The sequence below is a fragment of the Paramormyrops kingsleyae genome, chromosome 3, assembly GCF_048594095.1.
Source record: "Paramormyrops kingsleyae isolate MSU_618 chromosome 3, PKINGS_0.4, whole genome shotgun sequence".
Classification (NCBI taxonomy): Eukaryota; Metazoa; Chordata; class Actinopteri; order Osteoglossiformes; family Mormyridae; genus Paramormyrops; species Paramormyrops kingsleyae.
The window spans coordinates 18,127,793-18,271,971 of record NC_132799.1 but is presented as its reverse complement, the minus strand read 5'-3'; the positions used below and the strand labels follow the sequence as shown (position 1 = coordinate 18,271,971).

The 144,179-nt window shown below is 44.0% G+C and overlaps 4 protein-coding genes and 1 long non-coding RNA gene across 8 annotated transcripts; 4 read left to right on the top strand and 1 right to left on the bottom strand.

Moving 5' to 3' along the window:
* The first annotated feature begins 4,200 nt into the window (after window positions 1-4,200).
* On the top strand, window positions 4,201-6,037 carry LOC140588362 (uncharacterized). Its single transcript, XR_011989716.1, has 2 exons — window positions 4,201-4,365; window positions 4,452-6,037. It is a non-coding gene; the product is annotated as an uncharacterized lncRNA (long non-coding RNA).
* A 28,364-nt stretch (window positions 6,038-34,401) lies between these two features.
* zgc:172136 (FERM domain-containing protein 6) lies at window positions 34,402-55,877 on the top strand. Its single transcript, XM_023830275.2, has 14 exons — window positions 34,402-34,545; window positions 42,073-42,252; window positions 43,731-43,821; window positions 45,480-45,559; window positions 46,078-46,154; window positions 46,430-46,628; window positions 46,782-46,937; window positions 47,403-47,468; window positions 48,281-48,349; window positions 48,653-48,827; window positions 48,998-49,240; window positions 51,650-51,781; window positions 53,331-53,401; window positions 54,015-55,877. The coding sequence occupies exons 2-14, from the start codon at window positions 42,175-42,177 to the stop codon at window positions 54,294-54,296; spliced, it is 1,719 nt and encodes a 572-aa protein (XP_023686043.1). The 5' UTR covers window positions 34,402-34,545; window positions 42,073-42,174; the 3' UTR covers window positions 54,297-55,877.
* Window positions 55,878-56,762: 885 nt separating this feature from the next.
* tarbp1 (TAR (HIV-1) RNA binding protein 1) lies at window positions 56,763-75,281 on the top strand. Of its 2 annotated transcripts, none has more exons than XM_023830278.2 (29): window positions 56,763-57,848; window positions 57,987-58,084; window positions 58,274-58,343; window positions 58,453-58,601; window positions 59,268-59,320; window positions 59,979-60,076; window positions 60,481-60,616; window positions 61,221-61,317; window positions 61,523-61,612; window positions 62,280-62,439; window positions 62,550-62,816; window positions 63,145-63,239; window positions 63,876-64,034; window positions 64,468-64,679; window positions 64,864-65,092; window positions 65,397-65,585; window positions 65,699-65,898; window positions 66,532-66,603; window positions 66,932-67,052; window positions 67,601-67,711; window positions 68,124-68,276; window positions 68,550-68,636; window positions 68,868-69,088; window positions 69,956-70,037; window positions 71,743-71,914; window positions 72,347-72,532; window positions 73,191-73,315; window positions 73,465-73,601; window positions 74,868-75,281. In XM_023830278.2, exons 1-29 carry the CDS (start codon window positions 56,879-56,881, stop codon window positions 75,046-75,048), a joined length of 4,920 nt encoding a protein of 1,639 aa, XP_023686046.2. In that variant the 5' UTR covers window positions 56,763-56,878; the 3' UTR covers window positions 75,049-75,281. The 2 variants fall into 2 exon arrangements, with proteins under 2 accessions (XP_023686046.2, XP_023686047.2); XM_023830279.2 differs by having other exon boundaries at window positions 57,833-57,848; window positions 57,992-58,084.
* Window positions 75,282-75,404: 123 nt separating this feature from the next.
* On the top strand, window positions 75,405-80,337 carry LOC111853433 (5-hydroxytryptamine receptor 1D). Its single transcript, XM_023830280.2, has 3 exons — window positions 75,405-76,470; window positions 76,884-77,044; window positions 77,667-80,337. Exons 1-3 carry the CDS (start codon window positions 76,218-76,220, stop codon window positions 79,035-79,037), a joined length of 1,785 nt encoding a protein of 594 aa, XP_023686048.2. The 5' UTR covers window positions 75,405-76,217; the 3' UTR covers window positions 79,038-80,337.
* An 880-nt stretch (window positions 80,338-81,217) lies between these two features.
* Window positions 81,218-143,148, bottom strand: slc35f3b (solute carrier family 35 member F3b). 3 transcript variants are annotated; one of them, XR_002840454.2, is made up of 9 exons: window positions 142,959-143,148; window positions 141,502-141,716; window positions 99,470-99,812; window positions 96,022-96,241; window positions 89,677-89,802; window positions 88,499-88,691; window positions 87,029-87,118; window positions 83,346-83,745; window positions 81,218-83,188 (listed from the first exon to the last, which is right to left on the bottom strand). XR_002840454.2 is itself a non-coding variant. In XM_023830250.2 (8 exons), the coding sequence occupies exons 1-8, from the start codon at window positions 143,054-143,056 to the stop codon at window positions 83,504-83,506; spliced, it is 1,527 nt and encodes a 508-aa protein (XP_023686018.1). In that variant the 5' UTR covers window positions 143,057-143,148; the 3' UTR covers window positions 81,218-83,503. The 3 variants fall into 3 exon arrangements, 2 of the variants coding, with proteins under 2 accessions (XP_023686018.1, XP_023686019.1); XM_023830250.2 differs by having other exon boundaries at window positions 81,218-83,745; XM_023830251.2 differs by lacking the exons at window positions 141,502-141,716; window positions 142,959-143,148 and adding an exon at window positions 110,048-110,247 and having other exon boundaries at window positions 81,218-83,745.
* Window positions 143,149-144,179: the final 1,031 nt, after the last annotated feature.

Below are 144,179 nucleotides of genomic sequence, written 5' to 3'. Positions count from 1 at the left end.
ATAAGGACAAGTGCTTAAAAGATTCTGACATCTTGATGTCTGCAGTGGCATGTGATTACACATTTAACTAACGTTTAACTAGCGCTACATTTATTTTGTGCGTATAACGCATATTTTGACTGGATGAGCGCCAATGTCTGAATCACAACAAAATGCATGAATGTCTCGGGACATCCAACTCTACAGTAATTGGACACAGTCAGGGGCTGTGTCCTTCTAAAGCTGCATTCGAAGACCGACAAGGCCGTCCCGTTTCAAAGGCTCCTTCAAATGCAGCCTAGAAAAGTGTTATTCACCGAAAACCCAAGATTCATTTAACACTCTATATACTGTAGCATTATGCGTGCAATTCTAAAATAGGGTGATTTAGACATTTTGAGTCCATGATTCAGGTTTGATGGTCAGCAATAAATAGCATTAGCGATGTCGGTAATACTTATTACTACCAGGATGAAAGAAATGTAATACCGAACAGCTTTCAAGAAATGTGGTACCGCGGTACCTTTTCAGTAACAGTATCCTGCGCAACACTAGTCTGCACAAAGTCTGAGATAATAGGTCAAATGTGGATCTTGTTATTGGTGCAGCACAAATAAATATAAATCACTGCTTTGCATTCTTGATAAGTCTGTGCGTGTCATCATGCCCAAATCGACTCCAAATAAGTCACAAATTAAGGACATTAATCATGAATTATATTCTGCTATGCAATATTGCTTCCCTTCCTATGTGTTCTTCAAACATAAAAAGGTTGCATGGTGATGACAGACGTGAGCTCGGGCCAAGATTGTTAAGTACAATGTGAGCGTCGACCAGCGGGGGAGTGAGGAGGGGGCAATCATGCTCGGGCATGGTACAGGGCAACCGGGCCAAGTGTCAGTACACCCTAAAAGCCTGTGGGTGTCATCAAGGAATAACCAGATAGCTCTTTCCACAGCCCATGTGAAAGTGCACAGGTCAACCATAAGAAAGAGACTGCACAAATTTAGCATGGAAGTGTTTTGGTTTGGGGCTGTGTTGCTGCCTCGGAGGCCTGGCCAACATGGCATCACAGTGCTTACAATAAATTTGACATCATACCAGAGAGTGTTTGAGGAGAATGAAAGGCCATTTGGCAGCAAGTCAAACTGTAAGTGGGTCTTTTAAAAAGATAATGACCCCAAACATACAAGCAAATCTACAAATGAGTGGCTCAAAACAAAGACGTGGAGGGTTATGGGATGGCCAAGTCAAACTATGAAATGTTGCGGGGCCCATGCATGCAAGAAACCCCCCCCCCCCTCAACATCACACAGTTAAAGAGTCAATGCATAGTGGAATGGACAGAGATTTCTCCACATCAATGTCAAAAACTTCAACAGGACTAAGAAATTACTGCCAGAGGTTCTTTCTGCCAAAGCACTCAATATCAGCTACTAAATGTAATGATGTACTTACTTTTTTCCTACAGAGAAAACTTACATTTCTGTTGTATTTTGTTGCATAAATGATTCTGAAGTTGAAATTTGTTTTTTTTTCCCATTAGATTACATCACTATCTATGTCAGAACTTTTCATACGAAGGTGAAACATTTGTCTAATATTTTTAAAAAGGTGAAAGATTTTTCAAGGGGTGTCCTTACTTTTTCATGGCACTGTAAGGTGTTGTGTTGTTTTAGAAAGACATTTGGGGCATGCCTGAGTGGTTCATTTGTAGTGCCTCTCTGAGGACCACACTGGCTGTGGGGCAGGTGATTACAGCACCGCTGTTCCCTCAGAAGATTGACCAGCCGTGAAGCTAAGCTAAGCCCCTCCCCCTGCAGCTCAGGACCCCAGCTGTCCCTGTGTGGTACAGCCCATTGTTTCCACTACTGTACATATGAATGAGCAGGAATTCCTGGCCTCATGAATGTGAATCGTGGCCCTCTGTGTTTAAAGGCTAGGCTGGCAGTGAGGATGAACGAGAAGCTGAGAGAGGAGCATGGGGGAAGGAGAAGGTGGGGCAGGCTGGCTCGTTCAATTTCCAGGCTTCAGAATACATGTTTGAACCCTGGTTTCATGCCCAGGGGGATATATCACCCCCCTTCCCCCTTGGTTCAGACCCAAAGTAGGCAAACCCCTCAAAGGGAAAGTGACTCTTCCGCGACCCCTGCCTGATTGCATCCTTCACTGAAAGAACTAACCCCCGCCCCAACCAACACTTTACAATCAAATGTTTGACCTGCATTTTCCACAAGCAATGCCATGCTGTGGTCAACAAGTGGTCAAAAGTTCGTGGTTCGTTTCTTAGTCAGAAACTCTCTCTCTCTCTCTCTCACACACACACACACCCATGTACCAATCAAATTAGGGACCTTCCATTAATTTATATTCAAAAACCCTAATCCCAATCACAGCCCCCTACCCATCCCTAACCTTAAGCAAAAGTAACCAAACAAAATACAAGACTTTTGGCATTTTAATTTTTTTGATTGCAGTCACAGCTTTTTATAAAATCGAGTTTAGCCAAATGGCGACCTGGAAAAAGTCCCCAGCAGGTTTTTACCACACTTTGGTGACATTTTGGTGGCCAAATGTGATCTATGCAAATCCACACACACACACACACACGCACATGTCAGATATACCTAGCTCTATAGGGCCCGCTTATTCACTTCTATGGGAAAAATGCTAACGCTAACTATGACGACCCTAACCCCCACCCTGCCCTAACCATAACCATAAGTAACCAAACAAAATACAAGAGTTTTTTCATTTTTATTTTTTTCATAGCAGTCACCGATTTCAGGAAACCGGTCCCCATAAGGGGAAAAAAACAGATATTTACAGTTTTGCCTAGTGGGATGGCCTTAATCTGTTAATGGGAAGTGTTTGTGCATGGAGACTGTCCTCTGTCTGTATGTTTCATGCTCTGTCTAAATTGTATTTGTGAGAGACCAAAAAAAGCTTTCCTTAGGTATTTCCTGGCGAATTCTATATGAGTGTTGTGTGTGTGTGTGTGTGTGTGTGTGTGTGTGTGAAGGAGCTGGAAGGCGCCACGCAGGTTGAGCTCGCCTGTTGCTGCAGGCCAAATGGCAGACGCTTCCTGCTGGAGGGGGCAGAGGGTCACAGATACAGACAGGTGTTGCTCTGACTTCCTGCTGACAGTGGGGTGGGGGGGTCGTGCAGGAGGAAGTGAGGAGTGGGACACACTTTCGTCACCCAGCGACGAATTAATAACGACCCCCCTCCCCAGTCTTCAGTCCATGAGAACCTGCTAGAGTAATTCCTATGCTTACACAGTACTGCGCAAGTCTTAAGATCAACGAAAATGTTTAAGGCTGTTTTCCTGGGTAGTGTGCATTTTTCTAAGAAAAAAAAACACAATTTAACTTTAGAATATATGTGAAATAAGAGTAACAGAATAGAAACTTAAAGGAATTTCTTTTCCCAAAAACTTACCGATATCTTGTTGGATGATTAGATGAACACCGCTTCAGTTCCCAAACCTCTCCTCAGGGGCACCTCAGCCATGCTAAACATCTGTTAAGTCCCACCATCAGCTCAAAGAATTAATTAAATTGATTTGAGGTATTGCTTAGCCAAGTAAGGTGGTGTACTGGTATATATATGTACATAAACCTTTGGTGGATATAACTGAAATATACTTAGCTATTAAGATTCATAGTAGCTATTGAGATTTTGGGACATTTTCACACCTAGTTTTAAATTATGCAAATTCAGAATTACTTCCACTGTAATGTGCAATTAAAAGGTTGATTAGTTGCTGTAGGGTGGTATGGTGGCACAGTGGTTAGCAATGACACATGGGACTTGGGTTCAAGTCACTGTCATGTCTCCATGTGTACTGGGTTGCATGTTCTCCCTGTGTTGTGGGACTTTCTTTGGGTACTCAGGTTCCCCCCCCTCACCAGTTCAAAACCATGCTGAGGTTAATTGGAGTTACCAAATTGCTGGTAGGTGTTAGAGTGCCCTGTAATGGGTTGGTGCCCCTCCTGGGTTGTTCCCTGCCTTGTGTCCATAGACCCCAGATCTCCCTTGACCCTGAATAGGATAAGTGTTTACAGAACATGGATTAGTTGCTTTATTATTTCTGCATTGTCAACTGATGCAGTAATTTCAACTTCCATGTCTCTACACTCTAAAAAACGCTGGCTTGTTTTTTCAACCCAAATGCTGGGTTGAGACTGCCGGGTAAGAAAGTTGGGTTTATTTAACCCAATTTGGGTTGAAAATCGGTCTTGATCTATAACCCAGCAGTGCTGGGTTGGGAACGCGGACGTGAAAGAGAGCACGCACGTCACGTCAACATCCAGGGACATCAGCGAGAGTTGACGGAGTTTTGCGCCGTCTTTAGAGGGAAGCCAGTGAAATTCTGTCTGAAATGTAAGTTATTCAGTGTGTATTTAACAATGTTCATAATAAATAAAACATTTCCTTTACTGTATAATATATATACACGCAAATTTTAGGCTTTCGGTCAGTTGAACTGAGATTACCTAACGACTAAGCGACGGCCGATCTCTTGCTCAGTGGACGGGAAAGCGCGCGTGACATCGTCATCGGAAGGAGCTTGGAAAGGATAACGTAAAATTTTTAAATATTACTTTTGTATATGTTAAATCTACTTTGTTTATTATTAATGATTTACTGTGTTAGATACGGTTTTGATATAGCGGAGTTTACTTAACTAATTTGATTTTGTCAGCACATCCACATAAATTTCCCGCTCTGCTTGTAAGGTACATTTCGTTCAATTCGTTTGACATAGTTGTACATTCGACAGCAAACGATGTTAATTTACTACGAACATGTAATTTCTTTAATCCTGTAAATGGTTTGATGCAGGCGGGAATGTCTGAGCTCAGCTCAGGCTAAAGGAGGCTTGAAACTAAGCATGTTCGACGGACATTTTCTAAGCATAGTGCTAAGGCCATGGTCAGTGGTTAACTAATGCTGATAGCTTGGTGTGTTATGGTCTTTAATGCTCCTAAAGGTTTTTTAGGTGTTCTGAAGGTAGCTCTAAGGATATTTAACTTTTACACATTTTTGAGTTCTTAATGAATCTATACCATTTCTTTTTTATTTATTTTTCCTTTTTTCAGATTGGGACCAATATGGCTGAGTACCTTCGTTCAGAAGAGTCCATTGAATTTTCTTATGTTCTCATGCTTGGAGACAACCACTGCTTTCAAGCCTTTGCTATAATAAATGGCACAGCATTTGAGCAAAGTACATTACTTGCTGCAGTGGACGTTTGAAATGTTTTCATATTTTAAATACATATTTTCTTGGAAGTGAATTTGAGTTCAGTCACTTTATATCTCAGGATATATTGATGTTTGCACATAATTGTTAATGGGAAAGTTATAAAATGTTTTCCTATTTTTTCCTAATCTTAAATTTGTATTTTCTTAAGTTTTTTTTTTGTTTGTTTTTTCAGTCAGTTTGATGCCGTTTCATTATTACTTCTACATATTTTTTTTTTCTACATTGCAGTTGATGATTTATATATATCAGGATATGTCAATGTTTATGCACAAATTTGTATTTTAAAGTTAATCTTTCTGACTTCAGTCAGTTAGATCGCTTTTTCATTATTACTTCTACATACTTTTATTTTTCCTCTACTCTGCAATTACATTGCAATTGATTCTTACTGATGATTCCTGTATATCTCAGGATATATTAATGTTTATGCATGATGTAAATGTTATGAAAAGTTTTCATATTAAAAAAATTGTGTTTTTCTAAAGTTAATTTGTCTGACTTCAGTCTGATGCATTGTTACTGACTTCAGTCACAGTGTTTCTGTGATACAGTTTGATACATTTTAATAGAAATTGTCTTAATGCTGAGGTGGAGATGGGAAAAATGTCTTAAATTCATATGGACACATTTTTTACATGTTTTGTCATAAATAAAATTCCATTACTGAAGTATGTATTGCTGTAGAATTGTTTTTATTTTAGTAATTTTAATCACCAAAGTTTCTAGATTAAATTTCTGACCCATTTTGGGTTACATTCAACCCAGCAGTGTAGTCATTTTTAACTAATAGTTGGGTTAAAAATCACAACCCAGCATGCTGGGTTAAACGTGTAACCCAACTTGTTGGGTCAAAATAACCCAGCGTTGGGTTAGTCCCTTTTTTACCCAGCGCTGGGTTACCAAAATAACCCAAATTGGGTTGTTTTTAACCCAGCAGTTTTTAGAGTGTAGTATTGAAATTACTGTTTAATTCATTTTTGCTTGACAGTGTCTTAGGTTGTACTAAATTTACGCATTAAGCCTTAAGTTAGCCCAGCACATTCATAAACACACCTGTACATGTTTTTTAGGTATATTTCCAGCAAACTTTCCATTGACTGTAATTTTACTGAAATTACAGACTCTACTTACTCTATTACTCTACTTACGAACTTTCAACTTATGGACTTTCAGACATACGAATGAAGAGGACTGTAAGTCCAAATTGTGTTCATTGGGCTCCAGTTTCCTGCCCGCAACATCAATTTCTTTTGCAGCGCAGCAGCGTAGCGTTTGTACTCCCAGCATCCTAGTGCTTTGTACTTGCGTATACCCTTAAAATGATGTTGAATAACGACTTACGAACATTTCAAGTTACGAATAGCCATTCGGAACGTATCTCGTTCATAAGTAGAGGAGCGTCTGTATGCCAAACTAAGCTGCAGCTCATAATGGATGGATATTTATAACAAGCAAAAAGGTTTTTCACAGCTTTAGATCTGAAGTGGAGACACTTGTCTTTGCAGGTCTGGCTCCCTCGCAGGGACAGATCAGGTCCATGCGCACGCTGGCACGCGCCCCCTTTGACTGACCTACTCCAGGCCCATTCATGGCCAGACAGAGAGAAGATGTAGCTGCAGGCTCACAAACAAGCAGTTGGTCTGTGCCCTGCAGCCTCCCACAGCAGATAGGAGATAAATGCTTCCACTGCTGGGGGTGCTGTTACAGGAGCAGTTAGCTAAAGAATGGACATCAAAGAGCCCCTCTGAGCAGTTGGTCCCCCACTCCATCAGTCTCCATCAGGCAGCTCAGATAAGATCACAGCAGTGACTATCACCAGGATGAGACTGGCCCTTTGATAACACCACCCCCCCCACATACACACCACTAGCACCCACCCACACACACACACATGTCGAGTATACCTATCCTTATGGGGCCCACTCATTCACTTCTATGGGAAGAATGCTAACGCTAACTATGACAACCTTAACCCCCACCCTGCTCTAACCATAACCATAAGTAATCATAAGTAACCAAGCAAAATATAAGAGTTTTTGCATTTTTAGTTTTTTCATAGCAGTTACCGATTTTTATAAAATAGAGTTTTCCCTTATGGGGAACCTTTTTGCTTGTTATAAATATCCGTCTATAAGGGAAAACTCTATTTTATAAAAATTGGTAACTGCTATGAAAAAAAAAAACAGATATTTATCACGTTATGGGGACATTGTGTCCCCATAAGGATAGATATACCCGCTCGCACACACACACACACACACACACACACACACACACACACACACACACACACACACACACACACACACACACACACACACACACATGGGACTGGGGTCATCATCTTAGCACCCCTAGTGCTCCCACCTCACCAGGCTTTGTCCCTTGATGGACGTGGGTGTCCCCATTCTGTCACAACATCAGGGAACATCTGTTCATCTGGTTCATTGTTTTTGACCTTATCTGATATATCCATGGTATGGAAGAGATTAACAAGATAGCTGGGTTTGTTTGTTTATTTATTTGTTTTTGGCTGACATACTTCACAAAACTTCACAAAACTTCACAAAGCTACAAGTTCTCCAAGCCTATGCACTGATTGTTAAAGTTTCATTTGTCCATTTTCTGCTTGCTGTCGTTTGAATCCTCAAAAATAGCTTTGCTTTTCCTCTTTCCATGCTTTTCTACAGCTGCCCACGTGCGGAGTGCAGGTTCAGATCAAGAGGCAAGCTCGTCTTAATTCTCTAATGACACTCTGCGCCAACTGGTCCACACCCACTTGTAAGCTACCCAAGTCTGCCCCTGCTCTGCTTCAGTCTAGGGCCATAAATCCATTTGGAACAGGAACACAATGACCACTTGAAAGGCCTGGATTCCTGAGTTTGGGCCTAATGGACTCTGGAGCCTATGATCTGTAAAACATCTTGAACTTTTGAGGAGGCCTCCCCCTTTGTCTCTGCAGCCCACAGAGCCCAGTAAAAAACACCCAGCTTGTGGTCCCAAAGAGTTAATTGTATTCTTTATTAGCAGGAAGCCAGTTAGTGAGATCACTGATTTATTAATGTTTCTACAGAGTTTGCTTCTATCCAACTCATTTTACCCATTTTTATACTATTGTCTTAATACTTTAATCCAATGGTCAACCTTATTTAAAATTTTGTATTTTTTTTCTAAATTAGTTTAAATAAAGAGACATCACTGCAAGCACTTAATATTTTAGATAAACCAGTACCAATGTGTATAATTATCCACATTTGAGTGATTACACATTGATTCTCATGGCACTCCTCTGTTTCTGTCAAGTTCCACCCCCCGCACCAAACTTCAATTTGTTGTTTATGACAACAGAAACCAAATCAAACTTTAAACCAGTAAACCACAGCTTTCATGTTCAGCCATCCTGGTGCCTTTTGGTCTTCTCCCCTACCTCCTGCACACACATGGTCTTGAAGCCCTTGAGATATCTAAACACTCATGAGATGAAAGGCTAACCTATGTAAACATGTGTCAACGTGGCATGAAACTTCTTGCGCTGCGTCTGGACGCTGCCTTTTGCATAACTCTGTTTACAGTCTCTGATGCGGTAGTTTGCAGAATTTTCTAGAAGACAGCATGCTGGGTAAAATCTAACCATATGGTCTCATAATATTCCAAAGTCAGGTCATCCCAAATCTTTAATTCATCCCTAATTGTGTGGTAACTTTGGAGAAACAACATTTCATGGTAGCCATGTGGAGTTTGCTATGTTTGCCCTTATGTATCCTTATATGGTGAGATTACAATAAAGAATGTTGAGTCTTGAAGATAATCTGGGTTGGTGCTAGATTGTGATGATCTGGGGAGCTTGGGGGGTCCTTCATATATTAATTTGGAAAAACAGAAACAAATTTGAATGAGGCACACACTTCCGTGCTTCTGGGTATTACCAATTAAATTTGTTTAACCCTCAAGGTGGTGAGGTGCTTGTTATGGGGTGCGGGGGGTTGAAAAACAGCTTTTCCTATGGGTCAGTGTTTTGTCTCTCGGGGCGGGTTTCCATCCCTGGAGTGCAGAGGGTAGCGGCACTTAGATCCCCATCCAGGGCAGAGGCAGGTACCGACATGCCCCTCATGGCCACAACGAAAGGTCTGAGGAGACATCAGGCTAGTTACCATCCAACATCCACCACTGGAAAATGGGGGCATCCCTGCAGAAAATGAGAGGTTCGGACAAATGCATTAGTAGGAAAAGAGTAAGTGATAGTGGAAGAAATAAAAATGAAAGGGATTAATTCAAGAATGTGACTAACAAGAAAGGAAGAGTATAAAAGCAAGTGTGCATGAAATGCAGAAAATAGAAAGATCATATCTGTCTTTTTTATTTCTAATTTTCTGACTTCGGTCAAATCTGGCGTAGGAAAACAAACCTGTAAGACTATAAATGCTAATTTGAAATTTCCCCACCACATGACTTTCGGGTTTCTTGATTGTCCTGATAGGGTTGCTATCTCCACTCCTGAAGTTATCTGGTTCCAGGGTCCACTGAGAGGTCATAGCCCAGGGGGCGTGAGGCCTGTCCTTTTGTCAAATCTTGGAGGAAGATTTATTGTCCAGAAAGAGCAATCCCTATCATATATCCTTCGTTGCTAGGCTCAAGATGGAAGATCAACAGTGGGCTCAAAATGGTCTTTAGTTTAATAGACAGCCTGGTGAACCGCAGGGCCACTGTGGGCTTACGGTTTGGTGGAATGCAATTGTTAGGAAGAGTGTGAGGTCACAATGAACAATTTGTGTAACAGAGAATCTTGAACATTTTCCTACAACTTGTATGACATTAAATAGTCTGATATATGCTTATGAACTATATTATGAGAAAGCCGTCAAAGAAGATATTGCTTAAATATTCGCAGAAAAAAACACTGACATATATGTATAGATTGCAATACAAAAAACAATAATTTCTTCTATCCTCCAAAAAAATTACTGATATCTTTATAGATGAGTGGAAGAACAATTTGATTCCCAAACCTCTCCTCCAGCCATTCTATGTAAGTATTAAATTTCACCATTAACTGGCATACTTAACTGAATTAATAAGTACTTAAACAAGGCCTGCTAGGAGCTGAGATAATCAAATGGGATGTTTTGAAACGGCTATGCTGATTTACAACAACATAAACATCATCTAAATTTTTTTCTTTGCTAGTTTAAGACTCCTGCACAGTACTGTATATGATAGATGCTTTCAGAGAACTCAAAACGCCTTGCAAAAGAGAAACATTACCTAAGATGTGTATTTCGACCTGTACTGGACTAAAAAAGCGCTCCACATAGAGTTATATAGTTCTTAACCATGTTACCCCAGCCATACGTCTATTTCAGAGCTGCCAACGGAGCTGTTTTGGCATGCAAGTTAGAAAGAGTGGGATTTATTGTTCTCATGTAATAGCATGAAATCTCCTACCCTGGTGAAATGCTGAAAACCCGGGCAATGAATTACACAGCACAAGTCAAGCGTCACATGGCAGGGGATTTTTCAGAAGCTGGTGACAGACACGCCATTGCAGCATGACTTTGTCGGTTGGATTTTCACAAAAACATGTAACTCATTTATGCTTTCTTTAACAATATCTCCACTGGTTCTTAATTAATGTCATAGAATTGCAATTGATTGAATAATGGAGCAGAAAGGGAGCTCTATTTATGGTGGATATGCAGGCCTAAGAGTGACGGCTTCTGTTGGTGCCTTATATGGGCTGAAGTACCACCATGTTAATGGACGTACTGACCCTACACATACAGGATCTGCCCTGACAGGTTTTGTGTGAGAGGTGTGTGTGCCAAACATGAGTACTGCTATCTGTGCAGCCTTCTGGGTTTAATCTGTGGAAGCCCTTTGATAGCTACATACATTGCAGGCCATTTGTTTTTCGGATTAGCAGGCGAAGGTCGGGACTAATCTTTGAAGTTGATGGAGAGCCTGGGTGAATGAGTAATGTCACAGATGGCTTCTGCCCACTGTTTCCTTTGGAGAAGATGTATCCTCTGGTTTTACATCAAAATAGATGATGCACTTTTGACAAGCTATATATATCTGCATGGCTTTTTAGGGTGTGATGCCAACAAGACATGCTTGCAATTTGCATTTTTATTAATCAGTTAGAAATGTATTCCCTGTGCTCTGATGGGGTCAAAGACAAGATCTTTGGGTTTTTAGGATACTCATCCATTGCAAGGGGTATAACAATATTCCTTATAAAACCCACATTATAAAAGCAAGTTTCTTTAGGCTTTTACAGACCACACTAAAGCAGCTCCTCACCCAGGCTGAAAATCACAGCTTCCATCCCATAATGTGCATCTGGCTCAGTTAATACAGCAAATTACACTGGGAATATGGCTGCAGCACAATTAAAATGGTTCAAGAAACCACATACACAAATTACTACCTTAGAGATGTAAGCTGTAATGATGGAATGGCCTCCACACTCTCCCTTTCCCCTCACCAGGGGTTAATTATAAATCTAAGCTAATCAAGTCCAATTAAGATGAGAAATCACTAACATATTGGTCTCCGGCTTTGTGGGATTGATCCAGTGAATGAGTTACAGCTGTTGTGCTGGTTAGTGAATCATGCCAGAATCCAAAACAGATAGCACAAAAAAACAGAGCAGGGTCCCCTGGGATTTCAACATGGCTGTCAAGCTTCCAATCGTTGAAGCCCCCAGTCATCATTTTCATAGTTGTGAGCACCGCCTAAGTCTCCCAATCAGTTGTGATATCGATTTCTGTCTCCTTGGTGGGGGTGGGTCAATAGGTTCTGTTGAGTGACCCTAAACCCCAGCTTATGATTTCATTTCCTCCCCATCAACAGGACAGCAGAAACCCCTGACAGCCTGGTCCTGTATCTCCCATAGCAGACAGATCATACCCATGAATCTCTCATGAGGTCTCCTGTCTCCTTGGTATACAATACTTAACTGAACAACCTTAATTATATAGACCTAGAGTTTTCAGTACGAAAACTTTAGTAATGTGTAAAAAAAAATCCTTCCATTCTCTGTCTTTCGATTAATATTATCAATATAGAAATACTACTTTTGTCCACCAGAGATGATGTTCTGTGAGAAAGAAGGAATTTGTCCACTGAGGTTCTGACTAAAGATTCAGGGCCTCTCATTAATGGGGCAGCAGTGGTGTCTGTAACTGGGACATGATGCATATGGTCACCAAGGTCTCATATGGAGGGAGGCCATCTGTATGTAATGGCTACTACACTGGCAGGAATATTTCAATGAGCAAACAGATCACTAAACTGCTAACTAACTGCTAGCCAATCAATTTAACACTTGCAGCTGAGTGTCAGCTTTGGCTGTAACAGTGTGTGGGAAATGTAGTAACAGGCTCTAGCACTAGCAGCATTTGAAGTAATCGCTAATAATTATCTCCTCTTTGTGTCGCCTGGAAGAGTGTGAAAACCAAGTAAAAAAAAAAAACAAGGTGCCAAAGCAATCATACTAATTTATGTGGAATATCTGCTCAGTAGCAGTACATGTTAACATTTGTCCTATGAGCATTTACATGTAAAAATCCCTGCTTCAGAATTCCATTTCACTGTGTACACATTCTGATGGAACATCAATACCCTTCATTCTGATTTAGCCTCGCCCCAATTTTTACAGCTCATTCAAAGTTTGACCGTAGCTCTCTGCACCATACAAATATCGTCAGCTAAAAATGTCCAAATAACCCAATTACTGCGCATCTCTGACAGCCCATGGCTTTATTGAGATTAAACCTGCCTGATAAATGGGACCTTGTGGCTTCCTGCAGGTAGTGTTCCCCTGACAGGTATTTTAGGTCCCAAATTAAGGTTCCTTAATTGTTAGCCACCGGTAATGTATTAAGAGATGGACTGCTGTACAAAATTGCCATTATTTATTTATTTGACAAGCACATGCCATATGCAAGGCTAGTTGTGCTCTAGTTAGTGGAAGTGGTTATCAGTCATCCAAAAATTAGACTGCCTAATTACTTTTCTCCACACTACACCGTTGCTCATCATTATTGGGTGACACCTCCTTGAATTCCTACATGCTCCAGGAGGGAGCTGGATTGTTAATTCACTTTCACCTATGTGTAAAGATTGATTGTGTGTTTGTCTGTCTTTGATTTTCAATTGCATTGTCAAGAGCCAATTATGTTTTGATGTAGGGCACCCATGACCTGTTCTTCCCTCATGGCCACTGATATATACCCCCAGTTTTTGTGTGTCATATGAGGTGCCCTCTAAATTTGTGCCCCTGCACTTTCTGTTGCGTTAGTGCATTTTGCCCCAGGAGGTTCAAATGTATTTATAGCAGGGGCTATACACTATGAGCTTCAGCACAGAGTGCTAATCCAGCCTGTTTTAACACGTCGCCCCGTGGGATTTGTTAATTTGCCAGTGGCGAGCGCACTGATAGTGTGGCAAGCACCTCTCCGGAGTGCAATGTCGATCGTTTAAAGTGTCGCTGCCCCGCTGTGTCCTTTTAGTCTGTCAATCCTGGTGCTGTCTTTGCATGACGGGGTATTTGAGGCTCTCTTTTTCTGGTGTGATGCCCCTCGCTGCTTTTAATCAGAAGTCTAACTGAGGCGTCTAATTGGTTGCCATGTTTTTTTTTTTATCATCATTGAACTATGATCCTTTTTCCATCTCAGTCAGTGGCGTCCTGTGCTGTGAACACTCTCTTTTGTCTTTGGACAGGCCTGTGAATGGGCAGGACAGTCCTGATGATCACCGTGCAAACAGCTCTGGTTGTCTGCAAGGCTCCTGCCAGAACATGTTACAAATGGAGCCAATGAATAAATTAGCGTTTTGAAAAAAAGGTTCTACAGGAAGCTCTTGGTACAGTGTTAATGGGTATTAACTCATAACATTAAGGCCCAGGTGGAGTAACTCTCATATAGGGCCACACTGAGCCTGGAGTACTAATCAAAGTACTAATCAAATGTCCAGCTATATAAAAGGGTAAAAATAAAGCAACTGTGAATTAAAGTAGGAGGAAGTTAATTTGCCACAACAAAACAGAGGGCACATTCTTAATTATTATCCCTTTAAGATCATAGATGGAAACTCCGCCTGGATCGGGAAATGCCAGTATACAGCTTACCTTCTGCCCTCCTGTACCATACTGTTAGCAATGGCTCCTTGCACGTTTTACCCCTCTGACCTTTGGGGAGGCGTGGAGTCGTTTGTAAAACAGATGTGGGCAGCTGTGTAAACCGATATCTAAGGCTCCCCCCGTCCCCGAGTTCACTGCCCCACGCCGTGTCCCTGCACATCTGCTGAGGAAAAGCCCTGCGGACCCTTACCAACCCCCCCCCCCCCCCACGCATGCCCTGCCCTGTTCTGCCAGGGCTCCCCGGAACGCCTGCATGTTTATGCAGGGGTGTCGTGACGCCGTTAGGTTCCCATCACCCCAGTGCTCCCAGCACCCATTCAAATGGAATGCTGGGTAATAAGACAGGAATCAACTAGAGAAAGCATGAAAGTCATTAATGAGGTGCCTGTTACACCAGAAAAAACAGCCCCACCCCACCCACCACTCCTCCGATATCTCTCCCTCTCTCTCTCTTTCTGTCCCTCTTTCCCTCTCTGTCTCATCTCAGTCCAGTTGATCTACAGAAAAATTAAATAAAAATATACATGAAACTGTCCCTTATTCATCTATCTACCTAATGCAAATACTCTATAAATAATCGACACATCCACACCCCCATAAATAACGCTACCCTATTCCTTTTGTATGTGCTTTAATGTTCCTCTTCATAAAAGTCCAGCACCCCCCTGACACCTTGGACCCATCAAACGCACAAACACCCGCCATGGTGGACCTGTGGTGCTTGCAAGGTGGCGATATGCGGGTGGCAGGAGTGTTTTCTGCTGCCTTCACTATCTGCCAAAGTGACGTTCAAGTGCCAACGAGGCCAGCTCGTCTGTAAATGACGCTACTGCAGTGGGTGGGGGGGAGGAGTTTACCCCAAGCCCCCTGCCACCCCCCATTCAGTATGGCTAGTAGGCGAGAATTTGGGGAGAGGTGTGAAGGTACTTTAAAAGCTGAGTCTAACAGCCCCATGCAGTGGTGTGAGCGTGGACAGGCCCCTTCCTGGCTCTGGTGGTAACTGTGACAGCAGGGGCCTCTGATCCAGCCGGCTGATGCAGCCAAAAGGTTGGCTGGCCAATGAGATCCCCCCCCCCCCCCCCCAAGACTGCTCCACTCATAAACCTCAGCCCCACCATGACTTGTTTCCTGGCTTCTGCGCCCCTTCCCTCTCCCACCGTGTCAGGGAAAAGCTACCTGGGTCTTTTGGTCCATGTTCCTGAAAAAGCAAGGTGCGTCAGATTGGTTCAGGACGCCAAAGGGATGTGACATGACGCTGTGCCAGGGCTTTGAGGGGCAGCATAATGGAACCCAGCGGACCAGCTGCCATTTGTACACATTTCCCAGATGATCGAAGGGGCCAACTGATGTTTTTTTTAATTGAGTGGTTAATTTTTTTTGTACGTAAATATTTCTGCAACATAATAAATCAACAAAAGCTTCAGTTCTGCAAACTCACATTTATATGTTGTTATGTGCACCTACATGGTACAAAGACAGTGCTTTGTTTTATTTTATTCATTGAGACTTTAGACTACTTTTAACAAGATGACATTGGTTAAATGTGATGAACACTATTGGCAAACTATTTTCCTATGTGGTCAGCATATTAACTTTATAACAGTTTTATTGATATTCTACCCGTCTTCTGACATTTATTGCACCCGACTTGATGAATTGGTCTACAATCGTGTTCCCCAAGCCGGTCCTCGGGGACCCACAAACAGTCCATGTTTTTATTCCCTCCCAGCTCCCTGCCAGACAGTCCAAAAATGTGAACTGTCTGCGGTTCCCCCAAGGACCAGATCTGGAAACACTGGTCTACAAATCAATTGTGTTTGATGTCTGTACTAGACCTACTGGCTATGTTAAAAATGACCCTTTTATGATTCCTGAGTTATTGCTTTGTGGATCCTGTTTATTTAAGGCCGTTACATCTCGCGATATCTGTCTTCACCCCTTTAACAGTACAGCAATACCTAAAATGTAGCAATGTCCTTAATGAAACCAAAATTGATGCAATGGATTCCCGATTCAGGATGTGCAGTGCAGCACTGAAATTACTTAAAACCCAGAAGGGCCATAAAGTATTTAACCCAATTGTGGACCAAAGAAACCCCCACGTTGGCAGGTTTGGATCTCAATCTGCCAACTCCTCTGATCCCAACCTGTGGAAAAATAGTAGCCACATGATCATCTGCCGGTTCTGATTCGACCTTAAATCTCTCAAGTTAACCTGTCTTTGGCGAACATGGATCCTAGCGCTCAGCCCAAATACCCAAATTCTCCCCTCCAGGCCCTGATGTCGGCCTGGTGAGGCCCTGTCCCTAGGGCCCACTCTGGGGCTCTGTTCTCCTGCTACATTCAGTCAATCAGCACATTGTTTTTGGAAGTCCGGTGGGGGTCATTTCGCCCCCCCCCTTCCATAGTGTAAGTCTTCAAAGAGCTGCGCCTCCCTCAGCCTGATCGAGCCGGAGAGTAGCCTGGCCCCCAGCGGGCTAATTCGGAGCCAGGCTCCCTTTATTTGCAGGCCTTTCCTGCAGGGAGCCAGCTTGACATTAATTAAAGACAGGCTGGTTAACAGCTCACCTGGCCTGGCGCAGCATGGGGTATCGATCGCCGTCTGACACGCACAGAGACACAGAGGCAGAGAGAGAGCCACCCACACGGAACAGACACTCACACAGATACACACACACGCAGTCCTAGGTCCAGACCCGCTATGTGCTTTCCTGTCTGTCTCTGTTAAACGAGGTCTGTCTTTATGGGCTGGGGCAATAAGGCAAAGAAGTGTTCGCCCACAGCCGTGGTCCGGGGGCCAGTGCTTTGTGCTCTTAGCTTAATGAATGTTGCCACATGATTCCCTCCTGTTTTAATTTCAATTATTTAAGAGGTTGTGCATTTTCTGCAAATATATATCAAGAGGGTAGCAAATGGCATCTGCCATTCTGTTGACTTTTCTATGCTAAGGTCTCACTGCCAACCGACCACATGTGTATCAATCCTGCTGCAATCACCCAAGAGGATGCAATCCTCTACACAGGGGTTTGTGGCAGGTTTGGTAACCATAGGTGACTGTAGGTGATTGGATGGTGTTTGGGGCAGGCTGGCACAGTGGCGGTTTGGAAAAGCCCGTTTCCAGGTCAAGCAGAGAAGAATGGAGGGAGCAAAGGGCTATTAGAGACAGACAAAGGATGGCTGTAATCCTGGCTGCATATTGAGTATTTGTGGGTGTGCCTGTGTGTGTGTCTGTGTTTATACAGCTGTGAGGGTCTGAGGACATTCCATAGTGACAAGGGAAAGTGAAGCAGTGCCCCCCCCCCCCCAAGTAAATATCTAAATATCGCATTTAATGTTGTAAATCAGAGCTGCCCAACCAGTCAATCATGGTGTGGCTCAAACTCGATTGTGAGATGATCAATAATAATAACAATAATTGATACTTTATTGATCCCCATGGGGACATTCTTTTTATGCCCCCCCCCCCCCCCCAACATACTCATGTACAAGGTCTGGCTATGCCCCCGGAGTGAAGATCTGCCCATTCTCTCCCTTCGGTCTCTCTCTGTGTCTGTGTCTCTTGGTCTTTCTTCCTCTTTTTCTGATTCTTTAATTCATGCACCATTTCACTGCTTGCAGTAAAATGTCAACTCAATACAGTTCTGTGTATCACATGGAAGTCATCTGTGACTAGCGCTGTAAACTCCTCAATGTCACCCTCGTAAAAGACAAGCTGCCAGTGTCAAGTTTACTTTATTGTTTAGGCATTTGTGTTTGTTTCTCAGCCTAAATACTAGAAATCCATTACAGGAAGAACATTTTTGAGATTACAGGTCCTCTTAGCTTATTATGGCACCAACTGATGTTCACAGTTGGGATGTTCCTGTGGAATGAGTCAGCTCATTGTGTGTGTCTGCACGTGTATGTGGATGTGTGATAAAAATTTGTGTGCTGTTATTTTGCAATAGCAGTCAAAAAACTAAAAATGCCAAAAGTTGGTTAAGGGGTGCGCAGGAGTTAAGGTTGTCATAGCTGGGAGTCGTGTGATACCTATAGAAATATGTCCCCATAACGTGATAAATATCTGTTTTTTTCCCTTATGGGGACCGGTTTCCTGGTCCCCATAAGGGAAAACTCTATTTTATAAAAATCGGTGACTGCTATGAAAAAACTAAAAATGCAAAAACTCTTGTATTATGTTAGGTTACTTATGGTTATGGTTAGGGCAGGGTAGGGGTTAAGGTTGTCATAGTTAGCATTAGCTTTTTACCCATTGAAATGAATGAGCGGTCCCCATAAGGATATGTATACCCTACATGTGCGTGTGCGAGCGGGTGTGTGTGTGTGTGCGTGCGTGTGCATGTATGACTGTTTTATAATTATCACATTATAGGGACCTGATTTCCCCACAACGTGATAATATCCTGTACATTTTTACTGTGTAGGGACATTTTTCCGATCCCCACAAGGGGAAACTCACTTTTATTAAAACCTGTGACTGCAATCAAAAAGCTAAAAATGCCAAAAGTTTTGCATTTTGTTTGGTTACTTATGGTTAAGGTTAGGGCTGAGTAGGGGTTAAGGTCATTATGTTGGGATTAGGGTTTTGCCCATAGAAATGAACGGATGGTCCTCACAAAGATATGAGTGCTGGTCTGTATGTGTGTGTGTGTGTGCGTGTGTGTGTGTTTTGTAGTGGATGTGTAAAGATTAATATGTATTATTTGATTAATATTTTATTATATTTGTTAATGATGATGATTATTATTATTATTAATGATAATGATGATTAAGATAAAAACAGAGGTTTTGAAATCTGATTGTATTATTGCTTTAATTCAATACTTTAATACTTTACTTATCATGATACATATTATTTTCAGTACTTGTTGATTTCAGTTGTCGGTGTGTTTACATAATATGGTTTTCCTAAAATAAAAAAAACACATCAGTCACAACCAATGACATTGTTAGAATGGTTTATGCATTACACTATAAAAATAAAGTCACATTAATCAAAAAATCCAAATCCAATCCAAAACCCAAGGGTTGGTTAAAGTTGTTCCAGACAAGGCCTGAACTCACGACCTTCGGATCCATGCTTCTCCCAGTCAAAAATAGGCAAAATGTAATTTTTCTAATGTTTCACAAAAAATGACATCCTTTCACAGTTCAACCAGCAATGCTTCTCTTTTATCTCTTTTTTCTCATTTTTTCTTCCCTCTTCCTCTTTTCCTTTATTTTTCCTTTCCCTTTTCTTCCTCCTTCCCCCTTCATCCTCTTCTTCCCACATTCTTCATGGATTTCTGGCTTTCAGTTGTTCTTTGGATGGGTGTTTGTTAAAGATGGATGCATTTATATGGGAAGTATATTAAACCTTCAGATTATAGTACATTATAGTTTGCCAATTGTTTGATACATGTCATATCGGTGTATTGCTTCATTTAAACAGGGAAAGGAACTGAACTAAGAAAAATTCTGGGAATTTATGACAGTACAAAAGTTTATCTGGTCCAGCTCCAGCCCTGGGTGTTCTGGCACTAAATAACTAATGTCAAGTAATGGAACCACAGGAATTTCTTCTGATTTTTTCAGTCGTTGTTTTGCGCCCCCTGGCGTCCTAGGTGATTGCTTAAGTCACCTATAGGGTGCGCTGGCGCCGGTCCCCCCACCCCCAGTTGGTTGCAAAATAGGGGACAAAAAGCAGTGAAGTCATGCATTCTTTGATGGGGGAGGGTAGCCTGAGACGAGTCAAACAATCACTAAATATTATCAGCTACGAGTCAGGAAATCACAATATAATCAGCTACATCAAACCGTACTTCCTGCGCATGACCAGAGATGGAACATGGAAGACTTCTCCTGAAAGAGCTACACCAATAAGCTCTCAGTTCCTGAAAAGGCATGATCAGAAATAGGAGAAAGTGGAAAAGTGGCAGAATCATACAGATAAAGTGAATGTTTTACATCTGTTACCATGTAAGAAGAAAGATGTGGATAAGAGGAAATGGTAGATGGAGGAATTTCTGAATTACTGAAGCATCAGAAGAAAGACAGTTTACAAATCTAAACTCAGTGCCTATATTTTATATATGATGTGTTTTAAGATGTTTTCCGTGTATAATGCACTTATTCATAAAGAAGGCCAGTAAGCCATGAGCTCTGTTTGTACAGCTAATACAGATTAGCCCTACAGGCTAATGGCAGTAAGGAAGTCACCTGTGGTTCTTTGGATGCGTATGTGATAAAGCTGGATATATTTTCATGGGCGACTAGCTGGTGTTCTGGTGCTTACGCTCATGAAAACATGTCCCGCTGATTTTTGCCTCACCCTGTTCAGCATTCAGCAAGTCAAATCCAGTTTAATGTGTTTGGGTAGATTATGTATAATCCTCACCTGAGCGGTAATTGTGGAGCTTACGTTTATGGGATGTCCAACCTTCTATATGCCTTGTAATCAGGGAAATTAAGTGTACTTATGGTTTCCTGTAATATCAGCATTAATCACTTTCTGTCTGAAGAACATACGTTTTACATTTGTAAAAAGTATCATTATGTTTGTAATTCTGCTAAAATGTGTTTTGCAGTCCTAGTGAAGATTGGTAACAGACAATTCTGAATTATAACATGTTCACTATATTTGCAGCTGTGAAGTCTGATGTTAAAGACAACCTTTGGTGACTCATACACCATCCATCCATTTCCTGAAACAGCTTGCCCTATTCAGGGTCACAGGGGGTCTAGAGCCTTTGGCCACAATGCAGAGAGCAACCCAGAAGGGAGCACCAACCCACCACACACACAATTCAGTAACTCCAATTAACCTCAGCATGTTTTTGGACTGGGGGGGGACCAGAGTACCCAGAGGAAACCCCACGGGGAGAACATGGAGTCATACACATGGAATCACACACATGGAATCCCAACGGAGACTCAAGCCCAGGTCTCAGAGATGTGAGGCCACTGTGCCACCCACTCACACATACATGTGTAACAGATTAAAAGCTATTTACATGAAAAAATTATGAATAAAAGACAAACTATTGTTCTCTGCCCTACTCATGTCCTCCATTTACTGCTGAGGCGGCATGCTAGATTATGAGGACAGTATGTTGATCCGTAATACTGGCTGGCTGTCTTTGTGCTGAGGTTCATTGCATTTTCTACGCTGATTACTCCCAACTGTTTGTAGGCTCTCTTGGCAGGTACACTAGGGAGAGGAGGGCCTATAGGAGCAATACAGCAGGAATTTGAATTACCATCATGAAGATGCAGACTTGGGCAGGGTTAGGAGTTGTGAGAGAAACTGTATGAGGGGCAGAAAATGTAGAGTGATGTAAATGATAACCTTGGTCATGCTAACTGAGGAGTGTTTGTGTATGGAGCTACAGTCCTCCTATTATCCACTGCCTGTCTGATTTACTCAAGAAAATTAGTCTGTCAGTGCATGCAGGCAAGTGGCACTGATGCTGGGGGCTGGAAGGACGCTGGGTGCAGTAGGACGCAAGAAGAATCAAGTTTTAACATTCCCATTGTTAAGTCGGGGATGGACAGACTGCACAGAGGGCTGAGCACTTGCTGGGACAGGTGACACTGAATTTGAAACTGCAGATAGACCCGAACTTGCTGGCCTACGGGACACTGGAGTCGCTCATGCAGCGGCCCCTGCGCTTCCTACTGTCCCTGTTACTGTTCACAGGGACAGTAGAAGGCTATAGAAGCACAGAAATGAAAACACTACATTAATGAACAAAGCAAGATTTATCATGTCACTTTGCTGCAGCTGCCAATACCTTTGCATTACATCCACAGCAGCATGGTTGTTGTGCCCCAAACAGGGTCATTTGTCCCCTTTACTGCATTGTTCTGCTTCATTATTTAATGCAAGAAAGGCACATATAAAATAATAGAGAAAATATGAACTACTCTCTATTAGTCAAGGCATTCAATGTTCTTTACAGAAATAGTTCAAAAGAAAGAGCATAAATCAAAAGAAAATACATAAGTAACAAATAACATAAATTAAAGCATAAACTCATATTAAATTTAATTTAATTTAATTACATTTGCAGTATAACACTTTAATAAAAGATTTTTCTTCTGAAACAATATTTTTCAACGTTATTTACGTTAATAAGATGTTCAGAGAATATTGTTTTCATACCTTTGATAAAATATAAAATGTGGAAATAATATTCTATTAATGTTACGGTAAGAACGTTCTCTGCCAACTTTACATGACCTTTTCATGATGATGGCTACAGTTTGGGAACATTCCCTGTTAGCTGGGAAGTATCTGAACGGCTTAGCTGCCAAAGCTGTCTTCGAGGTAAATGAACGAATGCGGCCTTATACTCTCTTCAGGCCTCACACTCAGCCACTACTTATAGCGCTTTATCATGCATGGTGCTTTATTAGTGTAAAGTTAGCTGCATGTTACACTGATCTTACACTAATATCACAAGCAGGTACTGCACAATATTTACTTTGCATATTTGGTGTGCTCTACTTGTCTGTCAAGGTGTTCTTTTTGTCAATTGTGTTGTACTTTTATATTGAGTTGAACTAAATGCAACTACATGCATTTCGTGACAAGTGCAATGTATGTGGCTCTATGCCCATCGATCTATCCCTCTATTCATCAATCCATCCATCCATCCATCAATCCACCCATCCATTTCCCATACCCATAGCTTATTCCAAAGATCTACCCATGCCTAACTGCAGATATAGTAGCATACTTGGAAAATTGATTGTGGTTCTGAACATGTTCAGTCCATGACTTGCGAGGAGGTGGCTCCACACAGGGGTTTGCTCCATAGAAAATAAGACAATTAACTTCAGGTTGTTCCCAAAGCTCAGACAAGCTTCGACAATGCTCTGAGTTCCCTTTGCTCAGAGCAAAGGAATTGTGGTTTTGGAGAACACAAAGGGACATTTTATGTAACGTTCACCTTTTGGCTGCACCTGTGTTTATGCAAGAGGCTGATTTCTGTGCATGTAAGTGCTTGTGCCCCTGCCCACCATGCATGGCCTCTGTGTATTTCAGGCTCCCTGACCTCTCTTGTACACAGGCCCCCTTAGTCCTGTACCATCAAATCTCCATGTGTCTTTCTCTTCAGTAGCCCATTACCTGGCACACAGACTCCTCAACCCTAACTTCATGTGGTTTTTATTTCACAGTCTATATGTTTAAGCATATTTTTTTAACCATTTTTAATAATTTCCCAGTATTTCCAAGCATCCCACTACTGCTTGTGTGGTTTGGGTTGGCGGTTGGGTATATACAACATGCACACCTTTGCACTGAGATGATTATGTCTCAATTGTTCCACTTCAGTGATTACATATACTGTACATTCACTGATTCAAAGGTTGAGAGTGACATCTCAGAAAAGTAAAAACACCAACAGATGTCAATCTTTTTTATGCTTTACCATTTGGAAAATGAAACCCTTTGGAATTAAACTAACTTAAGCTAAATGCATCCATTTTATATTAATGCATTCAGCCAGGGCCGGATTAAGAGTATTAACTGGCCCTGGGCAACAGCACACATGACGTCATGTCAGACGGAAACATGACTGATTGGTGGCTCATGAAATTCAGAAATGAATCTAACATGGAGAAAACATCACATAGGCTTTTCAGTGAGTTCCATGTTAAACGCATAGTTTTATCTTAATTAGTGAATGGGACAAGGGGTTGGGGGGGTCTATGGGAGGTTGACCTGCTTGGTGCCCCCCAAGATGTGGTGCCCCTGGGTACACGTCCAAATGCCATATGGATAATCTGGGTCAGCATTCAGCGCAGGGTTGAGGTGAGTCCGTCACCCAGTGTCCAGGAAAGGATATACCCTGGGCAGGATGTCAGTCCGTCACAGGGCACATATTCACACATTACGAGTGAATTAGAGACACTATTTCATAGAGGAGTGATGGGACGAGAACGCACAACACCCTCAAAAAAATCTGAAAATCTCCAGTGTAATCAGATTCTCTCTCTCCAACTCCCAGTGAACCTGGAGCCTAGGTCAGGATGCTCAGGACACAGAGAACATGGCTGGGGAGACCCCGGTTGGGGATGCCAGTATCATTAGGGTCTAGTAGATTTTGAGCTGAGGGGCATTGATGGACCTAATCAATGCAGATGAGCGAGAAGGAGGAACATGAACACATGCTAAGGCTTACAGGGTTTGCCTACCTTCATGTCTGCAATCTACATCTATCACAGTGATCTGTGTTCCTTAGAAACAAAGAGTGTAGCTGAAGGTCAGGCTGTACGAAGACTAGTGCGAAAAGGACAATGGTTAGTTCAGAAACACTGAGGGTCTCAGAAGGAATATATAAATTTGACCATTTGGAATACACATTTACATTTTGATGAGAAAGTGCCATTTAAAGGACAGAGATAGCAGGATGAGTTACACAGCTTAGTGGTCTCTTCACACATTTAGCCTCAGTTGTACGTGTTTGTTTACAAATTGTGCATTTCCATGGAGCGCCTGTGGGTGTGATGACTTCTGCCCATGGTCCAAACAAAGTTTAGATATATTGCTAACTCTAAAATGCCTTTATTGCGTGACTGAGTCATATTGCATGTCTGGCCTGTAGCAGACTGGCGCCTTTTCCAGGGAATGCCCTGTTCTACACCCTGGCTGTCTCACCATACATCACATACTGCTCTGAGTATGACAGCACAAGATTAATTACTATATGATGGCTGACTATTTTTGGTCTATTTTAACCAACGGGCAAAATTAAACTAATTTTCTTGAGTAGATCAGTTTCAGACACTGAAAATTTGTGAAAATGACCAAAGCAAAGAATTACGCTTAATAAGGGTTGACTTTACTTCATTGTAATGATTATTAAATTAAGAGTTTAACTTTTCCCATTGATGCTAAAGAGGCATACCAGTAAATATTTGACAAAACTGTTTTTTTGTCTGGGGTGGTGGCTTAAGGTGGCCTCTGTGATTGTGGGTTCAAATCCCACCTTGGTTCCGTATGGGTGGGTTATGTTTTCTCCCTGTGTAAAGCAGAGTCTCTTTGTGACTCTGTACTGGATACGTGGTTGGAAAATGGATGGCTGTCTTATTTTTTAAGTGAGCACTATACCTGGTTTTGAACATTGTCGGAATGTTTTTCCTTTCAACACATTGCCATCTTGTGGTCACAATAGAGTACTGCAAATTGTTCCTTTTTTAATAACCAAGATGAGAATCAGGCATAGGCCTATATGACGGTGGCCTGGAGAGCCCAGATCATGTCATTAATACAATGCAAAAACAATAGGAAGTCGCAAAAACATACAGATGACATAAAAACATCTAGACAAAATATTAAGCAATTTTTAATGTGTTATGTTTCCTTAATAATAACAATTGATATCCATGAACTCATTTTTATGTCCTCCACCACCTGCTCTTTGTAGAGTAAGTTGCCCACAAAAAGCGGCCCCCTGTTGGGGCACCCAGGGATTAAGGGCCTTGATGAAGGACCTGCAGATGCACAGAGGCTGGGTTTGAACTGGTGATTTGTGGATTACAGGCACACAGGCTCAGCCCACTGAGCCACACACTGCCCCAGGGTCCTGTTCACTAAATGTGTAGAGTTTTCTTAAGAGTGAAATATTGCCGAAATATGTGTTTTGAGTCTCTTCTGAGCCCTGATTGTTTTCAAAACGGAAGTGCCCTGTGCCACAGGGGGCAGTATTTAACTCTCGATATCGTACCACTGACACAGCTATCTATGGTAGCGCATTATTGTCAATGGGCTACAAATTCAGAAAACACCCACGTGTTAGATAGGTTTTAGATTTAGATTATGAACAAAAAAACCTTCACCATATGTTTTGAGAGCAGTGTCATAAACGGACAAAAAAAAGAGTCTGTTGGTGGACATAGCTGAGTGAATCATTTATGTTGTGGCTGTTATATTTAACCCATACAATAGAAATAGGCATGCATTGATTTTTGTCTTTATTTTGAGACTTGTGTTCGGAATAAAGAAAATGTCTATAGTGAATAGTTGTATATTTGCAAACAAGGAAAGAAGCCGACACATTGTTTTAATAAAACTGTTTGTTATGTCTCACATGTGGTTTTTATTTAAAACTGTTTAAATAACTGTATCACACACTTAACAGAAAATCGTGTATTGCTATTCTGCATAAAATTACCGATATGATTTTTCATCCATATCACCCATCCCTACAGAACAGGGGTGCCCACTTACAGTCCTGGGGGGCCAGAGCCCTGCACATTTTTGGGTTTCCCCTCAATTAACACACCTGATTCAACTCCTTGTGCTAATTACCACACAGCTGTTGAGCTGAATCATTTATGGTGGAACAGGGAAAGAACGAAGCTACACAGTTGGGCATCCCTCCTACAGAACCTACAGAGGAGGAATACACAGTTTCCCAAGTCACAAAGTAAGGGAAATCCATTTTGTGTGTTAGCTGACTGTGACTATGTTTACATGCGATAACTCGGTTAAGGTGTTTACATGTGTTTTTAATAACATGATTACTGCGTCTGCATGACTAGCTCTGTAATCGGGTCATAAAAAACACGTATTGGGTTAATGCATGTAAATGAAGTCATAGTTAGGTTAAACAGACATGTGTGACGGACAAGGATGTAGGGTCAGGCCTGTTGGGGATTGGAGTTGGTGTGGTGCTGAGGCGTCACCCACTGCATGGCGGCACTTGGGTCCCAGTTTGAGGTGGCCCATCCAGGTAGGCGTGTGGAACGTCTTGTCTCTCTGGCAAGATGACTATCTTGCTCTACTGTCGGGGGAGATTTGTGAACTCTACATTTCAGTGGCGGCACTCTCTGCGGTACACAGACCGGGGAGTGGCCAGACCGCTGTAGGTGGGTACACCTACTTTTGGTCTGGTCGGTCTGATGGCTGCCATACTCAGGGAGTAGCTGTTGCTGTGGCAGATTGGCTCCTCCCAATGATATCTGATGTCACTCCTTTCAACTAATGTATTATGAGACTCAGGTTAAGGCACTCCTTGAGTATCTTCTCTGGTGTCTCTGTGTATGCTCCGACCGCGGTGAGTGATGTCTCATTGAGGGAGACATTTAACTCGTATTTTCCTCGCTTGGTGGTTGATGGGTGCCCATGAGGTGATACTCCACTGGTCATGGGACCACTGGCACTGACAGGGCTGGCTATGAGGATTGCGTCTGGAGACTGGGGTGAGAGAAGCTCCACCTTCCTTGACTTTGCGAAAGGTCAGGGGCTGTGGGTCGCTGGATCCTGGTTCCAACACCCTGAACCGCATCGTTGGACTTGGTACTCCAATACTGGTGGTGCGATGAAGGAGATCAGTCACATCTTTGTGGGCAGACACTGGAGACTCCTGCAGAAATGCAGGGTCTACAGATCCTACAGAAGTGCCCAGTTTGTGAATACTGACCACTGTTGTTGCTATTCTGAAAATTCAGCTACCACCTACTAGGAGAATGAGGCTAGACTTGTCCAAACTCCAAGATCAAACTGTTTCTGATGAGTTTGCACGCAGTTTGTGTGGGGAACTTGCAGATTTGGGTGCGACTCCCGACTCTAATGTGATGTGGGAGACTTTTCATGACAAGACCCTGGAGGTTGCTGAGGACTGTGTTGATGTTGCCAAGATATTACTAGAGGAGTCAAAGGGCATGACTTGGTGGCAACTCCAGCCTCTACTGGGAACTGAGGAGGATGGCTGTAAGGGCTCTGAGGACAGATAAAGAGGCATTTGTTAGAGGAATCTGTGAGGAGGTGACACACCATCAGTGGTCTAGTGACCCATTTGAAGCATTATGTACATCTGAATCTGGTCCTCAGAGACTTGCAGTGATGAAACTGTCTTTATGGATGACACTGCAGTTGTGACTCAGTGGGCTGGTTACTTTGAGCAGTTGTTTAAAGTTAATCCTCCAGCTAGGACATTGGACATCTCTGGGAACACAGTTCTTGAGGCTGATCCTCTGATCAACTGTGAACCACCTAATATCACTGAAATTGCATGAGTGGTGAACCAGCTGAGGGTAGGGAAGGCCGAAGGGATCTGTGGTTACAGGAGGATAACATTGCTCTCAGTGCCAGGTAAGGTCCTTGCTAAGGTCATCCTTAACAGGATCCGCGATCACTCGCTCTCCTACCAGCAACCAGAGCAGTTTGGTTTTATGGCTAATAAGTCTACCGTCAACCATATCCTGGCACTGAAGGTTCTCATTGAGTACAAATGTGAATATTGGCAGAGTTTCCTTGCTACCTTTGTCGATTTTCATGAAGTGTTCGAGTCAGTTGATCAAGCTGCCCTGTGGGAAATCCTGAGACTTCGTGGGATCCCCCTGAAGTTGCTAGATGCCATAGCCAGCCTGTACACTGGTGCTGTGAGTGCTGTGCAGAGTGGAGGGGGAACCGTGTTCTTCTCGGTTGATTCTGGGGTTCGTCAGGGGTGTGTTCTTGCTCCTACTCTGTTCAATGGATGGACTGCACTGGGTGTTGGGCAGGGCTGTGTGGTCCAGCAGCTGTGGGGCAGCTATTGGTGAAGAGAGATTTACTGATCTTGATTTTCCCAATGGTGCTTTGATCTTCATGGCATATAAACCAAGATTCAGGTCTTTAATGACCCCTTAGGCACTGCCATCAGCTGTGTGTCTGTCTGGAGGGAATGTCAAACGCATCGAGAGGTTCACTTACCTCGGCAGCGACTCTTCCTATGAAATCACTAGACAGATTGGGAGAGTATGGGGGTCATGAGGTCGCTGGAAAGGAGTGTGTGTTGCTCCCAATTTCATTGTAAGAGGATGAAGGTCCAAGTATTTAGATTCCTGGTGCTGCCTGTCTTGCCGTATGGCTGCAAGGACATGGATGCTATCCAGTGAGCTGAGACAAAGACTGAATTCCTTTGGTACTGTGTCTCTTCGGAGAATCCTTGGGTACCGCTGGTTTGACTTTGTGGCAAAAGAGTGGTTGCTAGGCCTGAATGAGACACATTAGCTGCACTGTAAGGGAGCGTCAGTTTTGTTCTTATGTTTCCCTGAGGGTGATCCGGCTCACAGGATCCTCGTTGCTGAGGACCCAAGAGGCTGGACCAGGCCAATGGGATGCCCACGTAACACCTGGCTGTGGCACATGGATGGCCATTTCCAGAGGGTGAGACTGGACCGTGTGTCTGCCAGGGGGGTCGCCAGCTGGGATCCGAAGGTGTGTCGCTGTGTGGTGGGTGCGGCAACGCGCTGCACCAGCGCATACTCCCCAACCAGAGCTGACCCGACCTAATGTCACCACATGTGAAATATGACAATAATCCCTCGCCTTTCCTCTACATCAAAATCCTCTTGAGCTGCTAACTGAACGGGGGTGTTTCCCAAAAGCATAGTTGCTAACTGAATTATCAAGATATATATGGATATAAACAGTATTATGTTATCTCATTTTGAAAATATATTGATATATTACCCCAGCCTAGTGGTACTTCTTGTATTTACTGAATTCTGTAGGTTGGAGAAGCTTGATCAGCAGGCTGAATACTGCCCCCCTGTGGCACGGAGCAGTTCCATTTTGAAAACCACCATACAGCACATTTTTATAAAGAAATGTGTGTATTTTTTTGTCTTGATGTTTTTGTATCATCTTTATGTTTTTGAGTTGTATTACTGTTGCCACGCTGTGGGATTTCAGGGCCACCGCACTATACCGTGTGAGAGTTTATGAATTTCTAAATTTAATGTAGAAAGAAACCAAAGCATAAGTATATACATAGATATCCAAAGGACTATACTTTTGACATGTATCATATTGATAATTTTACATATTTATATACAAATATGGAGAGATGTCCTGAGAGGGATAATAAGGACCGACGACCTATACCTACCTTAAAGGGCCAAAGTCCTCTCAGCTTCCTGGGGGGACGAAGGTCCTATGGTCAGTGCAGGTCACCCCAACAGTCTGTTGTTGCCAGTGCAGACCATCCTGCAGAAATGTGCTGGGGCAATGGCATCAGTGCAGGTGAAAAAGCCCAACAAACTGATCCAGAGAGCCAGCTCATTCTAGGAACCAGTCCTGACTCTCTTGAGACTGTAATGTCACAGAGGACATTCAGAGCCCTGCCTAACTGCTGCCTGTACTGGACAATGACTTTTACCCTCTGAATGCTGTCTTGTACAAACAGAGGAGCACTTTCAGCAACAGACAGCTGTGAACATTCATAACACATTCATTCATTCATTGTACCATATACTGCATGAAACAGTGCACTACAACTAGCACACTTAAGGACTATGCAAATACTATGTATTTAGTTATTTACTACTACATAATTCTACATAAAACGTTGTAATTTTTTATGTTTATTACAGTGTGTGGTGTGGTGCTATTATAAACCCGTAATTACCTTTATTGGATTAGCAAAATATCTATCTATAAATTATTTTCATAGATTTGCAGTACACTACTTTTGACACAAGGTGGAAGCACGCTAAGAGAATTGCGAATGACTTGTTTCAGTTCCTCGGGGACAAATCTGAAAATTTTAATTTACTGTCTTTTTTAACAACTAAAAGTTGTATATGAAACTGAAAGGACGAGGTGAAGAATTTTAACATATGTCAGCTTTTTTTTAACATCTTAATTGTGTATGTTTTTGGAAGAATAATTATAGTGGAAAATATGGAAACTAATCCATACAGATGTTCCAGTCACCCACAAGGTGGAGCTGTAGCATGATACTCCAAAAACTGCTGCCTAAATGGTGCCTAAAGAGGAAGAGAGTAATGGGCTGAAGTATTTAATCTAACATTTTTAATTTGAAGTGTTATTTTGTAGATTGGTATGTTTGTGTGGGTGTTGAAGGGTTTTTTGGGGGTGGGGGTGATTCGTTTTTTGTTCACAAAGTGATAAAACTGTGTGCCGCATTCTCCTGAGTCCCGAATTAAGCTGAATTGTTTCCCAGGTTATAAAAAGACCAAACCAGCATCTTGTCGCAAGCAACCTCCCGCAAACAGCTGATCACTGGAATGCCACATTGCCATGGAAACCCAGCAGGCCCGACACAAACAGCTCAGTGAACCCCACCCCCGCACCCCCTACCTTTTGCCTCCAATCACCCCATTGAAAGAAGAGCTGCATTGTGGGATGATGTCATGTGTGCCCAAACACAGGGTGGACACTGAACTGTGTGAGGACAGAGAAGAGGGGGAGGGTGGGGTCAAAGGGCAAGAGGTAAAAGAGGGAGGCAATGCAGGGCTCATCTTTTTGCAGGCCAGAAACTGGAGACAATGGTTCGCTATACTTATCTGGCTGTTAAAGGGAGTCAAGTGGCAAGACGAGGAGCGCCAGGTGGGAGCGCAGCATGGAGAACTGTCTGAGCAGTGCACACAAACCCCCTCCCTCAGAGCTGACGAGGCCTTACCATTACAGTCCTGTGTTCTCCCATTAATTAAATTATATATATATATAATCTCGACACAGTTAATTTTGATATGGTCAAAAAAACTTTTGCCATGTAAATCAGGTGTAAATTAGTTGTGGGCTAAATTAAGAAATAATCACATTTAATAGTGATGCTCACTTACTAGTCTGGGTGGCAGTGTTCAATCATCGCTTTAGGCTGAACTGAACCATACAGTCACACAAGCCCTTATCTCAGAAAAGATACTACTCAGTCCAGTGGAAATATGTCATTTCGATAAATACCTCTCATAAGAAAAATTTTACCCTTTCTGATTTATATCTTTAAAACAAAGTCCAAAAAAGATGAAAGTTGTAGTTACAGGTTGACTCACATCATTTCTCCAAAGAAAATATTTTTGAAAGGCTTAGCTGGGTCTAAACGTCTGCTGATTTACAGTCATCTCAGGATATTTTGGAATCTGATCACTGAGATCTTAACTTTGTCTGACTTAAATTAATCTCAAGGTAAAATTTCATTCTTCCCATTAATCAACTATCTCTTTTTTTATTTTTCCCCCAATATTTTTAAGATCTCAAATACTTCAAGCAGTTATAACTATTTAAATAAAGTTTATAACTTTATAAAATTTTGCTCCCACAGTGAAACTTCTGTTGCATTACTTGTAATATAACTTATACTAATAAGTACACATAATTTATTTAGGTGGCTCCATGAGTAGGTTTGCTTCACCGCTGGGGTCTGAATTCTGGCCCCACTCTGTTTGAGGAGCTCTCATGTTGTATGCATTTCCTCTGGGTACATGGGCTCCTCCCGTAATCCGAAGACATGCAGTTCATACACTGGCATCCCTTCCAGGGTGCACCCCGGCTTCCCAACCCTCTGCTATCAGAGATAAGTTCCAGGCTCCCTGTTACCCTGACCATAAATGGATGGATGGATGGATGGATGGAGGGATGGATGGATGAATTGGCCACAGTGTGCGACTGTGTGTTGATATGGGCTGTGATGGACTGGCATCATATCCAGGTTGTTCCCCAGCCTTGTGCTCTGTGGTAGCTGGGATAGGCTCCAGGACCCCTGTGACCCTGTGCTGGATTACTGGTTGGATAGAAATAATTTATGTGAAGGACCGGCAGAAATGCTAGTTGTATTTTATTCTCATTTAAACTGTATAATTTAAATAATAATGGATGTATTGGACTGTTACTTCATGCCCATCACACCTGTATGGGGAAACAGGTGTTGGAGTCTTGAGTTCATACCCCAGCATTCATTTACAACTAATTAATGAAAGAGACCAGAGGAATGATGCAATTACTTGGGCGACAGCCAAACAAAGCTAACAGACACAGGCCTCAAAGGCAGCACTTTTGAAGTAAGCGCCCCTGTCGTACAGTTCCCAGTCAGACTGGTTTTAAGGTGTCAATCTCATAAGGATGGGACAGTACGCATTTACAGCAGCGAAAGCATGGAGAGACAAACTGCTTAACTAGTCTAAGATCAGAGGACTGTTAAGCAGAAAATACCTGACTGTATGCAGCATAGCTATTTCCTTCAAGAAAATGTAATCATTTTATTGTTATTAAGGTATTGTAAGGATACTGACTCATTCGCTTACTTAAAAGCCTCTGGTATTGTCGTTTTATTGCTAATATTTATTATGCATTAAACCAATGTATGGGAATAAAAAAACGAGTTTCACTGAAATAACAGGAAACAAATCAACAACTGTACCGTCAGGGAAATGGAGTCAGATGACCGATGTGTGGGTCATATCATGCTGACTCAATGTTATTAAACCGAGTTTACACAATCGTGTTAAATTGTGGGACGCGGCTCTCCTATCTCAGGAATGTGCGGCTCTCCTATCCTGCTCTGTGGCATTTCCAGATAAGAGTGAATCGGGTAGTGAGCACAAGTTAAACACACTACCATCTCTATGTCCTCCTCCTAACCATACTAACCCAGGACCTACGTTCTCATGTCCAAACCGACTGTACACACCCAGCATCGTTATGGGGCGGGAACGCTTACATTGAGTCATGTGTGCTTTATGTTGGCTGTGGATAAAGGGAATCAGGACATGCTCTATGGGAATGAGGTGATGGGCGGCCAGAACAGCAAGTGCGTTGGTTTTGTGCTCCCCCCAGTCCTTGGTTTACCTGATAATGCGTTCAGATTTTGATATTCCAACTTTCTGATCGCAATTTTGACTCCTGATGCTGATAATTGCATTTATGCAAAAATAGCAACTGTAAAGTATTAACTAAATGACTATTGATTTAACAAGAAAAACACGCCGCTAGACGGTCGACGAAACACCTATACAACACTGTTTACTATGCACTTTAAAAACCGCAGCAGACGACAGACAATAACTAGAGGGGAACGAAATATTTTGTCTTGTTTTGTTTCTGTTTTCAACTTGGTCTGTGACTGTTCAAGATACAAATGAAATATAACATATTATTTCTAATTTATTATGACAACCTTGGATTAAAAAAAACTTTAATCTCAAAACGATAATAAAAGGGATTACACTAAGGCTCCCTGAAAGAGTGAGCTCCCCCCCTGTGAGATCTTAGTGGTACACTCCAGACAGCGCCGTAGTTCTGCAGACTGAGGAATTGTTAGTTGCTGGTAAGGTGAGGGCGTGTGTGGTGGTGTGTTTCTACGGCTTTGGAAGCGCTTATTGGAACGATTGCTAAATTTAAATAGGTCATCTAGACACTCCTTGCAGATTAGTGTTCGGTGAGTACTCGCGATCGTTCCTGATACTTCCAGATTTTTAGTCAGAGTCCGGACTGTGTATGTCATGTGTGCTGATTTCATTATTGCATTTGATTCAAGTAATGCAACAATTCGATAGTTTTATGGTGAGTCCCCGAGGAGAGACTGGGGTCTTTCGTGTTGTGGTGGGGATGTGCTGTTTAGCCCGAGACAGGTGGACTCTCATCCGACTATGCGGTGCTCTGTCTGCCTTTAAACCCTAATGTCTGGTCCACTAGCAAAATAAGTTATTTTCTGCTGGGCTTATCGTGTGTCTATATAGGGGATGTCTGTCAAGATTTGTGATTACTTCCAAATTTCCTTAAAATTTTAGGTGTGTGTTTTCCTGTCTTCTGCTTGTATTTTGTTCATCGCATATGCATCAGTTCCACCTGTATTGCTGCAATTGCAGTTCAAAGCTCTCGTCGTTTGATCAGTCCCATATCACTTCAGATGAAAAGCATTATATCTGCCTGACGAGTTTACACATATACCCGTTATGGATAATTTACTGTCGTTGCTCAAGCGCTACGGCATAACTGACTTTTCGGTTTGGTGCTTTACCTAAGAAATTCCTTTGTGCTTCTTTCTAAGTAAATACCGTGTAAGGAAGACATTTTCCTCCTAATTTCGGTAGTCCTGGCGGAGCAACTCATTGCATGGGTGAGTGGCATCACAGAACCCAGTAAGACCAGTTATACCCCTGAAATAAAAACTAATTTGATGTTATCCTGGATCATACGTCAATGGAGTTGCTAAAGTATATTGGCATGTAAGCAGGACTGGACTGCCCATCTGACATGCCGGGCATTTTCCCGGTGGCCTGATGGGATTATCGCGGGGCTACCGAAAGTCCAGGGTTGTTAATAATAATAATAATAATAATAATTGTTATTATTTTTGTTATATTATTATTATTATTATCATCATTAGTACTAGTAATGATGATGATGATGATGATGTATGTGTGTGTTTGTTTGTTTGTTTGTTTATTTAATCCCAGTCCAGCCCAAACCCAAACACAGACAGCAGAGGTAATAGTACATACAGAAGTCATAGTTTTCATTATTTTGCATACTTTCTCACTGAAGAAACAGTTTTTGTCAGTGAGGTAAAGGAAATATTTGGAACTCACCACCTAAAACTGGATAGCAGGTGGGTCAGCAGGTGGTTATATGGTTAAACAATCTGGGCTACTGACCAGAAGATTACTGGTCTGTGGCTTGCGAAGGGCAGTGCCCTGATAGCAGTGAGAAACGCGCTATTCTGCTGAGGGTGGAACTATGTAATTCTGTAAGTATGCCACTTTGCCAGGGTAAGGGCGCCTGCCAGTGTAACGATGACGGCCAAAGCCCCCTCCTCGTCTTCACAAATTTGTGGGCAGACATGCTGTTTACAGAAGGGGTTTCTGAAAAGCGCCCCCCCTCCTCCCCGTTCTGCTCCAGTAGTTAAAAACAAAGGCAAACATGACCCCAAGCTTTCAGCAAAGATTTGCCACCCCCTCCCTCCGTAAAGCCTCTTTTAAATCCTTTAAGTCTTCCTCACTTGGCCGCTTGAATTTACCTTGAATTTATCTTTCACACCAATACAATAAATCCTGATCCTGCAAGGTGGTGATTGGCGTGTGTGTGAGATTGCTGCTTTTTATTTTTGGTGATTTCCATCTTTATAGCTCTGTAATTATAGCTGCAGGCCTTATGGACCTTGCAGCGGGTAATTAGTGTCAGTCTGCTGGTCCCGGGTTTTGGAATCTCCAGCGTGATCCCACTGGAATGCCCGCAATCTGGAGGTGTTAGATGGACCGCTAGAGTTTCCGGTTCCTCCCAGGTCACACAGGTGGGCTTTTCCTGCAAATTCCTGGAGGTTTTGGAGTGGTTGTGATAACACAATAGGGCAATTACAGCATGGTGTGAGTGGTGGCAGTTGTGAAGAATAAAGTCATGCTGATTTAGTAATTTTATCACCACAAAGACTTTATAACCACTTTTATGAAACAGCAGTTCAGATGGATCAATAGTAGGGGCCGCAGTAGTTAAGAAATTTAGATTCTCATCTCACATGTCTGATGCAGGTGCATCTTTAGAGTCCAAAATTGCACTAGCTTAATGCTCTGATAAAATTTCTCGCTATAAACACTAGCTAAAATTAAATTTAAAATAAAACCTTCTGTTGAGCAACCACCAAATAATACCATACATTTGTCACCATCCTTTTGCTTAATAATTTATGTGGAAACCTGGATGTGCTGTTGTTATCTCCCTAGCAACCTTTCGTGCAGCTGCTGTATGTTCATGTGGTGACACGTTGCTTGTTTTGGGTAAGTGTGCATTAACTAGCTGTAAAGTAAACGCTACATGCAGGTCTGCGAAAGGCCTCTGCTTTGCGAATGCAGGCCTTGCGCGTGCAGTTAACTGGACTGTACTCTCTGTTCAACACACATGCGACGAATTTGACACGGTAGTAATTCAGGTTTAGTTTTAAAGTCATCAAAAAAAATGTGTGTGTGTGTGTGGATGGGTGGAGGGGGTAAACAGTAAAAGTCATGCATAAAACTCAGGGGGCCCAAAGTCCATTTGTCACAGTGCTGCAGCCACCCATGACCAAGTGCACCTCTGAATCGACCTGCCTCACAAAGTGGTCGGTGCATCCCCCCCCCCCCCCTGGATTTTCTGTGTAAAATTCCTCCACCTTTGTTCTGCAGTAGGCGTAGCTGAAGGTAGTCTGCAGCACGATCACCTCCCACAGCCTCGTTTTTCTGGTTCTTGCCCTTCTCCTGGCCTCCTGACTTGGGTGTTAATCCATTCTGCTCTTCTCTCTCTCTCTTGCTCTCGCTCTCTCTCTCTCTCTCTCTCTTTTTGCACCCTCCCTCTTGGCACATGGAGCTACACCTTGCACACCTTGGCTGTAGGGTGCCCATGTCAGTGCCCCAAGGGTGGATTGCACCCTCTTTCTGTGCCCATCTGTGACCAGCGACCCAATAGTTCAGGGTACATCGGTAGTCTCTTGGTTTTATATTGTTGCAGATCATCTTAAAATGTAAACTTTTATAGCAATTTACATTTTAATTAACTATTTAGAAGTAGGTATCTTTATTAAGAGGATTCATGCTGTTCAAAGAGTTCAATTATGGATACTTTGGTGACATTTCTAGGGTAATTATCTTCTCTTCTCTTCCTTTGTGCCCAACTGTGATTTTTGCATAAATTAGGATGGTCTTTGCTTCAAGAGGATCAGATCTGTAATTTACATTAAGCTTATGAGTGGTAGAGGCTGCAGCTCTATGGCTCCTGCCAGCAATGTAATTACAGGCTGGACCATCTCAATCAGCGTGGTCACTGAGGTGTAGCTATAGTGTGGGATAAATGGTCTATAGCATCTCGCTGAGAGGAAATTCCTGAAATTAGTCCTTTAATGAGCTTGGCATCCCTACGGCAGTTTCAAGGGAGCACATTCAGTCACACACAAGCGGGCTCCTCATTTCTGGTGACAGGGAGGAGAAATAAAATAGCAGGAAAACATCGTTTTGTCAGAGCAACTGCCGTGTGTGTCTCAGCTTACTGTGAGGCCACACAAGTCTGTGCAGGCCCAAGTGAGGCGGGAGATTCCCCACACTTTCAGCTTGTTTTGGGCGCGCTATGTGCTTCCTGCCAGAAAGTGTCTCTCGCTCGTCGTTCGGACATTTTTGCCATTCTGCAACCGGGGTCGTATTCATGGGGAATGTCGACAATGCACTACTCTTGCAGAGTGGCCTCGCTTGCCACGCAGGGGCTGGCGTCGTGTGACGGGTGATTGATGGTTTCTCTGTGCGTCTCTCGCTCTCTCTCTGTCAGAGGATAGCTGTGTGCTAGTGGGCTCCTAACTGTCACTTCCCTGGACATGTCCCCAGAGCCGCGGCCGAAGGCACCTGTGGCTTGTTCGTGAATTCTCATCTTGAGGATTTCCAAGAAGCTGCGTCGGCTTGCCTGCCTCCATGATTGCTTCTTTCCTTTCCGAGGGCATCAATATTTCATAAGAGTTGTGTCACTTCTCTGCAGTTTAACAGTGTGCCATCAGTCCCCTGCCTCTACATTTACCCCTCATTACTGGATCTGTACTAATATGAAGAGATGTAAATTAGTGTGCTTGCATGGACCTGTTAGTTTGTATTTGTGGTATGTTGTGGTTTCAGGACTGCCAGGTTTTGATATAGGGGAAGAACTCGAGCAGAATGCGTTGGCCACTGGGTAATACTATTAACAGAACACGTTGCAGGAGCCTTCCCAGAGAGCACACCTTGTACTCAGAACCCACCCAGGTCTGTCAAACTGACCCTGCTTAAATCCCAGTGAACCTAGTAGTCTTAGGTCACCTGCCTGTCACCTTCCTCAGAACACAGACTGATTTTGCATTCAGTTTAGGGTGTCAGGATGCATGAATCAATTATTAAGGTGCAACAATCTGTCACAATCGATTTTTTTGCAGGTAAACTACTCCTACTTTGAGGTTCATATACAGCAGGTAGACTTACAAAGCAGCGGTGCCGACACGCAAATATCCAAAACATGGCTCATTAATATTTATAACGGAAGCTGTACTTGATGAACGTTGAGCTGCAGAGCTTTTGGGAAACTGGCACCTGTTTTGTAGTGCAGAGTGCTTTCTGTAATGATTAAGATCATCTTGGCGCTACAATACTTTTGGGAAACGTCTCTGTTTTGCAGCACAACAAAGTCATTCTTTTTGCAAGCTAAGGTAGCAGGTAGCATCAAGACCTTGAGGTAGCTAAATAGCTAGTTAAGTAAAAAGTAGCTTTAGAGATGCACAACATAATGGTTAACATGTTAGCATTGGCTGATATTCGTTAAAGATCAAGATATCAGCATCTGTCCAACATGTTTATCTTGGAGATGATTGCATTGTGTGTTCACCCATTTTCTGTAGTGGAGGACAAGGCATGTTGTGAGCTCATGACTTAAAAGAGGTCTCAAAGTACCGGCCCATGACATGTTTATAATTCAGCTTTCAATATGGCTCACAGATTGATGTTTCCTTTATCACAGAATAATAAAAAAAATGATGTAACATCATTCCGTTAATCTGTTTTGGCCACCAATCAGAGAGCACTTGCTTTAATGTGTTTGACAGTTTTACACTGGTGTATTCTCTCTGTTTAATAATAACAATAAAAAGGAATGTACAGCGATTGTGCTATATTTGTGTTCTGTTAATAGTGTGTAATTTTGTTCCCTTGGTTACATTTGTCATTTTTTTTCTTCAGTGAAGTTATAACTAATTTAGGTTATCAAAGTAATCTAATAATTGATTAACTGAATCAAATCATGAAAGAAATCAAAGATTTCCAATGTATCGAGTCCTTGCTTCAGTAATTGCAATTTAATTCCTTGTGTAAAAATTCACTTCCACTTGAAATGCAAAATAAACCTATTAAAGACACCAATAAGACAACTCTTGGAAAATTATTTTACTTATAAATTGTTATAGCTATTATAATAAATTAATAAATTATAGCTATGACTGTCTGCTGCTATTTTTGGGGCAAAATTTCTCCTATTGTGCAAGTATTTTTGTATGAGGAAGGGATGGGCTGGGGGAGGTGAGAGAGCCAAAATTCTCTCTGCTCCTTATAGTGTGAGCGCCATGCTCTATTGCACAGGTGTCAGACTCCAGTCCTGGGGGGCCGGAGCCCTGCACATTTTTGGGTTTCCCCTCGTTTAACACACCTGATTCAACTTCTTGTGCTAATTACCACATAGCAGTTGAGCTGAATCATTTGTGGTGGAACAGGGAAAGAACTAAGCTACACAGGCCTCCGGCCCCCCAGGACTGCAGTTTGACACCCCTGCTCTATTGTATTTATAATGTCTTGGCATTTCACATCCTTTTAACGACAGTAATAAAAAGAGCAACGTTCTCCAGCCAGTAATTAACCTTCCCTTTCTTTGATTAACAAGGTATTAAATCCATGGCATAATGTTGGTTCAGGTCTGCCTGTGTTTTTGGGTGTATGTTCGGAGTCCCCCCCCGGATGGTTTTTCTGGAGTGTAGGTGTCTGTGGAAGCACTAGTCTCCCCCCCCAATAAATCCCTGTGTAATTAGTCTCAAGGCCATGGATTTTAAGAGGAGATTTGCCACCATGTTGCCCCTTAAGGAATTTGCATGTCATTGGCAAGTGTTAATGAACACTAATTAGGTTAATTACAAACCCTCATTTGTGCAGTTTGCAGCCTTGCATGATGTTATGAGAACCATATGATTTTAAGCTCTGTGCAGAGGGCTGCTTTTACTGGGCATAGGAAAGTGGTGAATTGGAAACATGATGCCTGTTGTTACTGGGAAAGGGCAGCAGGTGATCCGTTGTTTTTATAAAACATGATTCAGAGCTGTCATTGATATCACTTAATTTTCTTTGTAAATAGTGGCTTCACCTCATAAACAAAACAGTCCTGTCCTTCTTTTAATACTGCAGATTGGGTCCTTGCCTGGTCTTCCTCTAGAAGGCAGGGGACTGGATATCTTTGCTTGGGAGGAGCAGTGGAGAGGACATGGGGCAACTCAGGACTGTTATGTTAACCATGAGATACAGGATGCTGGTATGGACAGGTGACAATCTGCTTTAGGCAGCTTGTGTTTGTCCTGCTGTGGGGTGAAACAATCAGAAGAGAGCTGGACACCTGAAGACGGCTGGGGCAGAGCCGGGCACCCAGGACAGTAATAGGTGCCCGAAGACGGCCAGGACAGAGCACTCAGTGCCAGGTGCCCGAAGACGGACAGCTTATCACTCTACAGAGTCCATAGATTTAGATGTGGCCATGATTTTTCTGCCAAGCTCTGTCGGCATAAAAGCAGAATACGCTGCCCTGCAGTGATAACTAACCATCCAATAGCACATGGGCAATGGGCAATATGACACACGAAGTCCAGCAGAGCCCCGTTCTGTGGCTGTGCTGCATATAAACAGTCTTTGTTCCATGTTCTTTGCATGAAAACACTTCTGAGGTGGAATTGCGATGTTTCAGTGAGAGCTTAGCCTCATTGGCGACGCTCTGCTGATGCTGATCTCCAGGGGCAGCTATGCGTAGGGGCTGGCTGAGGGCTATCTGTCAGAGGGTGTGAGGAATGTGCTCTCTGCCTGCTGTTTGTTCATGTCTGGACGCCCCCCCAACTCTTCTCACAGTTTAGTGTTTAGGCCAAATGGAATCCTGTCAATGTTTAACCTCTGCAGCGAAAGTTAGACTTGAACCAGTTATCATCTCCTGGCTTTTTCCCCAGCCAGGGAACATGAAGGAGATTCAGCCGCCAACTGACTGCCGTGGTGGCAGAGTGTCGGGCTGATGTTAATCAGAGATGGAGTAAAGAGCACTTTGTACCATGATTTACCAACATGTGTATCACCTGTGCTGCATACCTGCATGATGACGGTGTGATAAGGCCTGCGCTGTGATCGTGACGTGTTTTTATTCTGTCTGCGGATGCCTGTTTCAGTGTCCCCTTTTCTTTCTTTCTTTTCAGACAGGAGATGAAAGGAGGCACACTTCTGACTGAGGAGTGAATAAGTAGGAGCGTCAGCGAGACGAGCGACCGCGGGGAGTGTTGGACCCCAACACGTGGAAGATGTCCGCCCCGGCCAAGCCGGAGAGGACCGTGTGCATCCTGCTGCCCAACAAGGAGCAGCTGGAGGTCACCGTGGGGGTGAGTGACTCGCGCTCATTCTCAGTACGTCTCAGTACCTGCTCCTTTGACTTCTGTTTGCTTGGGTGTGCAGCTCAAGATTCAAGAATCATTTGCCTTTTGTACATTAGTACACAGGAAATCTTAGTAGTACCATCCAGCCAGTAACACGTAACAGAATGAAACTGCACAAAACGCCAAAGTATATAATTAAATGTATCACTATACACATGCTATTAAATATGTAACAGCTTCAGATGTATAGATGTATGGAATACCATAAATAGAAGGAATGGCTGAAACAAAAAAAATATAGTTGAAATATAGTTCAATAAAGTCTTAGGCAGTCAAAGACAATGATGTTTAAATGATCTTCATGTTGGTGTAAAACCGGCTTTATCTCTGTCAAAGTGTGTCAGCTTAGCCATTTGAAACCTCTACAAAAATCTCCCTCCTATTTGCTGCACCCGTCCAATACACGACTATATTTTTTTACCTGACCACTAGCACACCTTGTATAGCTAATGAATACATCATTGACTACTTTAAAAATGATTAATATTAAACTGGTGATGAAATTTAACATATACATGGTTTTACTGGGATGCCCCTGAGGAGGGGTTTGGGAACGAAACGGCGTTCATCTAACCATCCAACCAGATATCAGTAATTTTTTGGAGAAAAGAAGAAATTCCTGTTAGTTTTTACTGTGTTAATGTTAATTTGCATATCTTGTAATGTTAAATGTGTTTTTGTTTCTGAGCAAATACACACGTACTCCTCAGAAAGCTTTTAACGTTTCCTTTGCTGAAGACTTCTGCACAGTACTGTACAAATGTATTAAATATGAAATACAGCATTGTGAGGTTGTCCATGCTGTCAGGTGGTCTGCGGGGCAGTCCAGGGATGGGAGTGTATTGTAAAATCTCAGCAAAGGTGATTCATTTAGGTTATTATTAGCAAAACTAACGTTAAGGAGAGTTTCAAAGGGAGTGTGCGTTCTGAATCGAGAGGAATTTCTTATTGCAGTCATTAACTGGAAATATCTGTTCCTTGTGTCATGGAAGATGACTGCGTACGCGCGGTTCCTGGAGGCGTAACTGTAAGACGCAGCCGGGTGGCCTGCGGTCCTCGTAATGGCAGTATAGAGTTTTACGATGAAACGCAGTCACATTTATGCTCCTTTCTGTGGGAACGTTCTGAGAAGTGGACGTCAAAGGAGCCGATTAGCCACAGTTTCCGGTGCTGAGACCTTTCCAAGTTATTTTTTGCTTTTGTGGGTGTGCTAATGCGCTAATTCATTCAGGGCCTGCCTGTCTGGTTTATGGATGTTTGGGCATGCCTGTCTCTATTTCGATGGTTCTTTATGTGGCCGTACCCAGATATGCTTTGATCTCTGCTGACGTGGATTATTAGGTCATTGTAGAAGATGTCCATCAGCTGAGGGCATTTCCCCTTGTCCCTCGTTTATGAATATTTGTGCATTTCCCCCCGTACAGGCAAAAACAACAGGCCAGGAAGTGTTGAGTCACGTTTCTGAGCTGCTCGGAGTGAAGGAGCTGCATTTTTTCGGCTTGACTGTGGTGAAGGGTGAGTACCCTCCCTGGTCTCTATGTTGTCAATCTCCTCATTAACTTGAGTTGTAAGGGACACCTTACAACAAAGACCTCATGGGTTTGTAGAGTTAAGGCCAGAAGAGGTAAATGATGATAATACACTTGCATACCTTACCAGGCTTCCAGTGACCTGGTCTTATTTGAAGGTATTTAGTTACACCTGCTACCTCTGGCAGCAACATCAAAAGGAAACCACAAGGTCACATCATCATTGTTCAAACCCTATAACTGATTCCGTAACGTTCGTCATGGAGCTGAACTTCATACTGCGGCCCTGTTTCATGTTGGAAACCATGTCGCTCTGCAAACCTATATCATCCCTACCAGCCACCTATCCTAATTAGGGTTGCAGGGTAAAACTACCCTTGATCCTTATCATTGAACTTTAACCTAATTATTTAATATTGGGCATCGTTCCAGTTCTAACCAAAAACGAAAATCATCATCACCTGCCAATAAATGAATTCGTTTTTCTTTTCTTACTATGACGGGTTTGTCAGTTAAGGTGTGTAGGCTGACGTCAAATCCAGTCGGTCAGACACTTAGTTAGTCTTACGCTCAGTGTCCATTCACTCACGCAAGCAAAAAGAAAACTCTTAAAATCCTTCTTTTACCCAGAAAATACCAGCCTCACACGACTGCCAAAGAAGTTTGTGTTGCGAAAATGGAACGATAGCTCAAGAACGTGCTGATCATACAAAAAAAAATAAACGCTTCTGGCGTAATCTTTTGCTAAGTTTTCCCCTTTTTCACATTTCTTTCTCTCCCTCTGCGGTCATTTCTCTTTTCTCCGTCTCTCTCATCTCACCGCTTTCGTAATCCCGCTAAGCTCATCTCTTTAAACAACGCTGCTCTTGTTTTTGCTGTTTGCTTGCCAGTACTCACTCTGGCCCAGATTCCAGCAATATTAACTTAATTAAGACTGGAATGCACTCTTGCATTCCTCCACCTTGGGAAGACATTGAAGGGCAGAGAGAAAGATGGAGGGGGGGGGGGGGGGCGGGCAAGGGAGGCTGGGGCTGTAGGAGAGGGTGGAAGATGGAGAGACGGGAATACAACAAAATGAGGAGGCAGGGTCCATGGGTGGGAGGAAGGCAAAAGATGGATGATGATGGGGATTGATGGATGAGGGAGGAAGAGAGGAGTGAGAGGAGAACGGCCAAAGATTGTTGAGGGGATCAGTGCTGGAGGGGGGTGTTGGGGATTTGGAAAGGGTCTGTCACACAGGTCCTGGCACACAGCCTTTAACTAAGTGCTGACAGGGGCTTGGCATGTGTCATCACTCGCTTTTATTTATCCTTCCTCGGCACGTTCATCCAGAGCGGCCATGCAGACGCCACATCTAAACATCTAAAACACTGCTGAAGTGTAATTTAGGGTCTTTTCACCTGATCGGCATAAAACTCAGAGTGCAGAGAAAGCGCTCCGATGTGTAACGCACTGTTGACTGGGTATTTCATGTTGGGACCTGCGCCGAAGAGCGACCCAACAAAGCTGGGGGGGGGGGAGGGGTTTGTCTTTCCACAAATTAATCCCATTGTATGTCTTCATGCATGATTACGTTACTCTGACTGTTCCGGTTTCCATCTGAATGAATGTGCTTTTTTGTGGTTTCGTTTTTGTTTCGCGCAGACAATGAGCATATATTTGTGGACTTGGATGAAAAAGTGAACAAGTACTTCCCCAAAGAATGGAGGCAAGACTCTGCAAAGGTAAGGGGGTCTGGACCCCCCCTGCGGTGTTTTCTAACCCATGGGTGAAGCTACATTTGATAGCTACTAAAGCTACCAATTACTAAAGAACTACTCTCCCCTGCTCCCGGCTACATTGCCATCTTTTCCTGAGACATTTCAGCCTATACTTGTTTTGTTGCCATTTCAAAGACATAGTAAACATGATTTATTGGTGGATGTCTAGGTCTAGCAGCTACAGATGCTAAAATCGACATCCACACTAATGTTCTTTACACATGTGGATAGTTACCACGTAAAAATGGAGAGGGGAGAGGACCCAGCCTTCAAAACCAAAGACCGCTCCCCTCCTGGGGCGGTACCCTGCTATTTTGGACTTTTAATAGTTAAGGCGCTCTTTAACTGCAAGGAAAACACCATGTTCGGTCATATTGTGGGTCTGGCAGTGTAAACTGTGGACTGAAACACTGAGGTTCCAAAGCCCTCACATATAAACAGCATCAAAGAAGGCATGCATCAATGCTGTGCTCCCCCTGCAGGGGGCGCCGAGACGAGCCCTGCCCCTGGTGTTCTGCCTCAAGGTGCAGTACTACGTGGAGAATGGCCGGCTCATCTGGTGAGTGTGTTAACCCCCCCGCAAAAGTAACTGAGACCAGCAATTATCTCTGTGGTCGCTGAGTGGGCACTTTTATTAAAGGGGAATTTCACAGCTTAAAATTCGGCATTTTGTTCCGTTTCTTTTGGTTAAAGCTAGTCGGGTTAAGCGTGTTAAGTTCATGGCAAGGTGCCATTTTTGATTAAACTGCAAACCTTTGGTAACAAATCAAAGACTTTGGGTCTTATATTCCCAGCAAAGTCCAGCTATTCACATCCAGCATTGTCCTCCCTCAGCGATCGGAAGGCACGGTGCCTGTACTACTCGGACATCCGTGAGCGGGTGCTGCGCTCTGAGTGCCGCCAGCAGGAGGCGTTGTATTTCGAGCTGGCGGGCTACGCCCTGCAGGCCGACCTGCCGGACCACCCGCAGCAAAACAGGCCCCGGGAAGGAGGTGCAGCCTACTTCCAGCCTAAGGACTACTTCCCTCCCTGGGTAATGGCGAGAGTGGGGGGTGGTGTAACCTAGCTGTAACCTAAATCATGTAGCTGGAATGTGTGCGTTGACTGACTTACCATTTCTCACGTCCACCATGACGCACCATTTCACGCAATCCTGACTCGCTGACCTTCCCCCGCGCTGCCACAGATCCTGGCGAAGCGCGGTGTCGATTACCTCCTGCGGCACGGGCCCAAGCTGCACCGTGAGCTGCGGGGCATGTCGTCCCGTGACGCCACTCTGCTCTTCATCCGCGAGTCCTGCCGCCTCGAGGACGTTCCCGTCACTTTCTACAGGCTCCAGAAGGTGAGGGGTCACGCGGAGACGGGGCTGGTGGGGCCCGGGGTGAGAGGCTAGCGTGACCCCTCTGATAGCGGAGTGTGTAATTAGCCGTAATCTTGGGGGCGGCTTGATGGGTGTCAGGCGCCCGTCTGGGCTGCAGTGCCTGCAGATCCTTATCAAGCATCAAGCCACCTGATTCAGGATAGTCACCTTCATCCCCGTGGATTTATAACGCGCTCTGCTTTGTTTTCTAAAATCAAAGGCTGCCATGCACCTTGTTCTGGTGGAGCCTCTTTAATCTCTTACATGGTGCCTTATCAGTGCAGCACATTAAACGATTCAAGGCCTTTCAGGTTCATCAGACTCCTTAGGCCCTTTGAGCTCTGAATATCCATGATGTTTAGCAGATCGGGCCCAGAAATGTGAAACATTTAAAGACCCCTCTATTAAGAGAGGTTTTAATGTTTACCTCCCTGCTTTATTCTACAGGACAAGAAGGAGGAGAGGGGTTCGGCTCTGCTGGGCCTGACCCTGCGAGGAATGCAGATTTATCAGGTAAGCCAACGCGTTCCTGTTTTCTCTCAGGGAGGCGGGCGTCACCAGCTTTCCAGTGGCAGGGAGGCACGGAATGTGGTGGCCATTAAGATCGGAGCTCCCTGTTTTTAAACTGTCAGTCAGTAGCCATCAGCGTGGATTAGTGGTGGTGGGGGGGGGAGAGTCACAACGTTGGCCATGCAGAACCAAAAACCCCACTGGCTTGTGGGATTGCTCATTCCTTCGGTGCAGGCCTCTGACTCTGTCCCCCGGTTATATATTTGCTCGATAAACACACTTAGACTTCCCGCCCCGAGGAGCCTGTCAGCACATCCCACTCTGAACTTCTGTACTCTTGACTTTAACTGTGACTCCTTCGAATGGGTCACTACAAGTTTTGAGAATATCTAAGATAAAAATAAAATGGCTTTCTTCTGGATTTCCTGTGACTTGATGACTTATACACCCTGGTAACCGTCACGCTTGATTAATTTGTGCCCTTTTCTTTAGTCTGAACTTATGATCTAACTGCTTTGTAAGAAGAGAACATTTTTAATTCATTCCAGAACAGCTGTGATGATGTGGTAATTAATTCTAATTATGATGTAATAGTCCGCACCCCACCCCTTAACCACTCCTTGCCTCTGGTCCTCTGGTTAGATACATGGGCATAGCTTTCCAGTTCTCATTTTTCTGTTTTTTTAGTACATATGAGCATGTAATGGACATGTAACGTGCGTGAAGAACCTGCCGGCGGGGACTGTCCCCATGGCTCCTTTAGTGGCTGATGTGCTCAGTCCCGCACCCTCTCCTTCCTCTCTCTACACCCTCAGGAGGCGAACAACGTGAGGCAGCTTATCTACGACTTCCCCTGGTTCAACGTGGGACGCCTCACCTTCCTGGTGTGTTCTTCTGAAAATTCCGGAGCCTTTTGTCCATGGAGATGCATTGTTCTGCCATTTTTGCCTTAACTGTAACTCTGAGCATAATGCAGATCTGTCATGAAATCAGCCAACATTCTCTGAAGGGGCTTCAAAAGATAATTTACTGTCTGATGCCTCATTGTGTTGCGCTTAAATCTTATTAATCCGGCCAAGTAGTATGAGAAAAGGCTGGAAAGAGGGAGCTGTGTCACATACTGGGTAGCCGTGGTCCTTGTGCTAAGCTTGAGGGCTATGAGCGTGTTGCTGTCATCCTGCCTGCAGGGGAAGAAGTTTGAAATCCAGCCGGACGGGCTGCCCTCTGCCAGGAAGCTGGTGTACTACACCGGCTCGCCTTTCCGCTCGCGCCACCTGCTGCAGCACCTGAGCAACAGCCACCGGCTCTACATGAACCTGCAGCCGGTGCTGAGGCACCTGCGGCAGCTGGAGGAGGGCGAGGGTCAGTAGGCCTTTCCAGGCTTGTACGTAATGAGCATATATGTGGATGAAGGAGCCCTTCAACGCATGGTCTAAAACATTTTGAAAACTAAGAATTCTCAGTCGCTGAATGTATGATTATGGCTTCGACGTTTTTCTAAGTTTCCCTGTACCTTCTGACCCTCCCAACAGAAAAGAAGCGGTACCGGGAGTCTTACATCAGCGATGACCTGGACCTGGATCCTGCGGGCAGCGACGGCAGCCCCGGCCTTTCACGCCGCTCCACCGCCAGCTCGGGCATTGAGGTGGACACCCAGCAGCAGGGCTTGGCAGAGGGTCTCGCCAAACCCTTCGGCTCGGCCGCCAGCCACAACAGCTCCTACACCTCTGACATCGACGCAGGCGGAATGGCGCGGCCAGAGGAGAAGGAGGAAGGTCAGTGAGCTGTTAACATGGCTGACCCTGCTGAATTGCAACTGGTAAATCTGACATGCAGTAAGTCACTAGAAACAGAATGAATATTGTATAGACACAAACCAGAGCAAAGTTGCTTAATAGGAAATTTTCTATGTGTGTGTGTGTGTGTGTGTGTGTGTGGATTGTGTTCATCTAACATTGTGGAGACCAAATGTCCCCCACAATGTAATAAAAACCTGTTATTTTGACGTTGTGGGGACCATTTTCCAGGTCCCCACAAAGGTCTGTGACTGCAATCAAAAAAGTAAAAATGCCAAGAGTCTCATATTTTGTTTGTTACTTATGGTTAAGATTAGGGGTGGGTAGGGGTTAAGGTCGTCATGTTGGGATTAGAGTTTTCAGAGATGCACCGATACCGATATTCGGATCGGTATCGGCGCCGATCCAGACCTATTTGACGGATCGGGAATCGGCCATGTGTGACCGATCCACGTCCTATACTTACTTATTTAGTTTTTGGCAATCAATCGCACGACAGCTCTTTCCCATTTTACATGTGTGTTTTTGCGGAATTCAAATCGAACGCTATCACTGCCCCTAAGTCTTTTTTGCTACTCAGTGGGTGTGAGTACAGTGACTTCCGCCTGCTGTGAGGTCATGCGCATACCCTTCGCAGTACGAGGAGCGTAAGATAAGACGTGACGATCTGGGAGTATTTTAGGCTTTTAACAGAAATCGGAAGCACAGCGTTTTGCAATCTATGTAAAATAAGGTTTTGAGGTGGGAATAGCGTTTAATGGAAAATCCCATTTAACAAAGCGCACGCAACTGCGAGACAAAACAAAGCAATGATTTGGGAGTCGCTAACTTAATTGGACTGTTTTGCGAACTCGTTGCTTGAGATACAAGAGGGGCTGCCATCGCAACAAAAGTGTAACTGCGCTGATGCCAATGGGAGAAAAACTGTTAAAATTTTAAGCATTCGCCACTTGTGTATATTTCCTTTGAAGATATTCATATTGAACTGCAAATGCCTCAAAAACGCTTAAAACAAATGAGGTGGAACAGTACGTTATGTATGTTTGTAGTAGCCTAATGAAATATTTTTTGTCATACATTTTTTCCATCTGTATTTACTAGCTTAAAAAAAATAATATGTAAAGTATAACAAAGTAAAAGGAGCTCTTGTATCGGAATCTGTATCGGTATCGGCAGTTGTGTATCGAAATCGGATCGGAACTGAAAAAACGTGGATCGCCCATCTCTAATCCAAACAATGTGTAAAGTTAAAAAAAAACAATGTGTCCTGCCTCGATCGTCCGCTCCTTCCGTGTGCCACGCCCCTTCGTTAACCCCGTGTGGAATCCCCTTGTGATCAGCTGTTTCTGGTTGTTGTCATTCGTCCGCGTTTTGGTTTGTTTCCCCAGTCTGGTCATTGTATTGTCCGTCTGCGTTTTGTCTGCCTTACTGCTCGGCACGACAATGTTATTATAATTCCGTCTCCCTCTCTCTCTTTCCCCCTTCTTCTCCTTTGTTTCCCCCTTCTCTCTCCCTCGCCTTCTCTTGAGGAAGTAAATAAAAATAAATTTTAAAAAATTAAAAATAAATAAATAAATACAAATAAATATAGTCCTCCACAGAGGGGGGTGGTGGAGGGAGTAAAATAAATAAATAATAATAAAAATAATTAAATGTAGTGATGGTTTATTATTAATATTAAAATAATGAATAAGAAATCTTTATTTTTAAATGTATTTTATTATATAATAATAATTACTGTTACTGTCTATCTTTGTCTAAATGTATTTTTACTGTCTAAATATATGTATTCAGTTAGTGTAAACATGCACGGTGCTATCACAGCAAATGCGAGGCTGAGACTGAAGCGTTACCCTTTGTTTCCGCTGAGAGACGTGCCGCATGACTCATTTCCCTGCATGTACAAGGTCTGTTCACGGTTTGACTTCTGAGATTCAGACCGAGCTCTAGGTAATTTTTTTTCGAACTGGTTGGTTCGACTTTTAAGAAATTCGAGTTCTAATGAGTTCGAGAACTAACGTACCACTGTAATTACAAACCTGTGTGTGTGTGTGTTTGTAAACCGCACTTAAAAACGTCAGAATGACTGACAAGAAAACTATTCAAACTGGAATGTCAATTATGCATTGGCAAACAGGAAGCATTGTCTTTGTGAATATTATGAAACAGTCTTGTGTCACTGGTGTTGTGAACATGAAATTCTGCACGTTTGATGTTCCTGAAGTTTAGGAGAGAGATCACGTAACCAGTAAAGGCTCTAACTGTACTGTAGAACAGAAAGAAATGTCTTATACAATTGAATTGGTTATGTGCAGAGCTTTGACTAGCATTCTGTTGCTGTTTCTTGAGTATTCTGTCCACTCACTCACTGATTCGTGTCCATTTCAGAGGCTGAGCTCAACGTAGACGAGCCCGAGGGGGTGTCCGTGGATGACCCTGAGGAGATACTGCGACTGGCCCAGCTGCTGAAGGGCGTATCCGTTGACTGCCCAGTACTACCCTCTGAGACCGACCACGAAGGTGAGATGGTAGAGCTAGACCCGCGGCAGATGGGCACCTTTACAGCTCCTCGCTCTGGAATGTTATTGCGTGCCTCGCTGCCATTAATAACAAGGTTATTGCGAAACTAGGCAAATTTACTATTCTCAAAACAACATAGAATGCATATTATTAATACGAGTCTCTGCTGCCCCCTTTCTGCAGATTGGTGAAACTCAATTTAGCTTTGCTAAATGCGGAACTATGGTATTTACAAGTAATTACATAAGTATAATATCAGACATAGCAACTGAACTTACTCAGACACTGACTTTGTTGTCATTTATTTATTATTATTATTATTATTATTATTATTATTATTTAGGGGTATAACAATTCAAATATCGACATGTTAAGGCTACGATATGATTTAATCGACTCTTAACAAATACCCATTCATATTATTAAGCCATTACAATACGTCAACACACTGCCAAAGAAATTAAAAAGCTGTGAAAATATCTCTCACAAAGAAATCTAGTTCCTCCGTTTTCAGATAGTAAGACAGAGATGTTTCTGCAAAATGTTGCAGAATGTTGCCTGGTCTGATGAGTCTCGATTTCTGTTGAGACATTCAAATGGTAGAGTCAGAATTTGGCGTAAACAGAATGAGAACATGGATCCATCATGCCTTGTTACGACTGTGCAGGCTGGTGGTGGTGGTGTAATGGTGTGGGGGATGTTTTCTTGGCACACTTTAGGCCCCTTAGTGCCAATTGGGCATCGTTTCAATGCCACGGCCTACCTGAGCATTGTTTCTGACCATGTCCATCCCTTTATGACCACCATGTACCTATGCTCTGATGGCTACTTCCAGCAGGATAGTGCACCATGTCACAAAGCTCGAATCATTTCAAATTGGTTTCTAGAACATGACAATGAGTTCACTGTACTAAAATGGCCCCCACAGTCACCAGATCTCAACCCAATAGAGCATCTTTCGGATGTGGTGGAAAGGGAGCTTCGTGCCCTGGATGTGCATCCCACAAATCTCCATCAACTGCAAGATGCTATCCTATCAATATGGGCCAACATTTCTAAAGAATGCTTTCAGCACCTTGTTGAATCAATGCCACGTACAATTAAGGCAGTTCTGAAGGCAAAAGGGGGTCAAACACTGTATTAGTATGGTGTTCCTAATAATCCTTTAGGTGAGTGTATTTCACTGTTTTGAAAATAACAATCATGAACTACTGATTTAAATCATATTGTAATGTAGTCACATTTCAGATATCGTCAGATATTGAATCGCTGTTGCAAAATCAAACTGAAATCGTATCATAGCGAAGTTTAAAATTTACACCCCTCTTATTATTATTATTATTATTATTATTATTATTATTATTTATAATAATAATAATAATAACAATAATAATAATAATAATAATAAATAATAATAATAATAATAATTAAAAAAAGAATAATTGTTGCTTTAAGTTGCTGAAAAGTAGATCTCATGTCCTGGTGAGGATATAGACAGCAATAATCTAGAACTTTCTCTGCATAACCTACTACTATGATTTACTTACAGACGGCACAGTGAAGTCTGCTGACATGCCAGACTGCCAGGTGAAGCTGCGAAGCACAAACCCCCTGCAAGAGGTCAGTCACCAGGGAAAGAGAGGATATGATTCTCCTAAACTGATCCCAGAATGGTTTCTCCAAAGCATAGCCGCGTTTTGTGCAGGACTAGCTGGTCAGACAGTGATGGCAAGTCATTCATTTGTTGCGCAAAGATGATGTAGCATCTGTGTTAATTATGCTGATATCCCCCTCTTCAATGAGCTGCTTAATTAAAATTCTAATTGTTTCTATGCATGTCTGCACGCCCCCACACTCACTTTCACCTTCACTTTCATTTTGCAGTGCAGTTAGCTTTTATTGCCTTCACAGTGGTTGCCTCAGTTCACAAAAAGTCTTCACATTACAAGCAAATGGAGCAAAACCAACGGTGATGGCAAAAGGCAAATAAAGACAAAACTTACTTTTGTTTTGTTTTTTAAGTCTTTTTCTTTGTTGCTGAGCAATTTCAGGCCACTAAACCTGAAATTGATAAGAGCGTGATTTTCCAGCCTGTACTGAGGGGAAAAATGCTGTGCGTGAAATAATGTTATTGTTAGACCTGGAGGAGGGAATTCTGGGTCTTGGTCCAGGTGGCAGCAGGCCCAGCATGAATGTTTTCTGTCCTTACCATGACTGCTGCTGTGTCTCCCAGGTGCTGAAGCAGAAGGCTTGGGTCTCTGTTGACCGGCACAGCCAAAGCCTGGATGACGTACGCCTGATCAAGCAGCCTATCCACTTTGCTACTTCCCATCTGCTTGATACCTCCCACAGCTTCACCTTCGGGCTGCCGAAGTCCCAGCTGGACTCCCCCGTGGGCCACAGCTACTACCCGGCCAATAACTCTGGCAAACCCACATTCTATGGCCGAAGGTCCACAAACTGCCTGTCTCTGGACACACTGGGGGATGAGCAACTGCTGGAATTTATTCTGTGAGCACTAGAGGACTCTTTTGTAGCTTGGAGTCTGTCGTTTTCACTACTGCACCAGGTGACAGCCTGGGACTGTTGTAGGTGTGACAGGGACACACTGTGAGGACGTGTGCGTGTGTGTGGCTTTGAAAGGAAGCCGACCCTTGTTCATCAGACAAGCCACAATCACCATTGTGTTGTGATTGCAGGTGTTTCCACTTAGGACTGTAACCCAATGGACAAATCATACTGTGAAAGAGAGGCTTTGTTGTTGCCTAGATACAGCGGTTTAAACTCAAGTAACCTATAAATTTGGACATGCAGGAGGAAGCTTGTGTTGTGTGAATTTTACCTGGATGGCTGGTCACCAAGTACCTCCCACGGCACGCTTTGTATTGACTCTTTGTATTTATGTGTTTTTCAGTGTTTTTTTTCATATTCTTCATATTCATATTCTTCATAATTGCATATATATTTTTTTATCTCGTCACGTTTCAGCAAATTGATTGCTTTCAATTTCCTACTAATATGAATCCCAACATTAAATTTAAAAGCATTGCTTACTGAATGGAATTGCATTTGGTAATTGCAAGTTGTCAAGGTGGACCGCACAAAACATTGCATGCAGGTGGCTGCATGGAGAGCCACAGCAGATCCAGATCTGTTTATGTGTGGTTCTGTTTGCTGCTTTCAAAGGTTTTGATAGTTACCACTGCCTAACATTGTCTACTCATTCTGGGTGGAGTCACTGTTAATATGTAATATTTGTAATAATGCAATAATGGGAAAATGATACCTTGTTTCTACTTCATCTGTGCCCTTTCATTTAATGACAATATTGATAGACTGTCCTTTTGTCACTGTTGATCATTATGTCAGTATTGGAGAAGCCGATAAAGATTTCAGATTTCACTTGTCTGTTTTCCTGTCATTGAGAAAGTGTGTTTAATACATCGATGCCACAGATGTCCGCAGGTCTCCCTAGAACTATCCATGCATGTTAAATTTCTCTTCCCGGAATTAATTCTTTCTTATTCTTTTTAATACCATAGTAACATTATTTATTGATAACTGATTAAAGCATTCATTGTTGCAATGAATGATACCATCACCCTTATGGATTATTGTTATTGCCAGTATTAAGTATGTTAACACTGACATTGACATGTAATATTTTCTTTTCTTTTTTTTTACTGTTTTATATTTTTTAATATTGTATTATAATCTAATATTAATCATTGTGCAAAGTTTGCACAATCTATATTAATGTGCTGTATACAAAATTTATATGTACAGACCTGAGGCCCCTTGCAGTTATTTTTCCCCACATTTGTTCTGAATTGAAAATCAAACATTTTTTCCGGTACAGACAACAATCAGGTTTACTATATTTCCACCTTTTTTGTTTACATTTATGTTTATTTTATATTGCTCTGTATCCTACAATGCAAACCTGGTGTTAACCCAGTGTATTGTAATACTGCCATGAAAGCGTGCTTGCAGCTGGGGTGTTTGGATATTTCAACTCAACTCAAACTTTGTATCTTCTCCTTTCAGTGAAAGGCACCCAGATTTAGGAGCCGAATATAATAAATGACTATGGAAAGACTGTGTGTATGGGTGTTCATTGAAAATACGCAACTTAACACTTCTTCCAGTGGCACCTATATGATAAAAAATAAAGAATGAGAAATACAGTACAATTGTATCGACTATCTACAGTATATACATTTCTATATATAGAAAATTCAACGAAGTAGAATAAATATTGATAGAATGATTAAGAAAACTGCAAAATTGCACTAATGTGTAAAACAGACAAAAACAGTACAGCCCATGGGGTGAACGACTTAGTTGGTCACTCATTCATCTGTGATTTATTATTATTATTATTATTATTAATAATAATAGTAACAATAATAATAATCATGATAATAATGTAATGATACTTTATTGATCCCCATGGGGAAATATTCTTTTCGCCTATCTCATCTTGCTCTCCTTGACACACCGACAGGTAAGCTTTGGAGTCCCTTGCAGTGGCGCCCATGAAACTGGGGTTTAAGGACCTTGTTTAAGGGCCCACAGACATGTGACTATTCTGCCGAGGCCGGGCTCAAACCAGCGACCTTTCATTCACAGGCACGGAGGTTGCCCCGAGTATATTATTATATTGTTTATTTGGTTACAACCGCTTCATAAACCAACCATGAAAAATGATACATCAATATACAACTTATTTCGATTTATTCAGAGAGAGGTAATTTCACTTATTGGGGTTATCACAATGGTATACACATCAGTTTAAGCGCTGGACAAATATGACTGAGTGTAGTACCAGCTTCTTCATAAGCGAAAGTGACATCATTTCAGAAGTATTTACGCTCAAAACGCTTCATATGAATGTCAAACGCACTCGCGTAATAAAAACAATTGACCCATCAAATACTCCGTACACGTCCAAAACAAACACGTCACTAGAAAGCGACAGGGCGCGTGCGCAATTCAGAGTACCGTGTGGAAAAGTGGGAAGCCGTCGTGTTAAATACCGGTGCGCGTAGAAAAGTGCACTATTGTTTTCTCTGTTGTCTCAGTACCGTGGTTGAAATGCCTTCGGTTTTAATTAATGCACTTTTGTCTAGCTGCTCGAACCCCGATTTAGTGTTAAACGCTCTTTGCTGGCCAAGTGACACATGGCCGGAGATAGGGGTTGTTGAAGAACTTGCCGTATTAATCGATGGAGTTCATAGTCTACATTACAAGGAGTCAGACAGGCATAATATCGGAGCCAATAATGGTCACACCGGATGTCCAAGAGAGGTGGCGTTTCAGAAAAAAGTCGAGGATGTAGCATGGAAACACTGCGTGCCTCTCCTGTTTAAAATATCCAGCGAACACGAGTCTGCCTGTAAACTTAGGGGTAAAAACAAGGATTTACTTAATGCTGTGTGCATGCTGTTGGGCGTTTGTGTTAAGATTTGTGACGAAGAGCTGTCGGAAAAGTTGACAAACGTTACTTTGTCGGTACTGGAGCTGACGGAAGATGAAGCAGGCGAAGAAAGCCCCGAACAGAAAAAAATAAATAAAGACGTTGCAATTGAAGTCTTGGCTGTTTTAACACCTATTATTTCGTCTAACGAGCAGCTGACAGCGACGGTGCTGTCATCCGCTTTAATGTGTATCAAAGCCGGCTCCGATTCGGTTGCTTCGAAGATATTGGTTCGCGTTTTGATGACTTTGCTTAACACCTGTTGCACTGATGAGAGGAGAGCAGTCCTTTTGGGACGCATTCGGGGTGATCTGAGCTGCTGGCACGAAAATGACAGCACGCCAGCAGTGACAGCTCGTATCTTGCTGTGTCTAACTGCGCTTTCAGATCACCTGTTTCATTCCAGCAGCGGTTCTCCTGCTAACGTTTACATACACCACTCCCAGCAGTTTTGGAAGATAGTTCAAGCAGGATTGACGCACAGGGACAGCGTGTCGCGCAAACGGGCGTTGTATCTATTAAAGAGGGCTGTCGAGCTGTCCGATGAAGAGAACGTCGATTTTCAAAGTGGTAATGCATGTCGTGAAGGTAAGCCTGCCATCAATAACAACACTGTGGAGTGTGGACTGTAGTGTACTTCATGTCATAGTGGGTTTTAATACGAGTATTGGATGTTTGAATATTTTGCATTATCAGGTATATGGATTTGAATCCTCTTTTTTGCAGAACAGAGTTTATTCACATGGGTACCAAAGAAGTGCCAGCTTCTCAGGGAATTCTGGGAGGACTATGCCTTGATCATGGAGACCCTTGATGAAAACCAGGTACCGACACACATGATTCACATATGATGTGTGAAAAGTGCATGCCATTTGCTAGTTTTTTTTCCTTTTCTTTCTGTCTCAAAACATTAACACAGAAATTTTGAACTTTGATCTCATTATTTGATTTTGTTTTGTCCATTGGCAAGTTGGATTGTTGTTATCCATAAATAATGTGACTCTGACTCACAGATTCACGTGGTTCGGCCTGTGCTCAATAGGATGGACACACTGATCGAGGCTACTGTGAGTGACATTCAAGGTAGGTCTCTACATTGTGTGCTGGGTCCAGCCATTTGACACTGTTGCATCCTCCTGATTTATCTTTGGTCCTCCCTCATCTCCTCCCACTCTCTGACCCCCTCTCTCAGGCCCAGCCCTGCTCCACCCCTCATGGCTGCTGTCTGTGTACCAGCGCATGTTCCACAGTGAGAACAAGACCGTTATGAGGGAGGGGGTGTGTCACCTGCTGGGTCTGCGGGTGCTGCGATGCCCCGCCTTTGCTGTGGCTTTTTCACAGGTGCGTTAGTATTTATCTGACCACAGCTCAGCTGAATTGTCTGTTTACTATTATCTGTGTGTTACTACAGCAGCAGGAGACGGACATGTTAACAGCCAGAAGGTTGCGTTCTTACATTTTCTGATGAACTGTGCTTTTGTACCCATCAGAGAGGAATATAATTGAATTAAGAAGAAAAAAAAAAAACCAAAAACATAGTTCTCTGCTTCTTGAAATGTGCACCAATCTGACCATGACCCTGTGATGGCTGGATAGATAGATGGCTGAATGGATGAAGGGAGAAAATTAGAAGTGGCATTTAGTAAAGCAGAGTATCATAGTCATGATACATAGGTGACAGTCCTTTAATTTCTTTAGATAGCATACACTTGGCATGTAATACATAGTTATTGGTATTAATTTGCACCTGTGCTACTCGTTCTGGACGGTTGTGTTGACATAGTATGAACATCACTTGTGTTGCATGGTTATGAGATTTAATTTTTGTGCTTGGACTCCTTGGAGCCTGCAGAAATGGTGAATACTGTACCTGTCTTGTGTGCTACGGTTTCAATCTGTGGATTTAGATGTGGTTTTATTGAATGGCTATTACTAAGTCTGTCGTACTCTGTCTTGTCCAAGAACATGGCATTAGTGTGACTGAGTTAATCCTCCTCTCTGTTCCAGTTCACTGTTGGCCCCTTCTTGGATGTGCTGGCTGAGAGCTCGCTCTTCCACAGGTGAGACACTGTCAGTTCAGAGCGCAAAACATCCTCTTGGCCTAATGTGAAGCTCACTGAGATTTATTTTTCATTCTGCTGCTGAGTAAACAGGAAAGTTTACATTTGTAGGTGTGCTTCATGTGAGTGAGTAGTATCATTAAATGGGTCATATGTCTTTTATATTTATCTACACATATTGCATATTAATGTACACTCATTTCTGGGAGGTATCTATTAAAATTTAAGAATTTTTGAAAATGAAAATGACACTTTTTTTCATTCAGTGGAACTGAATCTAGTGAAGAGTTTCAAGTCCAGTAAAAAAAAGAAAAAAAAAAGGCTCCATGCTTAAGTGGCAATACAATTACAAAGTAGAAAATAACCTTGGTGTTTTGCAAATGGGAAGCATCATGATGGCCTGTTTTGGGGAGCAGGGTTAGGTAAACATGGAGTTGCCGAAGTGTGATCAGTTTAGTTTAGTGTTGGTTATCTGGTCTTACTGTTATCTAGTGCTGTCTTCCTGATTCAGGGATCTTTCTGGTTTGCTTCCTCTGCTAAGCGTTAAGTTGACTTGCTTGTCATATATTGTCCTTGGGGGTGGGGGGGCGGCGGGATGTATAGCTTCACTGCCTGCTTACTTTGCTGATAGACTGATAAACTCACCCCCTACCCCCAGGTCTCCTGGACAGAGCATCGGAGAATGTCCAGAGCTCGGGGCCAAGCTGCAAGACTTCATGGTCACCTTCATAGGCAGCCTACCACAGGAGAAGAGAAGTACATTTCCTGCACTGAGGGCACTCAAGGGAAACGGGTAGTATAGTGGTTAAGGACAGCGATTGAATGCAGAAGGATGTTTGTTCACGTCCCCGAATAGTCCCAGCCTTAAGAGGGAACTTTCCTGAGATCCAGCATGGATAAATTTGGCAGTTCTTTTTTAATGAGGAAAATTAGTTGATTATGTGGTTGAAATATGACTAATCATATCCACACATAATGCCTACCAATATTAATGTAACTTGGTAGCTGTATTCTTTCTTTAGCATTCTTTAATCAGGTTTGCGGCCTGTGCTGCTATGGATAGGCTCCGCCTCCCCGCCACTCTAACTGGGATAAGTGGTTGTAGGACAGATGGAATAATGCCCTGGGCCTGATGTCTGTGCTGCATGCGTGTGTTTCAGATGAGGTGTTGCTGCAGCTGGTCCAGCGGCTGGGCTCTCGTCACTGGTGTGCAGTCCCTATCCTCTTCCTGTCCCAGGCCCTGTCCTGCCTGCCCCCCTGCCCAGCGCTTGGCCCCCCAGGCCTGCAGGCGCTCAGGTAATCTGGCTGCTTGGGACTGTCCCATTGTAGACTGGGAGTAAATGAGCCAAAACCACTACATACGCCATCTATTCATTTATTTATATTTGTATTATTTTCTTAATATTTTTTCATGATATTTTGTTTGTCCACCATTTTTGTTTGCACTATGTGTGCTTATTTGCCCTTTTCTTTGTTTTGCACTATATATTTGTTTGTCTGCACTTTACGTACCTCACTGCTGTATGCTCAGGGATCGGTAAACTTTATCTTATCTTACTATGTCTGGCTGTGCAGTATGTCTGAGTAGAATGCAGGAGGTTCTATTGAAAGTTTAAATGCCCCAAGCTGAACTGGCAAATGCAGGCTTTGCCACAGAGATCACCTTAGGGAAGCTGGAAAATGTGTATTGTGGAAAAAATGCATAAACATTGTATTCAATTCTTTTACAGCTGCTTTGTTGGTGCAGTTGTTGTTATCATAGTATACATTTCAGATTTGTGGAGAATACTTATGTCAATCAGTCAGTCATTATTCTAACAAGGAAATGTATTCCTCTGAGCTAAAGTGGAGGTTAAAGCTAGCAGAGGTGTTTAATTTAACATTTTCCGGGATGTTACAGGGAGGTGTTGCATTGCACCATGATCACTCACCAGGTGCTACTCAGAGGAGCTGCTCAGGGCTTCTTGCTGCAAAGTGCCCTCTATCTGACAGATGTGGTAGGACACGTTATTTTTTCCTTTTGTGCAATTTCGGCTATTTCCCATCAAAATATTTTCAGACCACAGGAGCACTTTAAGGATGTTTTTTTTTTTTTTCTGTTTGTTAATACGAAATATATACAAACAGATTGCTGGAAAGGTGAAATATTTACCGTTGTCTGACTAACAGGGATTAAGCGCTGAGTCTCTCTCCACACTGCAGGCCACAGTGACACTGGCTGATGTCCTCGGATTCCTAGCGCACTTCCGTGCGGATGAGTCACTGTGCAGAGGCACGAAGCTCTGGGATCAGGTACGAAATGCTTGGTTAGGGGTCCAGACTGGGGGAATGTCTAACATTTAGTGGGTGATGAAATTGTCTGCTTGGCTGCATTTTGTGATTATATTGATATTTGGCGTGTGTTGTGACATGTGTAAGCTTTGCTTTCCCCTGCAGTCAGGAGGCCTGTAGGTTGATTGCCTGCAGTGTGTGAATTTGTGTGCATGCGTGCGTGTGCGTGCGTGTGCGTGCGTGTGCGTGCGTGTGCGTGCGTGTGTAGGTGTTCTAAGATGGACCTGCCTCCCCTCCAGGGTGCTCCCCTGCTTTATACAGTATCATAGCTGACCAATGCAAACCCATATGTCTACTATTTTGTTGATTGTGACTTTATTATAGATGAAATACTGCCTTGGGATAATTTCCAGGCCCTGCCTCCTACAACTCTGTACTAGAAAAGTACTTTGAATGGATGGATGGATGGATGGAACACACCTGGAGGGTATTCCACAAAGCAGATTTTTTTCATTAGCCAGACAAATTTTAGGATTGTCCAATAGGCATGTCAGTTCTCCTCCAATGGGACAATTTTCCTATTTGGAGTTATCCAGTTATCTGGGAACTCTTGCTTTGTGGAATACCCCCTCGTGTCATTGTTGACATGCTGTAATTTGATTTGACTTTCTGTGTGTGTGTCTTTCAGGTGTGTGATTGGCTGCTGGAGAGTGAGGAGCATTTTAAACCTGATTCACACCTGAAGCTGGGGGCGGAGATTTCGAGGAACTCAACCCTCCAGGGGGGGTCCCTGAGAGTCTTTGTGTGCAACCAGCTAGATTCTTTCCTCCGGGTCCCAGCCTGCGCAGGTGGGCCCATTAGCCAGACCCATCAAAAGCTTTCCAAGAGCCCTGCTATGTTGGATTTCTACAGCTCGCTGGCTCCCTCCCTTCAGTTATCCATGACCCCTTTGCCGTAGACTCGACTGGGGGCTTACCCGATCCCTGGGAGGCAGAGCTCGTGGCCCGGGCCCTGTTTCTCTGTATGGATGTGGAGCAACGACGACCCAGCGGTGCATCACCTGGGGGACTGGAAGAGTTGCTACGCCCCCTGCTGGACACCCTGAGTCGGCTTGGCACCAACGTCTACCTGCCCTTGAGGAAGGCTGATAAAAGCCTCCAGCTGCTTTTGCGGCTGCTGCAGCTGCGGAAGACGCCTGGCAGCAGTGACCCTCAGGCACAGAAGGGTGTGTCACGTCACTGGCTCTACTATACAGCCTTTGTTTTACAGCCTCTAATGAGAATGCAAGGTTTGCTGAAATGAGTCCTTTAAGTGGCTCTTCTGTAGCTGTATTTTCCATCAGGCCTCCCCATTGGTCAGCCGCATTGCCTTTATTCAAAATGCAATGCTTTTTGCTGGTTTTGTGAGGTAATACTCAGTTAACTAGTCCAATCCATAACTAGTGGAGGATACTGTGTGTCTACTCTAACTAAGGAACTTGTCTCTGTGAAAGTGGGGTCATACTATGCTTTTTTTGTGGTTTAATGTTTTAATTTATTCATTTTTGCCCACAGACGAGGTATCAGCAGCCATAGAGATGCTTGTCCTGAGGGTGGCCGAGCCGATTCAGGAGTTCATGCTGCGCAGGCTGAGTGGGGAGCTGCGTGAGGTGAGGGGGCCACAACTGGCTTCTGCAGTCTCTCATTACTGAACTTGCAAGGCAGTTTCTCATTATTGAACTCCTTTAAATTTCAGCTGTTTATCCAAAGCAACTTATTTTTTTTTATTTACACACACACACACACACACACACACACACACACACACACACACACACACACACACAGGGGAGCTCCTCTGAAGGTATATGGTGATCCTTCTCCTTACTGGGACCCTGTTATTAATATACTATTAATTTGCCCACCCCAGGTTTTTAAACCTTTATTCTAGCTGCCAGCTGTTCCCCCTTTTTTGCTTGTCTCTGTCCACTGTGGGACATGCTCTGTGAGTTTGCTCTTGTCCCATTGCTCTTCATCTATGGGATGTGCTCTGTGAGTGTGCTCTCAGCCCTTTGCTCTGTAGCTGTGTTATGTGCCTGTGAGTTTATTCTGTTCCCTTTGTGTTTGATCTGTTGGACATACTTTGTGAGTTTGTTACTCATCAGCTGTGTGATGTGCTATATGAGTTTGCTCTCGTCCAATTGCTCTTTACCTGTGTGACTTGCCCTGTGAGTTTACTCCCTTCCCTTTGCATTTTAGCCATGGGTCGTGCTCTGTGAGTTTGCACTCTCCCCTTTGTTCATTAGCTGTGGGATGTGGAGCGAGCCAGCCTGTACCATTCCGTCCTGCGGGAGCTGCTCCTGGTGTATGGCCGTGCTGGGTGGCACCACACAAGTCATCTTGGGGGATTTATCTCGGCGCTGACCAGATACTGTTTACGGGTGCTGGGAGAGCCAGAAGACCAGGTACCTCTCTTGGAATTGTTTGGTTTAATCCCTGATTTGGTGCAGTACATCAGTGCTGAAAGGGTCTTATTTGAATTGGTTTTTTCACTCTCCATGTGCTAGAAATGTCAAAAAGTCTGCTTATCCACCATATAAAACAGCAGTATGACCTAATGTCAGATTGCTTGCAGTCATTAACAGCTTTCCTGCGAGGTGGCAGACTGACTCTTGAGTTTTTGTTATCTGCACGAGTTTGCAGTTTTTATGGTGAGCAAAATGCTTACATCCGTTTTCTCGATATTGGATAAAGAGTGCAGTTTCTCAGATTGCTGCATTGCAAACCGTAAAATGGAAGTTGACAGGCAGTCTGAATGATTTTCATTTCAGCCGATGTGAAATCCCCTCCATGTTACAGAAATGAGGGGCTGTTGTCTCTGTGGTTTGTTTTCTTCAGAATCCTGTTCTGGGCGTCCAGGTAACCAGGGCAGTTGCCATGGCATCGCTGACTCTCTTGTGTGAGGTCGGGGAGAAACACAGGGCCAGCCTGCACCCTGAGGCTGTGCGTTCACTGTCCTCGGTGGCAACGCTGTTCTACTCCTCTTCCTCACCAGTGTTCCTGAACCACAATCTGCAAAAGCCTGCAGTAGCACCTGACTGCCTGCAGGGGTCAGTGTAGCTATTCATTTGTGTGTCATTTTTCATAGTAACAATTTTACTTGAATGCTTGTGTATTCCAGCATGGCAGCAAATGAAAATATAATTTGAGATATGTGACGGATGCAGCAGGATACTGTTTACCACCTTTCACAGGGATTGTTAGTATAAAGCCAGCAATGTCTCTGTTCCCCAGGAGCATGGAGGAGGGCCCAACTCTCCAGGGCTGGGGCCGTGTAGCAGCCCACTTTGTGCGGGACCAGTGGGCCTGCCTGCGCTTCGTGCTGGGTTCCCTCACTCTGCTGGGCCCTCAGGAACTACCCCCTGCCTCAGCATTCCTGGGAACTGCGGTTGAGGCATTGTCCTTGCTGCCCAATGACCTGGTGGTACCTGTTTTAGACTGCATGATGTTACTGCTGCCACAGGTGGGTCACTTCCACATGGGGGCGAACATTCTTTTCTATTTTATGTTGTTTTTGGTAATGATAATTGTGTCTAAATTGCTATTCAGGGAAGTTAAATCACTTTTTATTTTTTTGTGTAATTTTAAAATGAGTGGGCTTCATTTTTCGAGTGTTGCACAAGCCACATTTTCAATGTAATTAAGTTTTCTGTTAATTAAAACTGTATATTCCTCACTGTAGATCTACTAGATAAGGAACAATATTTTTGCTTATGCCACCTTATAACACCTATATATGTGTCATACAAGTTCTATTTCTCCACCAGGTGGCGCAAACTGAGGAATGTTTGTGTGTGGAGGCCGTACAGTTGGCCTGGAAAGTTGTGCTGGGTCTGAGCAATAACCCCCATGACTTCTGGCCCACTCTGGAGGGCTTTGTGCAATTTGCCTTCGGCCGAAGAGTCCTGGAGCTTGCGGAAGGCGAGGCGCCGAAGCTCACGGCCACTATTCAGCAGGTGACCGCAGCACGGCATGCTGGGATTGCATTGCACCATTTTAGCTGTCATGCTGAAGGGAAGGCGGAATGCTTAATAATTTGACGGTAGGGTCATCTGATTTGTACATCTAGGTGGCCGCAGAGCTGATCGCTCTGTCTCAGACCAAAACAGGAGTATTCAACGTGCTTCTCCGGCACTGCTGCCGAACCTGGCTGCCCTCTGACCCAGGATGCGAAATCAGTGCCAATGCGGTGTTCTCCAGCACCTTCAGGCACCTGGACATCCTGACGGAGGCCTGTGTGTATGGGCCTGTGTTCAGGAGAGACCAGAGGTGAGGCTCCGAGGAGATCTGCGCCCCCTGCTGGGGTGCTGAGCTGTACTGCAGCGATTCCCTTCTGTCATGGCAACATAATGCAGTAGATTTAAGACGCCAAACCAGTCTTGGGCAGATTTCAATTTAAAAATATGTATGTGGGGAAAAAAAGCAGAAACATACTATTGTGTGGTGCTCTTTAGATCAGTGGATATCAACCTTTTTTGCACCGTGACCCAATTTTTATCGTGCTAGATCAGTCGCTGATGCTATGTCATGTATAGGTTTAAATTAACGCTATGATCAGGCATGCAATGCACTCTGCAGCGCCAATCAATGCCTATTATACGAACCTGATTGGATGTGCCAGTGAATTTTGTGGTTTAGCTTCATGGATTAGTTGAGCGTTCGCTAGTTTTGCACTTGTAGACATTTGTGGACCCAAGAGACCCAAGAGGGTCCAGGGCTGGGAAATCTGATCGTGGATCAGCATAGGAGCTTGTTAATTTTAAAATGCTTACATTTCCGACTCTGCCTCGCAACCCTTTCAGAACTTGCCCATGGGTTGAGAATCGCTGCTTTAGATTGCTATTGGAGCAGATGCATTTTAATTGGGTCTCTCTGTCTTTTCACTTTTTTGTTATAAATCAGATTAATCCAGGAAGTGCAGACGTACGTGGAGCGGCTGGGAGACACGTGTGCAGCCAACGTGATCATTAACAAGTACGGTTTTCATGCACAGACCCCCTGCCCCAGGTGTTTATGGGATACGGCAGAGTGGGCACCCCGGGAATGAGGAGTCGAGCCAGGCGCGGTGCTGTTCTGTTCAGCCCGCAAGATGCTCACCATAGCAGTGTTATTCGAAATAAATGAAAATGTCATTTGTTTTCACATCACCGGGAATAAACAAGGGCAAAGGAAGAAAAAAAGCATATTTACAAAAGCGTAAATTTGGGGGTACTTTAGTTTATTGGTCAGTCAGTATGTGCGGGGGTGGGGCGGCGAGATTCGAACCCCTGATGTAGTGAGCACTTCCCCCTCCTCCTCGCAGTGACAGCCGGGATGAGCAGCTCCCCCGCATGTGTGCCCTGGCCTTCCTGAGCCGCCTGGACACCTCCCACCCCGCACATGCCCACCTGATGGAGACACTGGTGCTGCGGCTGTTGAGTAAGGTATGCGGGGGGGGGGGGGGGCGCTTGGGGGTGCTTAGGGGCTCTTGGGCATGAGCAGGTCCTGATGCTGTGTGCTGATTGTGCAGCTGAGCGACTCGTTAGCCCAGTGCGACACCCCACCCCCCCCCCTCCTTCACTGCTTCCATGTTGATTAGTTTTCACTTCCTCACCGTTGCCAGGGACTGTTGCTGACTCTTGCAGCATTTGTAAACAGGCACTCCATCCCATAATGATGCACTAAGTACACCATCTCTGTTATTTCTGATGCGGCTTCGGAGGTGAAAAATCGAAATAGTATTAAATGTCAATAGTTCAAGTCATCCATAGTCAAACCCTGTATTGTAAAACGTGTCACGGATTAAGGGGGCGCTTTTAACAGTGTTTTTCCTCGTTTGTGTGTTCCAGGTTTTGTATCTGTCGGTTAAGAATGGTTTTAGCTTTAGTGAGTAGTTTTTGAATGACTGCGTATATTTGCAGTAAAAGTGGTGTTTTTTTTTTTTTTTTGTTCCTTTGTTTGTTTCCCTTCCACTGTCCTTTATAAATCCGAGGATGATGAGATATCGAAGTCGAAAACACGTTACTATGGCAACTCCCTGCAGCATCGAGTGAAGAACAGGGTGTGGCAGACAGTGATGGTCCTGCTGCCCAAGCTCAGAGTGGTAAATCTACACACATATCCCACTAAGGCTGCAATGCTGAGAGAGAGGGGTCAGATCATCACACACACACACACGCACGCACACACACACACACACTAAGGTGACTGAACACCCTCTATTCCAGTGGTTCCCAGCCCAGTCCTCGGGGAACCCCAGCCAGCTCCCAGCCAGCTCCTAGCCAATCAGAAACACCAAATACCTTGTACAGGTGTGCTGGGAGCTGAGAGGGGGGAAAAACGTGGACTGTCTGGGGTTCCCCGAGGACTGGGTTGGGAAACACTGCTGTATTCTATATACCCATATACATGGACATTGTCTGGGGTCCTGTCCTCGGGCATTAATGTGGACAGACTGTCCTTTAGAGACGTCCCTGACTCTGCCCGTGTGAGAAACATGTCCTGCTCTTCTGCAGGATTTCATGGAGACTCTGCTGGGCCGTGTCTATGAGGCCGGCTTCTGCAGCAACCAGGCGTCGGTGAAATACCTCATCGAGTGGGTGATCATCCTCACCCTCCACTGGCACCCTGCTCTCGTGGACACCCTCTGGAGGTGCTTCGGCGTGGTGGTGAGCACCGATTCAGCAGGTTGAGGGTGTAACCTGTTTGTTGTTGGATCATGTCCCAGGGGGACCTCGGTTCAGTTGAATTTTGTCCAGTAAGTGGTGAAGCTTTATGAATGAGTGAATCTTTTGAGCTACTTGGAGGGAAAAACCAAACTAAGCAACCAAACAATCAGGACGTTGTGAAATTCTGTATTGAAGCTAGCAGGCTTTCTGTGATAGTGCAAGACTGAGCAGGTCATTGAGAGAACCAGTTTAGTATAAAAACTTTGCTTTTAGGACCAAGAGAAAACCAAGACAAGCATCTGTACTTTCCTGTCTGTGTTAGTTCACCTGGACGTCCTTCTGGCTAATGTTCCGGATAAGGTAGCCTCCATCGTCCTTTCTGCAATTTCATTGCATGCTGCTTATATCACTTGTACCTAGTTGTAGCTTGACTTGTGTTCCTCTCCCTGGATATCTACCCTCCCCTTCCTGTCTTCTCCATGTTGTTACCCCTGCTCTTCTCCCCTATCTCATTCCACCCCCTCCTCATGCCCCACCCCACCTATCCTATATTTGCTCCTCCTCAACCCCTGCTTCTCCTAACCCCTCCAGGCCAGCAGGTGGCACCGAGCTCTGGATGTGGCCCTTCAGTGCTGCTTTAGTCACAACTTCAGCGTGCGCCTCTATGCCCTCATAGCCCTGAAGAGGGTCTGGGGCCTGGAAGGCATGAGGGCCACTGCAGGAGGTGAAGCGCAGGGTGCCGAAGGGCTTGGGGGAGTGGCCTCTGTTGTCCCGGCCTGCCTGCAGCAAGCAGAGGCCATGCAGAGCGCAGGGTGAGTGTTTGATTGGCTGGCGGTGCGATTGGCTGTCTGGATGGTGTCTGACCATATGGCTGGCGAGTAGGTTGATGGGTGGATGATGTGCTGTGGAGAGGACAAGTTGAGCTGATAACTGACCTGATCTGTTTCTAATAAGGGGCCCGGCAGCCCATAGAGCATACATGTGACCATTGATCAGTTTAGTGATTGGAGACGCAGTGTAAGGCATTGCTAACACACTGAGCATGTTGAATGGTCAGGTTGTTTTTAGAGTGGGTAGCTCTGTTGTCTCAGGGCAGCAGGGTTGTGGGTTTAAATCATGCCCCTGCCCCATGTTTGGAGTAGCCATCTTCTCCATGAACATAAGAATTATACAAACGAGAGGAGGCCATTCGGCCCATTGAGCTCGCTTGGGGAGAACTTAACTAATAGCTCAGAGTTGTTAAAATCTTATCTAGCTCTGATTTAACCCTCAAAATGTTATTTGAGTCCAGGTAATCTACCATTTTCTCTTTGATTATAGCCTCCATAACTTTACCAGTTATACAAGTTAGACTGATTGGCCTATAGTTTGACAAATTACTTCTATCCCCTTTTTTGAAAATGGGCGTTATGTTGGCATGCTTCCAATCAGAAGGTACCACACCTTCAGATGGCTTTTGTGGGTTTTCTATGTGCTCCAGCTTTCTCCTGCGGTCCAAAAGACCTGCTGTCAGCTGGAATGGCATCTCTGATTGCCTGTTGTGCATGTGACTGAGTATGTCAGGCCCTGTGATAGGCTGGCATCCCCTGCCTCGGTGCCCTCTGCTGCCACGGATGGATGGATGGATGGATTATTGGTGTGTGTGGGGCAAATTAAAGCTCTTAAACATTTGTCTGCAGGAATGCTGGAAAGAACTGGACAAAAATCCAGGAACATTTCTTTTTTGGGATCTTCCATCCACTTGTAGACTACAGCATGGAGGTGAGTCATAATAACATCAACTTCACAATTATGCTAGTGTGCATTGATTAATTTGCAATCCAGGTGTGTGTCGCTTAACGTCTGGGTTATGTTCTGTTCAATAAGACATCAGGCGACTTAGACGCTATGCGAACATCATGTATACTGTACATGAACCTATTCAGTATACTGGACCTAAACTGTAACATTTACTGTCACTGTCAAATATTGTGGGTATTATTAGTTTGATACAGAAACTCCTCATTTAACGACTGAGTTTCATTCCTTCGGCTAGTTCATTAAACGAATTGGTCAATAAGTGCGGAGCCGCCCCTTACCGATATTTCAAACATCTTTAGATATTGTTTTAATGTTACCTTTGCGTCATTTATATCATTTTGTATATTTATAAATGTTTATACAGTAGTACAGATATACTGCAAATACATTATTCTTAATTCTGAATAAAGACAAGGTCTAAAGGAAACTTCAATTGGATAGCTTTGTTTTCATTTGCATGACTCTTAGATATTACAGAATATAAAATATAATCGGCAAAGATTATAAAAAATGATGCGGCAAAAAAATTACAGTTATTAGAAAAGGAACGCTAGTGTAGTGAATACTGACTTCGTGAACGAGACTGAGACTGAGAAAGATGTGAGATGAGATTCTTGACGCTGAGACACCATGTTGCTGTTTCCACGACCAAAGTTTCTCGTACAGTGTTCAATACTGACTGGTCAGAGAGCTGGTCGTAAGTCCGGCGGTCGTTAAACAGGTAGGTCATTATGTGAGGAGTATATGTATGTACTGTACCATTATACAGCTGTCAGGCCAGTCGCTTTATTTACACCAGCTACACATTGTGCACTATGGCCGCTTATGTCTGCTCCATCCTGTTATCCGGATTTTTCAATTCTTCGGGACCTCGCATGTATAAGTGGTCAGACGTTGTGCAGAACGATGTTAAGCGACACATCTCAACTATATTCAGAAGATCAAAAAGCCCCTTGTTGTCATTAACTATTGGTGGAGAGGATGTGGAAGAGGTGCATTTACTTCCTGAGGAGACTCCTGTGACTGTCCTTTGGAGTCTATGTGTCTCTGCTACAGCAGTTCTACCAGTCTGTGGTTGCAGGGCAGTCTTCTATGCTGAGGTGTGTCAGGGCAATAATGCTACAAGAAGGGACTCAGACAAACTCAAAACACTGATTAAGAAGGCTCTCTGTTTTGGGAATCCACCAGGATTCAATTGAAACAATCGTCCAAAGGAGAACACTTAAGATGATTTGTTCCCTACTTGACAAAGCCTTACACCCCCTACATCACATCCTAGTCAAGCAGAGAAATACATTCAGCAACAGACTCGCACAGCTGCATTGCTCCAGCGAGCACTATCTAAAGTCTTTTCTCTCAGTGGCCATCAAATGCTACAATAAGTGTCCCCCTGACCTCTCTTCCCACTCAGTCACCAGCCCTCGAGAATAGTGTTGTATTTAATGTTGTATTTAGTATTGTATTTTTGTCGCACACTTTATTTTGCACATTGCAATTTAGTATTGTATTGTGTCTTTTGTACAGTATTGTGTCTTCTGTATATGTACAGTGATGTCACTTTTTGTGTGTACTGCTGTAACTTTTGGAATATCTTTCGGGATCAATAAACTACTACTACTATATAACTGTACAGGATTCACTCCTGACTTATTCCACCTCGTTTTAGACTATCTTCCACATCTTTCCGAGCCTGTCGGACTTGGCCAACGATGAATGGATTCCTGCCTGGAAGATTGAGACACTGGTGGAATTCCCCCAGAATTCTGCTCCATCCTTGCAGAATTCCCGCCAGGACCTGAGCCAGCTGCAACCAGGCGACTGGGTCCAGCTGGATAAAGGTGCAGTACCCACTTCCAACTACTAGGTGGCATCCTATGTCTACTTTCAGTGTTTTGTATTTGTATGCATCATTGTCCCTGTTCTGTACTACAGAGGCAATACAGAAACTCATTTAGCTGGTAATGTTTGCATTGAAGCCATTGTGTCTTATTGAACAAATACAGACATTTTGTTTTTGTGACTAAGTTTGGGACACGGCTAAGCAAAAAGCACAGATATGAGCAGTGGAAAAACATGCCTCCTCTGGGTTAGTACAGGTCAGGAGCTAAGGGAGAGTGAGAGACATTACAGACCAGGGAAAATGGGAACAGATGCCTTTTCCCACACGTTAGTGACTGTGCTCCTGTGCGTGAACTCTGGTGCCCATCTGGACCGTAAACAGCACGTGCAGCATCCTGTGAGTGAGTAGAAGGTGCCTTTGTGAATGTCAGGTGAGACGGAGCGAGAAGAGCGCTGGGTGGAAGTGCAGAAGAAAATCACACCCTGGAGAGCCGGCATCCAAGAGCAGGACCTGGACCTGCAGCTGGCCTCCCAGCAGAGGGCAGCACGCCTGGGCAAGCTCCACGGCGCCCTCCTAGTGGTCGCGTCCCTTATCGACAAGCCCACCAACCTAGGTGGTAAGTGGCTGATGGGGGATGGGGTAAAACAGAGCACCTTCATTCACTTACATCACCCAAATAAACACTGTGAGTGACCACCTCCTCCCCTTCGATCATCTCTCCTTCCCCCACCTCCCTCCGTGCCAGTGGGAACACAAGTTTCAGTTTCCAATATTTAATTCTTATCTGTGTTATACAGTGGGTATTATGGTAATACAATAAGTACAAGCACCGGCAATAAATTTATAAATACTGCCATGTGAGATTCTACACAGACAGGATGATTCGTGCTCTTGTAACTTTGCCCAGATCACTAAGATGAGTCAGTTACCAAGCAGAGGTGGTATGTCCATTTGCGAAAGCTGGGTAAACGCTCTGCTGTGTGTGTGTCTGAAAAGAACTGCATACACAGACAGAAAAATGATTAATTTGCTAATCATTAAAAACATAGTAACTGTCACGTAAAATGTGCTTCCGGTTTACAATGACAATACGTTCTTTAATAAAAACAAATACTGCCAGACAGAAAAAGGCTGGATGATTTGTCAAAGCGTGTAGGATAAATGTGCATGATGGCTTTTTAATTGCTTGCCTTGTATATATTCAGTCAGTCTCCTTTGCATGTTGGTGAACACGCTGACGTATTTACACGAATCTGACCGGGGCTTATGTGCAGGGCTGTGCAGAACGTGCGAGATCTTCGGTGCCAGCACTTTGGTGCTGGACAGCCTCCGACACGTCAGCGACAAGCACTTCCAGGCCCTGAGCGTATCTGCCGAACTGTGGCTCCCCCTTTTGGAGGTGAGTGGTCCTGCATATCCTGCCATATTTTCCTCGTCTAGCAGTCTTTTACAGCTAAAAATAAGTCCATAAGGAAACTTTTTTTTTTTTTTTTTTTTTTTTTTGCACAGTTGAAGGTATTTTAACATTTGTGAATCCTTTCTCGGAAGGTTAAGCCTGCGGAGCTGGCAGACTTCTTACAGTTGAAAAAGACAGAAGGTTACTGCATTGTGGGTGTGGAGCAGACAGCGAACAGCCAAAGTTTGCAGAACTACAGGTTCCCTGAAAAGACCCTCCTACTTCTGGGGTAGGTGTCTGTCCATGTGCCTGCTGCCGTCAGCCATAAATTCGATCCATACCTGTTCCCCATCTCTTCTATTATTGCTCGCTGGTTTATTTACCCATAAATACAGTTATGCTTCTACCCACACAGTAACAGCTTCTGTACCATGCAAGTAAGACATGTTGAATAGGTTCTAATACAAAAATAGCATCTCCTTGGCCTGTTATAACAGCAGCTCAAGTGGCTGCCCACCTGGATGTAGTGAGCCTGGAGACCGGTGGCAGGGATTATACCATGCACCGTCAGCTGATTTAGCTCACTTCCTGTTGTCGTATTGGTTCCCATTGATTGACGGCGCACAGTCATCCCACCCACTGTGGGCAGCAATGCCTTCTCTCCCATCACTGATGGAGGTAATAAAGGTTTTGAGTCGTATCGTGACCTGTGTCCGAACCAAAGCTGCAAAAAACTCTCCCATATTAGAACCTTCTGCCTTGTGTCGTGACCTTATTGATACCTTACAGCTGTAGCCCAGCCAGTGGGGCTGCAGACGGCCACAGCAATGCAGCAGCCCTGTGATTGGTCACGATCTGCATACAAACAAAGCCTGCGTGCACCTCCCTCTCCGTGCGCCGCAGCTGACACAGCTCTTTAATTTCATCACCCTAATTGATTGCTCCACCTGCCCCCACCTATGTTTTGCCTCCCTCCATGATGCGAGGACACGTCCGGGCATGCTGCTGTCATGATTACCTCAATGAGAGAGCGCTGAGGATTGGGGCAAAAACATATCTTCTGTGTCGGAAACATTTGTTCCTAAAGACTAATGCTGTTTCAAAATGAAAGAATATGGGGGGGGATTTATCACGACAGGAGTAATCATGCATGTGAATATTTTTGGGAGGATCATACTGGATAGTCCCCCTGGAAGGTGCATGGATTTTGTGGCGTTGAGCACTTCTTGTGTTGCATGTAATATAACTCTGTTACCACTAGGTGGCTGCACCCATTTCTCCTTCACTCTCATGCTCCTACTGATACGCAGGAATACACAAAGGAAACTCTGAATGCTAGCTTCTGTCTAAGCAGGACTGTCAGCAGAGCAGCAGGGTATTTGTAAGACCCAACATTGTGGAGTCCCTCTAATTTTCAGCTGGCTGGTTAATTCCTCTCTGTGTGAGCCTCGCTGTCTGGATCTGTATGGTGGGTCTGGTGTAATTCATCTGAGCTCAGTTGCTTAATTAATTCCCTGGCCATGTCTTCTCTCTTTCTCTTTTTTTTTCTGGACAGTAACGAGCGAGAAGGCATCCCAGCAAACCTGCTGCAGTTGCTAGACATCTGCGTGGAGATCCCCCAGCATGGTGTTACACGTTCCCTCAATGTGCACGTTAGCGCCGCCCTACTGGTGTGGGAGTACACACGGCAGCACCTGCTCTCTCCCAGCTCCCGGGTCCCCGATCATAGCCTCTAAGAGTGGGCCTCTTGCCACTAATTCTGCCATCTGACAGTAACTGATGGCTGGACAGTAACTTTCGATCTTTATCCTGCATGTCCCAGAATTCCACCTGGTGATAAGTTTTTCAAATTTATATTTAATAGGCTCAGAACGCAACCTTTTTAGTGTTTTATATAATCTATATGATTTTTATGAGGTCAGTGTAATTCTTTTACGTATATTAATAAATATTCTTGTATAAAATTTTATATACATTTTTTTTTATTTTCTAACAGTGCACTGCATTTTTCTTGGTGAAAACTTGCCTGTCTTAGTTTTGATTAGAGTTTGCTTTTGTGCCTTGGCTAGTTTGGTCTGCTCACTTGGTCAGTTCTACAGGTCACTGCACCTCTGTGCGGGTAATTCTCCATTTTCCACTAATACTGATTTCTGGTATTAATTATAGGTCTAAAACTTAATATCCTGTTAATTTAGCCAGAGCTATTCCACATTATCTGTTTTATTATAGAGGTGCTATCAGGGGGCATGCAATAAAAAAATACTAATTTGTGGCAGTTTAAACCTACATTGAACCTGCTGCAGTTCCCGGCTTTTCAGGGAAGTCGGTATGTTTTGAATTGAAACCGGTGAGAGTGCAATGTGCGCCAGTTATTCATTTCTACCCTATCATCCCGTTGACCAAACAATTTTGGAAATGATATCATTGTTTAAATAGGCAATGTGCGCTTTATCAATGTCATTATCTTTGTCGGCACCGACAATCACAGATGTCAAATATTTTGTTCTGTGGTTGTTATTTGTATTGTTCTTTTCACTTAGAAAAAAGAACGAAACGTATTTGATTTTCCGTTCTTGTAACGAAAAGAACTCCTCGAACCCCCTTTTACCGATTTACCGGTAAGGCTTTGTGAGGCGAGGTGGGGCCGGGTGCTGGTGAACCGCTAGGATGGGAACGGGTCGCCAGGTTAGAACACTGGCACGGAGGGAGGTGGGGAAAGGAGAGATGATCGGAGGGGAGGAGGCGGCCGCTCACAGTGTTTATTTGGGTGATGTAAGTGAAAGAACATCGGTGCGTCAGTAATATAGCAACAGTTTTAATTGCTGTTTTTTGTGCCATTCCTTGCTCCTCGGCACTTATGCAGTCTTTACCATGTTGAAAACTACTTTGCTCTCATGGCAATTTCATGCGCGGGGAATCCACAACTTCACCTGCGTTTGGGACACAATTGCCACTGTTTGGGGCATCTAGCAGGCAGGCGCCTAGACTGGATCCAGCTCCGATGGACATGCCAGCCAGCTGGGCTGCAGGCTCTCATTTCCTTGGCGATATGCGCGTTTCCTTCCTGAACTCAACGAGGAACCCGCCGACTGCGTCCTCCAAAACCAGCCTGCTCATGGAGGTGCTGATCGTGCTCATGTGCCTCGGCGCTGTCACTGGTGCGTAGGTGAAACCTAGTGCTGTTTAATAATATTAATACTATAGTCTTTCTGTCTTGCTTCGTTATCCTGATCGCTCATATTTAATAGAAAAAAATGTGGCCCAATTATCTCACCACTGGACCTAAAAACACTACAAAACCCGACACATAACTAATCACTGTGATTTTTCTATAAAGTGAATTAAGCTAAGCTGTCAGTTTTATATTTGAAAGGAAATATTACTTTCAGGTTATTAATTATTTGGTTTATAGTTTTAATTAACCGAATGTATGCATTTATCTATGAGTGTGTGTGTATATATATATATATATATATATATGTGTGTGTACTGTATATATATATATGTATGTAGATGCTAAAAAAGTGTGTTGTCAGAGGGGGCGGATATTTAATTAATTGCTTCTGTTCAGGTAACATTCTTGTCATCGTGATCGTGGCTGCCACCAAGACCTTCCACTCGGTAACATCGGTGCTTATAATTAACCTCGCTATCAGCGACTTCCTCGTTGGCATTGGCGTCATGCCCTTTGTGGCGGTGTCTGTTATGAACAGCGGCTGGGTCAGCTGTACCGTAAGTGTGAAATTACGGCAATATAATTTTCTGCACTTTTATCATTGTGATATGTGTGCCCCGATACTAAAAAGAATAACCGGTCTATACAAACAAACTACAAATCTGTCTGGGGCTTTAGTATAACCCGCTGTCTGTCAAACGGCTGAAGTGTTAAAAATTGAGGACTTAAGTTGGAATTAGGCATGTTTAGTGGTTAAGCAGCTAATATTGTATATAGAATGGAATAGCTACTAAATTTATTGTCGTTCAGAACATACACCGGTTAGTGCACATCAGAAATTACGTTGCATTGACTCACCATCGGCCTGGCAGAGTGTATTAATACTAAAAATCTTAAACTTTAAAAATATAAAATCTAAACAGAAAATCGAATATAAACTGAATACTAATATTAGATTTTCAGTAATCGTTAAGGATGTTCCATGAGGAAGGCCCTTAACCTGAATGTCCCCAGTAAAGTATGGAGCGTTATTAGGGGGTGAATATAAGTTGCCTCCAGAAAAAAAAAAAACTATTGTTGCCTCATCAAGTGGTAGCATATTACATAGATAGTTACTAGCACTGAACCTGTGTGCTGGGTTTTTTTGTTGTGAATAGTGTGGGTTTCTGCCTCCTCCAGGACCTGTGTCTGTACGTAGGGTACACCTCTTCCGTTTACTGTACGGCTTCGGTGCTCACGTTGGCCGCCATCGCCCTCGACCGCTACTACTCCATCGTGGACTGCCTGAGGTACAGCTCGAAGTGTACCGTCTGGCGGACGGGCTCGGCGGTGGTGTGGATCTGGCTGCAGGCCATGCTCACCAGCTGCCCGCCCCTACTTGGCTGGAGCAGCGTGGAATACGTGGCCCCCATGTACAGCTGCGCCGTCAACTGGTCCAGCAGCCCTAGTTACACCACCTTCATGGCCGCCCTCTCCTTCCTGGTACCGGCCGCCGTCATCCTCTTCTGCTACGTGAAGATTGTCAAGGTCGCCCGCTGTCACGCTCGCAGGATCCACGACCTGGAAGACCACCTACAGCGTAGCTGCAGGCTCCGGGCCCCGACATGCCCCACGGACCCGTGCCAGGAGGCCCCCAGTACCTCCAGGCTGGTGTACTACCTGAGTGGGCGGTTCGTCTCCGAGGCCCCCGTGGATGGGAGTGCTTTGGGGGCAGTTCTTCCAGATGCTGCCGCTGGTCCCCAGTCCTGCCCCAGCACCTCCAGCCAATCAGGGGGACGACGCTTGCCATCTCTCCTTGCGCACCTCCAGAGCAGCGGCCAGCATCAGCACCACAGCTCCAACCCCCACCATGGGATTGTGCGCCTCCTGCTGGTCATTTCTGCTTTCCTTCTCTGCTGGACACCCTACATCGGAGTAGCACTTGTGCAGGCCATAGAGACTGCCCTGTCCCGCCGCACTAGCCTGGTCCCACCTTCAGCAGTCACCTTCTCCTATTGGCTGGTTCTGTTCAACTCCGACATTAACCCCCTGCTGTATGCACTGCTCAGCCAGCGCTTCCAGGGGGCGCTCAGGAGTCTCAGGCGCAAGCTGCGAGCCAGGCTAGGAGACGCTGTACTGAGTGGAGGTGGGAGACATGCTGGGATGGAGGATGAAGGGCTTGGCTGTCGAGCACCATGTACCTTAACGATCCCGCATTTTCGGTCTCAACAGAGTCACCAAAGCGCTACTTCAGAAAGGACAACCTGCCGCTCCTCTGTTTTCTCTCTGGAGTCTGACATCCCCAATGCTTACAGAGAACACTTGGGCAGCATCTTCTTGCCGCACAGCTCTTCTTCATCTTGCTCCTCCTCCTCCTCCTCCTCCTCCCCCCCTTGCTCTGCATGGCAGGACAGCAATGGAGAATGTGCCTGTGGGAAAATTGAGCGGCTGCAGGTGCCCTCCCATCCACAAGAGGGAAACAGACTGCCCTCCGCAGTGGCGACACTGGATAGGCAGGCGACATTCTTTTACGGGGAAATCACTGTAAGGGTGGAGCATGACGTGTGCTGAGATCCTTTGAGGTACTGACAGCATGAGCTCCGCATCTTTGTAGGCAGAATATGTATATTACTCTTTAACAAGCATAGGTTAGTTTGTCATTTTCTAGCATTTTTGTGTGGTAAACCATGAAATGGGGTTTGATTAGTGACAACAGATTGTTTTTCCCCATCATAAAGGCATTCGATGCATTACGGTTGGGTAATCACCATCCAGTGAAACACGAGTACCGATATAAAACTGATCCCTCACTGTCAATACTCTGCCAATGAATTTAAATAACTGTGTGGGGAGCTGAGACCTTTTCACACTTAATAGTTTCAGTACTGACTTTTAGATACTAGACTTCTTCCAGAGGCCCTGGACTACTGTGTTCAAAACCTGATCTTTCCTCTTGTGTTAGGCCTACTATTTCCCTCATTTTTGAGGTGATTAAAAAGATTAGGGAGTACTAGCAGGCTTGGGGAGTAACGGACTACAGTGTGTTACGTAATCTGGATACAAAAATAAATGACTGTATTTCATTACAGGTACTGAGAAAAAGAAGCGTAATCAGATTACAGTTACTTTTGTAATAAATCAGGATTATTTCTAGATTACATTATAATAAATCTGAAAACGAAGAACAGATTTCTGATGCGTTTATAAAGAATGCGAAGCAGATGGCGCCGTTTTCTGCATAAACAGCGCCTCTCGCCATAGATGGCCTCTCACGAGATTTGTTCTCAATGTTGTACTCAATCTCTCGTACCTGCGGTGTAAGTCCCCCCTACCTGTGGCTGGCTCCAGGCTCCCTTCTCTATTACTGCTCTCTTTCCTGATTTTTGTTCCACACTCCATTTGAGTAGAGCTACGCTGCTGTACCAGACGGATGCCCATCAAAAAAAAAACTTTTAAATGAAGCTGGACAGGCAAAGAGGCCGCCAGCATTTCAGTAGTACTTATTACAAATGAACACAATAGTGTGCAGTACTTCAGTTTAATTTGTATAGCCCAAATCACATGAATTCAGCTTTATTTGTAGAGTCCCAAATCACATGAATTCAGCTTTATTTTTAGAGTCCCAAATCACATGGACAACACGTACATATAATACTGTCTGTTGTTGCATCCTCACGTAGGATAATTTCCTCATTGCTGTTATTAAGGGTCTAAAGTACGTAGTGTTATGAAACACTATTGTTTTTGTTAGGATTCTTATTCTTATTGTTTTATTATTAGGCCAAACTGCGTTCCGTTGTACGAGTAGTGGTATTTGTTCTTTACTAGGGAAAAATGTGGAGACGTATTCCGACTCCCGGCTTTTACCCCAATGGCGTTCCATAATAATGTGTATATGTATCATATATAATTTATTATATTTATTTATATATAATTTATATATATTAACACATGTTCCGTTGGCTAATAAAAAGATGATCTTTTTGACATTTCTTTACTCTTGTCTTTAGTTAGCATTAATGTAATCCAAAAGTAACTAAAAGTAATTTGTTACATTACTTTTATTTTGAGATGCTTAGATTATATTATTGATTACACTTTTCAACAAGTAATTAATAACGGTACCGGATTACATTTTTAAAGTAGCTTAACCCAACCATGAATATTAGTAACAACATATTTTTTATTTTTTTTTTAAGTTTAATTGCTGCCCTCTAATAATCATTTGTAAGTGCTAGTTGCTTGGACTGCATTTACGTTTCTCACAACTGGAAAAATCAGTTCCTGGAAGCTGGTTAAAGTGTTATTCTCTTAATTTCCATCCATCTGAAGTTTTTTTTTTGACTTTGGTCCATTTTGTTCATACCCTAGGCTGGTGGACCTAATAAAGTAGCCCTTTATGTCCTCTGTATGCAGGGGCATCTGTATGTCTTACTGTAGGTTACAGATTAAAACAAGTTTTCTGCTGCACATTTGGCATCGTTTGGCAGGCTAAATTATATAATTTGTATGGCTTGATCACAATCCCCGTATCCCAGCCTCATTTCCTTGTTCCCTTTCTTACTTTCTCAATGATGAATTCAAACCTGAAAGCATAGAAAGCTCCGTAGCTGTTTTTGTCCCGCTGTTCCCATGTACAAAGCTTCCAAACTCAATCCATACCGAAAATGTTTAATTTACATTTCAATGTGCCTGAAAACAACAGACGGCACAAAATAAACTGAAGTATAATTTATTCATTTACACGGTTTTTTTTTTTTCCTCAAATGTGATCTTACATTGCATTTCAGTGTAAAAACCATCATTCCTTACAAAGGTTTACAGTTACATCTAGCAATAATCCCAGAGGAATACAATATAATATTTTATTGCCATTGTAAAAAATGACAATGGGTGACAGCATTGATGTTTTCTATTGCAAAAAAAGGCGATAGAACCACACAGCCTGTGTCCCGCATGCTCTCATCTTTGAGTCCACGTTCCGTTCTGTTCAGGTAGCACCATATATATATATACTTCAGTATACTGACAGAGTGGTGTCTGCCCTAAGTTTCATCTGTTTATCTTGCATTCAAGTTAAACATGAAGACATGAATAGCTTTCAAACAAGCCTAAGTTGTGTATTTCCTAGGGCATCTGGTGTTCATGATATAGTCTGAATCAAAGTGGTGCTGCTCCCTGACAAGCTGGCAAAGCTGATTCTCTGGTAAATATGCAACTCTATACACTGTTGTAACAATACAGTATTGTAGGCTGGGCAAGTTACAGAATCACCTAATGTAAGCTGTATCTTCAGGGATTCGTTCTGTGTCAAAGGCTTTGCTGTTCTCCTGAAGCAGGAACTGGGGAACCTGGCATTTCGTGAGTGTTACTCAATCAAGGAGCTTCAGCAACTGAAACATGCTGAGGAAGATGACAGCAGCCCCCAAGACTATCAGTCAGCTGAGGCACCTGTGCTAGAATGAATGAATGGCAACACACAGAACAGTTTAGTAGTATGTGGTGCTTGGTGAAGAATTAGCAGCTTTTGCAGACAAGATGAAGAACTGCCCAGACCCAAGGCTGAGATGTATGTGTGAAGGAGAACACAGCTTAATGTGGATGGTCAGAGAAATAGTCATACATTCATGGCAGGGTGGATACCAAGGATCACAGTCACACACACACACACACCTCCCACACCCACTAATATCCCCATAAGTCCATCCCCCATCTGGATGTTACTCACTTGGATATGGCAATACCTATTCACAGTGTTCCAATTGCTCACTGTCTATGTACCAAAATATGTGGAATTGACACTAAGCATAAACTTTAAAAAGTATCTAAAAAGAAATCTTTTGAATGCTAATCACCCCCCCCCCCCCCCCAGGATTAAGCAGATAACTGCCATCCTGGCATTAAAGGCTTTAAATTCATAGTCATCTGCTGGGTGAATTATTGTAATATGCATTGACAATGAAATTAACTTGAGTCAGAACTCATAAATACCATCACAGTATGGACCCTCTGGTATGTGGCTATAGTTATTACTCAAAAAAAAACATTTTCGCAAAATCTGTGGTAGAGTAAGCAGTACAGTGAAAGAAGGCCTGTAGTTCCAGCTGTGGCAGAGGCTTAAGATGTGTGCACTCTTGCCAATTTTGCCTTTGCTTAGCTCACACACGGCATGCAAAGCAGGCATGGATTCGGCGTGACTGCTAAGCACGGTATGGCCAGCGGCAACGGTGAGGGGACGGGGGCTCTGGCCTGCTAGGGACTGTGCCCATGATGGTTCTCAGTGCCTCAGGGAAGCCTCACTCCCGGGAAACTGTCCCCAGCAGGCTGAACTTCCTGAACCTTCAACACATTCTCGGTCTTAAGTAGCTCTCTTTCGTGTGTGAAATCTTCCTCAATCATGTCTGCTCCCACCCAGAGATGTATTAAGGCGGTACCAAAAATATATACAGTGCAGTGAGGACAGGTATAGACCATTAAATTTCACCACAGTATAAGCTAAAATTCAATAAATGTCTCCACCAATGGCAAGTTTCTTTGGATGAGTATAAGAATTTTCCTCATTGGCTGGTGACCTGGTATGCAAATATCTTCAAGCCAACCATTATCCCTGTTTGAGCAACTGATTTTGGAATGATGTCGCTGTTATGGTTCTTGGCTGGGCTTCCAGAAACGGGTAAGTGATGCAAAAGGTCCTTCCAAAGAATGGATAAATAGTGATGGAGCTGAATGGGAAAGGGTAGAGTGAGGCAAGAAGAAAATATGTATTTAAAACCCATGCAAACTACTGTACACTTTGAAGTAATTATGGACTGCTGTACTTCATATAAAACATTAAAAATTATATTTTTGACTTTGAGTTCAAATTATAAACTATAATACCTGTGCTTTTTTTGCTTCCTTTTGGTAGAGCAGAAAAATAGGAGCTTCTTCCCCATCGGTAAATGAATGGTTGAGTGCACAACTGGCTGAATTTTAAAAGGTGAGCGGCTTGCCAGGCAGGATTGGTCTGGCCGGCGTTCAGAGGCGGGCTCAACATGTCAGTGTGTGAATGTCGACATGGACGTCCGGGCCCTGCGACTCCAGTTGAGTCCCCCACAGGCGCCTGCCTCTCCGGCACCCTCGACGGCCTCCTCCTTCTTGCGCAGCTTGGAGCTGAGCTGGATCAAGCACTGGTCCCAGTCCTCGGGCAGCAGCAGCATTAGGAAGCCCAGGCAGATGATGAAGACAGCTATGAGGCGCACCGTGTTGAACTGGATCTCACAGGTGTACAGATCCACCACTGTGGGCAAGAAAAACGTATGCAGGGTACACTCATTAGTGCACACCTCACTGGTAAAGACCCTTTAACCCAGTTCACTCATGCAGAACAGGTCAATAAATAATGCAAGGGGCTTCTTAATACCACTCCTTGGGGATGGTACACCCCCAGCCCCCAAATGACTCATCTGGTCTCTGTGCCAGATTTAAGTACTCAGAATCAGTTTACACAGAGCTGGGAAACCTACTGGATGTAGCCAAGTCCAAAGAGCAAAGGGCACATTCCTTACTCTGTCCAGCTGGCTAGGTAAATAAATATTAGTCATGATGCAGTCAAAAGCCAAATTCAGCGCCTTGAGTATTTTCAAAACACAACATACTCACATTGTTACGTCTAAGAATGCAGTCTGTCATTAGCTGCTTTCGACATCGTTAAATTACGAACAGAGCAGGTTGTATGTCTCCTGATTCAGTAGATATATTACGCTACTTCCTAACATTTTTGTGTGTCCCTGAGCAAATCATTATGGGAAATACACAGTGTTTAATTTAAATAAAGCTTCATAGGAAACATGCAGAAAATTGCCTTTATTTTTCCTGATAAAATACATAAATACCAAATAGATAGAATAGATATCAAAAACATCAGGAAATGTACCAAAATAGTGAAGGTGGATGATTCTGATCCCCCCAAAGCTACTACTGACATTAACTGTAGTGTATTGTATTTAATAAGCATATTGCACAGTGGAAAACCAACAAGGTGAAGACAAGGAGACAAAGGGCCCTATTCAGCCATGCACATAACTGCTCTCTTTTTTCACTTTGCAGTAATATCACTTACAGATGACCATGGAATTTCTAGCAAGGAAGAAATTTCACAAACTGACTTATTGCTAAGGTGGCATCCTATGACAGAATCAGGCTTGAATTCACTGAGCTCTTTAGAATGACCCATTCTTTCACAAATGTTTGTAAACCAGACAGTATGGTCTGAATGAAACACCCGAATTCAATGATTAAGAGATGTGTCCCCATACTTCTGCCCATATAGTATATTGATTCGTTCTTAAACATGATATGAGTTATTCTTGCAAACTGGTAGCTGTGGCTCACTACGCCCGACTAATTTGCTGTATTTTCTGATCCCACTAGATGGTGCTGTCCTGACTCTTGGCAATCGACAAGTTAGCAAGTTTGGCATGTTCGGCTGAAGTGTTTACTAGGCAATTCTTGTGAGGCTTCCAAGACCCATAGGAGATGTTTATGATATAATTTACTACTGTATTATTATTATTCCTTATTTAAAATGCATGGAATTACATTGTTGGTCACTGGTATCCTCTCCTGAAGCCAACACCTTCTCGTGGTGGAAGGGTTTGCGTGTTCCAATGATCCCAGGAGCTAAGTTGCCCGGGGCTTTATGACCCTGGTAGGGTCGCCCAAGGCAAACAGGTTCTGGGTGAGGAACCAGACAAAGTGCGGCTCATTAGCCCCCTGATAGTGACTAACAACACAGATTCACATTTTCCCTAGCCCAGATGCGGGTCACCGCCCCTAGAGCCAGCCCTGGGGGTGGGGCTCGATGGTGAGCGCCTGGTGGCCCATGGGGCCTGGTTGGGCACAGCCCGAAGAAGGCACGAGGGTCCCCCCCTCCAATGGGTTCACCAACTGTAGGAGGGGCCATAGGGGTCGGGTGCAATGTGAGTTGGGCAGTGGCCAAAGGTGGGGACCTTGGCGCTGCGATCCTCGGCTGCAGAAGCTGGCTCTAGGGACATGGAATGACGGGGAAGGAGCCTGAGCTGGTGCGCAAGGTTGTGAGGTTCTGACTAGATATAGTCGGGCTCACCTCGATGCACGGCTTGGGCTCCTTGAGGGGGGTTGGACGCTGTTCCACTCTGGAGTTGCTCGCGGGGAGAGGCGCTGAGCAGGGTGGGCATACTTACGCCTGTACATTGGGGATTAGCGCAGTGGACGAGAGGGTAGCCTCCCTTCGCCTTCGGGTGGGGGGACGGGTCCTGACTGTTTTTTACGCTTATGCGCGCAGACCAGAATATCCACCCTTTTTGGAGTCCTTGGAAGGGGTGTTGGAGAGTGCTTCTCCTGGGGACTTGTTTTGCTGGGGGACTTCAATGCTCACGTGGGCAATGACAGTGAGACCTGGAGGGGCGTGACTGGGAGGAACAGCCTCCCCGATCTGAACCAAAGTGGTGTTTTGTTATCGGACGTCTGTGCTCGTCACGGATTGTCCATAATGAACATCATGTTCAAACATAAGGGTGTCCATATGTACACTTGGCACCAGGACACCCTAGCCCGTAGTTCAATGATCGACTTTGTGGTCGTGTCATCGGACTTGCGGCCCAATGTATTGGACACTTGGGTGAGGAGAGGGGCAGAGCTGTCAACCGATCACCACCTGGTGGTGGGTTGGCTCCGTTGGTGGGGGAGGAAGCCGGTCAGGCCTGGGGAAGACCCAGGACACACTGGAAAGACTATGATTCTCAGCTGGCCTGGAAATGTCTCGGGATTCCCCCGGAGGAGCTGTACGAAGTGACCGGGGAGAGGGAAGTCTGGGTTTCCCTGCTTAGACTGCTGCCCGGTAGAAGATGGACAGATGAATGGATGGATGGTCAACAGTATCATTGTTTTTATCATTTAATTCATTTTGTTTGGAGTGAGTCATTTTGCCCTAGCCCTATTTCCCTTATTGTTTATTTTAGTACATGATTTTAGTGACTGTGAGGTTTTTTCAGGAATGCATTACTCACGTTATAGCAGGCCTGATTGTAACTAGATATATGTCTATACATCATATGCGCAAAATGGAAAAAAACAAGCTTGCAATTCCTAAAAAAATGCATAAAAATTGCACCATTGCTTTCGTCATTTTAGACAGCGAATCACAGACTTGCGGATCATGGTTTCAAGTGTCAATATATGTAGCCTAGTCAGTGTCCACGGGATTGCGCGGATATCTTGGATGATTTAATCCAGCTTGGTTAATCTGTTTTGCCAATGGTATTGAAGAACCGAAATAGCTGGATAACTGTATCCACGATTAGACGATCCTGGATGATTCTTTTGATCTTGGATATTTTAAACCATGTATTATGAAGAATATCCCCCTGATGCTGCTTCTTGGGGTTCCCCCCCCCCCCCCCCAGTGCAAAGACATGCCAAGGTGAATTGGCGTTACTAAATTGTGTGTGCCCTGCGATGGGTTGGTGCTCCATCCTGAGGAGAACCCACTCAAGGAAGCTGAAGAAAATAGAAATGGCAGCAGACGATGCGGGGGAACTTACTGGCGTTAACAGGGACACTAAGGACGATTCCCAGGGAAATCAGCGTGGGGTTAGTTACTGCAATGCCGAAGTTTACCAGGATGTTAAATGCTAAAGGGGGGTAAAAAAAACACACACACACAATAAAACCTTAACAACGTGACGTTGGGGAGGTAATTTACTGTGGCATTTAAGGCGTACAAGAAATACTCTCAAACATGCCTAAAAAATTCACAGTTAAGGAGTTTACTGGCATCATTGAGTTAAAAGAAAGTAGCTACAGTAACCTCTTGTTGTTGCAGCTTTATGTAAAAAAAAAAATTACTGACACAATGTTTATACATAATATCAATTACAAGTTCATGTACTGATATAAATGCAGTATGGACTCATATTGTTTCCAGTAATGCTGGTGATCAGTCAGATTTTAGCCAGTAGGATATCCAGTGGTGGGTAAGTTAGTGATGCTAACTTTTTTGTTAGGGGATAAGCGTTTCTGATGACTGAAAACTTTTAGCAGACCAATTAATTTCCGTTAAATTTAGTTTTGCTATCTGTGAATCCACTAACATTTTTCTGCAAGTAAATAAAGTTTAACGGTCAAAAACATTTGTAAATCCTAAAATTGCACATGTGTGTTCCTGTCTGTTGTGAGTGCGTCTGCAGCAGCCTATCTGGCAGGCTGTATGCTGACTACAATGAGTACAAGACAAGATTAGTCAATATATTCAGCCCAGATGACAAGTTACGTGAACAAAGATGAAGTCCATTTAAACTGAGGTACCCTGAACTAAGCAGAGAACTGGGGCCTGTATCACAAAGCTGGATTTCTTGCTTGGTCACACCATCTTTTGTTTGCTTATATTCAGCCCAGACCACCTCAAATATGATAAATTGTCCAGATAAGAAAAAAGTTCTGCTTCAGCCCCTGGTTATTTTCCTTTATTTTTTGGGTTCTGATTAGGTGCTATAGTAAGACTACTAGACGAGCTGTGACCCTCCTTTCTAGTTCTGGGTAATCCTCCATGTTTGTAGTCCCCAAGTGGCTTCACTGAGGGCAAAATGAGGGCATGAGCCAGTTGCAGAATAGAACTTCTCTGACAGAAACGCTTATATGTCGCAAATGAAATATCATTGAAGGAGAACATATTCCAGGGACTCCATGCCAATTAGGCATGTCCAAAATATCCCCAGGTAATCACTCTAACCCTAAATTGCTATACAGGTTAGAATTTCAGCTCTCCAGGTATGTTTCTAAGGGTTTCAGAGTCTCAAACCAAACCACGGTTAGCGGCTATCATTAGCTTCTGCTGATTTTTTTAGCGGTTCATTGGTTTATCAATTTAAACTTGAGAGTTAGCGGATTTGCTATCTCAAAGCTAACTTTTCCATTAGCTGTGCCCACCACTGTCCTTATCTGATGGATGTTTTACCCCACACATTACTGCAATAAAACAATATATCTATTGTTTCTGCTGAACAACCACTCACCTAAAAGCAAGCCTGCCACCCCACACAGGAAGCCCCAGGGGATGTTGTCTGGTGAGCCAAAGTACTCCACATGTGTGAAGTAGAGGATGACAGGGATGAAGCTTATGAATACGAAGTTGGCCCCGCCCACAATGGTCAGAAAGAGCGCTGCCTCTCCAAACTTGGCACTGCCCAAAACCAGCTTGAAGAGCACCTGGGGGAAAATGGAGACCTTCATAAACCAATCCATTGGTTGACGCATGCCTGATGGATAGCTGGCTGAGGGTGAGACCTGGCAAACATCTTCTGCCTCTCTGCCATTCTTTTAATTAGATGTTAATGATCTCAAGCTGAAAGTATAGTGTGGCTCAGTCATGATGTACACCCTCCTCAGTATCAATCCATCTGGGGGGTGGATAGGAACTGTGAGTTGTTGACAACCACAATCAATGCGGTTTAATTGATCAAAGCTGTGTTCTGCCAACGTTGCACATGCTGATATCCAAGCACAGTTATTCACATTACAATGTCTTTCAATTGAATTATTAAGGAACCTATAGTGACAACACTTTACTTAAAGCTGTCATCTATAATGCATTATAGATAACTTCATAATGCATTATAATGGTTGGTATAAGAATTAATAAAGCATTATAGCATCTTCCATTGACAGTCATAAAGCATTAAAGTGTTGATTATAACACTTCATAAGCTCCAGTGAAGCTCTAACTTATAGTGCACTATAGATACCTCTTTAATGAAGCATAATGGACCGTATAAGAATTAAAGATGCTTTGCACTGCACTATGAATGACTGCTTCATAAAGTATTCATAATGCATAATGAACATGTTTTTAATGTGTTATGCTTTTTTATAAATATTTATAGCCATGCTTATAATGCTTTATGAATGCATAGTACATTGTGAATGTGTTCATAGATTCATAGACATGGCATTCATAGAAAGTGTTACCACTATAGTTTTATTTTTTCAACATATTAAAATCTGCTAAAGCACCAGGACAAAACCAAACATTTCTTTGATGAAATGTTATCTGCACTGGAGCCTGAACAGATAGATAGCACACCTAAGCAGACGCATGGTACCCGACAGCCTGGTTTAAGTATTTCCAGAATCCCCAGCATTCATCAGACTGTAAATTGTGTGGATTACATGAGCAGCCCTGCTGTCCGCTCACCTTGTACAGCGCTGACATCGAGGCAGAGGACACCACCAGGGTGATGCCAATGACGGAGTGGCTGTGGAACCCGTCGGCGTACGTCATCATCACAATGCCAGCGATGGCCAAGATGGCTGCCACAATCTGCGCAGAGGAACAGGAAGCGTCTTAGTTTGGCAGGAGAAAGAGATCGGAGCACAAACGACCCCAGATGGCTTCATCCCTCTCAGCGCCACGTCATTTCCCCTTGAGCTAATAGCTGCCAGGTTGCTGGAGTGCTGTTCAACTTCTTCCCGTTTGATTGAGGTTCCAGAGACCAAAAGATTGTAGGCTAGTACGTCAGCATATAAACAGTAAACTGACTTGAAGCATAGTAACATGGTCTAATTGGGATTACATAGGTATCCTGGCTGACACATTACGGCAAGTGCCACCTGTGGTCCTGAAGAAAAGTGTTTGCAGCTGGGTTATATAAGACAGCAAGAGCAACACAAACGGCTGAAGTATGGCTGGAGCCAAGTGGCCACATGAGCTGATGTAATGCTAACTCCCCCAGCCGGTCCATAAGGGGGTTCAAATTCTGTGCCACTAATACACGTGAAGAAGGTGTTGTTACTTTGAGATTCTCACAGTATCACTTTTAACACACGTGTTAATAATGAGTAACAATGTCTAATGATAGAAATGTGTAAATCCCTCCTCTTCCCCCCCCAAAAAAATGATTTCAAGTGAGAAATGGGGGAAGGGGCAAAAACAGGGGGAGTTTCCAGTAACTGATTGTCATGTAACAGGTACAGATGGCATGATCAGCATGGCTTACTACTGAGCTAAATGAACGCAATTTTACGACGCCCTCCGCTGCCACATCTGAAACCTCCCACCCGCTCTGTAGGCCAATGGCAACCAGATGCACACCAGCTTGCTCTCACCTCCAGTAAAGAGAATTTCCCCATGGGGATCAATAAAGTATCCATTAAAGTGTCAGTTAATACTTTGTGACAATATGGTATTGCCTTAGATCCAACTAAATTTTGGGTCATTCCATGTCAAATCATCACACTTTCAGACCTCATCGTCACGGATTTTAACGGAACTTGGCAAACTCAGTTGGTCACATGAGTAACTCATGCAACTGAAATTGGGCATGTTTTGGATCAATATTGAGGGAGATTTAAGTGAACAAAGTTTCAACTTTTTTTTTGGGGGGGGGGGGGGGGGGGCTATGACTTTGACTGAATATATTTACCTTAATGTAAGCTGCACAGAAGTGGTCCTTATACTGGACATACACAATCCTCAGGGACAAAAATAAACAAATTAGATGGGCTTTTAGGCTACTAGGGCAAGGAAAGCATTTCAACATTGGTGTAATAATGCATAAGTTACATACAAGCAGTACTGTTTAAAGGGAAGGTGGGAATGTAAGAACATAAGCAATTGCTATACTCTCAATTTATAGTGCATCAGAGCCTTTGATGCAGCTTTTGTGTTTGCTTGAAATTGTGTATGCCTGCCCTGCTGTTGTCACAGGTTCAGCTACTAAAAGCACATCCTGATGATCCATAAGAAGTCTATCGGGATGGAGTAGGATGGAGATGGTCCATGAGGGATGAAAAAAGTTCAGTTTCAACACTCCAATGCTAGGCATTATTTGCTTCAACACATCCTAGCCACCAATTATCATAATATGCAGCCACGACCTTTGATGCCTGCAATGTCGAGTGATTCCCTCAGTGTGCACTTACGCTGGACCGATTTGCACACCTCACTCACCTCTGATAAATGCAGGGCATTTATTAGCCATATTTACTAGCTATGTGGGTCTTTTGAATAGTATGGCAAGTACAGGTTCTGCAATGACATTAATGAAGCTTCCATTAAATTTGATTATAGCATATTTGTAACCTTAATTAATGTTATTACTTACACCTGTGCTTGTTATGCTATTTCATGTCAATTTGGCTGCCTTTAGAAAGTGATATGAAACCATGTGACGCTGCCTTTAAATCAAGATATCTCAGCAACGACTTAAAAACCAAGGACCGAATTTTCTGGAGATGTTCATGACATTATGATCTTAGCAAAAAATTGATCAATTTTGAAATATAGGTTATTTCGTTACTGGATTTTTAATCTTTTAATCAGTTATTACATAGTAATTATTAATATGGGGATGGCATATTATTTGTTCAATCTATAGGGCTGGACAATAGCTTTAAAACAGTATAAGGACCATTTCTGTGCAGCTTATATTATGGTAAATATAGCCAGTCAAAATCATAGCCCCACCCCCCCCAAAAAAAAAAAAAAAGTTAAAACTTTGTTCGCTTAAATCTCCCTCAATATTGATCCAAAACATGGCCCAATTTCAGTTGCGTGAGTTACTCATGTGACCAAATCAGCATGCCAAGTTTTGTTAGAATCTGTGACGATGAGGTCCGAAATTGTGATGATTTGACATGGAATGGCCCTTTTTGAAATCGCAGTTGAATAGGACAAGAGTATAAATAGTCTGAATATAATGAAATAAAACTACAGCTGTAGGCTTGAGTCTTTGAGAAGTCTCATCTTGTTGGAGGCTGTCAGGTGGGAGGCTTTGGCCTCCCATATAGGACTCTGTTTGGGGTGCTACAGGACTCCCCAGAATCTGCTGGTCGGAGGATGACAGCCAGAGGGTGGGCTTGGCTAAGCATGGGGGAGGGCAAAGACTGGTGTTACAAGGAGAGCTGGACTAAGACTTAAAATGGTTTGCTATTTTCATCGCTTTCCTTACCCAAGCTCCTCCAAAATATCTACTTTCTATTCCCTCCCATCTCAAACCCACTACAGAGCTCCTTTACTACCACACATCTGCATGTGCTACTGCTGCACAGAAGTCATAAAGCCAGCACCACCAATTAGCTCAGGCAGCCCTAAGAACCTCAAAAGATAACGAATAAGAAAATGCTAATACATGCTAATAGATCATAATAAATCTGTTGCATACCACTCCCGATCATGGTAGGTTTCTAAAAATTAAGATAACACATAAATATTAAAAAAGCAAAACATTTGATTTGTTCTTCTATCCCAAATTTGTGACAAGGAAGTGCTTCAAAAAGACTGAAGTTACTGCCTAGTATATCTGCTGAAAGTGCATTAAAATACACTCCGGTGGCCACTAGGGGCGCTCTGGTGTCATCTCAGCTCCAACCCGTGATACATAATTTATGTTCCATACGAGGGAGGAGTCCAGCAGGTGTTTATAATATATGTCAAAGCACACTGCTCTTACACTGACACTCCTGCTCAACTGTGCAGTGTAATCAAATCATATGCAATGTCAGCTGCTCCCCCTGCTCATCTGTACCAAATGGGAGGATCTACTCAGCTCTATAGAGCCGACAGAAAAAAAGTATTTAGGAGAAAGCACCGCCACAGTGAGGTAACGCGGGGAGTGACTCGTGGGCAGGGTGAGCACCACTAACTCTCACCGTCAGTCAGCCACGTAAGCATATTCCAAGTGGGAAAAATACCACGTCTGCCCTAATCAAATTTTTCTCAAGAAAATTTCTTGGGTACCTCTCTCCAAATTCAATTTGCCATTTCCGCCCTTACAGAAAATAAAATTTAAGCACTTTTAAGACTTCATTTCATGCCATCATTTCAGTGTAACCAAACGATGTTGAACATCCTTGGAATTGATCGATCCCACCGAGAAGTTCAGTTGGTCCTTATTTACCTCTTCACACCCCATTCAGTTTCACCTGCATCAAAGTCATTGTTGTGACATCACATACCCCCCATACAGACACCTTCAAAACATTAAAGCCTGAATACCTACCCAAAGATGAATATGAGCACACATCTACTTTCTGTACAAAAGGTAAGCATGCATCCACCATACATTTTCTAAAGATATTATGTATAAAACATTGTTCGTTTGTTAAAGTCAAGTAACAAGTAATAAGGGTTGACCCTTCAGCACAGAGGTCAGAGCTGGGGGAGTGCATGGGTGATGAATGGGGAGCAGCCACGCTACCCAAGCAGATTAGCGCTGCATTAGCAAGGTGTCAGGAAGACAAATGAGCTGCCTAAGCTCGCCCTCCCAGCGTCTTGAGGAGTCTTGACAAAACGGAACTTTCTGTGATACAACGAATGAGACGTCGGTCACGTGCGGTACTCGTCCTCGCGAGGTGAAGCTATTCTACAAACCTACCAGAGATCTTGCGGTTCCATTGCCTTGAGTTTCAAAGGATGCATTGTCCAGGCTTGAAACAAACGGCAGCTCTCCCTGGTCTTACAACCAAAACACAAGAGGGTGCTGTTCAACAAAAACTCTCCTCTTTGCACAGCGAGGCTATAATGCACTTTTCAACTTACTGACACACTTGAAATCTAATCAATTGCGAAATGTCATAAACGATCCAGAGAATGATTGTGTGTTCCCATTCCTCCACCGCACACACCGCTGCCCATCTCATACCCTGGGCCCAAGTCCACTCCGATATCTTAAGATTTCTGCAGTAGAGCGCTCATGCTATAAAGGGGAACCCTCTCTGGTCCCCACCTTCATTTCTAACTTCTACATAATAGAGTCCACAACCTGCTACAGAAATAAAATCCTTCTAGCACACTGGAAGGGGGGGGGGGGGGGCTGGAACTGTATTACATGACATTTTCATCACCAAGAGAGTAAAGATGAGAAGAAAAGGAAGGGGAGGGAGAGAGGGAGCGAGGGAGCATGTAGTGAGGAGAGCAGCTGCGGAGATGAAAGCCTGACAGCAGGAGTGTTGGATGGATGCCAACTCAAAATGCTCGACACCCAACCCATACTAGAATCTTCTCCCCTTGCTTCTTTCCTGCTGATATTGTGCCCCCTGCCTCTGTCACCTCTCTCCTTCCCACCAGTCTCTCTGCGGGTGGTGGGGGTCAGGTTAAGCCGAGCCATGCTGTACATAATACCAGCAGGTAGAGTTAATCTCTGTGGCTGTCATCACGCGGTGTGATGGCACCTGCTGTGGAAGTGGCTCCCACGCATTCGTGTCTTCATAGGGGATGAACACAGCATCTTTTTGCCTCAGAGGAGCCGCCACCTTGTACGCATGCCCTGCAAAGTGACACGACGTGACCGCGACCTTACCAGATTTACTAAAACACTTTCATAGTGCATCCTTTATTCAAAGACATACAGTTAACCAATTTGCTAAAAATAGCTTTCCATCAAAAAGGCCAGTGACTGTACATATACTCTTCAGGACCCCATTTTACACAGTTACAAACTATGAAGTGATGATGTCCCTGTTTGGCTCTTTGGGACACCCAACACTGCAGGACCATACTAAAGAGAGCCAGCCTTAAATACACACTCTAACCAAAAGCAACCAAAGAGCCTCGTTTATCCACCACAAAATCATTAGGAGACAATTATTTAAGAGCCACACTGGAGGCACAGGAAGTCTGTGCCAACCTCTAGTGCTCAGTGAATTACTGCCAAGCTGACTCTATAAACTGCGAGGGGGGGGGGGGCATTTTTTATGATTGCTGGATGGTCATCACACAGAAATGCTCATACAAACATGGACAAGCAGGCACACTCACAACACACAAGTATACAGTATTCCCAAAGTTACTAGATCAATGAAAGGACGGGAGGTTCCAGGACATGGGATCACATAAATGACAAGTTTCAGCATTGTTAGGGTGCATCCAAAACTGCATACTTGTTTGCTATGTAGTAGGCCAAATGTAGTATGCAAAGTCAGCAGTATCTCCAAATCCTCGGTGTGGTTATGAAAGTAGGCAAATGGTACCTGGATGACATACAGCATCCTGCAAAATTCCAAAGTGTGCAACTGATGGACGTTATGCTATCCCACAAGGCCACTAAAGTGACAAAGAATGTCACTTGCTTAGAATTTTTGTTAAGATGGCACAGTAAGTCTCTATACACATTTAATTAGAAAACAATGCCCAGTTACCTAAGCTGAATCGAAAGCCAAGTCAAGCTACATCACTGGAAAACATCCAGGTACTATGGAAATATGCAATTTAGGACACACCCTTAGACTGAGAAGAATGACCTGTAACCCTGTTACAACACATTCTGTAATAACGCTGCATCCTGTAATAACGACAGAATGTAACATACTGAATGATGATAATAATGATGATAATTTTAATAATAATAGGGTAATGTTGCAATATAAAATTATTCTATAAATGGTACATTTTGTCAAGTTATTACATAATGCGGCATTATTACATAATGCGTTGTAACAGACCCTCAAGGCTATGAACTGTGACTCCAGTAGACTTTGATAAGCTTGCACCATACAACACCCAGCACACATTAACCCTGGACATGGTGAAGGGCAAACTCACCCTGACGCCCATGAAGCGATCACGAAGCACTATCCAGGACAGCAGGAAAACGAAGGCCTTGTTGCAGCAGAAAAGCGTGGACACGTCGGTGGTGTTGATCTTGCGGAGCGCCTGAAAGTACAGGTAGTTTGTCAGGGTCCACAGCAGGCCGAAGGGGGCCACCTTGGTGAGGAACACCTTCGCTGTCAGACCGTCATCTCCAAAGAACCTGCAGCACTCCCTACAGAGGATCACACACACACACACACACACACACGCGCCAACACACACAGCACACAGAGAACACAGTGTTAATGAACACACACATACAACGCACAGAGAGCACAGCATTAATACACAGAAACATGCATAAGTCCATCTGTTTCACATACACTGTATTAATAAACACAGTAACACAGTAAAAAATAAGCACACACTCACACAAACAGTACTATGTTACTGATACTATGCTACAGATACCATACAGTGGGTGTGTATTCAGGGATGGGGACACAGGGGCATTGTACCCCAGCTCCCCATCACTCACTGATTCAAAACAAATCATTGCCTAGTTATAAGGCTGGCCCCTCTGTATGGATTACCACCCCTCTCATACCCTCCTCCGCACTGGCGTGCACAGATAGAGACGAGGTGGTGCTGAAGCACTTGCCCTTTTGCCCTCAGTCCAAAAAAGTGCCCTTTTGAAAGACGTGATTTTTTTTTTTTTTTAAAGCTGCGCGATTTAAAAAGGTGTGAAAATAATGGCTTGATTTGTGCCCCTTCTTCAAAGACACCCGAACCCTGTCGCTTTTTCACTGTCACCGTGTCACGTGAACACGCTTGCAGTTCATTTGTTGTGAGGCATGTAGCAGCGGCATGACATAGGACTACTTGGAGTAGGCATAGTAGGCTAACTATAGCGACTGGGAGCCACGGCGGACAACACGGCAGCTCTTTCCCTTCCCAACCAGTCAGGTAACCCATGAATCGAGTGAAATTATTCTGTTTGCCCTCTAAGACCAACCTGCAATTGTTTTGTTGTGAAGTAGCCTGTCAGAAACTGCACATGACAAACTTTGCCAGCTTGCCCCCTCCATCCATCCATATGGATAAACAAAAAAATGACACATTTAAAATGTAACCTAAACCATTTAGGCAACCCCACTCTCCATCAATTCCGACCTTTTTGCATACACTATTGAAAATATCACGTTATGCTATAGGCTACATGCCGTTAGGCAGAGGGCTCTTTTGAGCCCATTTTTCGTTACAAATTTTAGGATGATCTCACGGAAATCTGTGAATAAATACAAAGTTTTCAAACTGAAGTCAGTGACGGGAAGACATCACACTTTTTAGAGATGGAACTGCAGAAAAACCTAAAACCTTGACATGATTATGAATAATAGAATTATGGACGTTTCTCCGTTTTTGTGGATTAGCCTTTCCATAACTAACGTCAACTACTGTCCTACTTTGGTAAGATTGAAATTAATGTCTTTGACTGTCTTTAGTAGGTGTGATTTTTGATTTTTAGAGAATGTTTTGAAATAAAAGTCAAATTGCATTTAACCTGTGCGTTTTTTTTATTATAAAAAGAAAAGGTTTTCCACATATGCAAAAAGTGCCCTTTTTTCCCCCTGGAGCACTTGCCCCCCAAAATGTCTGTGCACGCCACTGCTCCTCCGCCTCCCCTGCCATACAGATGTAACAGTACTAGGGTTGAAAAATTCTGGGAATTTTCCATTAATTCCTATGTATTCCTGATAATTCCCATGGAAAGTTTCCAACTTTGAATATTTCCAAAATTCCCCAAGGAATGGAAAGTTTCTGGAAATTTTACCAACCCTACAAAGTACTTTAAATTCTATAGGAGCTCTATGAATTATTGTCTGTTATCCTTGTGGCTGACCACTTGTAGAGTTACTCCATCAATTCCCCCCATAACAGTCCCTATAACTGCCCCTGTAACTTGAGAGCAAAGTGCCCATACTGAGTATCGGGCACAAAGCCCACAACTCTGTTATTACCCAGAGCCCTGGCAAGCTTCCTCCCTCAACGTTGCTGGCCAGCACTCTGACGGCAGGTTGCGTTTTGTCACACCACCATTTCCTACGCTGCCCTAAAAGCTTTCGATTCTCTGCTCTTCCTCCCAGCCACCTTGCATGTAGAAGTGCTCTGACAGTATGCACAGAACCTGGCACTCAGATGTTCTGAACCATCAGTCAGTTGCTGGAATCTACGGCTAGACATGTTACTGAAACTGGCTGGGACAGTGTCGGTCATTTTACAATTAAACACTGAAATTATACTTGCAAGCCCTGACATTTCAGCAGTAAATCTCTCTGAATCTCTCAATATTGTATCTGTCAAAGACATGCAAGAAAGCCAAGAGCAGTGCTTAGGGACCAGAATTTTTTTAAACAAGCAGCTACACAACAGTAACTTAAGGAATATGAGGTCAGGGTTTCCTCTCATTTCATTACAGATTTTGGCTCGCGTCCAGGATCAATAGCAGACAACCAGCTTATCCTGCTTTTCTCTGGGCCCTCATGGGTAATCACAACCCGGGGGTTTCTGATGGCTTAAAGTGTTAGTCTCAGCTGATGAGGATAAGTAGTCCAACAAGCACATCAAGTCGAGAATTGAGTGTCCAATGCCTGAATATTTTCATTCACTCTTTGCAGTCTTTCTTTCCTAAAGATGTGTAAAGAACCCTATCAGAAAATCATAATACACAGGAGTTAAACTAAGGAAAACCTAAGAAAAATGGCTGAGCTCAACCGCACACAGGCCACAAAAACAAAAAAAAAGACTAAAAACAAACGCAGCAAAGGCACACTGGTGGGCCGCCCCTGCAATCCCAGAAGCCACTGCAGGACAACAAACTTGTGTCAGGGTTCGTGCTTTCACATGCTTGTGCTTGTATTCAGAGGCAGAGGTACCCTGCGAGGTGTGGGCACAGTGACAGTGGCCCTGTCGCTCAGTATGCACCATACACAGGGTATTGAGGGGGATGTGTTCTCGTCAGGATTAATACCGAGTATGTTAGTGTGGGGGGAGGCTGAGCGGAATGACAATCCTGTCACATCCCTCGCTACATCTCACAGCGAAAAGACCCACAGAGAGGGTTTCCTCAACAAATGACTGAACATGCATGACTGGAATGGGGATGGAAACGGTATGATTTCATCCATATGATTGACACCTGCTCTTGAACCCTGACCTTTTTCCTTTATAGTACAGAAGCAGAAACGATTTGACTCCAGGTACTTAGTGTAAAGGGGGGAAATCAAGTTACGAAATCTGATGGTGATGCAATAAGAATCAAGACCACTGAACTCTGTAGTCAAAGAAGGATAACCACTGTAAATATGCTGAACTGTGTAGTAACAGGAGCCAATGAGAAATGCTGTTTAAACAAACAATGTGAGCTCTGGCACCCCCTAGAGGTGAATCATGTCCTTACCTGAACCTCTGTTTCGGAGTCTGCCTCTCCGTGCTTTTGCACAGGTGTCCCACGTAGTAGAGGGGGAAGAAGAGGCAGTTCCAGGTGGTGGCGAACCAGGTGAGGGTGAAGGGGGCGTCAAACTGCCTAAAGGTGAGCTTGGCCAGCTGGGTGGAGCCTGCCCATGATGAGCAGACGCACATCACCATGACGACGCCCCACAAGGCCTTGCGCACCTGGGCAGCCGTAACCCTCACGCAGCAGCGGAGCTTCCGCCGACTGCCACCCGTGTCGCCCCCGGCGCCACTTCCCGCTGCCTGGCCATCTGCTGCCCCCGCAGCGTTGTCCCGGGGCCGGTCTTCCCCTGCAGAGAGACGCACAGTGGCGGGAGAAGGAGCAGAGTCATCCGGGGCTGAATTACACAAACACACACACTACAGCACAGACACAAACATACGAAACACAACCCGAAATAACACAGCTACATGAACCCTGATACACAGTCATCAACTTATGCGACACACGTGACAAGGAGAAAAACATTTATAACATACAAAACAAACTGGCGTGCCACAACCAAATACAACCATATGTGCAATATGCCAAAACAGAAATATGCATCTACACAAACATTTCACTCTCACACACACACACACACAATATGAAAATAGTCGCATACAAAAACACCAATGTAATGAAGACATGCATACACTCAGCAGTACTGGAACAGCAACACACAATATATATGAAAAGGTCCAAGCCAAGAAACATACATTTACCCAGTATAAAGCTCTTTAGGATTATGAAAACTACCAAATTCAGCAAAAATCCAGAGAGAGAAAAAGGGTTTTGCATTATCTGATCTAGAAACAAAAGCATCTTCAGACTTTTCTTTCTGTATAGTAAATGCAGGTATAAAGCAGGGCTGCTCTGGTCAGGTCATTTTCACCATACAACCCCAATCCAGATTAATGCTTGGATTTTATGCTATTTACATTCGTATAAATTTATGGGAGCCATACTGTGCATTATAAAACACACATATATTTCCCAGAAAACAGTTCATTTGTAGGACTAAAGAACAATTCACTGTACCTTAACTAACCTGGGAAGCAATAATATATAGTACAATGTTATCCAAGGAAGAGTATTGTGTAACCAAAGGCAGCATTTGAATCGAGTGTGGTTTTGTGCTTAACAGAATGAGATCATTTTAATGTCAGAGCTCTGTCAAACACAGAAGTACACCTGATCTGGATGTCACAAGAACAAAGCACAGGTTATATGGGGTATATAGAGGTAGAACCTCATTATTGCTGAAAATAAAGCTTCCTGCATATCAGCAATGAGTCAAAGGTTAAAACACACTAATTAAACTGTATTAGTCAGTACATAATTGATAACTTTTGCTGTTAAAGATCTCACCAGTTAAGTCTGACCGAAAAATCTCGAGTTCAGCCTTCTTATGCTGAGGGATATTTTTCTCTCTAAAACCTATATTCTCATATTGTAAGAGGATTTCCGAAAGCATGCACTGGATTAGTTGCTGGTGAACCTCAATGCAGTGACAGCACCCCGTTACAATAAACCGTACACTTCTATTCAAGGAAATATACTTCTTGCATTTGCTCGCGCGATGGTTGCGTCAAAAGCATTTTCATTTACTCAGCTTAAAATGACACATTTTTTAACCAGCGCTACTTCGGCTGAACCAGTGGCAGGCTTAAATATGTTGTTTAATTAATGCCGTTAGTTATTGCAGGGATCGGTAAGGAATATTGTGTCTGTAATGTAGTAAATAAATTACATTAACGTATTATACTCTCAGCTCTGTCCTCCTATCAATTTCCAGCTCTTTTGTTTCAAAAACATGGGAGAGGACTGACAAACACTAGATCAGGCTGACTGTAAGGAAAAAATATCGGGATTTAATTATGTGAACTGCAAGCCCAGCTATTCGTTGCTGAATTACGGATGTAACTAGCAGGGTGTAACTAGTCAGCCACTAATGAGACACCAAGCAGTAATTATTCATTCGGATCATCATTAACACCCCATGTGGTCTCATCGTTTGTGTTTCGCGCTTGATCATTATTAATCGAAAATCATTTTAAAGGTTACTTTTCGTCCATTTATGCTGCAGTTTTTCGCCAGTCACTTTATATGGATAGCAAAGCTAAACAAGCACCAGACGGAAAAGTATAACGGCAAGGTCCTGTTCTGATACCACAACCGGCTTATACGTGGGAACGAGAGTTCTGCGCCTGTGAGACCCCAATCTAAGAAAACAAACAAAATTAAAACTTGTATAATTACTATGTAAGTTTAGTGCCATACAGTCTCTGAATTACCGAAGCTTGTCATTATGACTACGGAAAATTCACTTGAGCAATAAGACCCGCTGTCGCATGTCCCAACACTGTAAGACAGCCTTAAATAAATTACAAAAAGCCCTTCTTGTACTCGTACTGTATGTTAACCGCAACACCATATTAAACGAATAACAAATACCGAAGAAATAGCAAAACGTATAACAGCATCACTTATGTAATTCTAGAATGTTCTCACGCATTGACAAACCCATCATGGCATGTAATGGGATAAACAAATCTGAGATGAAGTACACACTGCAGCTTTGACCTATCGTGTGCGAGCTAAACACACCATCTAGACCAGTGGTTTTCAACCTTCTTTCCACCGCGACCCAAATTTTTACCATGCCCTCTCTTTCGCGACCGTATGTCTAGTATATGTTTAAATTAACGCTATGATCAAGCACAAATGCACCCTGCAATTTTCGGTAATCAACACCTATCACGTAAATCTGATTGATTGTGCCACTGAATTTTAAATTAAGCATCTGTGGTTTGCTTTCTTAGATTGTCTGAATGTTCACTCATTTTGCGCTAAGCATTTGCAGACCCTAGATCTGTTTATATATGTTAATTTTAGGACTGGGGCTGGGAAATATGATCGTGGATCACCATTAGAACTTGCAGGTTTTAAAATGCTTACATATTATGTAACTGCCTAGCGACCCTTCCAAAACTTTGCAAATTTGGGTCGCGATCGACTCATGGGTTTAGAATCGCCGCTCTAGACATGGCAAAATCACAAATACAGAAAACAAATGATCTGCCGTTACTTTTACATATATTATTTGAGTTGATCCATCATCAAGCAATATATATGAAGGATGCTTCACTTTGCAAACCGATCACGTGGTCATACCTACGCCGTCAGCATTGGGTAAATCCCGGTGAACTAAGCAAAAACTCTTCATGCAGTGCTTTTAACGTCCCTCCACCCCCCGCCTTAAAAAAATGGTGTGATCCACCAGAAACCGACTGTAATCCTACGGGTAACTTTGCAGATGTTTTTCATGTGGGGTAGGGGAATTCATCCAGTGTTGAACTTTGAGATAAAGTATGTACCCTGCACAAAATTCAGATTCAGTGTGCTTCAGTTTTCCATAACTGCATATCCAGCAATGAGGCATGCTGAGACTGGAGCCTATCCCAGAAAAAAACACAGGGCAGGAGTGTTGCTGGACGGGATGCCAGTCCATTAGAGATAGCGCCATAAGACATTGTAGACTATTTGTTGATACAAATCCACGTGAATCTTAGTTCAGAAATGTGGGAAAATGCATACAACCTGTATGATAATGAGGAAAAATGTAAACTCATAGACACACACATGCACATGCGCATGCGCACACACACACACACACACACACAGCTGCAAGCAAGATTCAAACCCACAATTGTAGACCCAAAGGGTGATTTATACAAAATATAATAGAAATTAACTCGGATTGTTCCCTCGGTCAAGTGTACTGTCATTATCAGATGCTGCTTTGTGGGCTACAGAATTCTTCAGTACCCACCAAAAATATTTTTGTATTCTTTATGAAAAAGCAATAAAACCAGCCACCACTATCCTGTATTCCTAAAAGCAATACTTAACCCCTGACTTTCCTGAAGCTGCACGGAGCCGTAAAGCTTTCCTTCAGATGCGGGACCTGATTGTGTTGTGTAGGCGGGTTTTATATCAATTGGTGTTGCCACAACAAAACGATTAACCGAGAACAGCAGACACATGCATGCGCGCGCTGGTACTATTACGTACATACATCAAAGACGAGCAGGAATCCCATGGAGTGAGAACAACACGACGCTAACTGAAGGTCACCCCAGCAGCACAGTGTGTCCCTCACAGGCCACCGTGGAAAAGCCGTTGCCCTGGCTACTGCTCCACACTGCACCAAGATTAATCTTCCAAACGCAGTGGCGGGCCAGGCCAATCAGTGCTGAGTGGGACAGGGACTGAGCTAAGCACTTTCTGTTCAAAGGAGCTGGACAGGAGCCCTGGGTACTGCCACCAGGACCCTTTGGTGACAAGTGGCATTTTTTCCACCAGTTTATACTCATGCAACATAATTTCAGCAGTAAGACACACCTATCCACAAGTAGGTAATAGTACAGAAATAGAAATCTAGCATTCTTTATAATTAAGGGAAATAAAGGGGAACAACATCTGAAGCAAAATTAAACCAACCGGGAAATTTTGCCCAGGCTGTGTGTCGCCGAGCAGAGCACTACAGGCAGGAAACGGTGAACAGAAACATCTCGAAACACCGATGCACGTGTAACTGAATGACGGTTCAAGGACTGTGGAGGGAGGCATCTTCAGATCTCTTGAGCGGCGTGTGTCCCATTAACAAGCTTGTATCTCAGCATGTCCCTCAGCAGGCATGCATCCCATACACAGGAAGTACTGTTTATCATGGTATAAAAGGTCCTTCAGCTTGAAGATGAATTATGATGGCCTACAAGTGATTGGTGCACTACAATGCTGTTTATACAGCATCACGTACGCACTCCTAATAACTCTGTGGAAACACTTTAATCATCTTCCCAAAGTAGTATCAGGAGAACATTACGAGACTTTTGTCCTCAGTAATCGTTCAGCATCACTACAAAATCATTTTTGTAAAGAATTTTATTATTAATTGATTGTCACATGGGGTATTAATTTCTGCTCAAAACATACATCCATATTGGAACCACCTTGGTCACGGGGTGGGGTGGGGGGAGCTATCCCATGAAGCACAGATCACAAGGCTGGGGTGCATTTAGGACACCCTGGAGCCAATATGCAATCCTCCTTATAATCTGTGTTGCACATTCTTCCTCTGCAAAGGACCTTAATCTCACACCACAGTGTGGCCCAGTTCTCATGTATGCTTCCTTTGTCCTCATATAACCCTGTCAAGCTAATTTAAGGAAACAAAAAGGCTCTTCAAGACCTTCACATGTAAGCAGTAATATGGCAAAGGGAACGTTCCAGTTCCTCCTTAACAGGCACAGAAGCATATATGGGGAGGTACCTCAATGTTGGTCTATAATTGGATGGGTCGGAGAGTTAATGTGTGGAGAATACTCCCGTCATTTAGGAGAATTTTCATGTTTTCATTTCAACATTATACTGGAGAAATGACATAATGTACGGGACGGAGAATCCAAAGCAGCCATTAGTGGCGCTTACTCTCTACCCTGAAGTCTATCACAGCGGGTTCTGTTCCCACTGGCAAACCCAGCACGCTTTCCCCTGCAGCTCCTCACCCACGTGGCCCCCGCCACAACCCACCCCCCACCCGCCCGCACGCCTCCCCCGCTCCTCCCCAACGAGCCTCCGCAGTGCAGCTCTCCCGCGGACCAGCCAGCCAATCCCGTCGATCGGCTGCTTTCTATCTCACAGAGTCCGGCCATGACACGCCGCCTCTTTTCACTCCGTTATTAACAAACAGATCTCTGCAGAGTACAAAAAACTCAACTAAAGCCTCCGGTTCTTTTTCCTCACAAGTGGAGACGCAGTTCTTCCTGCTTGGGGTGGGGACAGGGGTAAAACTGTGTTCATAATTTTGAGAATCGGACACTAGTCTGCAGCTTCTACGATTTGACAGACACCTCCAGGGTAATATATCGGTTCAGGGCTGATGACGAGTCATAAGCCTGCAGAAATTCACTTGTCAGCCCGTTGACTTTCTGTAGCCCCCAGCCAATGCCATTACCTGCAAATGCAACTAAATTGTGAGCAGAATTACATACAGAAGCCTTTTTTTTTTTTTACAGAATGTCAGAAATAATTTTAACAGCAAAAACATATGAAGTCTCACAGGAAGCAGCAAGAGGAATGACGGTAGCTGTGCTTTGGCTCGATTTCACCTTGTTGGTGTGATTCTGGGGAGCGTGGACTCGCAGGTGATCTCATTCCCCACGCCGAATCCACAGCCGGGTCTTTGATTACTGCAACTTTTATAAATAGCTAGAGTAAAAAATCCATATCAGGTGTCTGAAGCATAAAACTGTAAGCCGTCTTGGTGAAAAAAGCTCTTCTAAGCCAGTGTTCCCAAACCTGTCCTCAGGGCCCCCAGACAGTCCACATCCCTAATAAAAACGTGGACTGCCGGAGGGTCCCCAAGGACTGGGTTGGGAGGCACTGTTCTAAGCAACTGGGGAACCATCAAAAGGAGAGTGAGATGGATCTCTGCCCCCAGGTGACCCAAGACTCGAATCAGGCTGAAGCTCATGATTTATACTATTACACTGATAATAATTAGTTACTGGTGATTTTAAAGGCAGAAGGCAGTATGTAGTGGTCCAGTTGATGTCCCACACAGGGTGCGCTTATGTTCCAGGACGGAAGAAGGAATCGACAAATATGCATCAGAAGCAACACGCTGAACGCAAAAGCCGCAAAAATGAGATCCTTGATAGTTTACAGATGGCTTGACATCAATCAGATGGCTAAAGACACTCGCAATGATTGCACACTACAAGGTCACAGTCCTGTCGTGCATGCAGACTTTGTTTACTGCTCTGTCTGCCAAGGAACAGTAAGCTGGGATACAGCCCATCATGGCGGGCTGTCAGTTACAGGGAGGACAGCATGTGCTGACCAGGACATCTGTGATGTCTGAGGACAAGGGAAACACTATAATGACGAAAGAGCATTAAAATGTACGTAGGCTTTCGGGGTGTGACCAAAGTGCCGAATCACTTCATAGCCTTACATACAAGCCCATCCGATATGGCTGGGGAATGATGACCTGCTCGCCCCATCCCCGAACAGAAGGAGGTGCTGAACATCCCAGCTGGCAGAACAGCTGACGGAGAAACAAACAAGTCGCATTGTTCACTAAAACGGCTCCACGTCACAGGCGAGACGAGGACTGCAGCCATGTCTTCTAATGCCCCCCTCTGGAGATTTCAGGTCCAGAGAGTACAAATCCAGACCAAGATTTTGTTTCAACCAGCCAGTTGAGTACTCTGTGACTGTGACTCTTTATACTCAACTGGTTGGTTGAAACAAAATCTTGGTCTGGATTTGTACTCTCTGGACCTGAAATCTCCACCTCTGACTAGCACCACCATGAGCCGGTGCTATACGCACCTCTGTCCACATCATTGGCGGACTGGCCTCCAAAAGCACTGGAGAGACTGACACTGCTCTTTCCTAGATCACTACCTGAAATATGGGTGCTGAATTAATGACTGAGGTGGGCCCTGACTTGGAGTCATTCCCAAACACTGTTGGCTTGCCTATCATCACTGACGTCATCCACATGGTGTACAGAGCGTGTCCTTGATCTGCGCCTGAGCAGACAGTGAAACGAGCCGCTTGTTTAAGGGTCCTGTCGTCGTACCTCATGTTTAATCCTGGCCTATTAAATAAATGCACATTTCCCTTAGTTCCTCACATATACTGACCTTATTCTTACAAAAATGAAGGCCGTGCATCGCTGAATAGCACTGTAGAATTTTCGAAATATGCCAACTGCATGATCGTTTCCCCATACGGATGAGCTTCATTTAAAATAAAGACTTGAATACAGCTGGCATATTATTTAAATTTAAAAACACCAGTCTACCGCTAATACACGCTGATCACATGTAAACACAAGATTGCAATAAATGGTATTCATCTACTAAAACAATTACCATCCCATTTGTTGTGAGTCAGCTATTAACCCTCAAACCGACTGTGTGTTCACTCGCCTGTAATGACTTCAATGACTCAGTGAGTCACCTGTTAACTTGTTCATCTTGACAGGTGAGCAGATCCATCTGTACAATATGTGAGTGCTGATTCACCAAAGAATATAAAGAGATGATGTTTTTGAGTAGGACCGAGTGTCTACATCTTTGGAACATTCTGAAACAGTGGTTCTTCCATGATGAAATATGTGTGTTTCACTGGTTTGTATCCCCAGCTGCAAAATCCCCCCTTTCCAGATGCACTGTGGCATTAATGCCCATCTGTTACAGCCAAACGGTAACCAGCTGGTTTGAGGCAATATTTATGTTGTGGTTACAGTGCTGCTAAACTGTCAGTTTTGGTGGAAGTAAATTACAAGTAAAAGGGTTAAAAGAGCAAAATACAGCTCCTATATGAAGTTTGGCATCTACAACCAGTGAAATCGGATCACTCCCCTGGAGATCACAATAAGTGTTTAAAGAGCTTTAAACCCTGAGTACATAATGTTACGAAACAGGTAATCAAACAGAGAGAGAAAGGAGGCTATCCTTTCGTCGCCAAGCCCATGGGGATTATCCCAAGCGGCCTCACGGAATCAGGAGGAAAGGGGGGCAACCCTGAAGGTTCAGTATGCAGTCACTGTAGAAACCTTTGAGATGGGAATCCTCAGCAGGAGAATTAAAACGGGTAAAGATTCTAATCTGGCCCTTTCACAGCTTATATTAGATAGACAGATAGATAGATGAAAATAAAATAAAACACAAGATTGCGATGAATGGTAGGGCTGTTTCCTTGGAGTCTTGTAGGGGGTGGGGCATTTGAAAAAATGGGCAGTGCAACTTCAAAGCCCATGAAGAGAACAGGACTCCCTATTTGCTATTACACAAGTTGACATTCATTATCCGAGGAATAATTAGCCTAAAGAGAAAGGAGGGGAATGAAATGGGGAGGGGGTGTTGGGGAGAGAGTGGGTAGGAACGAACTGGTGCAATTCTGGCTTCCTTTAGAGACCTCCCCAGTCTGTCGCTGGCAGTAACCTGAAACCATTGGAAACCATGTCTCTATAGAAGGTTTTATACAGAATGAGGGTTTGTAGGTAGAGGTGAGGTCAAAAAGTCTTAAAACCCACCCATGGCACATAGGAGGGGGCTTCAGGGGGGGTGCTTAGTGTGCAGTGTTGGACTTTGTGGCCTACATCAGGGTGGGTGCCCCATGCAACCAATAATAAAAATTCACTGAATCACGTCTACGGCGATTAGTCAGCGTTCTCACTCTCTGAGAAAAGACTTCATACGGAATTCATGAAGATGTTACATAACATACACTCTCAGAAATCACACCCCATGTTGTTAAAATCAATATGGGGGGTTTTTGTTTAATCAATTTAGCAGGTGGGTGACGTGGGGGAAACATAACAAACAGACAGAGGGTCCCTGTATGAATCATTTGGCCTGCTGAGGGGGCGTGTGGATAGGGGCAGCAGCCTGCTGCCGGCCCCATGTTGTCTGACTCCGATGCAGATACCTGACCGTCTACCCTCACAGCCTGATGAGATCTGCTTCTGCCAACAAAACAGAGCTGAACTAGTAACCTTCTGGAATTAGGACATTATTCATAAGCCCCTACTATACAGTAATGTAGATTCATTTGAATAAGGCAACATTTTTTTTCCTTTTAGCTCTACTAGCAGAAGAAGGGAGCACGATTCTTTTAAAGTATGATAAACAAGCTCACTTGTGCAATCCTTAGCAAATATAAAGCCCGTATTTACATGCTTAGTTACTGATAGAAACTGTTTTTGCAGCCTATACATTTAAAAATAAATAAATGCAGGTATCGGCATTTAGCTTTCATAAGAAAGTCCCTGTCCCGTCAACACCAATCAGCACATAAAATATCCAGTTGTACTATTTGAAGGCAAGAGATGGCACAGTGCATAATATCAATAGGTTTATATTTAGGTGTCTTTACGTGGGTTAGCATTTTGTAGACAACATGTCATGTCATACCTCTACACACAAAAGTGATTTGGTTCTATTTATTCTTTAAATATACACATGTATTCCATTTTCTCTGTTAATATACCAATTTATATTCGTTTCGTTATCAGTATTATATCTAATGAATCATAATAATAATCATGCATGACAGAAGAAACAGACTGCATTATTTCCTGGGAAGCAGAGCTGAAAGAGGTCGGAATACGGTCCTAAAACAGCGCAGATTGATAAGCGCACTGCTTTGATGCAAATTATGTTTGCACCGATGTCAAATAATATGCACCACCCTAAATCGCCACGATAAACTTTATCATTATGCAGCTTGCTCTTAAGGACTTCATTGTAAAGATTTTGCAGTGCGATCCGGTGAAAATACCATCTGCAAAACTCCCTACCCGCCCCCACTAATATAACGGGACCGTGCACCGTAAAACTGCTGTTTTCAGTACTGCTATAGACAGACAGGGCAAATGCAAAGTAACAAGTTTGACAATGATCACACGGGCGCTGAGCCCCGTTCCGCATTTCTCTCCACGCCGGACAAACGAGTGCGTACCTTGCACTTTAGTTAAGGTGAGCACCGGGCTGTTGCACGCAGTCAGCGGCGCCACCCTGGCTGAGTGCTTCTTCATGGTGGCGAGCTCGGAATAGCTGAGCTCTCCCCGCTTCGGCTACATCCCTGAAGCTGATGTTGCAGCAGTCACTTCGTCCGTGTTAAGCTTTAAACGGTTCTCCTGCTCTGCCACACACTCCCCAGTCCGTCTTCCCTCACGCGCCCTCCCTCCCTCACGCTCGTGAATTCCATCCCCTCCCTCTGTCGCGGCTTTCTGCAGTACCGTTCGCGGGGGGTCGGCCAGCAACACTCAAAACAAGGGACTGCTGCAATTTAAGCAAGATTTGGCATACAGCCGCACTCCCCGCCCCAAAACAGACCCCCACCCATTTTGGGCTACCTTACATCCAGGGGTAGAACTTAAGAATTTTTGCTACTAACCAGCTGGTCTAGTTCAGTAAAAAAAAACAAAAAAACAATGTACTCTGGCATGAAAATTTTTAAATAGCAAGTGGGTTAGTTTCTTGTATTCGTCCTTGGTCTAAATTACTCACCTGCAGGGGAATGGGTAAGCTTAATTTCCAGCTGCCTACAGCTACTTGAATCCAGGTGCTGGGTGCTTTCCTCCCTGGGTGTGCTTGGGGAATGTAGCCCGTAAAGACACTGCAATGTGCAGTGAGCAGTGTGACAGATCAGAGGGGCACCAAAAGGGTAACACAGGGACAAGGCAGTGCTTCTAATCAGGCACATGAAATAATGTCACTACCAGTCCATGCTTGCGCCTGGTGTAGTTATATTTGAGGGTGCAGGTGGTTACAATGTCAATTTAGCGCTATGCTGTCTGTAAAAAAGATGTTATTTTCCCAGAGGAACCAAACAGCCACTGCGACCCAAAGATACACTCTGTGTGTGTGTGTGTGTTTCAACATAGCCCAGTGCAGTTCAGCCATCTGTTTCAGCACAGGATGGTGCCAGGATAACGAGTCTGAAAATTGGGGAGGCTTAATTAAATAGGGAAAAGTAAGTCATCCACTTCTACAGAAACATTTGGTGGTGGATTGTTAACCTGAAGTCTGATACCTTCATTGAGTGTGTGCCACTACTCAGACCTTTGGGACTGACTGACTGTCTGAGTGTTGAGGAAATGGTGATGATTCCAGGTGTGCTTGGGTCCCGGATGTTAAGTGCAATGTGAGTGCACACCAGCAGGGGAGGGGGGACAATCATGCTCAAGCACGGCATGAGGCAACCGGGCCAAGTGTGAGGATACACTGAGTGTTAGAGTGCGTATCTCTACACTGACGAGTGGGACCGACTCCCTCTGAGTCTGTCTGAATGCATACCTCAGTGCAGTTGAATGTGTCTTAGTGAGTACCTCTACTCTGGCCAGTGGGACTGACTCTTTCTATGTGTCAGAGTGAGTACCTCTACTCTGGCCAGTGGGACTGACTCTTTCTATGTGTCAGAGTGAGTACCTCTACTCTGGTCAGTGGGACTGACTCTTTCTATGTGTCAGAGTGAGTACCTCTACTCTTGCCAGTGGGACTGACTCTTTCTATGTGTCAGAGTGAGTATCTCTACTCTTTCTGAGTGTCTGGGTGTGTGAGAGTGAGTACCTCTACTCATGCCAGAGTGTCAGACTATGTTCCTCTACACAGGTCAGTTGGACTGTCTCTCTCTCTCTCTGAGTGTCAGAATGTGTACCTCTGGCCAGTGGGCCTGACTCTTTCTGAGTGTATCACAGTGAGTACCTCCATTATAGCCAGTGGGACTGACTCTCTCTCTGAGTGTCAGAATGTGTACCTCTGGCCAGTGGGCCTGACTCTTTCTGAGTGTATCACAGTGAGTACCTCCATTATAGCCAGTGGGACTGACTCTCTCTCTGAGTGTCAGAATGTGTACCTCTGGCCAGTGGGCCTGACTCTTTCTGAGTGTATCACAGTGAGTACCTCCATTATAGCCAGTGGGACTGACTCTCTTTGAGTGTCAGAATGTGTACCTCTGGCCAGTGGGCCTGACTCTTTCTGAGTGTATCACAGTGAGTACCTCCATTCTAGCCAGTGGGACTGACTCTCTCTCTGAGTGTGTGAGTGTGTCAGAGTGAGTTCTTCTAATCTGACCAGTGGGACTAACTCTCTGAGTGTCAGAGTGTGTACCTCTACACAGACCAGTGGGACTGACTCTCTGAGTGTCAGAGTGTGTACCTCTACACAGACCAGTGGGACTGACTCTCTGAGTGTCAGAGCGTGTACCTCTACACAGACCGACTCTCTCTCTGTGTCAGCGTGCAGACCTCTATTCAGATGATTTTCCTGAATAATTCAGAAACCAGAAAGTGGACCAAAGAGCTCCTTAAAAGCTTCTATTCCTCTAGTTTCAGTCTGTTTGCTGCCACTCCACCCCCCATCCCATAATACATTTAGTGAGAGCCCCTTCCGCTGCTCATCACACCTTTCCCTCTCCGAAGTGGCCATTGTTTAGATGGCCCAATGTAGATATATCACACAGGGAAGTGAAATAAATGAGGTGAGAATCTGGAAGGTGCCCAGACACCCTGAGTGTCACACAACAGAATAAAAACCAGCCAATCAGAGCCATGATCACTTTATTCTCAGTCAACAAGAGACATTTTACTCAGTGCTAAGACAATGCTCTACACTTCACATAACTGATAGCAAAAATGTATTGTTTTTTTTATTGTTTTGTTGCATCTTTTCCTTTATAAGTATTCCTTCAGATTTCACAGGGAATCTCTCTATATAAAAGTTCTTTGTGACCTCTGTGCACCTTCGTATAAGCACTCACATGGATGCTCACGCATGGATGAATCCCTTCTACATTACAAAATGCAAGACTTATTCTGAAGCATATGTTGGCAATTACTTGGGACCAAAACTCCGACCACACACCATTTTTGTTCAGAAGTTTTAAAGACCGAGTACCATAATTAGAATCTGCAGCATCTTTCATATGGAATGAGGTTCATGCTGGAGTGCCGTGTCACTATGTTAAAACTGAGTGGCTGCAAACATCAATTTCTTAGTAAACCATGCAGGTTCAGGTTGCAAAGTTGTTCTGCTGTATTTTTTTAAAGTGAATGTAGCATGTTTCCTAGGAAGTGCTCAATCCACTTTGTGTACAAACTGGGGGGGGGGGGGGGGGGGGACAGTGAGAATTGCTACACCTGGACAGCGGAGCCAGCACAGTCAACACTGAGCCTTTGGGACCATTTGTGGTCATAGTGGTCTATCAAATATTTACCAAATGGAGAGACAGGAAGACCAGGCCAGTTTCTGCAGAACCCACTGACGTACACTTGCATTTAGATATGAAGCTGACTCTTTCACCCGAAGCTGCTTGCGATTTTCATGCAAATGTACAGCTGGAAGATCATACTGTAGTTACTGAGCCGAAGTAGCTAGTCCAAGCTTAGGCCTGAACCAGCGGCCGTGTGCTTAACAGTTACTGTACCAGTAACCCACACACCAACGGATGTGGATTTAGATCCTGGTTACAGACCATCTCAACACTAGTATTAATTTACAAAAGTGCATTTTATTGCATCTAGGGAGAGGGATGGATAGGGAGCAAAGAAATCTAACTTAAACTAGAGTGTAAACTGAGCTTCATGTTGCTGACAAGACTTGAAACAGTGCATTTAAATTGATTTCTATAATCATTAGGCTACAAAATGGCCTAATATTATATTGGCAAATAATGCAGCCTCTATGTTGTATGTTTCACATACTCAAAGTTTTGGAACATTCCATAATTCACAGAGGAACACGGAAAATAAAACCAGAATCTATCGAAGCACAATAAAGATTACTTTCTGGGAAAAACAGGGGAATGTTCTCGCTTGTCCCATAAAGGATAAATATATCTTCTGCCATTCCAAAAATATGTAATATTGTAGGAGAAAATTCATGTAACTGTGCAATATAACAAAACATTAGAAGAAGCAGAATGAACTCCTTTCCTGTATTATTAATTATTAATTATATAAATTCTACAGTTCTTGGACTCTGGAATGACTTTGGGGGGGGGGAGGGGGGGGATTGTCTCCGGTCAGGAGAGTGAACTGAACCATGTGACAGAGAGCTAACAGCAAGGAACAGGTTTACAGAAATGTCCCCTTTTCAGGGTTAGACGGGGGACAGGACAGGATCGGGAATAACACAGCACAGATGGAAATGGATGGCTGGCTTTCTGCACGGAGAGTATGAAAAATAAACAAACTCCGGACTCATGCATCAGGCCTAGAAAGGGAAAGGGGAGGAAATGGCAGATCTTAGGGCTGGCATACATGGGCGTCCAGCGACTGTGGGTGAAACAGAACAGGACACACTGCTTTATACATATCGAGCAGAACAGCCGGAAATGAACATCGGAATAACCTTGGTTCCCTGGCTTTCTCCCCCAAAATGGTGGGAGATCACACTCCTCCCACCCCACAGACCCTCAACCTAGATCCCTACATTGGTTCTGTACTCCTGAAGTCCCACAAAATTCAGGATTCAGTTCATAGTCCCTGCTCTCAACATCAGTTTACACCCATCACTTACAACACCATCCTGCATTACTGAGTCTCAGTAGCCACTCAGAGTTAACCTGTATGCAGAGGATTATTTTCAAAATGACACCAAGACTTGCCCTCAAACGATCAGAACAGCCGGCAGGCCTGGGCCATGCTGCCCACCCCTACGATAGGGTCTCCGCTACAGGGAACAGTTTAATTAAAACTCTCCAGAGTGATGAGAGAGTCCTTGTGAGAATCAGGTGTTTAACACACATTATCTGGGACTCCAGGGAGCCGCAGAGCTCATTAGAGGCCCAAGAAGCTGCCTGGCTGGGTGTGAGTGAGCCTCCAGCCAGCTGATAGGACCTCATTACCTCCAGCTTGCAGGGCAGCCAGAGACGAGGAGTGTTGAAGCTGGTATTAGCTGATTATCAAGGTGAGCCTCTAATTTTACAAATAGATACTTAAAAAACATGACAACAGTTATTAGTAGTAGATAGATGAAAAATTAAGCAGCAGACAACTTAATTTTGAACCACTCTGGGTGATGTTTTCTCTGCATGTTTCTTTTGAGTGTTATTTTCTATGACCGAGGGTGATTTTGGCTATTTGTGCGCAGTTGTGCCAGAGCACGGGGAGCTGTGTGGGCGGGATTTGGAGGGACAGCAAGAGAGGACAAATTAAAGTCAAAACAAGTGTAAACAAACCGGTGTGTCTGGGCTGCAATTCAGCCACGTCAACTTTGTTTCCTCTGGGAAACGAAGGGGAAGCAAAACAAAAACCAGCCTGGCATCAGTATAATAAGGCGATGCTAAACCAGAGAGATGTACTTATTGATTGAGCTTTCCCTGAAAAGGGCTGATTGTGTGTGACAAAGAGAGACCCACGGCGGACCATAGCATCACACAGAAAAGATAAGCTCTGGAGAAACTAGCAAACGACCCACATTTGGAGAACGGAAAGGAGTGACCTTCATTACAGTCCAGTTCGGTTTCAGAAATGAGGGAAAGTGGAAAACGTGATGAATCATATTCTCCTCCTTCAAAACATTTTAATTCCCCAGAAATATTAATGAATGTAGCTTGTACTGTTTTTCCCCCCTTTGAATGTAATTACACACCTGATGGAGCAGATTAGATATTAATTCACAGCAAGCCCATGCTGTTCTTTGCACAGGGTGTTTGCTTTGACCGTTTTGCTGTCGTAAGTATTGTTTGTTTTAAAAAATAAAGAAGACTCAAGAACAGAAATCTCTTAACTGTTTTCTCATTGACTTACTTGTGAAAAATAATAATGTAAACATACACATTTGCAAACACACAAATAAAGAATTAAAGCTAAATGTACAGCGTATTTCCCCAATCCACGTTTGGTACGATCCGAAAGAGCCGGTCTGAGCTGACAGCAAACGTTGCCCCCACCCCCCCCATTTCAAGGGTCAGTGTTCTCACCCCTCTTGAACATGCTGTGACAAACTGCCTGGCAAGCACGAGGGAGAGATGGGGGGGATGGCAGGAAGGACCTAGAGAGGAGTTCAGAACAAAGAACAGCAAGGAGGATGGTGAGATCGCAGGAGGAGAGCATCCCAGAACTTCCACAAGTGTCACGGCAACAGACAGGAAAGTCATTGGGGTCGCACCGTCCACCATCTAACATTCATTGTTTAGAGCCACAGCTCAGAAGGAATCAAAAGCTCTCAGCAGGCTGACGGCACTCAAACGCGACTGTAGCCAACATGAACCTTCCTCAACCGTAGGTCAGTTTAGGTCGGAGGATTAAAACTGTTGGCGAGAGACACTTCTAGTAAAAAATGTCTATGCAAACCAAAGTCCCAGAAAACGACCCACTGCATGAAAATAACAGTATGTATGTCAAGTCTAAACATAGAAAATATACCCCATCCAGACTTGCTTTTGTCCCTGTTGCAGAGACTTTTTGGTCACATGATCTCTTATGACCATTCTACCCCCTTGGTCTCAGTATAGTGATGTTTTGGTATGTTGCAGCAGATTTACCATTAATTTGTTTGTATATTTCCTGCATATGTTACATGTACAGTGTGATACAGATCTGATATTTTCAGGGCTGTGTGAACACAAATATCCAACCTTTTGAAAACAGATTTGTGTCAGTATCATATATGGTCCTGTCTGATTCGTATCTATGCAACATAAATGAGAATGGTCAGATCAGAATTCATGTGGTTTTCTGTGTATATATGCATGCGTTGAACATTTTCTGTTGTTGGTAATGCAGCTGACTCATGCAAAAACACATCAATGAACACATGTGTGCCGTTTCAGAGGACAGATGACACTGCACTTAGATACAGGTCACTTGTAATTATGAATGTGAACTGTCAAGGTCTAAGCAAAAAAATTTGGAAGTGAACAATGGTGCTTGTATTATGAGCATAGCTAAAGTGGCATCTTTCAGGAAAGACTTCTTAGCCACAAATGGAGTTGGTTTTACAGAGTGCAGAAACTCCAGCGGAGGGCGTCGTGTGGATTTCAGGGGTGACTAGGTGCTGTTCCTGGTGCTGAATCCCGCTGTGTAATCCGAACAGAGCATCTGCGAACACCTCAAACCACCTGGCATTCCATTAGTCAGAGCAGTCTGGTAGGATGTCCCCCCCCGCCTCACAGTGAGCTGGTAGGATGTGACCCCCCCTGACTTATAGCGACCCAGTAGGGTGTGACCTCCTGACCCATGGCGAGCCTGTAGGATGCAACCACCTGACTCATAGCAAGCCGTTAGGATGCAACCACAGTGAGCCGTTAGTGCGTGACCCCCTGACACGCAGCGAGCTGATCAGATGTGACCCGCTGACCTACTGCGAGTCAGAAAGATTAAATCCCCTGAGCCATGGTGAGCCGGGAGGATGCGATCCCTTGACTTACAGTGAGCCAGTAGGATGTAACCCCCTGACTCATAGCGAGGTGGCAGAATGTGATCCGTAAAAAAAGAAAACTAACAGCCAGCCCAGGAAGAACAGTGCTGGGAAAAAAGCATACATTATTGGCAATCTAAAGACACCAGGTCACCTAATAACTACATATATTTGGACTGAGGGAGGAAACTGGTGTCCCCTGAGAAAATAACTGCAATACAGAGAGAGCATGCAAGCTGCCTCCATACAGAGAGAGCATGCAAGCTGCCTCCACACAGAGAGAGCATGCAAGCTGCCTCCACACAGAGAGAGCATGTAAGCTGCCTCCACACAGAGAGAGCATGCAAGCTGCCTCCACACAGAGAGAGCATGTAAGCTGCCTCCATACAAAGAGAGCATGTAAGCTGCCTCCACACAGAGAGAGCATGCAAGCTGCCTCCAAACAGAGAGAGCATGCAAGCTGCCTCCATACAGAGAGAGCATGCAAGCTGCCTCCATACAGAGAGAGCATGCAAGCTGCCTCCATACAGAGAGAGCATGTAAGATGCCTCCATACAGAGAGAGCATGTAAGATGCCTCCATACAGAGAGAGCATGCAAGCTGCCTCCATACAGAGAGAGCATGCAAGCTGCCTCCATACAGAGAGAGCATGCAAGCTGCCTCCATACTGAGAGAGCATGCAAGCTGCCTCCATACTGAGAGAGCATGTAAGCTGCCTCCATACAGAGAGAGCATGCAAACTGCCTCCATACAGAGGGAGCATGTAAGATGCCTCCATACTGAGAGAGCATGCAAGCTGCCTCCATACTGAGAGAGCATGCAAGCTGCCTCCATACAGAGAGAGCATGCAAGCTGCCTCCATACAGAGAGAGCATGCAAGCTGCCTCCACACAGAGAGAGCATGCAAGCTGCCTCCATACAGAGAGAGCATGCAAGCTGCCTCCACACAGAGAGAGCATGCAAGCTGCCTCCACACAGAGAGAGCATGTAAGATGCCTCCATACAGAGAGAGCATGCAAGCTGCCTCCATACAGAGAGAGCATGCAAGCTGCCTCCATACTGAGAGAGCATGCAAGCTGCCTCCACACAGAGAGAGCATGCAAGCTGCCTCCATACAGAGAGAGCATGTAAGATGCCTCCATACAGAGAGAGCATGCAAACTGCCTCCATACAGAGGGAGCATGTAAGCTGCCTCCATACAGAGAGAGCATGTAAGATGCCTCCATACAGAGAGAGCATGCAAGCTGCCTCCACACAGAGAGAGCATGCAAGCTGCCTCCACACAGAGAGAGCATGCAAGCTGCCTCCACACAGAGAGAGCATGCAAGCTGCCTCCACACAGAGAGAGCATGCAAGCTGCCTCCACACAGAGAGAGCATGCAAGCTGCCTCCATACTGAGAGAGCATGCAAGCTGCCTCCATACAGAGAGAGCATGTAAGCTGCCTCCACACAGAGAGAGCATGCAAGCTGCCTCCACACAGAGAGAGCATGCAAGCTGCCTCCATACTGAGAGAGCATGTAAGCTGCCTCCATACAGAGAGAGAATGTAAGATGCCTCCATACAGAGAGAGCATGCAAACTGCCTCCATACAGAGAGAGCATGCAAGCTGCCTCCATACTGAGAGAGCATGCAAGCTGCCTCCATACAGAGGGAGCATGTAACATGCCTCCATACAGAGAGAGCATGCAAACTGCCTCCATACAGAGGGAGCATGTAAGATGCCTCCATACAGAGAGAGCATGTAAGATGCCTCCATACAGAGGGAGCATGTAAGATGCCTCCATACTGAGAGAGCATGCAAACTGCCTCCATACAGAGGGAGCATGTAAGATGCCTCCATACTGAGAGAGCATGCAAGCTGCCTCCACACAGAGGGAGCATGTAAGATGCCTCCATACAGAGAGAGCATGCAAGCTGCCTCCACACAGAGAGAGCATGTAAGATGCCTCCATACAGAGAGAGCATGTAAGATGCCTCCATACAGAGAGAGCATGTAAGATGCCTCCATACAGAGAGAGCATGCAAACTGCCTCCATACAGAGGGAGCATGTAAGATGCCTCCATACTGAGAGAGCATGCAAGCTGCCTCCATACAGAGAGAGCATGCAAGCTGCCTCCACACAGAGAGAGCATGCAAGCTGCCTCCACACAGAGAGAGCATGCAAGCTGCCTCCATACTGAGAGAGCATGCAAGCTGCCTCCATACAGAGAGAGCATGCAAGCTGCCTCCATACAGAGAGAGCATGCAAGCTGCCTCCATACAGAGAGAGCATGTAAGATGCCTCCATACTGAGAGAGCATGCAAGCTGCCTCCACACAGAGGGAGCATGTAAGATGCCTCCATACAGAGAGAGCATGCAAACTGCCTCCATACAGAGGGAGCATGTAAGATGCCTCCATACTGAGAGAGCATGCAAGCTGCCTCCATACAGAGAGAGCATGCAAGCTGCCTCCATACTGAGAGAGCATGCAAGCTGCCTCCATACAGAGAGAGCATGCAAGCTGCCTCCATACTGAGAGAGCATGTAAGCTGCCTCCATACAGAGGGAGCATGCAAGCTGCCTCCACACAGAGAGAGCATGCAAGCTGCCTCCACACAGAGAGAGCATGCAAGCTGCCTCCATACTGAGAGAGCATGCAAGCTGCCTCCATACAGAGAGAGCATGCAAGCTGCCTCCATACAGAGAGAGCATGCAAGCTGCCTCCATACAGAGAGAGCATGTAAGATGCCTCCATACAGAGAGAGCATGCAAACTGCCTCCACACAGAGAGAGCATGTAAGCTGCCTCCATACAGAGAGAGCATGCAAGCTGCCTCCATACAGAGAGAGCATGCAAGCTGCCTCCATACAGAGAGAGCATGTAAGATGCCTCCATACAGAGAGAGCATGCAAGCTGCCTCCATACAGAGAGAGCATGCAAGCTGCCTCCACACAGAGAGAGCATGGAAGATGCCTCCATACAGAGAGAGCATGTAAGCTGCCTCCATACAGAGAGAGAATGCAAAATGCCTCCATACAGAGAGAGCATGCAAGACGCCTCTATACAGAGAGAGCGTGCAAGATGCCTCCATTCTGAGAGAGCATGTAAGTTGCCTCCATTCATAGAGAATAGGGGTGGGGTTCATGCACCTAGTCCAGAAAGCATGAGACAGCAATGCTTCTCAATAAGTCACCCTGCCACCCTTCCAAACAAATACACACATAATGGAAGCTTGTGTGCAGAATATATGCACATTAATAATGCTGAACATTTAAGGCAAGCCCTCTTAACGCAGCATATCTACAGGGGTTGAGCAATAAAACTGAAAATCTGGCCAATATACTAATTAAGGTTTCACTCCTATATATGCGCAGTTTGGTGGTCAACCTTCGCTTCAGCAGAGCGTGAAGGTTGAATTAGTAGAGCATTAGTACAGCTGTGCCTAAAATATTGCAATCCACACAACATAATGGGAGACATATCAGTTCAAAAGAGGACAAATTGTTGGTGTGCATCTCGCTGGCACATCTGTGATCAGGACTGCAAGTCCATGTGGCATTTCCAGAGACACATCTAACTGTAGACACTAAAGGAAGCTATCTGAAAGTGATGTCCAGGCATTAACCTGGAATGCATCCAAAAAAACACAAAACCACAGCTACCCAACTCACTGCAGAATTAAATGCGCACCTCAACTCTCCTGTTTCCACCACAACAGTTTGTCCGGAGCTCCACAGGGTCAATTTTCATGGTCGGGCTGCTATAGCCAAACCTTTGGTCACTCGTGCCAATGCCAAACATCAGTTTCAATGGAGTCAGCAGTCTAACCTTGGGCTGTGGACAATGTGAAACATGTATTGTTCTCTGTCTTTCCCACATCCAGGAGAATTACGTGTGTGGAGAAACCCCAAAGAGGCTTACTCAGAGTGCAGCAAAAGGGTGGATCAGTGATGGTTTGGGCTGCAATATTATGCAATACATTCCCTAGGTCTACTATTTATACAGTAGATGGGTGCATCTCTGCCAAAGACTGCCGAACTATTCTGGAGGAGCATGTTCACCCAGTGCTTCAAACATTGTACCCTGAAGGTGGTGCCTTGTATCAGGATGATCATGCACTAATACACACAACAAGAATGGGGAGTGGTTTGATGAACATAAAAGCGAAGCTGAACCTCACACGTGACCTGCACAGTCACCAGATCTGAATATTATTGAGCCACTTCATGGTGTTTTTTACGGTGGAGTGGTGGCTTTGAGGCTAGGGATCTGTCCCAGCAATTGAAAGGTTGCTGGTTCATATCCTGTGAATGCCAGGAGTGATCCTACTCCATTGGGCCCTTAAGCAAGGCCCTTAACCTGCAGGGTATGCTGTTACTCTACATCCAGCCCTATAAGGAGGTCCTCCAACTTACTGGGAAAATTTGGGGGTTGGAGGCAGGATTGGCACTGCAACCACTGGGTGGAAAACTCACACTGTTCCATTCGGACTGTTGTGGTGCTGAGGTATTGCACGGCTGCACTCGGGTTCTCATCCCGAGGTGGTCCTTTGTGTGGTGAGTGTAGCGACGTGCTGTATCAGCACGTTCTCTCTACCTCAGGGTGTTTTGGAGAAGAGACTCAGGAAACGTTTTCCTCCACCAGGATCAGTAGTGACCTGGCCACTGTTCTGCAAGAGGAATGGCTCAAAATCACTCTGGCCACTGTATCTGTATCTTGTATGTGTCCCTATGTGCTTCAAAAGATCCACTATCGTCCCAGTGCCCATGACCAACAAACCCTCATGCCTGAACGACTACCGGCCTGTTGCACTGACATTGGTGGTAATGAAGGTGTTCGAGGTCCTGTTGAAAAACATCATCTCCACCTCCATCCCCAGCTACACAGATCTGCTCCAGTTCAAATGGCATCTGCCTTGTCAACACGCTTAGTTAGCGAATCATTTGGGTTAAATGACTGGTCGATGAAAACAGCCCTCCCGAGCATGTTGTGAAAAATACAATTAAACGTGCTTAATAAGGCTCATTTACATGTGACATACCCACGTTTTGATGTTCCTCCTCCCAAAGTGCGCATCTAGTCTAGGTGTGAGTAAACCACAGATTTGCCGATGGGAGAGTATGCATAAGTCAAAAAGACTCACAGCTACCCGGTTTTTTAACTTAAGCATATGGGAGAATCAACCGCTTAGTCTTTACCTATACCTTATAGACCAGTGACCTGAAATAATTTCTGGAGGCTGGTTTGACGTTTGGGGGGCTCTGTGTCCCAGTGGAGAGGGTGAGAAGTTTTAAATACCTGGGCATCCACATCTCGGTGGACCTGACATGGATTGACCATATCTGTGCTCAGACAAAAAGGGCGAAGCAGCGCCTGTACCACCTGAGGCAACTGAGGAAGTTTGGGGTTTCCGCTGCTGTCCTTAAGGCTTTCTACTCGGGTGCTGTTGAGAGCGTCCTCACACAGAACATCTCATCCTGGTTTGGGAACAGCTGTGTGCAGGACCGGAAAGCCCTCCAGAAAGTGATCCGGGCAGCTGAACGCTGCTGCAGGTTAGCTCTCCCCTCCAGGCAGGACATTTACATCAGGAGATGTAAGAGCAGGGCAGGTAGGATTATTAAGGACTTGTCTCACCCCAATAACAGACTGTTCAAACTCCTGCATTCAGGCAGAAGGTTCCGTGTCATTATGGCCAAGATGGAGAGACTCAGGAGGAGTTTCTACTCCTAGGCAATTCGACTCCTCAATCAAGACATGCCACTCTCCCGGTCATAGTGTTATGGTTATTAGTTCAACCTGACACTGCACACTGCACTTTAAACTGGCTATAAGCATTTCTTGCACAGTATTTCATTTCATCCTGTAAATTGTATATACTCTCTTGTAAATGCATATGGTTATTTAGCTGAACGCTGCTGCAGGTTAGCTCTCCCCTCCAGGCAGGACATTTACATCAGGAGATGTAAGAGCAGGGCAGCTAGGATTATTAAGGACTTGTCTCACCCCAATAACAGACTGTTCAAACTCCTGCATTCAGGCAGAAGGTTCCGTGTCATTATGGCCAAGATGGAGAGACTCAGGAGGAGTTTCTACTCCTAGGCAATTCGACTCCTCAATCAAGACATGCCACTCTCCCGGTCATAGTGTTATGGTTATTAGTTCAACCTGACACTGCACACTGCACTTTAAACTGGCTATAAGCATTTCTTGCACAATATTTCATTTCATCCTGTAAATTGTATATACTCTCTTGTAAATGCATATGGTTATTTTTCTTTTTTCTGTTTTGCACTCTCTATAATTTATTTTACAATTTATTTTCTAGTTTCTTTGTTATTTGCAAAAGTATGAGCGGTTCAGGATACATTTCGCTGCATGTTGTACCTGTATAACTATGCGTGTGACAAATAAAGAATCTTGAATCTTGTCATTCCCAAGACGAATTGATACTGTATTGGCCACTAACGGAGGCTCTAGTCTACACCATACTAATACCAGGTGTTTCAGTTTCATTGTCCAACCCCAGCATATGTGACGTGTACCCAGCAATATTTATAAAAAGCAAAATGGATGGCAGCAATTGGAACTTCAGTGAAGTTTGTCAGAGGGAACAAAAAAATTTGCATAGCATTAAAGGGTAAGAGTAAAAGCATGCTTTCAGAATAAATGTAGAGGGAAAATGAGCATTTTCGCCTCATCACCTGCTGCAGAGAAACAATTTGCTTGTTTTTCTTGTCTTTCCTCTGTTGTTGCACTCATTCTTTTTTTGGATATTTGCCCTTCAGCATCAATACGTTCATTTATATAATCTATGGCTATTATGGGTCACTGCATTAATCACTGCCAGGTACGTTAACTAGAAACTCAGCTTTGTATCATCTTTTTAAAGGCGCCGGACCCATTAGTCTTCCAGAATGGATATTACGGTGTTAAAAGCACATGATGAATAATCATGCTAAAAGCTCAAAAACAACTCAGGACTCAGCTGCTCTGAAAGAAAAAACATCACACAAGGTTTTATTTCACATTACCGGTCCACTGGAAAAGCTTTTCAGAAGCTGTAAAACAAAACTGAATGGCCTTTATTTTATTGGAAGTGTTATTTTCCCGTTTCCTGACTCTCTGCTGCAAATGTTATTCACTTTTCTGTCTGGAGCTGACATGTATATTTGCATAATTTATACAAACATAATGTCAAACTATGTCTGGATGCAATTGCATGATGACTGCATAAATCTAACTTGATTTACTACAAATATAAAACCATCTAATCACAAAATTCCTGTAATCTCTGTTTTCCTTTCTCCTTTCCCTTTATTTTTTATTACTACCTTAAGATTTGGGCATTTAATGCGGGGAATTAAATTTGGCCTCTTTTATTCTTAAGTGGGAACACTACCCCTCCCCTCCCAAATAAAAACAGCAGGCTAGACTGCAGCATAAATGTAAGCCTCTTGACATGTTTTTTGGTGCCATGCTGAGCCCTGGTGGTAGAAATAAGAAGTACATTTACCAAATATTTGCCCGCATACTGGCACAGCCAATAGTATGACAGGCTAAGTCGCAATTCTTGGTGATTCCACGCACACACACTTTTCTGTTCTGTGTCAGGGTTCTAAGAAACCTTTAGAGAACAAGATGACATTAGATGAGTACGGCATGAGATACTAAAAAACATAAAGGATCATCTAAACAAGTGCAGCCTCCGAGTTTGCTTTTATGGGTGGTGCATAGCTCAGGAGGTTGTTAGTTCAAATCCCATAACACCACTGTAGCATTGTATTACTCTAAGCCCTAAACTCCAGCCGCTCCAGTGGTGCTGGATGCTGGGTCACCCGGCTTCCTGATGCCAGGCTTCCCTCACTTGTATGTTGCATTGGACAGAGACATCTGCCAATTATGCAAATCTAAATCCATCAATCCCAGATGGCACCCATTCCTCTTGCTTATCTTTCCCTGCCTGCAGATGGCGCTGGCCACCCACTTTGTAACACCAAAATCCCATGAAAGCTGTTCCCCTTTGGCTTCATTTAATGGTTTGACCAGAAAGTAGGTGTAAGGGTTTCATTACAGAAAAATGTGTAAACCTAATTACTGTCATCATAAACTATAATTAGATGATTTGGATGTTATTTTCCCCTTGTTTTATGATAAATTGAAAGGATGCATATTTATTTGAATGTCAGAGTCGTGACTCTTTACTGTTGTGAATCCGTTAATCTGTGTGTCTATGGAGCAAAAGGGGATACAAAGACCCTGCGACCTGTGAATCATCACAATTAACATTCCCAGCATCCGCGTACCGCCCACCCAGCTGCACCTGAGCTGCCCTTAGAGGGCGCCTGTCCAGACAAAAAGCCCTGCATCACAACAACCAATGCCCATGGCCAGAGAACAGGGGCGTGAGGCTCAACGCTCAGCACGAACAGCCACGTCTGTCACTCTAACGCACCAAACGTTAATGCAATGAGCACCACGCTTTCTGCTCTCGCACACGTGTGCTTTGCGCACCCCAGGAGCCCAAGTTAGGCGAGAACAGGAGGCTCCATTGTCCACCTCCAAACAACCTGTTACAGGACGTGCTACTGAGCCAGACCAGGACGTCATGGCCTGATAACGGGTAATGGTTTGAAATGTGAACAGGAACTACTGGAAAGAGGTGCATTTGTTAAACCAATTAGCCACATGTGACACCCGCATCCAAATCTAGCCACTGGTTTGTCCATAATTAATCAGCAGTGTGCCGTGTAAGCCCAAGGATAACTGATCATCTGTTATGCAGTTCTGGACAACAAGGGGGGATGCTGACCCATCTTCCAACTACAAAACGTGTCACTTCCTCTCTCCAGAAGGGCGGGCTAATTGTCTCCCTGCCCCAGTGGTACTCTGATGGCACGAGACGGTGGCTGACTTTCCTCTTGCACTGCGGTGGCCCGGTTTAATCTGGTGTCCCGGCCAATTGAATCAGAGAGGGGAGGGAACATCTTGCAGTTGTGCATAAGGGAGAGAGGCCAGGAAACCCGCCTTGGTTTAGTGTGGAGTGTTGTTTGGAGTTCAGCCAGAGGAAATGCACTGATCCGTAATGGTACAGCCCAGTTTGGACACTGAATTGAAGCAGTGAACCCATCCATCCATTTCCTTAACCGGGTCACAATGAGCCAGAAAGCACAGGGCACCGGCAGGAGACTAACTCAGGGAGAGGGCACTAACTCCACACACACAGGACCAGGGTGGGAATGGCGCCCACAAAAGCTGTAAATGTGAGAACCTGCCAGCCACGGGGACGCAGAGCCCCCCAAACGTCAAACCAGCCTCCAGAAATTATTTCAGGTCACTGGTCTAAAAGGTAAAGGTAAAGACTAAGCGGTTGATTCTCCCATATGCTTAAGTTAAAAAACCGGGTAGCTGTGAGTCTTTTTGACTTATGCATACTCTCCCATCGGCAAGTCTGTGGTTTACTCACACCTAGACTAGATACGCACTTTGGGCGGAGGAACAACAAAACGTGGGTATGTCACATGTAAATGAGCCTTATTAAGCACGTTTAATTGTATTTTTCACTACATGCTCGGGAGGGCTGTTTTCATCGACCAGTCATTTAACCCAAATGATTCGCTAACTAAGCGTGTTGACAAGGCAGATGCCACTTGAATCCTGCCTAATGGCAATATATTTGTATAGGTCTATACTAATACATTTTATGTACTATTGTGTTATATAATACTTAGATCATTTCTAGATGCATACAGACTCGCCTCACTTAATGTCCGAGTTCCGTTCCTACAACTAGTGAATTGGTGGATAAGCGAGGAGCCGCCCGTACCGATATTTCAAGCATATTGGACTGGTAGTGGGTTTATGTCAACCATCTTTAGATATTGTTTTAATGTCACATTTGCAGCATTTATAACATTTTTAGTATATTTATAAATATTTATATAGTAGTGTACTGTATACTGTAGTAAACAGAATAGAGGCAATCAGCTGTCAATAGGCTACATCAGGTGTGGACAGGTATGCGCTATCGAGGACCCCCCTCCAACTGCAAATCTCACATTTGTAAGAGTTAAGGTGCTGATGCCACGTATATTACAAAAATGTATGACATGTTAATTTTATATTTTTTATGTATACAATCTCATTATGGTGGGATTCATAATACAAAAATATTTGGAAAAATATTTCAAAATTATGAAATGTAATAGTAATGTTTTGTACTCAAACTCTGTCGTTGAGGCGTGTATTTAACAAAAGAAGAATGTTCGTGGAATTTGCTAACTACTGCAGTGCATTATGGGTATGATGTTTGGAGGCTACTTAAATTTCATCATCTGCAACTGCTGCAACTGGCATAGGCAGGTGCTAGGTGTGAATTGTGAATTTTTCCAAAAAAATGCGGTATCGTGTGTGGTCGCGTAGAGACTCGTGGCTTTGCTTATGTGCCTGGTAGGAGAATAGATGCCTAAATGAACCTTTGCAGTAAACAACACAAGAGGGGCTGCTCTCTAAATATTTCAAATTCCTCCTCCCAAGCAGAGACTTTGGCAGAGTCATAAGAGACCGTTTTCAAGGCACAGACCTTCATCTCTTCAGAACAAGCGAGCCTGCCTTTAATCCTCGGCCCTTAGAGGCCTTTGTGAGGATTTCAAAGGGAAGATATTAGACAGGGCCAGTCCATAATGGGGGAACCAGAAAATGCTCCAGTACAGAGACTCCCAAGCTCTCCTCGTCCTCTGCCACCGACAAAGGACAGCTAATAAAATAGGGATGCTAGCATGACCTTTCCTAATATCACTGGTGGGGAAAGTACAGAAGCTTGGCTGCCAATGCCTTTGACCTCAGAGTGCGACTTTTGGAGGATCCAGCATCCGACTTCCCTCTTCAGTGGCTTTCACCCGCAAAGCCACATGCTCTGGCGTATACTCACTTAGTCAGCAATGAATAAGACTCCAGAACAGTCATCTTTCACCTGCTGCCGCTATGAATCAGTATTGACAGCCATCAGTGACAGCAGTACAAAGCAGCTTAAAATGTAGAAATTTGTTCCAGTACTACAGAACCCATTAAAGGATTTTTGGTATTAATACCACAGAAATCATAGAATTCTTAGATGAGCTGTTTTCACTTCCTCCCGCTCCTTCTATCCTCTCTCTCTCTAAAAACTGACAGATGGAGGGCCCTCAGTCAGATGTGATCTTCCCTTGCTCTACTGGTTAAGAAGGACACTGTCACAGTTAACATTTTGTCACTAGAACATTTTGTTTCTGTAAATGCCAAAAAAATGTTTTATACAGTATATATGAACAAATCTGTCAAAGTGCACCGTGTTTGCCTGCCAATAAACGAGCACGCCGCCCCTTCACAGCTCTCCTCAAAGGCTGTCCTACCGCATAACTCTCCCCTGTGCTCCTAATTGTGATGCTCCCTGACCCGTGCTGCTCCGCTCTGCTCCTGCGGCTCCTGCGTTAATCCACGGCCCTGACTGATGCTGACATGGGACTGGAGACGCTTCTCGCTCCTCACTTCCTGTTGGCCGCCCCTCGCTGTCGACTCCATCACAGCTGCTTCGCCCACGTCCAACCTACTTCCCAATTTCCTGCTTGCTGTTCTTCCTGCCTCCTTAGCTGCTTCTCCCTTTCACCCCCACCTCCTCCGTTCCCTGAATCTCTCTTCCTCCCTACTTCACTCAAGCCATTCTATTCTCCTCCACCGTCCAATCTACTTCCATAGTACCCTTTCTACCCCCACAAAATAACCTACCCGCCACCCCCAACTTCCTGTCTACTTCCGTCTACTTCACTTCCTTCCATCTCTCCCTACTTTATATCACTCCGTTGTCTTTATTTTCTTCAAAGGTATAACACCTCTTCTCCCTGCAGGGCCATAGCTCTATGGTGTTTCTGTGTTTTGCTCAATCAGCGGCTGATTATCATCTAAAAGAGTGAGCAATTAAGCTTCTCATTCAAATCAGTAAAACTCAACTCTGATTGGCCCACCGCCATTCAACAGGACTTTAGACACATGGAACCAAAAGTACATGGGGGTCAAAAATAAACCTTGATGCTCTCCAGATATTGAACTGATTTAATCTTGAGGTGGGCTACTTAATATGAGAAGTAAACTGTACCGCTGCCAGCCAAGATCACACCAGAGTATCACAAGGTCATGTGACCCCAAGGACCACACAGTGATCTCATTCCACCCACCTCACATCTGATCATTTATTATTCACAAAGGAAGTCTCATCTCCATGCGCCACATATTTATGGTATGTGTGAACCAGCAAATAACACGGCTCTTGGTGGGGAGGGGGGGGGGTCCCTGCTTTTGCCACCAGAATGAGATAATGCAATTTAGTCAGAGCCAATTCCATGGCTTTGCTTAAAATCCACAACAGATGGTCAAAGGTGATCAAGAATGTAGAATGTTTTTGTGCTCTAGTAATAGGTATTAATGGTAAAATATTTTTTCATCACCTATTTTAATGAGTGTCAGTTAAAGGGTTAATCTGCCATATGAATTATTCTTCAAAGATCTTTGTTAATTCTATGTAAATGTGGGTGAATGAGATAGAAACAACAGTTTCGCATTATAATTAAATTCCTTATTATGTAGATTATTCTACAAACAATTAACGGGGGCGGGGGTGGGGGGGGAGAACGACACTCCACAAGGGGCCAGAGTTGGGTGGCCATATGACCCAGAATACCAAAAGCAGGTGGTTGTGTGTATTTCCCTCAATTTTCCAAAACTGCTCATGTGCTCCAGAGCTCTTAGCGGGTAGCTGTGCTCTGCTGTGCTGCTCTAGTTTCCCAGGCAACCAGCACCCGCCATTCCACAAGCCATGGTGGCAGTCCCAATGGTGCACTGGAGAGAGCGCTTCCCGCTGTACAACATACGTGTTTAACCATGAGCATCCACTTTAGATGGTCACCAGCTGCTAAAAGCTCCCTCCTTCTAAACCAAAGCTTGACATCATTCACCCCACGGAAAATGAGGCTTAGAAAATCAAATTCAACTAGACTCAAAAACATATAGTCTGACAGATGGATCTGTTTACAGCATTATCATGTCTAGAGCACAGGTTCTGTCTATCAAACAAACAATGCAGCCACTCGAACCTTACCTCTCTCTGACCAGCTCTCTGGGGAAATCAAAAGGTTGTGGCTTTGACAGGATTTACAGGGAACATAGTGGGAAGTTTGTTTTATTCCCAGAAGCAGCACAGAAAGACAAAACATAATGCAAGACATCTCCCCAAGACCACTCAATTTTCTGTTCAGTTCTGTTCATACACAGACAAATTGTTCATCTCCACTAACTTGGGGCCCACATTCATGTCAACTTACAAAATGATGATAATGTGCTACAATGAAAAAATCCATCCATCCGGTTATAGGATATTGCCATAGAATGGTTACGAATTAGGCGAGTGTCCTGATATAGGGTTATAGGAAAAATTTATTTCTTTTCTTAATATATAAAATCTTGATTATAAACTATTCAATTTTTTCCAGGTAGAATAACACTTTGAACACTACAGTAAATCTCAAATGTCCTAAAAGAAGATATTACATTTATTTTAAATGACTATCTTTATCAAAACTGTGATAGACTACCATCGTGGCTGTGGGTATTACATATTCAGTACAATTTCATCTGTTCATGGTTTCACCTGCAAAAACAGTGCCTAAAACTAATCTAAATCTAAAATCTACATTTTGCAGACCGTTTCAAATTGTTTCTCTTAACAAAACAGTGATTCAGGAAACATGCAGATTCTCAGATCAATTATTGGAGAAGAGAGTTTAGTTTTCGAGAGACACCATCCATTTACAGAATGGATGGAAAAAAAATCACTAAAATGTATGGTTTCATTTCTTCTCCCATCTCCTCATTCTCTCCCTGAGTCACGCTCCCATATCTAACAGATCTCCCCTCTTTGTCAGCTTCATGGAGAGGACCCTGACCTTTCTCCAGTGACTCCCCCTCAAGCCATCAAACTCTCTATACGTCGCAGCCCATGCAGGAGGTGTTTGTGTGTGTGTGTGTGTGTGTGTGTGTGTGCACGCGCGTGCCCGCACAGGGCATGTGAGCAGCAAATTCAAGGTCCTTAAAATGAAATATAAAGAACAGACGCATGTTTGCTACCTTCCTCCCTCATCCATCAAAGCCACATGCCCACCCAACAGAAGAAAGCCCAGTCCCCCTGCGGCCAACATGACACCCCCTACTCTCTTCTGCAATGAATAGGTCCAGCGAACGAGCCAGTATGAACAATCTGAACCAGTCTGGAGCACTAGATTTCCATAGCTGGAGGACTGGAACCAAGACCTCTCCTTCCCTTTCTCTGTGCCATTTCTAGATTTGTGGACGTTTCCTCAACTGGTTCGCTCCATTCCTCATTTAGCTAGGAGGACAGCGACTCGTATGGATGATTGTAGGAAACTGAGATGACCCTGGGCAGTAGCTGAAGTATCAGATGAGGAGGAACAGTGGAGACAGGTAACTAGGGGGCTATGAAGATGGCTGCCTTGATGGAGAAAGAGCTGACCTGATTTCAGCGTGGGAGCTGAGCTGGGCAGATAGTGGGAGACCGGTCGATGGATCACGTCACACGACGTGGGCAGAGGGAAAAGTAGATCATGGCTGCAGGACCTGAGTATCTGTTTTCTTGTGAATCCTTCTCTGCTAACTCCAGAGCTTTACCTCCAGATTTTCCCACAGTGACTCTGCCTCCACTGTCTTTTTCTTTTTTTTTTTTTTTTTTTTTTTTTTTTTTTTTTTTTTTAAATGTGTCCTGTCCGGCAGCTTTAGCAAGCAGAATAATGGTCTGAATGCACTGCTGTGTCAGACATATTTGCTTTGCCATGAGGGGCTCTATAGACTCTGTATAGGCCCTTCATGTTGGTTGATTTCTTTTTATTTGTATATTTATTGTATTTTATTTTTAACACATGTGAAATATTCCAGTTGCCGAGCTGTCCGGAAGGGAGTGATAGTGAAGAAAAGGGGTAGGGAGAGAGATTATAGAGGAGGCGAGAGAGGAGAAAAGAAGGAAAAAAAAAAAAAAAAAAAAAAAAAAAAAAAAAACACGAACAAAGGGGGAGACAACAGTGGGAGAGAGGCTAAGAAAGACAACAGTAACGTAAAAAGCACATATCAAGGGAAAAAAAAAATAAAAAAAAATAAAACAGCATTTGAAATACAACCAAAAATGGACAAATACAAAGACACAACCAGAATTAAAGAAAATAAAACAGATATACAGACATCCAAAATTGTTGCATGTGCTTGGAAGGGAGTGTGGAAGTGGGTTTGCATGTGTGTTCTTCTGTGTGGGGGTATACGTGTGTTGGGTGCGTGTGAATTTTTCCATGGAATGTACTTGATAGCAAGGGTGGGGGGCCGCAACCCCACCCCACAAGAGCCAGAGGCCAGCGGAGACAGGCCCAGGAGACCCAAGGCGTCCACGGCCCCCCAAGAGCACAGAGGAGCCAAGGCCCCACGCTCCCACGACAGCCGCGTCCCCACCCCAGCAGGAGGAGGAGGGGGGAGACCCCAGGCGCAGCCCCCCGCAGCCAAAAGGGCACGAGCCCCAGAGAACCAGAGGCAACAGGCAGCCGACCCCGCGAGGGGGACGGCCGCTCCCGCACGGGCCAGAGCCAGGGCCCCAGGACCCCAGGCGGCCGGGAGCTGTCTTTTTCTGCATCGTCAGTAAGGTTCATCAGGGATGGAGACCAACAACCTTGTCTCTGTGAGCAAATATCTGCCTACAGCATCACGACACCAATGATCTATTTTCCAAAATCTTACAAGGTACCTGAAAAACAAAATCACCACAAACGCTCTTACTGCTTAACTGACGCTTTTTAATGAAACTGACTTTGAATTTCTCTCCAGCTGGATATTGTGCAGCTTCGGGGTAACAGAGCAGGGTGCCTTCTGGGTTGCGGTCTGCCAAATCCAGGTTGAGGGACTATGTCACCCACTGCTCAGATCTGTGCAAGAATAACAGAACTAATACAGCCACAGGTCCAGAAATCTACAGGACTGTTTCTGGGTTTTAAGAGGTTAGGAACATTGCAATTCCCTCAACCTCTTACCTGCTACATCAAAAACATACAAGGATAATTTGAATCGAGGGAAGTTATATACAGTGTACGGTCATGATTAATATTTAGCTAAACAATCAGTTACTATTAACAAAAACACAACCAATATTATACCAGATGACAACTAGTGTTTACCACTGACCGACAGTATGGCATCTGTATGGCATCAGTTAAAAAGAAACCATTGCTTGCATATATACCCCCCACCGCTCTTTGGGTCTTTGGCAACAATCCTAACATCTACTATAAGCTGCAGCCAGCATCATCAACCCTGTGTGTGTAGCTGTGTGTTCAGCACCCTGGACAGCAGCTTGCCTGCTCGTGCTGCACGGCCGCTGCACATTAAGGACATTCTCTGCTGTTGTGAACCGCCGTGTTCCTGTAGGGGATTTAAAGGAGGCTGAGGACTTGATTCAGTGCTAAAGCTCTTTATTAATCCAGCCCCACAGAGGGTGGCCTCCTGTCCTGTCCTGCTTTTGCTCTTTGGATGCAGGATCCCCCACTGGACTCGCTCTCATGCCGGGGATGTCACATTAATGCCATTTTGTCTGTGACAATGAAAGGCTGGTTGGTGGCAGTGCGCCTCCTTCTGGTCTCCTTGAGTAGTAGGTTCTCTGACATTGCAGTAGTCCATCTGTAAGCCATGGCCCCCTTACCTGTATGCCATCTCTGCAGCTCAGTCAGGCTGGGGGGGAGGGGTAGGTTGTGCTTATTTCTGCTTGCTTTGTTCATGTGTGTTAACTTGCTTTTGTATGAATGGATATGGCTTACAATACATATTACACTAAACATTTAGGTTTACTATTAACAACATCTATGTTTTAGAAATGTTATAACGTCTGAACACTCTACAACTGGCTCACCCACATGGCTTTTGTAAAAATTTCACACATGCAAGTAATTAGCAGCAATGTTGCATTTTCAGCTGACTACACGGCTCGGTTAATTTCCCCATATAATGAAGTTGTTAGTTTGACGTCTTCATGCTCACTGTTAGACAGGCCTCTTTGTCTCTTTTCCTTAGTGCTGTCTGTCAGCCTCTCATTCTCACACACACCTACTCGTCTGTGATCAGCTGTGGGAGGACAGGCAAGCAGACCAATCACAAATGCAGGCCACTGGAGAGGATTGTTGGCTTTTAACCAAAGCTGCTGGATTAATTTACATGCATTCCAATAGAAACAACCAATTATAATTGAAATTGTCAGATTTCTCTTTAAAAGTAATGAATTTAGATGCTCGACATCTATTGCAAAGAACATGTCACAATCCATAGAAATATATTAAATATATACAATTATTTTTCTACCACACAATCTATATAGATACTATTTTCTCTCGGTAAGAATGTAAACCATCTTTGTCGACATCCAGAATGAGTATTGTAGAGTATGAATCATGCTGAAGAGTCACATTAAAGATTAAACATCATACCGCTTCTCTGATAAATACTTCATAAATAAATATGAATTGAGGAGAGGACCCAAAAAATCCATAGTATAGATAAAGAAAAATTCAACAAGGATAGTGTTTTTAATCAATGTATGGTGTAGACTGGTCAAAAAACACCGCACAGGAGAACAGAATAAGCTCACCCAAAAGCTACTAACATGTAATTTAGCAGTGAAACCTTGAAAGGTTTAGTCTCCTGTAAGCACCACTAGTTAGATTATCAACTTGGTAGAGACACAAGCTAAAGAGATCAATAAAACATTAATGTGCCTTTCCTCTTATAATAACTAGATTTATGATAGGACATTATCCTTCATTAGTGTAGCTGTAGGTGGGTCAAACCCCTTCTGCTACCATGAGACTGAAAACAGCTCCTCTACCCAGCTCCTAACGTCAGCTTTACAAAGGTGTCAGATGATAGAGAGATTTTAGAGAGAGATGACACAGCTGACTCCTTCTGGGTTCCGTGTGTGCAGTCTGCATGTTCTCTCCCTGTCGTTTCCTCTGGGTACTCCGGTTTCCCCCCACATTCCAAAAACAAGCAGAGGTTGACTGGAGTAGCCAAATTGTCCATAGGTGTGTTTGGGTGAGTGAATGGTGTGTAAGTGTGCCCTGCGATGGGTTGGCGCCCCATCCTGGGTTGTTCCCCTAGCCTCTGGGATAAGCTCCAGATCCCCCATGACCCTGAATAGAACAAGCGGTTACAGAAAATGGATGGATAGATGGACCAGGAAAAACCACAGGGACTGTGACTGGGGACAAACCTAAGCGAACACAAGGAGCAGAACAGTATGAGCAGCGACACCCGCTGGCCAAACAGGGAACAACGTCACACGGCTTTGACACTGGGAGAATACTAGGACAGGAACTAGACTAAAAACACTGGGAAAGACAACCTGGCGAGAGCAGGGATCTTAGGGAAGTGAAGGACAGAACAGGGCAGGACATGGACTGATCCTGACAGACCCTGTGAGTATGAAAAAAAAATAGTTATTTACGGATGTGTTTGCTTTGGACCTCCTTGACAGCTACGCTACAAGCACAATAAGCAAACTAAGTTTTATATTTGAATAATCTTGTATTTCGCGTGTCTGTACAGTTAGGTCTACTTTTTCTGCGTTAGCTGAACCTGAGGGTTTGAGAGGTTCAGCCATGTCTGTATGACCAGTCAAAGTTTAGAACTGCATCACCTTACAAACCCAAATGCCAGTGTGGTGGGGCACAGCCAAGAAGCTCTGGTGCTTTATCTACCGAGGATGGGGCACCTTTCATGCAGCTCCAATAAAAAAATATTCCATATTATCAACAACTATTAGCAATCTCATGTCTTCGGCTATTTTAAAAAAGAACATTTTATGTGACTGCTGCAAATTGCCTCGGTGAACTAAAAGCCATTAAAAACAGTACAGAACATCATTATGTAAAATCCTCGTTATCTTCGTCATTAACTACAAATGCAAAAGCATTGGAGACCTGTAGCAATTCTCCCCTAGAACAATTGAATGGTCACAACTTACAAATGATCAACGCCGTCTTGTGTTTCTCCCTGGGGTGCATCTTCACAGTGATTTAGACACAGTCTGAAATGTCGATAAGGGATTCATGAGAGAAGCGTGTCATGTGACCTTTTTTTCCTCCTGAAAAATTCATTTATACATTTATACAGCCTATGTAACAAAACCCCTTTCCTGTGTCAAAAAAGGAAAGGAAAAAAATGCTTTCATGTATTTAGCAGAAAAGACTAAAGTCTTATTTTGAACGCTGCAAATCACATTTTACATTTAAAAAGACAAATGGGAACAGAAAAGCACAGATGACCTACCGATGCATGGTTTCATTGACTCATCAGAAAAATAAAATGGAATGAAAACAATTAAGCCAAAAAAATGTCCCCAGATTAAAAATGCACCTGTTTCAGTTTGCAGGACAGGATAACCCCCCTGTGCGTCTGCCTGTCAGACTGGTGTTCCATGTAGCCGTCCGGATGCCTCTCCGCTCCTGCTGGAAGTTTGCTCTTGCAAGCCTACCCCCCTTATTGCCTTAATGGGCCCCTATCTCTGAAACTTCATTAGCAAACTGTGCCTATAAAATCACTGTGCAGTGCCGAACAAAGCAGAAAGCTTTTATGTTTAATTAATCATAAATGAATAAGATCAAAATCAATCAGTCTGAACAACTGAAGCACAAAATCAAACCATATTAAAAGTCTCTTGAGTAAATTAGAAATTAGAACTACAAACACACAAGCACAATTCATTGTGCTCCTACCATTTCAAATCAATAATTCTGCAGGTGCATTTAAGTAACTTGTATGATCAAGCATTATGCTTCTCTGTATTTTGTTAGAACTGTCACGATCAGCTCCGAACGATCCTCGTGTGTGCCACGCCCCCTCATTACCTCATGTCGACTCCTGATTGTTCCCACCTACGTCTAGTTAATTCCAACCTGTCCTGTGTATATTAGTCCGCGTCTCCCACTATCCCCCACATCAGTCATTGTACTGTTATGCTTGTTCGTGGATGTCTGCCTTCTCGTTACCATTAAAACCCCGTTTACCCGTCAGTCCGGCTCCTCTCGCCTGCTTACTGCTCGCCCGCTCCACGCGTTGTAACAAGAACAATGTTATCAGTGTTTAATGCGGATTTTAAAGAACTTTCCTTTCATGATTACGCTTGGCAGTCTATAATTTGCTGTAAGAATGGGGGGTAAAATGGTTTGACATGTGGATCTGGTGGCTGATGAGCAGGGCTGGTCAATTATATAGGCGACAGAGGTGGCTGCCTAGGGCACCAAATCCTGGGGGGGTGCCAACTTGCCAGCCAATTTTACTTTGCCTCCGACAGGGGGCACCAGCAGTGATGCTCGTTTAGGGTGCCAACCAGCGGCAGAGTTGGTGGGGGGTGCTTGGTAAAATTTGTCGACCTGGTGAGAGGGGCTTCTTGGTAAATTGTTGCAAATTTTGCGTTATCGTCTGTAATTAAAAGTGGCACTCTGTAAAATGTACGGCTCAGAGGGGGGTGGGGTGGCCCCCCCTAAGAAAACCTTGCTGTAATGGGCCTGCACCTCCTCCACTACTAGCATCAGCATCTGAGGGGGCACCAATCTGAGGGGGCACCAACTTCGTCTCGGACAATGACCGTCTCGCTGTCACTGTAAAATCAGCTGGCTAAGTGGGCACCCCTAGAATCCCTCTCGCACCCTCTGCAAAGCTGGCACAGTGCACCTAGACCATGTGGGCCACCAGCTTCCGAGGCGGCACTGACTTGCCATCCGGCAGTGCTGGCTTAGGTTGCCACATGGGGTAGAATCATGGCTGGACTGAGATTAAAGCCTCTGGACTTTGAGGTACCCAAGAATAATTCTTGTTGACCCAAAAACCCATCGGCCCAGTGTGCCAGGCGGCCAATCCAGCCCTGTTCATGACAGATTTCTTTGTAGAGTCAAACGGGACCAAGACAGACCTGCATTAACTCACACATGTAAACGGGGATGAGATTAAAGCAAAACTACAAGAACGGCATAACAAATAATTTACTAAAGATTGAAATGAACATTTTGGGATCCTACAATTGTTTCCAGATATCCCAAAACAAAACAGAATGCACCAATCAATGCATATTAATCTCCCTATGCCATAACACCACCCCATCACGCATGTGCAAACTTTGTGAATTCCAGGAGGCTGCCAAAAGACCCTGTGATTTCTATGACAGAGGTAAAATGTACAAGATTCAGCATGGAGACATACTGACTGTCAATCCTTGCAGTCTCGTCTCCATTGTGTGTTCTGCCTGTTGCTCATTCAGTCTACTCACATGAAAAAACTTCTTCTAAGCCACGTATTTACACTGTGTCTGTAGTGTTATTTTCTGTTATTCACTTATTGGTATGCACTGTTGAGTGTTGTTTAATTTCATATTTATTTTCTTGTGTATATCTGACACTATGGTTTTCAGGAAGCACACAAGTAACAATCACAATGTACCGTGGAAACATGAGAATAAAATACCCTTGACTCTGTGAGCAGTGTCACTCTGTCCGGCCCATTAGGGAAGCAGATTCGGCCATAAACAGCCTTGTATTTGTCTCTGTCACTCTGTGGTTGAAGATAACTGGGCAGCATGTCCAACCCATTATTTCTCTTTATTCAATTAATATCAAACACCTCCCCCCTACCACACGTTCTGAATCGGGGGATGTCGATCAACCACTGGGGGGCCGTTTGTGACTTCAATGTTGAGTAAAAGATTTGAAAGTAAAAGTCCATTGAGCTACAAAGACAGCAAGAGTATAGAGGTAAAAGGACGTGATTACAAATCGCTTCATTATTAAGCATTATTTAAAAGTGTAATATTTGCCACCATGCATTTTAGTTCAGTTCCTGTTTGTTCTGGTTAATCTCAGTCACAATGAGGATTGTGGGCTGTCGGTTTGATGAGGTAGTGTGGTTCTGGCTGAAGTCTAGGAGACCAGTAAGTGACAGAACTTGTTCATGTGCCGAGATTTGTTCTCACAAGTGTAATAAACACTGGCACTGTGTCAGAAGCCCTTGGCAGAGACTTACGGACTCCAAACACACTTAAGAATAAGTTCAATTCTAGATTAGAAGATTGTTCCTGCATACCGATCATCTTTGGATATCAAAAAGATAACAAAAGCTGAGATGAGAAATCCCTAAAATGCCATTAAAGAGGTTCCCTCACATCTTAAAAATCCCCCTGAGCCCATCACTGCAGAACCATTTCACACAGTGGGAATCAGTATAGATCATCTTCCAGTGCCTGCTGTGGCACGATTAAAGGCCGTCTTTCTGAAGAGAACCTGGAGCAAAACCAGAACTCAGCGCCTGACAGTTGGAAAGGTCAGGTGTCTGTCTGCAACTGTGTGTGTCATACAAAATACCCATGTAGAGAAACTGAAGAGCTGGGGCAGAGGACAGGGCACAACCCAGCTCAGGATTTACACGGGCTATATACTGCTAGGAGGCAAGAATGTTGCAGTTTGCCCATGCCACCCCACTCTAGATCCATCATTGCAAATGAGGCACTGAGTCTCCCTAAGCATGTTACAGTGTCCGGGCCTTGCTCACTGTACCCACCCAAAGGCTCTAAGAAGGGGTATTATAGGCTGCCACCATTTCTGTCATTAAAAAAAAACACTAGGCTTTCACTATTGCTCACTCTGTACTGAATATGTATTTGTGAGTACAGATTCAACAGCGAAACAAAAAAAAAAAACTGCTACATCTCTCAGCCATGATGGTCAAACAGATTCCCATTCCTGTTGCTTTTCCTTTATGAAGGTGGCTAACACAGATTACCCATCCTAAGTCACTTATACACCAAAGGATTATGGGGAGTGTGGAGCACAACTCAGGCAGCACCAGGTATGCAAAGCAGTTTAGAAATACCAGTTCACTTTTTTTTTGGAAAATCCACACAAAGATGGGAAGAAATAACAAGCAACATAAACACACACACACACACAGACACACACAGACAAATACACACACAGCCAGTTGAGGGCAGGTATGAATCTTCAACCCTCAAGGTCTGTGGCTACAGTACTATATGGAGCCAGCCTCACATGAATCATTTTCATGAGCTAAACACCCTCAGTGTGTAGGCAGTTTTATAGATGCTATTAGCAGAGTAAATGAGATACTACAAAAGTCAAAGAGAACAGTAAGAAACTGGCATATATGTTCAGCAAAGAGACAGAAGGGATAAGCATCAGTTTTAGACTCCAGGCACATCTGCCCTCATGAGTGCGATTCGGTTTAATTGTTGATTTACAATTGCTAATATTGTAATGTTATTAAAGTCGAAATGAATGTAGATAACCGCACGAGCTGACTGAGCTCCTCGACTGAAATAATCAGAAACATCAGTCTATTCGTCCGTGTAGCAAAGCGGATCAGAAGAAAAGGCTGCTGTTTTGAAATGGGAGAGTGCGTGGTTAGTACAACGAAGTTAACGGTACCGGTTACGTGAGCTTTGCGGAGCGGCAAACTCTGCTCTGGGATCAGTGTAGCCTTACCATGCAGTTAACAGAGCAAAGATCACGCAGCACACGTATACACCTACTGAAACGTTTTATCAGACTTTTTGGAAGGATTTAACCTCTGGACCAGGCACACTCAAGTGTTTCAGAGCAGTTATGTATTTATATATATATTTCGCTCAATCCATAATGTGGTCAAGAAACAGCCCAGTTCGATCACTATTACTTGGCACGAAAAGAGAGGACCAGAAAAGTCTTACACTGTATATGGTAGCCGGGTAATTTACAGAACCCTGTATAAAATATAGTCTCAAACTATATTAAAATTCAGTTAATATTAAACAGTTTTCTCCCACTAAAAAGACCTAGACTGTGCTAAGGCGTGAATAATCAGATACAGCCTTTGTCAAATTCCTAAATCTAATATCTAATGGGATCAGTTTAAAAAATCGACACAGGACTGTGCTACAGCAAACTCGAAGAGATACTTACTGTTATAAACTGCATTCCACGGCTGGTACCCATAATATCCTGTGATCCTAAGGATGCGCTCCTCGATGGACGCGCTGTTGATGTCCTCGACTGACCGTGACGATTTCAGGTCCTCTTTGATCGATTCGTCCACAACCAGATACTTGAGCTGTCGAAGTTGGGGGCTGATGTCCGACAGCCGCCTGGGGCTCACGTCCGGCGATTTCCGCATCCCACTGCAAAGACAGCACATGGGGAGTCGGGCTCGGGTGGCCGGAGAGGCTGCGACCCACGGCGCTTGGATAACACGCTTTGGCCATGAGACGGACAGATATGCGCCTGGGGCTGACAGCGATTAAACTACCAGCACTGGTAGCTGGCTTGACACCACCGTAAAAACAGATCTATCCTCCCCTCTTTTGTGGTGATTGGAACGTATCAATCACACTCAGTGCTCATGCTGAGTTGCAAATAGTGCATATTAGTACGGTTACTATATTCTTCAGAATCGTCGATAGGAGCAGTAAGTAATTTGACTTGTCCACTAATTAGCTAATTAAGTCGATTAACACAGCGCCATTAGCGTTTGTTACATCTGACAAACATTTCGGCTCGTATATTATCAACAGGACAAAACGTGGTCACATCTTAATATGACTAATTTATTTTGCATCTATGCTTTTGAGAGGCGTCCTTTGAGTTTATACAGAATGCATATATACACCCCTTAATACTGCGGGTACGCAGTTAATTTGAATCCTTTACGACTGTCATCCTATGCACCTATCCAGTAGTTCCAGTGTCCTTCACCAGTAGGTAAACCGCACAGGGCATAACATCCATTTTCGAACCCACTGTTATATAGGCTACATGACAACGTGAATTAATCCAGTGCTTTTACTCTCTAGCCATTTTCAACGTTTTGGACTCACATTGATCCTCACATCTCTAGTATTTGACTGCCACTTGAATAACTTTCAGTACGTGCCATATAGGAAATAAACCCGGAACAGCCCGTATCCTAAGTTTTTTTTAAAATATATATGCTGGAGCAATTTCTGCGTCGAATTACATAGCAAACTGACACGTCCGAGGACTGTCATTTTTATTTGTACCTGCAGTGTTTAAAGAACTAACGCGCTGGGGACACCTGATGCTGAGTTTGTAAGCCACGACAAATCACCATGTCAGCCGCTATAAGCTCAAATGTGCACGATTTTGTGCAATAACATTACGCAACACATACTTACAGTATGCAGGGCACAGACATCGATCTACCATTCAAAAATCATAATCTTTTTCGATATTAAACGACCCAGAAAAATACGTGCTTATTGTTTTTTGCAATGACAAAAAATAAAGAACCATTTGACCATGGGCAAAGGTGAAATAACTAAATACGTTCTTTAACTTCCTATCGATTGCAAACGAATGTCAAACATCAGACTGTACATACAGAGTTTAAACTTTATTCTTACATAGGCATTAGAGTAGTCGGGGGTCCCAAGTAGCACATGCATTCCCGCCGTGGACGTCCAACTCGGTCCCACATGGCCGCTTCTCCATCGCCGTACATATTACCCGCACACAGGATTACAGCCAAACGCTACGATACTTCCACCGCTCCCGCAAGACGGCCGGCAAAGAAATAGCATCAGCCGCTTTCTCTCTCACTCCCACACATATAAAGCGGTGGCATTTACATATTTCAACATATAGGCTATTGCGCCCTTCAACTTACGCCACGCACTGATAACGCCACCTGCCGGCGGAAGGAGGTATGGCAATTTGGATCGTACAGCAGGCGTAAAGTGGGTTGTGGTAATCGTGCTACATTAGCTACAGTAATAAATACTCCCCAAGCAATAACTGATGTTTTAATGTAAAGCGAGACTTGCGAGTATAACAGAGAATCTCTGTGTTAAAACGGGACCAGAGGGATGTGTATCAGGTCAGGAAGCCTGCCGAAAGACTAATTACATCTGTATCAGAAAAAGACCCCCAGCTACAGCTCCAGGCCCCCCACAACCCTGATCAGGTTAGGCCGTTAGAAGATGGTTGGATACTTTTCAGTTATTAGTAAAACTAATAACAATTATCAAATGGAGCAACGCTAATTATTAACATTACTATAACACCCAGCCCCTAGTATAGAGAAACCAAAAGAAGGCAATCCGCAAATAAACCCTCTGCGTATCCTCTGCCTGGCTTGGCACTGTGTTACCAGAATACTTACCCTGATTGGCTGTCCTGCTTTGAACATGTGAACCAATCAGAGGGGCAGGTAACTGGAGAGTTTTGGGGTGGATGGGGCTGAGTGGAAACTCAGGGCAAACTCTGACATGTTTTCATTTTCCTGCTGTGGGGCACATAAAATCTACATCCAAGCTTTCCCATTGCTGGGGGAAAAGATTTAGAGAGTAAAATACAGGGCAAGTGAGAAGCGTTAAAAAAACACTATTTGAAATTGCATTAATGTTAGTGCATGTGGTCCCTGGAGGAACTGGGGATGCTTAATTGGCTAACTGATGTCCCTCATCGATAAGCCCACCACAGGCCTCTGTCTAAGCAGGGCCCACCCCCCTCCAAACCTAGCCAAGCTGTTCCTCCTACACAGCACAGCCCGGGGTCAGATAGGTAGAGTAGGAGTGAAGAGGCCAGGGGAACAGGGAGTACAGGTGTAGGGAGAGCAGAAAGGA

Excerpts from the sequence above, each read along its gene's own strand:
- tarbp1 (XM_023830278.2), top strand. The coding sequence starts at position 56,879 with ATGCCTTCGGTTTTAATTAATGCACTTTTGTCTAGCTGCTCGAACCCC. Across the intron at positions 64,680-64,863 it reads GCACCTGACTGCCTGCAGGG|GAGCATGGAGGAGGGCCCAA; the intron begins GTCAGTGTAGCT and ends TCTGTTCCCCAG. Across the intron at positions 65,093-65,396 it reads TGATGTTACTGCTGCCACAG|GTGGCGCAAACTGAGGAATG; the intron begins GTGGGTCACTTC and ends TTTCTCCACCAG.
- LOC111853433 (XM_023830280.2), top strand. The coding sequence starts at position 76,218 with ATGCGCGGGGAATCCACAACTTCACCTGCGTTTGGGACACAATTGCCA. Across the intron at positions 76,471-76,883 it reads GTGCCTCGGCGCTGTCACTG|GTAACATTCTTGTCATCGTG; the intron begins GTGCGTAGGTGA and ends GCTTCTGTTCAG. Across the intron at positions 77,045-77,666 it reads GCGGCTGGGTCAGCTGTACC|GACCTGTGTCTGTACGTAGG; the intron begins GTAAGTGTGAAA and ends TGCCTCCTCCAG.
- slc35f3b (XM_023830250.2), bottom strand. The coding sequence starts at position 143,056 with ATGTACGGCGATGGAGAAGCGGCCATGTGGGACCGAGTTGGACGTCCA. Across the intron at positions 141,717-142,958 it reads CCGACTACTCTAATGCCTAT|TGGGATGCGGAAATCGCCGG; the intron begins GTAAGAATAAAG and ends CTGTCTTTGCAG. Across the intron at positions 88,692-89,676 it reads CGATGTCAGCGCTGTACAAG|GTGCTCTTCAAGCTGGTTTT; the intron begins GTGAGCGGACAG and ends ATTTTCCCCCAG.
- zgc:172136 (XM_023830275.2), top strand. The coding sequence starts at position 42,175 with ATGTCCGCCCCGGCCAAGCCGGAGAGGACCGTGTGCATCCTGCTGCCC. Across the intron at positions 46,938-47,402 it reads CTTTCTACAGGCTCCAGAAG|GACAAGAAGGAGGAGAGGGG; the intron begins GTGAGGGGTCAC and ends TTTATTCTACAG. Across the intron at positions 53,402-54,014 it reads GCACAAACCCCCTGCAAGAG|GTGCTGAAGCAGAAGGCTTG; the intron begins GTCAGTCACCAG and ends TGTGTCTCCCAG.